The sequence below is a fragment of the Phoenix dactylifera genome, chromosome 1 (assembly GCF_009389715.1).
Source record: "Phoenix dactylifera cultivar Barhee BC4 chromosome 1, palm_55x_up_171113_PBpolish2nd_filt_p, whole genome shotgun sequence".
NCBI lineage: Eukaryota > Viridiplantae > Streptophyta > Magnoliopsida > Arecales > Arecaceae > Phoenix > Phoenix dactylifera.
Genome location: NC_052392.1, coordinates 9,458,025 through 9,587,571, shown reverse-complemented (window position 1 = coordinate 9,587,571; position 129,547 = coordinate 9,458,025). Strand labels below are relative to the sequence as shown.

At 40.8% G+C, this 129,547-nt stretch overlaps 5 protein-coding genes and 3 long non-coding RNA genes across 12 annotated transcripts; 5 read left to right on the top strand and 3 right to left on the bottom strand.

Moving 5' to 3' along the window:
- Window positions 1–8,487: 8,487 nt before the first annotated feature.
- On the bottom strand, window positions 8,488–10,667 carry LOC103707415. Its single transcript, XR_604145.4, has 2 exons — window positions 10,484–10,667; window positions 8,488–8,948 (listed from the first exon to the last, which is right to left on the bottom strand). It is a non-coding gene; the product is annotated as an uncharacterized LOC103707415 (long non-coding RNA).
- Window positions 10,668–16,382: 5,715 nt separating this feature from the next.
- On the top strand, window positions 16,383–20,985 carry LOC103707414 (zinc finger CCCH domain-containing protein 18). The gene is made up of 4 exons (XM_008791892.3): window positions 16,383–16,627; window positions 17,668–17,985; window positions 19,412–19,472; window positions 19,737–20,985. The coding sequence occupies exons 1-4, from the start codon at window positions 16,493–16,495 to the stop codon at window positions 20,741–20,743; spliced, it is 1,521 nt and encodes a 506-aa protein (XP_008790114.2). The 5' UTR covers window positions 16,383–16,492; the 3' UTR covers window positions 20,744–20,985.
- Window positions 20,986–29,741: 8,756 nt separating this feature from the next.
- Window positions 29,742–36,071, top strand: LOC103707413 (probable serine incorporator). The gene is made up of 6 exons (XM_008791890.4): window positions 29,742–30,155; window positions 30,242–30,481; window positions 31,740–31,851; window positions 31,982–32,156; window positions 35,140–35,380; window positions 35,480–36,071. Exons 1-6 carry the CDS (start codon window positions 29,972–29,974, stop codon window positions 35,773–35,775), a joined length of 1,248 nt encoding a protein of 415 aa, XP_008790112.2. The 5' UTR covers window positions 29,742–29,971; the 3' UTR covers window positions 35,776–36,071.
- Window positions 36,072–37,150: 1,079 nt separating this feature from the next.
- LOC103707458 (histone-lysine N-methyltransferase ASHR3-like) lies at window positions 37,151–73,176 on the top strand. 2 transcript variants are annotated; one of them, XM_017842891.3, is made up of 12 exons: window positions 37,151–37,846; window positions 39,217–39,363; window positions 62,429–62,593; window positions 63,929–63,955; window positions 64,433–64,550; window positions 64,721–64,820; window positions 65,627–65,720; window positions 67,972–68,050; window positions 68,995–69,166; window positions 69,326–69,406; window positions 72,512–72,679; window positions 72,822–73,176. In XM_017842891.3, exons 1-11 carry the CDS (start codon window positions 37,274–37,276, stop codon window positions 72,675–72,677), a joined length of 1,722 nt encoding a protein of 573 aa, XP_017698380.2. In that variant the 5' UTR covers window positions 37,151–37,273; the 3' UTR covers window positions 72,678–72,679; window positions 72,822–73,176. The 2 variants fall into 2 exon arrangements, with proteins under 2 accessions (XP_017698380.2, XP_038981768.1); XM_039125840.1 differs by having other exon boundaries at window positions 37,294–37,846; window positions 72,512–73,041.
- A 1,218-nt stretch (window positions 73,177–74,394) lies between these two features.
- On the bottom strand, window positions 74,395–77,002 carry LOC103707410 (protein TIC 55, chloroplastic). Its single transcript, XM_008791881.4, has 3 exons — window positions 76,303–77,002; window positions 75,990–76,092; window positions 74,395–75,869 (listed from the first exon to the last, which is right to left on the bottom strand). Exons 1-3 carry the CDS (start codon window positions 76,722–76,724, stop codon window positions 74,751–74,753), a joined length of 1,644 nt encoding a protein of 547 aa, XP_008790103.2. The 5' UTR covers window positions 76,725–77,002; the 3' UTR covers window positions 74,395–74,750.
- A 4,470-nt stretch (window positions 77,003–81,472) lies between these two features.
- LOC103707409 (peroxidase 18) lies at window positions 81,473–83,908 on the top strand. Of its 2 annotated transcripts, none has more exons than XM_039125834.1 (4): window positions 81,473–81,873; window positions 82,072–82,251; window positions 82,980–83,145; window positions 83,279–83,908. In XM_039125834.1, the coding sequence occupies exons 1-4, from the start codon at window positions 81,637–81,639 to the stop codon at window positions 83,680–83,682; spliced, it is 987 nt and encodes a 328-aa protein (XP_038981762.1). In that variant the 5' UTR covers window positions 81,473–81,636; the 3' UTR covers window positions 83,683–83,908. The 2 variants fall into 2 exon arrangements, with proteins under 2 accessions (XP_038981762.1, XP_008790102.1); XM_008791880.4 differs by having other exon boundaries at window positions 83,258–83,908.
- A 335-nt stretch (window positions 83,909–84,243) lies between these two features.
- Window positions 84,244–99,115, bottom strand: LOC120110550. Of its 2 annotated transcripts, none has more exons than XR_005511670.1 (8): window positions 98,944–99,115; window positions 88,065–88,106; window positions 87,713–87,757; window positions 86,406–86,579; window positions 86,223–86,313; window positions 86,018–86,121; window positions 84,654–84,701; window positions 84,244–84,568 (listed from the first exon to the last, which is right to left on the bottom strand). It is a non-coding gene; the product is annotated as an uncharacterized LOC120110550 (long non-coding RNA). The 2 variants fall into 2 exon arrangements; XR_005511669.1 differs by having other exon boundaries at window positions 86,406–86,539.
- A 24,542-nt stretch (window positions 99,116–123,657) lies between these two features.
- LOC120110549 lies at window positions 123,658–126,679 on the top strand. 2 transcript variants are annotated; one of them, XR_005511666.1, is made up of 2 exons: window positions 123,658–123,996; window positions 124,974–126,679. It is a non-coding gene; the product is annotated as an uncharacterized LOC120110549 (long non-coding RNA). The 2 variants fall into 2 exon arrangements; XR_005511668.1 differs by having other exon boundaries at window positions 123,658–124,695.
- The last annotated feature ends 2,868 nt before the right edge of the window (window positions 126,680–129,547 follow it).

Sequence of the window (129,547 nt, the reverse complement as noted above, 5' to 3'; positions counted from 1 at the left end):
TGGGCCGTCCTCTGTTGATATCTCGCCATACAGACCCTAGCGACCTCTCGGGTCTCCTCAACAAGGTCCAAGTTGTTCCTGAGCCGGAAAGAATTGGTGTCGAGGTCGTAATGCTCCACCCTTGAAGAAGGGAGGCCAGTTTCCAACGGGATGACAGCTTCAGTGCCGTACGCTAGGTTGAAGGGGGTCTCTCCCGTGGGCAGTCGGAACGTAGTCCGGTACGCCCAGAGGACGTTGTACAAGTCCTCGACCCACTGTCCTTTGGATCGATCAAGCCTAGCCTTGAGCCCCTGCAAAATAGTATGGTTAGTTACCTCAGTTTCCCCGTTTGTCTGGGGATGGGCAACCGAGGTGAAGCGGTGGTCAATGCCGAGCTCAGAGCAAAATTCCCTGAAGTGGACATTGTCGAACTGCCGACCATTGTCGGATATAAGGATACGGGGTAGTCCGAATCTGCAAATTATGGACTTCCACACGAAGTCCCGCATCTTTTGCTCGGTGATCCGGGCTACAGATTCGGCTTCGACCCATTTGGTGAAGTAATCGATGGAGACGACCAGGAACTTTCTTTGTCCGGTGGCCAGGAGAAAGGGCCCCAGAATGTCGATCCTCCATTGGGCAAACGGCCAGGGGGCGATGATGGAAGTCAGCAGGGCTGAAGGTCGGCGCTGGATATTAGCGTTCCGTTGACACCGGTCGCACTTCCGGACGAAATTCGTCGCATCTTTCTGGAGCGTGGGCCAGTAATATTCTTGCCGCAGGATCTTATGGGCTAATGCCCGACCCTCCAAGTGATTTCCGCAGATTCCTTCATGGACCTCTCGGAGGGCATAGTCCGCCTCAGATGGGCGGAGGCATCTGAGAAGAGGAGAAGTAAATGATCGACGATAAAGTCTGTTTTCGTACAAGACATATCGGGGAGCTTGGCGCTTGATTCGACGAGCTTCTGTCTCGTCATGGGGTAGGGTTCCGTCCTGAAGGTAGCAGACGAACCCGTCGATCCAGCTCGGTTCAAAGTCGATACACATGGTAGGTTCTGGTTCCTCCGTGCTGGGAGCCTGTAGGTACTCGAGCGTTGTCCCCTTGGGAAGCTCGCTCATGCGGGAGGTTGCCAGCTTGGACAACTGGTCTGCCTTGAAATTCTCCGCTCTGGGAATGTGCTGAATATCAAAAGAGTTCAGAGTAGACGTAAATTCCCGCACCTTTTGGAGGTATTTCTGCATGGATGGCTCTTTTGCTTCAAAGTCTCCCTGGATCTGGCTTACCACCAGCTGGGAATCGCTGAAGGCTCTCAGGTCTTCCACTTTCAGTTCTTTCGCCAGCTTGAGCCCGGCGATGAGAGCCTCATACTCAGCCTCGTTGTTCGAGGCCGGAAACTCGAGGCGCAAGGCTTGCTCGGCCACCACCCCGTCTGGACTGGTGAGGATGAGTCCGGCCCCGCTACCCCCCGAAGTTGAAGACCCGTCCGAGTGTAGGACCCATGGTGGCCTTGGTGCTTCCTCCATGGATACGGATGGCAGCTCGGGATCGTCCGGCAGGGTACACTCTACGATGAAATCGGCGAGTATTTGAGCTTTGATAGCCGGCCTGGGCCGATATTCGAGGTCAAATTCCCCGAGCTCGACCGCCCATTTGGCGATCCTCCCCGCACGATCCGACTTTTGCAATATTTGCTTCATAGGCTGGTCGGTCAGTATAGCTATTGTGTGGGCTTGGAAGTAAGACCTGAGTCTCCGAGCCGAAATGATAAGAGCGAAGATGGTCTTCTCGAGTTTGGAGTATCGGGTCTCAGCATCCCTGAGGACCCGGCTGATGTAGTAGACTGGCTTTTGGAGCTTGTCCTATTCCCGGATGAGGACTGAGCTCACTGCAACTGGGAAGACGACCAGGTATAAGTAAAGGACTTCGCCCCTCTGTGGCTTGGTGAGTAACGGGGGAGAGGCCAGAAGGCTCCGGAGCTCTTCAAAGGCCCGCTGGCATTCTTCTGACCACCGGAAGTCCTTCGGCCGTTTAAGGCTCTTGAAGAATGGGACGCAGCGCTCAGCTGATCGGGAGACGAACCTCCCCAAGGCGGCAACCCGCCCTGTGAGCCGCTGCACCTCCTTGACTGTCTTCGGAGGCGCCATCTCTTGCAGTGCTCGGATTTTCTCAGGGTTGGCTTCAATTCCACGCTGGGTTACTATGAAACCCAGGAACTTGCCCGAGGTGACTCCGAACGCGCACTTTGCTGGGTTGAGCTTCATTCGGTATCTCCTGAGCTTGGAGAACGTCTCGTTGAGGTCAGCTACGTGGTGTTCCGCCGCTCGGCTCTTCACCAGCATGTCGTCCACGTAAACTTTCATATTTCGGCCGATTTGGCCTTTAAAAATTTGGCTGACCAGTCTCTGATAGGTGGCTCCAGCGTTCTTCAGGCCGAAGGGCATCACCTTGTAGCAGTAGGTACCCTTGTCGGTGATGAAGGCCGTCTTCTCCTCGTCTTCTGGCGCCATTCGGATTTGATTGTATCCTAAAAAGGCATCCATAAAAGTCAGCAGTTGGTGTCCTGAGGTGGAATCGACGAGTTGGTCGATGCTTGGGAGGGGGAAGCTGTCTTTTGGGCAAGCCTTGTTCAGGTCGGTGTAGTCCACGCACATGCGCCACTTCCCGTTGGCCTTCTTTACGAGGACTATGTTGGCAAGCCAGTCCGGATAGGAGACCTCCCGAATGAAGCCGGCTCCGAGGAGTTTATCCACCTCCTCGGCCGCAGCTCGTTGTCGTTCCGGGGCGGAGCCCCTTTTTTTCTGCTTTACAGGTCTGCTGGTTGGCTTCACCTGGAGTCGATAGACCATGACCTCAGGGTCAATTCCCAGCATGTCCGCAGGCGACCAGGCGAAAACGTCAGCATTGTCCCGCAGGAAGCTGACGAGGTGATCCCTCTCGCAGGCGCCAAGGCCGGAGCCAACCTGCACAGTTAGTTCGGGAAAATTTTCTTGCAGTGGACTTGAACAAGAAGCTCACCGGGCTCTACTTGCTTCTTCCAAAGGGTGTCCCTCGCATCGAGGGTTTCTATGGGTAGTGAGGGGCCTGTTGGCTGAATCGGTGCCTTGGTTGGTTGCCTTACTCTGTGGGCCGCCATGTAGCATTGCTTGGCAACCAGCTGGTCTCCGCGGACCTCGCCTACTCCTTGGCCGGTGGGGAACCGCATGAGCAAATGGCGGGTTGAAACCACGGCTCGAAGGGCGTTTAGCCCTGGCCGCCCAAGGATGGCGTTGTAGACCGAGGGCAGACGGACCACAAGGAAGTCCGTCCTCACAGTGCTCTCCCGGGGAGCGAGGCCAACTGTGACAAGGAAGCTGGCCTCACCTTCAACTGGGACCGAGTCTCCGGTGAACCCAACCAGTGGGGCATTAATTTTCCGGAGATGTCCTTCTGGCAACCCCATTTTTTGGTAGGCATGATAATACAAAACGTTGGCTGAACTTCCATTGTCAACTAGGACACGTTTTACATCAAACCTATTTACAATCATAGAGATGACCACAGCGTCATCGTGAGGGGTCCCGACCCCTTCCAAGTCCTCGTCCGAGAACGAGATGACTTCATCAGTACGCGGGCGCTTTAGGGGTGCTCCCTGGGCGGCTGCTCCTGCCGAGGCCCTTCCAATCATATTGATGGTGCCGGCGATAGGCCTGTTGTCGTCCGGATTTTCGGGCGGTACGGCGTTCTCCGTCGGCCTCCTTTCCTCACGTCAGTTCCTCACGAACCGGTTGAGTACTCCCCGACGGATGAGCGCTTCTATCTCATCCCGGAGCTGGAAGCAATCCTCCGTGTCATGCCCACGGTCTCGATGAAAGCGACAGTACTTCCTGGGATTACGGGGAACCCCCATGTCTCGCATAGGAGGCGGGGGTCGGAAGAAGTCCCGACCCTCGATTTCCATCAGGATCTCGGCCCGGGGAGCATTGACAGGTGTGTAGTTCTCGTACCTCCCTGGGTACGTCCGAGGTCGTGGTGGAGACCTCGGTCGAGGAGGGGTCCTCCTCTGAGGTCGTCCCTGCTGCCGGGGCGGGCTCCTCAGTCGGGGGAGATTCTTCTCTCGACGGGGGGATCGGCTCCTTTGTCGGCCGCATTCCTCGCGGCGTTTCTTCTGCTTCTTTGAGGCGGGCTCAATTGCTCCCCGCCTGGAGGCGACTGCCTCCTCGGCCTTGGCATACTTCCGGGCTCGGGCCAGCATTTCGGTGAAGTCGGCCGGAAAGCTCTTCTCGATGGAGAAGAGGAATCGGTAGGAGCGAACCCCAGTCTTCAGAGCCGACATGGCTATTGACTGGTCTAGCTCGCGAACTTCCCAAGTGGCGGCAGTAAAGCGGTCCAGGTACTCCTTGAGGGATTCTCCCTCCTTCTATTTGATGTCCAAGAGGGAGTCTGACGTCCGTCGCTGGCGCCGGCTGGCAGCGAAATTGGTGGCAAACTGCCTGCCGAGTTGCTCAAAGGAGGATACCGTGTTCGGCTTTAGTCCAGAAAACCAAAGCCGAGCAGTCCCTCGAAGAGTCGCTGGGAAGGCCTTGCAGAGTACGGCCTCTGAGGACCCTTGTAGAGCCATAAGGGCTCGGTAGCTCTCCAAATGGTCGAGGGGGTCGGTCATTCCGCTGTAGGGCTCTACTTGAGGCATTTTGAACCTCGCGGGGACCGGCTCATCCTCGATCTGGCAGAAAAAGGGGGACTTGGTAGTGAACTCAAAGTCTCCCTCCTACCTCGCCTTCTTACTGTGGAGCGCTGCAATTTGGCGCTCCAAATGCTCAACTTTTCTGTCGAGCTTCCCCACCCGTGGGATTGTCGCCGTGGTCTGCGCCGGCTCACGGTGGTCTGGGGCTGACTCAGCCTCAGAAGGTTGGGGTCTTCTGTTGAAATCTTCCCCCGGTAGCTCTCTCTGGGGAGAAGTCTGCTCTTCATTGTTGGCTCTGGAGGAGCCATGCAAATTCTGGCCTGGAGGAACCGGGCCGTTGGGAGGAAATTCCGGCAGGACCTGGGCCTGCGGGGGGAGCGTTGGTAAGGCCTCCTCGCGCCGCAGGCCTTGAACGGCGGCGGCCAGGGCCTGGACTTGCTGCACCAGGGCATTAAACTGTTCCGGTTGGACCTGAGAAATCGGGTCAGCCGGAGTAGGCAAATTCTGGACGGAATGTCCAGGACTCTGTGGGGGACGCCGGGAGATGTTGGAGGCTCCCTTACTTCTCAACTTCATGATCGCTACTCGGGCCCTTCCTCTAGCGCCAACTGTTGCTGGAAATTGGACCCGGGGGCGATCTTCGGTCGAAGAGAGGGAGCAGCAGGTTCTCACAGGGGAGCGGCGATCCGTCGGCGGGCGGCGTCCTCCGTCCGGGTGCCTGCAGACAGACCGGTGGCCGGGTTTCCGGCGCCGGCCCTCCGACGCTCAAGTCAGAAGGGGGGCAAAATGTATGAGAAGAAAAAGAACAGTGTTTGTAGAGTGCGGAATCTCCCAACCCCCCTCTGAGAAGCAAAGGCTCCCTTTTATAGGGGAGTCGGTTTACCTGTGATGTGATGGGGCGAGGCCATAGTACGGCTCGGCATGTTGTTCGGATCGGCGCACGATCGGGTGAATTATTGTGCTGATGTCGGAGGTGAGGTCGTCGTACGACCCGAGCTGGCACGCGATCGGGCGAATTATTGCATTGGTGTCGGAGGTAAGGCCGAGATCAGAGACTTATCATAGTCGATTGGACTCTGCTGGGCTGACTTGCCGTGGAGAGCTGAGGGTCCGTAGATGACAGGAGCCATGCGCATTAATTGTGGAGTAAGCCGGAAATCCGCATTAATTGTGGAGTAAGCCGGAGATCCGCATTAATTGTGGAGTAAGCCGGAGATCCGCATTAATTGTGGAGTAAGCCGGAGATCCGCATTAATTGTGGAGTGAACTGGAGGTTTGCAGGGGTCATGCGCAATAAATGCTGGGACAGTGGCAGGATATGGCCCTTGGCCGGACCTCAGAGGGGTACGGTCGTAGTAGGTGGCTGACAAGGATAGACCTCGGGTGTCAAGATTTTTCCAGGTCGGAGGTTCTGAGGTCGGATGTTTTGAGGTCGGACGCCGACTTCGGCTGTCCAAGGTCGGCGGTTGTGCGACTTCTTAGGGGTACTTGTGTCACTGGGGGAAAAACCTTATTCCCCCAACAGCCAGGACTCCTCCAACATTTGCTAGAACAATGTCACTACATCGGTGGCATAACAACGGGCATCACAAGTGGTTATGATAGCCGAGTCATGGGGAGGGTCTGGTGGGGCATGTGGTCAAATATTTGGAGAGAGGAGGGGAGGGAGGTAGCTGCACGAGCACAACAATAGGGGGGTCGCTGAGCAAAGGTAACCAAGATTGACAGTGATACAAAGGGCGAAGGTAATGATGTGAATGTCGATTGCAGGGTCGTAGGATAGCATGTGGCAGAAGAGTGGAGTGGTGTAGTGATGGTGACGGCTAAGAGCGGCATGGACGCAATTAAGGAAGTTATAAAAGAAAGCTAGGGGTTCTGAAGAGAGGCGGCAAAAGAAGAGAGGAGGAGATAGGCATCACGAGCAGCAGTGGTGGTTGTGGTAGCGGCAGAGGCAGCGGCGATGGTGGAGAAGATGATAGAGGTGGTGAAAGAAATCTGAGAATCGGCCTAAAGCTTGAAGCTCGAGTAAGTACTAGTTTCAGGCCTAGAAAGTAAGCTTGAAGGCGGAACTAAGCAAGGCTCAGACCTTACTTATTTTAGTTATACCTTAGCCTAAACCCGGCATGAACCTAGCATGGCCCATCCGTGGAATAGGTCTGCCACAAATCATCTTTCAATCACCGCTACTTCTACCAATCCTATTATGGTAGTAGAAGATTGGTCCACTTCACAAGGTTTGATGGTTAGGACACTCTTTCACCAACCACCTTTTGCCACGTCAGCTAGTGATCTCAGAGGTGATCGTTGTGAAAATATCAATGTTGATTGCACCTCTCGCTTGTTTGAAATATTTGCGGATCAAAATTAGGTTGAGTGGGTGTTTATACCTCATCTAGATGACTTAGCTGGAGGATCATGAATAAGCATCACGTGGACAAGATTAGACGAGATAACGGCGGATGAAAATCACATGACCCTTGCTGGGCTGAATAGTGTTCAAGTGTAATAAAAATCCTACCTACAGAGGTACAGGTTGAAGAGGCAGAATTTGAACATAATGCCGATGAGCAAACCAATAATTCAATCATAATGCAAGGCGTATGAAGTTGGATGGTTGGTAAAAAGAGTAGACCGAGACGACTGAATCGGTTTCAAAGATATCGCCAACTACAGAAGACCATACTATAGGCCGAAGTAAAGAAAGAAATTCAATGCAAGCCATGGTGAATAAGCCAAGATCGATAACTTATTATTATCAATATGACAATTAATACAGAGCAACTATACTGACAACTCTTGAGTAGTGGATGGATAACTAACGTCAATTATCAAAATCGCCAAGAGTAGAAGCCAGACATGGATAGTAACAATCAAAATAGATAATTATCATATTTAGTATAAATAAGTAGAATTATATTTTGTAAAGGATCTAATCCAACTTATCAATGAATTTTAACTTAGCTTATCTTTATCCTACATTTAGTAGTGTTAACTTAGATTTCTACTATGGTAGTCTATGCTACACCCTTATCTCTATTTAAATCCATCTTTTTTAGATAGCCTTTCCATCTTCCAAATTGCTCAGAAAATAACATATTATTAGGTTCTTGCCCTACAATGGGGACACAAACCAACTGTTCGGATAGTTTTCTTCCATGAATTTTGAGTTACGTCTCGTGATTGCATAATGTTTTCTCCTTGCTGTTAGGGTTTATCTTGGTATTGTCTTTTAATGTTTCATGCTAGAATTTGTCACGTACCGTCATGTGAGAATTACATTGACTTTATACAGCACCCATGAAGACTTGGGAAAGCAGATTTTAACTTTCTTGCTTTCAAATTGAGCTCTACAAAAGTTCTGAATAACCACCACATGAATTACAGGAATAGCAAACCTCTATACAAGAAAATTCAGTACCGAAATCAGAGAGTCGAACCTAGATATATCTTTATACATCACATTTCTTGTATAAATAGCATTCCTTGCTAAATAACCATTTGCTTACCAAAATATTTATTATAGTGGATGGTAGTTTCCATCAAATAGTTCTTTATGTTTTCAGACTTTTCTGACAATAAACATACGGTTTGCTGAAATATAGGTTTTCTTTGAAACACCTCTTGTGGCAATATGCCAAATAGCCATGATTTAAATAGCAGTTACTAACAAACTACCCTTTATCAGGCAGATATCATCTATTTGACTTGCGTTTTTGGTATCATACCATCCACTAAAGCCACTGACTAAGCTAAATGTTGGGATTGTGCTTAAATTTGATCATCTTTAATGGACTTCCAGTCAAGAGTAAAAGAACTTTCACAGTTACCACTTGGAATCAAAATCATTGCTAAAAACACAGGCATTCAATTATACTTTTTTCACAACAATTCCAGAAAAGTTCCACACAGATCTACATGCAACAGTCAATAACGAGGCATACATAACTTGTGGATAGCTAAAACCTGCAAGCTAGAAAAATTTTAATTTTCCGTTGTGTACCGCAGAAGATTTTCCCTGACACGATACCTTATCAGCTCCCGACAATGTAGAACACGATCCTGTGCCCCCCAAGGTAACAGCAAAGTAGAGATAGATCGTACACAGTAAAACCAGCAGGACCAGCATTGTCAGGAGAAATCGGTGGCGCTCAAAGAGAATAGACCATTCTAAGTCATCGCGACCCTTTAGCTGTTTCTTGACAGAGAATGAAGGAGATGATGTATTTTGGGATCTCCTATGTGGAGATAAAGAACAATCAAGAACCATTATGTTCCTAGTCTGCTCTTTTAACAAGGGAAAAAAATCCTGCATCAGTATTAAGCAGCCATGTCACCAAGTACTACATTGAGCCAAACTTAAAAAGAGGTTGCATAATGCCTGACAGAAAAGAATGCTGCTTACTTTTATTGATGCAACAGCAACAGATGAGAATTTTGTCGTGGAAAATATAAATTGTTGGCAAAATGACCAAAAATTGTGGATTGACATATATGAAAGACATTTTTTTTCTTTTTAGTCTTTGAGAAACCCCATTTGGCCAAGAACAAAAAAGAGAAAGAATGCTGTGATCAACATTCTCATGCTCAGTAGCAATGAAAAATTACTAGGACAAAATAAATTTAGTTGTGGTAGTCAACGAGCTGAGCTTTTTCTTTATAAGTCAACATGATGAGGAACAGAATTTGAACTCATTGGAGATAACAACTCATCTACTAGAATCCCTACCACATTTCATCTTAGCATTTCTATCCAAAAATTTGTTAATCTGTCTTCCACAATGCGTGGTGATCTCAACATATAATAGCATCATTCAAATATGTGACAATGGCAACATAGAACAAGTTTATTACATGATTTGAATCTACATAACTAGTCCAGCAATCTGATGCTCAAGAAAGTTGACAAGTTCGGGTAATGGAAAAAAGAATTGTCTGCATTTCATGATGGTTTCTGACTTAAAATAATATAATCAACAAGCTCCATCTCATCAGATTAAGGTGATTAAATGGCTCCTAAGGCTGCATCTTTGGTTAGTGTTAGCCAAAGTAAAGTGTATGGGACTACAATGGAGAAACATGAATCATTGTCCACTACCACCATCCAAGTTTCTTATATCTTCCCCATGTTCCAACCATTCAACACATTGATGCCAGACTAAATTGCTGGAAGAAACAGAACCATAGCAGAAAAATCTCCAAATAGTACTAGAAGGGCGTGTTTGAGCTGAATTAACTGAGGATAAGGGTTCCTATGCGATGGGCAAAAAAATCTCAGACCATACGCACCTTTTCATGAACGCATATTTAATAAATGATTATGCCATGATAGATCTCCAACAGAACGTAGAAAATCTCGAGTGTACAAACTAAAACAACGTAGGAGACCATGATTAATGAAGACTATGTACCATATAAATCTATTATTTACTTCATGTGCATGCGTGCTCTTTTTAGTAGAAAACATTTTTTTTCCAAAAGAAAAAAAGAAGAATAAGTATGCAGCACCACTTTTTTTTTTCAATTTTGATGATTTATTTCGTCAAATTTCTTCCCTCCAGCAATCAAGAAGTCAGGCTCACAAAATAAACATGCAACGCCATTTAAAAAATCAGATCCCTGAAACGTCATAAACTTAAACAAGATCAACAGATCCAACAGAAAACGGGGGAAAATCTAAATAATTCAATCCAAATGATCTGTTTCAAACAAGAACAAGCCCTGAGAGCAGGAGAAACCCCCGGTTCTGGTCTCAGATCCAGACCGAGAGGAGGACAGATAGGAGAACGCAGAAATTATTAAGAATACTAGTACAAGCATCAGAATGGGGGAAGATCTACGTACCTACTTGAGGGTTCTTGGCCTTAATTCCTTGAGGATCTCAAGCAGAAGGTAGGAAGCTCGAGGAGGGATCGAACTCCGCTTCTGGGAAGAGAAATCACGCGTTTTACCGCGGTCCCTCGCGCGCCGTCCGGATCCGAGTCCCGACAGCGTGGATTGCGCTGTCCAGCACAAGCGGGAGTCGCGGGGGACCGTGGACGTGACTCAACGCGGCCGTAATTCAGATCTATAACCCGGCGGGCTGTACCAGGCCCAGAGATTTGGTAATTGGGCCATGGGTTAGGTTCAGTTAAGCCCACAGGGCCTGCACTCCACCAATAGCAGACCACGCGGATGACCCTATTTTGATGCTCTATATCAATCGGTGATGACCTAACTGCGATCAGTTTTGTATGAATGATATAGGCTTTGTTTAGGGGAGCTGTTAGTAGTAGAGCTTTTAGAAGTAGAGCTGTTGGAAGTAGAGCTGTTGGAAGTAGAGCGTTTATAAAAAGTTATTTGCTGTTTGGTAACTACATTTCTAAAGTGATGTGGCACTTTAACATGTGTTTGGTAAATAAATTGAGAAAGTACTTTTGTGTGATAAAATGACCATAAAGGACATTACCAGCATTATATAACAGAGCATAATAAAATATAATATGCATTAATACATAAATATATGATATAGTATAATATTAATATAATATAATATAATATTATTATAATATAGTACTATAACACTATGTATTACAGAATAATAATTTAATATAATATTAAATTATTTAACAAAACATAGCAATGTATTATGATATAATGTAATATAATATTATATTTATAGTATAATATAATAATAAATATATAAAATATTATAATTATTAGTGTAAATTAATTTTTCATCCTTCTAATTACCATTTGTCTCTCTAACAAATTTTCTAACTAGGTGATAAAATTGGTTAAATAATTACTAATATTTATTTTTATTTATTTATTTATTTATTTAGATCAAATTATTTGTCACTCACTCATTATTTTTTTTATTTATTTATTTTATTTATTTATTATTTTATTTTATTGAAATATAGAGGGGTCGCTGGCCATGGGTGGTGGCCGGCATGGTGGCTGCCACCATGGGCAGCCACGAGCTTCCAAAACAAAAAAAAAAGAAAAAAAAAGAGGAAGAAGGAACAAAGGCGGCGACATTGAGAGGAAGAAGAAAATGAGAGGGAGAGGGAGAGGATAGGTGAGAGAGGAAGAGGAGCGATGAGGGTTTTGGGAAAAAAAGTATGATTTAAATGGGGATATTTTGGTCCAAAAAACAGCTTCCCGACAAAGCTGAAAACAACGTTTTCGGAAAGCTCTAAATTGGAGCTTCTCCCCAAAAGTTGTTTTCAGCTTTCCGCAAAAGCTGAAACAGCTTTGCGGAAATTTTACCAAACACCATTTTTTATCTAAAAGTACTTTTGGAGGAGCTAAAAATGCTTTTTGGCCCTCCAAAAGCTCCCCCAAACAGCCAAACAAGGCCATACTAATTATCGTGCAAAGATTTTTGGTCAACTCAAATTTTAAAATCAACTAATGGCATATTTTTTTGGATTTTTTTGCATAGATACCCTTCTAAATATCGGATTTTGAATAAATATCCTTCCAAAATTGATATTTGCATGTATACCCTCGTAAAACCCTGTTATTGTACACATACCCCTATTATAACGGTTATTCTAACAGTGTTAAGAAAAATCAAATTTATATTAATTAAAAATAAAATAAAATTTTAAAATTACACTATTGTCCTTGTCTTCTTTCCTGCTATTGAGATCGTGATATATTTGCATATCTACCCATTAAGAGTATTTTAATTTGAAACCGTTAATTTTTTAACGTCATTAAATAGTTTGGGTACATATGCAGAATAAAAATAAAAAAAGGTAGAATAGCAAAACAAGTGTTTTAGGAGAGTATATATGTAAATATTAATTGTAGAAGGATATTCATACAAAATCCAATATTTATGAGGGTATTCATACAAAAAATCTTTTTTTTTGCCATCAGAAATATAGCCATGGTAGGTTTATCAACATCAGGAGCCTAAGGATGGTAAGATTGAGCTATTAATTCGTAACTTCAGACTACAATATTAAAGATTCTTAAATATTCACAAGTAACATGTTTAGTGTTTCATTGAAATCTAAGATCGTTGACCATATAATACCAAAACAATTCTTAATATATTCTATAAAAATATATTTATTAGTCCTATAAATTATTAATCCTACAGAGATATATTAATTGTTAGTCTAGAATGAATATTTTTATTTATGCTTGTAATATATTATCTTTAATACTAACATTTATTTCAATTGGAAAAATAAGGCAGATAGAATAGATATATTAAATAACTTTATTATATAAATATAAATCACAATAATATATGTCTATCATAATTTAAAATTACCATTGAGTACTAATATGGCAGTAATATGATTGATAATATATTATAATATAATATATATCATAAATACAATATATAATATCAATACAATATAATATTATATATAATATTGATATAATATATTAATAGTATACTGATATACCAATTTTTTTGTTGGATCGATGGGTGTTTTTGTCCTCAAATTTTTAGCCCAAAATCACTGCCTCGGGAGTGATCTTGAATTGCCGACCTTAAGGACGAGCATTTTATCACTAGATTTGATAGTGATTTAAAATCGTTGCTGCATAGAATCATGGTAGTGCAGCCAAATATATTGATCTCATTACCTCTACCCACATCACCTTGAATTTAGGATAATCGTCCTATACCAAATGCCCTTGTATGTTAGTGGAGGCTGATAGAGGGAAAAATGGGTCATCCAGCCCACGGCTAAAAGGCCGCTCAGTTTCGGCCCAGTAAACACCAACAACAATCGGATGAATCTTCACCTCGGCCCAAGGCCAGCTCGTCCTCGGAGCTTCGCCGAAAGCTTCACCAACTCCGAATACTCGCCGACCAAGTTCGGGGTGCCTCCAAACAAACACCGACCTGTCCCGATCAAGTTTGGGACGCCAAACCCCCAGCGATACGTTCGATCTTCAAGCTCGGGGCGCACTTCCGAGCACATCTCGGAGCCCACGAAACCGAGCTACTTCCAGTATCCACCAGGCCAACCTCGTCAGACGCATGACGCGACTATTTAACGAGTTCGGCCTCATCAGCGACCGCGCCAACGTATGGGCCCACGCTCACCTACACGGCCGTACTCCACCACACTACCGCACCATGCCTCCATAACCAGCCAACAGCAGTCAGGCGGCACCTTGACTACTCCGGCCATGCCCTGCTTTGACTGTCAACGCCCTACCGTTCTTAAGAACGGGCCGTACCGCACGTCACCTGTCCATCTGGGCTGCATGCCATCCGGCTCAGAGCCATACCCCCTCATGATGGGGATCGATAGTACCTTCATTACCTGGGCCACTCCACCGAGGCTATAAATAGCTCGGTCAGGTAATTCCTAAGGGGGACTCTCTTTTGGCTAGGTCTACTAAACTCCACTCTAACTTGAACGTCGGAGGGCCCTCACCGGAACCCCACCGGTGAAGCTTTATGCAGGTCCGCGACCGTCACGCAGGAGGTGGTTCCCGTCTTCCCCTCTCCACACCGGCGGCTCCCTCGGCTCAATCGGCGTGATCACCCTCAGGCCAGATTTGAACCATAGACCAACCTATCCCCTTGTTTCTTAAATCCGAGTCACCCCCCACCCTCCAGTCCCTCCAAACCCAATCTCCTATCACGACCGAACGGATTAAGTCGGGCCCAGTGGGCTTAGACCTCCATGTGGATCAGGCCTAATCTTCAAGAAACCAATCTATATTCACATGTTGGTGGATCAGGCCATGTGGTCACATGGGTTCAGTACATGCCAAGCAAGAACCCTAGGTTCTATATTTACATGTTTGCATAGACGTGTACTGATGTGCTATTGAACCCTTCATATTAGATTTTGCAGAAGGAATGGATGAATGCATCGAATCACGTATAGTTTGGACTGAAGGGTTCAACCTAAACCCACTTGCTCAACTCACTCATTGGATAAAATCTTGTTGAGATTTTATAAACTTAGGTGCTTAGGCTCGATATCTCTAGGATTGGATTAAAAATGACTTTTAACCCAACTTGAACTCGATCCGACCTAACCGATTGAATCAAATCAACCTGATACATGTGTAAGTAATTTATTTTTATATTTCGTATAGACTGTTTAACTATATCTTTAACTATCTTAAATTATGGGTAGGTATACTATTGCAATTTATGAATGATCGAGATCTCGATTAAACATATATTAATCCAGCACAAAAATGTCCTAAACTTTTCTCCTATATTAAAATTTCCATTCATCCGACTTAATTCAGTTAACATGGTACATCCCAACAAAACTAGACTACTTCAACCCATTTTGGTTGACCGAAACATGAGTCTAGATTAAGATGGGGTTAGGCTAGGTTTGGTTAGAGAAATCTCGTCCTTGAATTGGGTTAAGTTGAGATGAGGTTGAAGAATTTAAAAGTTGGGTTGGTTCAGGTTGCTTTCAACTAAACCAAATCTACCCAAATGGTAGGTAGCCCTCATCATATCCCATCCCCACATATATGAGATGCGATGGTGATGAGTTGAGACTCATGCAAAAGTTGCATGTACTCTCTTCTCATGTTTCATCCCCATGGCATCGAACCTAGCTTAACCTCAGGCTTCAACAAATTGGATGGAGGCTAAGTCATGCTGGACTCGACATGACCCAATTGGGCTACATGATGGTGCATGCAACTTTTGCATGAGTTGAGACTCATGCAAAAGTTTTCAACTCATGCAAAAGTTGCATGTACTCCCATCTCATGTCGCATCCCCATGGCATTGACTCTAACCTGACCTCAGGCTTCAACAAATTGGATAGAGGCTAAAGTCATGCTGGACTTGACATGACCCAATTGGGCTACATGATGGTGCATGCAACTTTTGCATGAGTTGAGACTCATGCAAAAGTTGCATGTACTCTCATTTCATGTCTCATCCCCATGGCATCGACCCTTGCCTGACCTCAGGCTTCAACAAATTGGGTGGAGGCCAAGTCATGCTGGACTTGACATGACCCAATTGGGCTACATGATTGTGCATGCAACTTTTGCATGAGTTGAGACTTATGCAAAGTTGCATGTACTCTCATCCCATGTCTCATGGCATCGACCCTAGCCTGGCCTCAGGCTTTAACAAATTGGATGGAGGCTAAGTCTACATTGATAGTGCATGCAACTTTTGTATGAGTTGAGACTCATGCAAAAGTTGCATGTACTCATGTCTCATCCCCATGGCATCGACCCTTGCCTGACCTTAGGCTTCAACAAATTGGATGGAGGCTAAGTCATGCTGGACTTGACATGACCCAGTTGGGCTACATGATGGTGCATGCAACTTTTGCATGAGTTGAGACTTATGCAAAAGTTGTATGTACTCTCATCTCATGGCTCATGGCATTGACCCTGGCCTCAGGCTTTAACAAATTGGATGGAGGCTAAGTCTCCATGATGGTGCATGCAACTTTTGTATGGGTTGAGACTCATGCAAAAGTTGCATGTACTCATGTCTCATCCCCATGGCATCATCGACCCTTGCCTGACCTTAGGCTTCAACAAATTGGATGGAGGCTAGGTCATGCTGGACTTGACATGACCCAATTGGGCTACATTATGGTGCAGTCAAATTCACCTGCCGTGCCCCGAGAAAATATCTTGCGAACATGATCCGGTCCGATACAACTCAACCATCAACAAGATGGTGAAGCCCAGGGCCCGGACTCCCCACTCGAGACCGACCATAGGCTGGACCGATCGCTACTTATAGGGGCACGGCGTGGTCGCCTCCCTGTGAAAAGCTGAGGGGCGCGATCGAGCCATCCGGCCTATCCCGTACCGCTCCGTCTGCCAACCCGATCCGCCCTTGTTCCAGGTCTCGAGCTCCCGCTTACTGCGGATCCATCCATGGCGGGAGAAGACGGCAGTGAGGAGGCTGCAATAGAGCGGCAGCTGGAGCGGCAGCTGGAGGAGCAGAAGGAGTCGCTGGCCGTGGTGAAGGAAGCCCTTGCCTCCGACCCCTCCAATCACGAGCTTCACACGGTACGCCCTCCCTGATTCGATTCTAGGGTTCCGCCAACTAGGGTTTCTCTCTCGGATTTCGTTACAGGCGAGAGAGAAATGAGACCACTTGATAGGAATTTAGATTCCAATCGGCCGGTATATGGATTTTTTCTGCTTCTCAGCACATAGCACCGAAAGTTAGATGATTTGAAAATATTGAAATTAATCGAGAATTCATGATGATTTTTTTCTTATATATTAATGAGAGGCGCATGGCATTGTTAAATACCGTCAAGATTGAAAATTTTATTTGCTTTTATGTAATTGAATTATAGGGCTCGCGAGCATAAGACAGGCATGGTAAGGATGTTCGGGTCTATTTCTGTTCAATTTGGAGCAATAGAGAGAAAATATAGAATATTTGGTGGAGATTAGCAGTAACGCCCAAAAAAGATAATGTTTTTATGTGACATATGGTCACCAAAACTCATTTGATTATTTCGAATGGAGTAGCTGATTAAGCTTGTTATTTATGCACCAACGCTCAAGGCAATTAACTAACGGAATCTGTGTGACAATGGTCTCCAAAACTCTGAAGAAAAAGCCTGAACTGATCATATGTGTCTAATGCACGTGTGTTTGGCTGGTGGGGGGAAGGGGGGGGGGGGGTGCGGGGAGGTGCATGCCATCGTGGGTTTCAGTCATATGCACATAGATTCTTCCGATGGTTGTTTCGTGTTTAATATTTTTGTTCAACGTTTTCTTAGTTATATAGTAATTTGCTGAAGCATGCAATGGTTAGCTTCTAATAGCAATGGATCAGTTGTCTCAAGAAATAACAATGGGCCAGTTATTCATCTTGGATGAACTTAAGCACTCAATACATGAACATGGATCTGCAGTATGTGATTTACATGGTTGAAACTTGCTTTTGTTTTTTAAATCAAAGTCAGTTTATCTGCCATGGCATTTCTAAATAACTCATTCCATATTTGCTTAAAGGATATTGGAGTTTCTTCCATCTACTTACTGTTAATTCCTTCCATGTTTATGAGGTCAATTTTTATGTATGTTTGAAGGTCCATGAAGAGCTTCTCCTGGCGATCAGGGATGCAGAGGAAGGTCTTCTTCACCTAAAACGTACACGGTTACTGAAGGAAGCTGATGCAATCTTTTCAAGCCAAGGACCAGAATCTATTGTTCAGGATGTCAAACTGGAACCTTTGGATCCGAGACAGATTGAACCGGAGCCATTAGAATCAGAAACATACTCCATTGGATCAAAGTGTAGATTCCGTCATACAGATGGGCGCTGGTATAATGGTCACATAGTAGGATTTGAAGGTGCTAATTCTGCAAGGATCTCGTTCCTTACCCCTACAACTGAGAGCATGCAGGTGCGTAGAATTTCTGATCCTGTTGCTCTCTGTTAAATTACATGGGCAACTTTTCTTTGTCAAAATGTTCTTTATGCATGAAGAAGACCAGCGTACTGCTGCCATTTTATTACTCATGGTAGTTCAATAAAATTGTTTAAACATTATTTTGTTCCCTGTTATCATTGGGAAGCATCTAAAACTTATAATATGCTTTCTTGAGTTTAATCTCTCTCTCTCTCTGCTTCTTCTTCTCCTTCTCCTTCTCCTTCTTCTTTGTCGTGTTCTTTTATTTATTTATTTATTTTTGGAGTCGGGTTGGAGTTTTTGTTTGTTTGGCATACCTTTTCAGGTCAGGTTTGCAAATTCTCTATACAGCAAGACTTACAAGATAAGTGAATTAAGTGCAATTCTTTTTTTTGTTCACAAAAAAACTACAAAACATTAGATTTAAGGTGTATTAACAAAATTTATGGAGAATAATATTGCAGGTAGAAAGAACATCTTCAGTAGCTTCATTCATTGTGAATTCAACTCTGCTCGGTATGTCAGTATTTTCAGGATTCACTGGTATCTGATTTCAGGGGAAGAGAAAAACATACTTAAAATAGAGTATGGTATATGGTAAACTAGCACTTTACCATTTATTTCACTCTACACCAACTAACAGTTGGTGTCATTTTCGGTTGAAGATAAGCCATGGGTTATACTGTACCACATCTGAAGTCAAGTTGCCTCGCCCAGGAGTGGGCTATTCTTATTTTTATCGTGAGTTCGATTGTTATTCCCCTGGCAAACCTTTACCAAGCAGTTTTCTATGTAGGATGCTAACTACCAAGGATGATCCTCACACCCCTAATAAAATGTCACTCTTTTTTAAACAATCACTCCTCAGTGCTTGTTGATGGGGTTTTTTGATATGAGCAAACAATTTATAGACCTTAACCTTGCTCATTTCTCCCATTTGAAGCAGGCTAGTGATTGTTATGGACAATGCTTGCAATTGCATTCTAAAGAACCTACCTTAGCAATCGCATTCTAAAACAATTACCTTACCAACTGGACATGGAGGACCTGCCAAGACTCGTTAAAGTACCCTTCTACGGAGTCTGGATCACCTTGATTTCAGTGAAAGAAGGATCAACAGATCACAGATGTCTTCCCTTATTCTTTTGCCTGTTTAAACAATTGTTTTGTACTGTAAATAACTGAAACTCGCTGCTGTCATCACTTTTAGTGCTCCTGTCTGCACTGCATCCTGCAACAGAGTTTCTGATAGTCTCACTGTGGTGTTGTTTAAGCAACAGAATTCTGATAGTTTTAAGTGTTGCTGGTTTTGGTTGCTGTGCGTCCATCTACTGCGATTTTTGTTTCCTGTGCATATCTCACTTAGAAACCTGGAAGACTTCTTAACAAAACTTACTAATACAAGTCCACCAAAGTGCAGATGTGCAAGTTCTTTCTACAGCAAAGATGTCGATTTGGTAGTAACTGCCGCTTATCACATGGTATGTTATTGCTCTTTAGGTTCATCTACCTGAGTTGCAACCTGTTCATGACCTTCACTTTTGTACCCTTTGTATTTTTATGTTATGTTTGTGCTCAACATGAAGCTTTCAAGTTTGCTTCCAATCTCTAACATGGGAAAATGGATGGCCACTTGTAGATTTAAGTTCATGTCTCTTATTGGCTGAGGTGGAAATGTGTGCAGCGATCCTGTTGTCTTAAATCAAAGCTGAATATGCACTTCTAATGCAAAATCACTTTCACAGGAATGGTTCTTCCTACTTCATCATTGAAGCAGTATGTTCCCACCATATGGCAACAATCTTTGGCAGGCTCCAGCATCTGGGCAGTTTCTGGAGGTCATCCTGGCATCTGGAGGAAAGCAGAGCTCGAGTCATGGGATGATGAGCTTGCACTGGCTCAGGTTGTTTTCCAAGATGACGGGGGCTCGGCTAAACTCAGGACTGATGCGCTCTCTATATCTGAATATGCTGAAATGAGTGATGATGAAGATGAGGATTCGAGCTTGGGAACATCTGAATCCAGTGAAGAAGAGGAAGATGGAGGGAATGAAACAGGCCATCAAGGTCTGGGATTCTTGGATGCCGCAACAACAGCAAGGGGTATTCAGACAGATACAGCATTGTTTGCAAAGTGGGAACATCACACACGGGGCATCGCTTCCAAGATGATGGCCAGCATGGGTTATCGTGAAGGGATGGGATTAGGTGTCTCAGGTCAAGGCATGCTCGATCCAATTACAGTAAAAGTTCTCCCACCTCAGCAATCTCTCGATCATGCAGTTGCCTCTAATGAGACTGAAGAAAATAGAGCAGGCCAAGACAAGAAACGCAGCAGGGGTGGCAAAAGAAAGCGTGACAAGAAGTATGCAGAAGCACACCGGGCTGCTAAAGCTGAAGAGCAGGGATCAGATATTTTCAGCTTTATCAATACCCAGCTTGCCGGGCAAGATGTTGCAAATGGTTCCAGGAGCAGACTTAAAAAGGGGACAGCTGAGGCTCTGATAATCACCAAGAAAGAGGACAGACGATCCTTGGTCGCATATGATGATGAAGTAAAAGAGCTAAGAAACCAGGTTGAGAAGCTGGAAGAGATGGTGAACCGCAATCGCAAGGATAAGGCTGTATATGAAGCAGCTTCGAGGAAGTTGAATGAAACCCGCAAGGCTTTGGCAGATGCTGAGGCTGCTCATGCTTCGGCCTCAAGCGCGGTCGTCAACAAGGAGAAAGAGAAAAGGTGGCTTAAATTCTGATGTTTCGCAACCTGCCCTACGGTGAAGCGCGTGCCTGTCAAACCTTAGGGGTTTATTGAATCAAGCTGGCATTCTTGGTCTCTTGGAGAATGGTTGTTGACTCAAAGCAGTCTCTGCCTATAATCTTGCCTCAGTGGAGCTATTTTCAGGCATTTTTGGGTGGTCGTGTATGTGGAAACTGCTATAAAGTTATGGCCTGATCTTATCGATGATGTTTATTTGTCAGATATATATTCGTTTTCTCTCTGCTGTCATTTTTGATGCTTTAAAACTCATAGGCATTTATGTCCTTAGCTAGACGACTACCAGTCCACTGATAGATAGGTAACGTTTCTACTCGTATAACCTTTTTTTTCGCTGACAACAGGCACTACTATGCGAACCAAGATCCGGTGGTATGCTTTCATCCAAGTCACAGGCTCATGGCAGCCAATTTCTTAGACTTTGTGTAGAAACATCAATTGATGCTCTACATTATACTTGGGAATATATATTTACATATGATTGCCCTAGATTAAACCGTAGATCTGTAACCATTTATATGGGTAGGATTTTGCTAACCAGCAGTGAAAAGACGTCAAACGGTCAAAAAATTTAAACTTTGGAATATAAATATAATTTTTCCGAATATAAATGCAGAGACCCTTTCATGTCCTTTGGGTTTCAAGGTGCGTACAGAAGAGAAGGCTCTCGCCATGTTCATTACGCATTGGGAAGCGCCGGGGCAATGGGGAAAATTACGGACGATCCATCCCTTCCGGATTATGTTTGCAACCCGACTTCGGCTCTGCGTATCTTCTCAACCTTTTAACCACCGTTATTGAGGGTATCCACGGTTCTTTTTCCAAATTACTCCAACGTCATGGTTTTTATTGCTTCATAACGATATGTTTTTTCTTGGTTTCTCGAGCTATGGTCTTGAGGTTTCTGACTCGAACATCTTGATTTCTTGATGCAATTGATTAAGATTTTAAGGGGCAGGTAGTGTTAAAAGGTTTTCATGTGAGAGCTTTTTAATCCAAACAGAAGGAGGCCTTTGTTATTCTTCTTTATAATGATACGCTAGTCTCTCTTTTCCCTAAAATTCACAATATCATTTCGATGCTCAAATTTTAGGATTCTTCTGTAACTATTGCTCTTTTTTTTTCAGGATAAAGTCATGAAAGACTTGCTGATCCCAGCCAGTTTACGGGTTTTCACCTGCAATGAATTCGCAGAATGCACAAATGGGTTCAGCGAGGGGAATATTGCCCGGAATGTCATTGTGGAGGTCTGGGATGAAGACTATAACACCAACATCAAAATGTGGAAGATGCAATCTATGATACCCTCCTCTTCTATATTTCCTGATTAACATGGAAGTTGCATTCACTTCATGGCCATTCTTGTTTCTCCTTTTGTGTTTTACTTCAGGTACCTGGCCCAACTCGAGTTGCTTGTGGATAGAACCATAAGCAAATCACTGAAAGGGATAAAACTCTATGATTGCCTCAGTAATGGTGTCAAGTTGGCCTCGGTCTATGATTGCGTTGCCTTTCCCTATTAAATTTGTCGTGTGTTTATATGCATGTCTGTACATGTTATTTTGGTTATCTGTTTCTTTGAAATTGAGCAGGAGATCTTAGTTGGGATGGAAGGATGGAAGTGGCTATTGCAGTGGCTGAGTTGCTTAAATCTTTATATGCTTTAGCTCCTCCTCTATCATTCTTACTCTGGAGCCATGTAGCATATTGCTTGACATGGTTTTAATACATGTAGTCATCACATAGAGAACTATGGATTTTTCTTTATTTTAACTTTTTTTTTAAAAAAAAAATGGACACTGATTTGATTGATTTTGGCTTAGTGCTGCTTTTTGTCTGTGTTTCACATTATTAGCAACTGATGTTTTGTCTAAACTGCTGCTTTAAATAGGATTAAAATCTTGTTGTATTTGGTTTTGGCATGGCTTCTCATGGATCTCTGGACCATCGTTTCAAACTTGCTGAGAAACGAGGACTCTCTTGTCCAGGTTATGCAGATCCAGAGTTCTTCAAAGCAGGTATTTGAACATGGTTATGAATTATGTTAAGTTTTTCTTTTTAATGATGCAGATAAATATATAGACAATTAGAGGTGCATATAAATTATCTTCTTAGTACTTTATGAGTACACCTTTCTCGTCCGGACTTGAGACTAATAAAGGTGTTGTTATATCTAATATTTCAAGTATACAAGAAAATTGTGGAAGGAATTATTGCATTAATAATTGTATGGGAAAAAGCAATATACGAAAAATAATAATGATTTAACTCTCCTATTCCTTGCAACAGTTGAGATAAAAAGGGAATAGAAGAATTTAAAGGAGATATCAATTTGCTTTTATGAGCTTGTAAAGGAGATTGTGGCTTATAGCATGCAAGTATAAAAGGCATAAAAATAGATAAATAAATAAAGAAATTACAATGAGTTATATAATTGTAGGAAAGCATCATTATGCTATTGCCTTTCCATGAACTATGTCTTGTTTTGGATATTCGCTATATAATGGAGGAGGGTGTTCAGTATCATATACTGACAATGCAGAAGGTTAGTATTTCTCATAAAAAGCAAATAGCTGAAGAAGCATAATTGGAAACATCTTATGTTATTAAAAGTGAATAAAATATTATATGTATGTTATATGATGATTATATAAAGTAATAGATCACAAAAGCTTAAGGTGATATGAAAATGGTAAACAATATCTATCATGCTTAACACCTCCCTCATATTCAACATGGACAATGAACATGGAGGGATAAAAATGACTCCAATAAGTCAAGAAATAACCAATAATTAAATAAATAATTAGCATGGAGAGGATTCAAACTTACGAACTCTAGCAAATTTGAGCTTCGATACCATATTGAGTAACCAATCGAGAAACTTAAGTTTGTAGGAAAGGGATTAATAAAGTATATTAGGCTTAACTAATCATAATGTTATGACTGCATTTTTGTATATATCCGAGTTGAAGCTATACTTCAATTCATCAATTTATCAAATGTCTAACAAACCAACTATTACTTTTCTAAACATGACCCATCTCTTTGTTTTTTGAAAAACCCAAATACTCTCATTTTTTTAATTGAAAAGGTATAGTTAATGATGCCTTCAATGGAATTGTAATAAAGAGAAAGATATAAATGATTCTCGATAAATCTAAATCTTTGTTTGCTCGAGACTAGATAATCATTTATCCACTTACGTTTTATCTTTACCTCCAGAAAGAAAATTCACAATCATTACACTTCCGCGGATAATTTTAATAAAAAATCATAACCATTCATATATCTTATCACATACACCGCAATATGGGATAATAGTATAAAGTAAAGTCAGCAGGTTTCTGAGCTTGTGACAAGATCGATAAACGCCATCGATTTTATGTGAGGATTGTAAGTAAGGGACTTACAGGTAGTTTAATTTCAACGAAAATCAATAAATCTTTTCAACATTTTTACATAAGATGAAGTCAGCGGGATGTACTGACTTAGGGATTGTTTGGAGCCTAAATATATATTATAATTCAATTACATGTATTTGAGTTGTATGTGGCTGGGTCTTAGCTACACTATAAAGGCTTGGTGGGGCAGGGAAGGCAATGTGGGCAAGGAAGATGGGGGAGAGCATTGGTGGGGTGATGGAAGGTGATGTTGGCAAAGGAGAATTTGGAGGAGGGGGGCGGCTTGGAAGGTTGATCAGAGAATTGGGGAGTTGTAGAGGGAGAGGAGATTAGGGAATTGGGGGGTCGCATACGAACCAAACTCAATCCAAGGTGGCTAGGGTATTGAGAGAGCCCGATTTAGGAAGTGCAGGTCATCTTATGACCATCTCAGTTAGGTTAAGCCACAACACCTCCTGCAACTTGATTTATATATTGTGGTCAAAATGTAGACCTTCAAACAAACAGGTTGGTCTGTCCAGCAACTAGATGTACATTGAAGATCACCAAAATCCAAATAGCCCCTAGCATAAAGCAACTTAGGTACTCGTAAGTAATTTGGTGTTCCATGAGGGATCTTTAGCAATTTTTTTGTTGAAGCTAACTCTAGAAGGTGGACATGGCCGAAGGCTCGGGCGTGCGGATGGACGCAAGGATGGACTTGGGCCCTACTATGGGCCAGGTGAGTTTGGCTCAGCCTGCGGCCAGCAGATCGTGGCTGCCCATGGGCCCGCTGGCGAACCAGGCTCTTGCTGGGCCTACCTTGGGCCTCTAGAATGTGACCGAGCGAGCCTCAAACCCATCCAAGCGGCTCAGGAGCCCGCCGAAAGCCAGACGGGCTGCTAACTCGGGCTTCACCGGGCCGGCACCTTCGGGAGCCGCGGGTTCGGCTGCTGGGCGTGGTTCGTTCGATCGGGCGACGGGCTGGGTGCGGTCACGGAAGAGGAGAGAGAGCTCCCCTCCTTCCCTTGTGGCGGCGCGAGCTCCTCGAGCGGCCAGTGGGGGACACAATGATGGGAGGGAGCCCAAGGCTCGTCGGGTGCTTGCGGGTGGCACGGTTCGGAGGCAGCTAGTGCACACTGCATTTGCAGCTTCTGGCCTCGTGGAGCTCCATAAGGCGGCAGCGATAGCTGATGGGGCTGGTGAAGTGGGCGGACTGAAGGATGTTGGAGGTCAGGTGGCACGGGCAGTGGAGCATGGCGAAGAGTTTTCGGTGTCTCCCAACCATAGTGCGGCACATTCACCCGGCACTGTAGCGTGCCATTTGGCACAGAGAGACAGGGAAGTGCAAGGTGCCGAGGCGGGGCATATGAAATTGTTATTTCAGCTCATGTCGACTGTGAAAGGGCCGGAATTGGGGGCCTCTTAGGAGACCCATGGACCGGAGGATCAAGGTGAGCATGGCCCTGCGGGTGACGCCGTGCAATCTTCTTGATGGTGATTTATGAAGATTTTAAGCTGGAATTGCAGGGGGCGGCGAAACCCTCCTTCAAGGCCTCCTTCAGAAGATTGGTTCAAGTTAATAATCCGGACATCTGCTTCTTATATGAGACGCGGTTATCCGAGTGTAGTCTTCACCGGTTGCAGCGTTATTTTGGTGCCACTTGGGAGTCATTCGTAGTTGAGTCTAGGGGGTTGTCGGGGGTATCCTAGTTTTGTAGAAGCGGGGGGTGGCGGTGGTGGATGTGTTTCGCAATTGCCCCCAACAGGTAGTCATGGTGATCTCTGAACCAAATGCTGCCCCATGGGTGTTTTGTGGTGTGTATGCTTGTACTAACCATAGGTCAAGGAGAGTGTTGTGGGAAGAGGCCTCTACTATTGTATCCCAGGGGGCTCCTACCCTATTGGCTAGGGACTTTAATTGCATTGTGGGGCCGATTGAGAAGAGAGGGGCTGGTGTGTATACTGATAAGGTAGAAAGAAGGGAGTTCAGGGAGTTTCTGGCCAGGAACAGCTTGGTGGACCTTGGCTTTTCTGGGACGCAATTTATAAGGTGCAACAACAGGGATGGCTGCGCCAGGGTTTGGGAGAGGATCGACGAGGCTGTTGCCTCACCGTGCTGGATCTAATGCTTCCCGTCCTTCCAGGTGCGTCACTTGGTTCGGATTGCTTCTGACCACTGCCCGCTTCTGATCTCCACAGTCGACCAGTCACATCATTGCCCACCATTCCGGTTCGAGAGATTGTGGTTGGAGTATCCTCATTCCTGGGAGATTGTGCGTCAAGCTTGGGCTATGCCGGTGTGGGGCGACACCATGCACCAGGGTCTTCCGCCGGTTAGAGCTCATCAGGCGCATACTACGGAGGTGGAACTGGGAGATTGTGGGGGACATCTTCAAGAGATTGGAGGTGGTGGAGGCGTCCATAGCAGAGTTATAGAGGCGGGAGGACAGTTTGGGTGGTCTATTTGAGGAAGATATGTGCTGTCTTCGGCAGAGACTTGCAGAGCATAATTCACTTTTGAGGTAGCAGGAGGTGTTTTGGAGACAGAAGTCTAGGATCCAGTGGTTACAGGAGGGGGATAGAAGCACCCGATTCTTCCACAGGTCTACCATCATCAAGAGGCAGAGGAGCATGATTCGGTCCTTACGAGACAGGACAGGGGCCTGGGTAGAGGAGGAGAGCTCGATCAGACACCTTTTGCTTGATTTTTTTCCGATTGAGATGGGCCGAGGGGGAGGGGCCTGATAGTGAGTTTACCTACCCGAGCTCGGACATAGTGGTCGTGCCATCGGAGAACGCATTATTGATCGAGGAGGTGACAGAGGCGAAGATCAGGAGGGCAGTTTGGGCATTGGGGGAGGATAAGGCCCCTAGGCCGGATGGGTTCCCCCTATTTTTCTTCAAGAGATATTGGGGCATTGTTGGGAGAGCGGTGGTGGAGGCGGTGCAGCTATTCTGTAGGACGACAGTTATAGTGGATGATTGGAAGGCGATGTTTATTATCCTGATCTCGAAGCGTCATGATGCAGCAGAGCCCAGCCATTACAGACCCATCAGTCTTTGCACCACCCTTTACAAGGTGGTGGCAAAGATACTGGTGGGCAGGATGCAACCCATTCTTCCCCGTCTGATATGTCCGAAGCAGGGGGCGTTTGTCGGTGCTCGGAGCATTACCGACAATGTCTTGATAGCTGAGGAGATGATGTGGGATCTACAGAGAGCTTCGCGGCTGCGGTGCTATATGGCCGTAAAGCTGGATATGGAGAGAGCTTATGACAGAGTCCAATAATGCTTCTTGCGGAGGGCATTGGTGAGCCTTTGCTTCCATGAGACTCAACTCTCCTCAATGGCACACCAACGCCTTTCTTTCGGTCGACTATCAGGCTGCGCCAGGGTTGTCCCCTATTCCCTTATTTATTTTCTGTGCTAATATCTTGTCTCGGGCTCTGCGAGAGACGACTGGGAAGCAGCTGTTAGAGGCCTATGTCCTGGCGCCCAGCCGATCTCCCATCTTCTCTTCACAAATGATTGCATTCTTTTGGCCAGGGCTCGGCCTAGGAATGCCATCGTTCTTCAGAGGGTTTTGGAGGACTATTGTTTGGCATCGGGGCAACGGGTGAATACTTAGAAGTCAACCATTGCTTTTAGCCCGAAGACTGGGGTGCGGGTGCGACATGAGATCAGGGGTCTTCTTGGTATGAGAGAGCAGGACGGGTTGTGGTGCTACTTGGGACTTCCCATCACTGGAAGGAGGTTGAGAGTCTCGGATTGTCAGGATGTGGTGCACTAGGTGCAGCAGAGGCTGGAGGGTTAGAGGGTATCCTCACTTTCTATGATGGGTAGGGTTACTTTGGTTAGGTCTGTACTTTACTCCATGTCAGTCTACCTTATGTCCAACACTGTTTTTCCTAAGACGATTCTACGGGAGATTGGACGGCTTGCTAGGAGCTTCATTTGGGGGTCACAAGGAGGTAGTCGGGGGGGTGCATCTGGTCGATTGGGAGTCGGTTTGCCATCCGACTAGGATAGGGGGGCTGGGTGTTCAGTCACTGCTGACTAGGAGGGAGGCACTGATTGCTCGGCATGCCGCCAGGGTTATTCTGGAGCCGCAGTCTCTTTGGAGTTAGATGATGGTTGCCTGGTATGGCCCTGTTGGGAGCAGTATGATTCTATCTGGGGGTTGGCAGACATCTCCTATATGGCGAGCGATTTGCAGGTATATGCCTATGATCCTAGCTAGATGCAGGTGGTTGATTGGTGATAGCTTGAGAGTGGATGTGGTGGAGGATGCGTGGGTGGACGAGCTCCCGTTGAGCCGCTGGCCAACCCTGATCAGTTGTGAGGCTAGGGACGGCCTCCGGGTGTGTGACTTTCTTCGTCCCGGAGGTGGCGGGTGGGACACCCGCCGGCTTGATCAAGTGTTTGGAGAGCCACTTGCGGAGCGGATCCGATTGCTTCCGATTTCGGGGCACCCCTGCCTTGACGTCAAAGTTTGGAGTTCCTCGAGCAGGTCTGGAGTTAGAGTAGCCGATGTCCTCTGCGTGGTTTAGGATGGTAGGCGGTTGGGGATGGACCTTGGTTGGATTTGGCGGTTGGGGCTGCACCCCAGGGTGGCGTTATTTCTTTGGAAAGTTGCCTGGGGTAGGCTGTCGACGAGACTTCTGCTATTCGAGAGAGGCATAAGTATCTACCCTCAGTGCCCAGAGTGCCAGACCGATGAGTCCTTAGACCATGCAGTCTTCCAGTGCCATCGGGCTAGGCAGTCCTGGGCGCAAGCGGGGTTCCCCCCAGAGCTCTGGCGGCACGTGGCAGCCTTTCTCTAGGTTCTTTGATGTTTAATCGGGGCCTCACAGTCTAGACTGAAGGCAGTGCGGGAGACTTACACTGCTTATCAGATCTGGCTTGTGAGGAATGCGTGGACCTTTGGAGACAGTTACCCCTCACCGGGGGTAGTCGTGGAGAGGGCACGATTGCTGACGATGGAGGCCTCTCGAGAGATCCGGTCGGATAGACTTTTGATAGCTCAGGACACCTGGGGCTCTACATCTGCTCGTAGAGCGCCCCGCTTGGTGTTTTTCCCCTGGGAGCCCCCACTCATGAATTTTCTTAAGGTCAACTTCGACGGATGCATCTTGCAGGGCGGCATGAGTGGTGGTGCGGGCTTCATCGTCCGAGGCCCGGACTCTAGGGTGATTACGGCTAGCGGTTGCTACCTGTTCGACACCTCAGTACCAGGAGTAGAGCTGAGAGAGGCATGGTCTGGCCTGCGGTATGTTTGCGTGCTCTGCAGGGGAGGGATATCCTCTTGGAGGGGGACTCTGCGATGGTGATTGGGTTGAGGATTTAGGCAAAGCATGTATTCAGAGAGGCCAATGGGGCGGCGGATTGGGCGGTGTCTTTTATTGCCAATTATTCAGGAGAGCTCCTGTAGAAGGGAGAGGCGGATTTGCCTAGCGATTTTCATGATGTTTTGTTTTTTAATTTTTTTGGCTATATTTGTACATATTATGTATGTATGATATTTTTGTTTTCAGTTAAATAATAATAATAATAGTAATAATAATAATAAAAACCTCTAGAACATGTAGATAATGCTGTCGTTTGAGTAATTTTCGTAGACATAATCGAGGACCCGGCTCTTTCCGGAGGAGGACGGCTTCTCGACGTCTTTTTATTCCCGGTTCTCTCTTTTAAAAAGAGCTAAAGCGTAAAGGGCGATTTCCCCAACCGGTCTCCTCCCACGTCGTCCAGGGTTTCTGAGATCAAGCGATTAGGGTTGCTCTCCATCTCGAAGGAGAAGAAGAAGAGATCTAGGCGAGATGTGGGCAGCGTCGTGTCTCGCCTCTTGCTGCGCGGCCTGCGCTTGCGAGGCGTGCCGGTCGGTGGTCGGCGGGATCAGCCGCCGCTCCTCCCGCATCGCCTACTGCGGCCTCTTCGCCTTCTCCCTCATCGTCTCCTGGATTCTTCGCGAGGTTGCCGCCCCCTTCATGGAGAAACTCCCCTGTAAGCCCTAGAACCCCAATTGATCCTTCTTCGTTTTCGTTGATCCAATTTAGGTGGGGGATTTCGAATTCTTGGACGTTTTGTAGGGATCAATCACTTCCACCAGACGCCTGATAGAGAGTGGTTCGAGACGGATGCCGTGCTTCGCGTCAGCCTTGGGAATTTCCTCTTCTTTACGATCCTGGCCCTTTTGATGGTGGGGATCAAGGATCAGAAGGATCCACGCGATCGGTTGCACCACGGTGGGTGGATGGCGAAGATCGTGTGCTGGTTTGTGCTCGTGATTCTTATGTTCTTCGTTCCCAATGGCCTTGTCAGCTCCTATGGTGAGATTTTCAGCTCAATTTTAATTTTAATGGAATTATGTTGATTGGAGACCAATAAAGGTGGTAACTTGGTCAAGACAAGATGATGATTATAATTGATGCATTTCTTTAGTGCAATTGATGGAAAGTATGTTGGGTTTTGTTATGCTTGGTTTCTGTCTTTGAATTTGAACATCGTAGCTTCTGAAGTTGCAGCAAAAATTTGTCCTCATGATATTTCTGTCACCAGAAATTGTCCAAAAGAAAAGGAAAAAAATGTAGGATTTGCATGTAATTTAATTTCTGGACCTCTTGATAGGGGTTTGTGAATTTTTCTTCAATTTTACAGAAATTGAATGTTTTGTTAGAATTTTGTTTTGATTATTTCTTCAACTAGACTAAGGAAGATTTCAATTAACGGTCAAACTGGACAGGTTTAAATGTGAATTTTGTACAATCTGGTGAGTTGAGCGCAGGATAGGATGGTTTTAAGGATGGTCAAGCAAAGCCGGAAAGTGTTTATTGTGGGAAGCTTAAGTCGCACTAATATAGGATGAAGTAATAGGTGATGGATCATTGTATGAGATGGTCAAGTGAAGGATAGAGATGGTGCAGGTGAGGACAGGGCTCAGAGTTTGGTGGAAGTGTGAGCTAAGTTTATTGTATCGGAACGGAAGGCGCAATAAGAATCCCTGGGTAGCTCTCATTATTGGAATATAAGAACCTTGGATATAAATGTCTTTCATAGGAGTATATTAAATTACTAAGCATAGTTGTTGCGTTTATCACTCGGAAAGATAACCAAACACTAGACTGGAAATTTAGCTTTCACCCTTTGCCTTTTGGTCCTTGTGTGATCTTTTGACCTGGATTTTCTACATTTTTAACTCTCATGATTCCTGGTTAATGATATCAAGTTCCTGAAATTTTTGGAATCACTGTTTTTAATAAGTTTGAGAAATTTATAAAGATGGTGGGTTTGCTTTCATCGTGTCTTCAAAGGCATGTAGTTTTTCTTCTTTCTTCTCCCCCCACCTCCTCCTCTCTTTCTCTCTATATCTCTCTCTAACTATGATAGCTAACTTTCTGTTCTCGCAGCACCATTGGAGGTGCCAATTATTTTAAACTGACAAACATGTAAAAGGCCGATCTTTCTCATCTTTTCTTAGTCCTTAGTTGATGATACTATTATGTTATGATGTATTGATTTGAACTGTAAAATTTTATGCTTGATGGATTGGACGCTGAGGCAGTGACAGTAGTACTTTTGTAATTGTAGAGACAATATCAAAATTTGGGTCAGGATTGTTTCTTCTAGTCCAGGTTGTTCTCTTGTTGGACTTTGTCCATGGATGGAATGACAGCTGGGTCTCCAAGGATGAGCAGTTCTGGTTCGTACAACTATCTAAGTATTTCTTTCCATTGCTCTTCATTAACAATTGATTCTAGGCTTTTGATAGTTATCATTCTCGTGCATAGCTGAATAATTTCTTAACTTTTATTTGTATCCTTCAATGGCAGGTACATGGCATTGTTCCTTGTCTCGCTTCTTTGCTATGTGGTCACATTTTCATTTACAGGACTGCTGTTTCACTGGTTCACTCCATCAGGACGTGATTGTGGCCTCAACACTTTTTTTATTGTTTTGACATTGGTTCTCGTGTTTGTTTTTGCAGTTATTGCATTGCATCCAAAGGTACGATAATCTTACCATAACCATTAAGTTTACAGAGAGCCATTCAGCGAATTATGATGTAAATTTTACCATAATAGTAGTTTAATAATTTACGAATACTTTGGAAAATTGCTATGTTCAATCCTGTAGTATATCCTTGTCCTGCCTTGACAGTTTCATTCAGTTGGTATGAGAACTCCTATAATGTGATAATAAGATGACTTGCTATCCTTCAGCTAACTTCACTGATTAAAAACATCCAGAAGTCCTCTTTCCTGCTCAACATCTTTATGCTTTGTTCTTCAGTTTTTAAGAAGACTAGAGCTACTAAAACAGTAGTTAGTTCTCAGTCAATTTAATTGGCTATTATTTAACACCTTTGATGATATCTTACTTCCTCGAAGATAATAATTTCCTGAAATCTTTAATATTGAAAGCATTTTGTTGTTTAAAAGTTTATGCATCTGTCACATGATTTAGAGAATGTAAATTATCAGGCTAGCAAAAAATGCGTAGTTCTGCAGCTTAAATGAGACAGGCTGGAAAAAGAATAATATATTAGGCTGGAAAATGATTTGATTGAGCATTGAAAGATGCAGTACAGAATGATTTAGAGAATGTAAATTATCAGGCTAGCAAAAAATGCGTAGTTCTGCAGCTTAAATGAGACAGGCTGGAAAAAGAATAATATGTTAGGTGGTTGATTGAGCATGGAAAGATGCAGTACAGAATGAGTGCTTTTATAACATGGCCTGAGATACTAGATGTAGAAGATAGCAAACCGAAATGCCTGAGATATATTATTATTTGATCCAACGGCAATATATATATATACCTACACTTTCCAGCTGCAGATTTGGTTGCTGCACTTTCTTCTCTGCTTTGCTAGCCCAGGCATCTAAAGCATGTTCTCCCATTCTAGGTCTTAATTTCATTTTTAAGTTCCTTGATCTGTCCAGAAAATTGACAGTAGTAATATCGATTCGCTATTAGCACTCAAGGACTTATGCATCTCTAATCTCCAGCATGTGCATCATCTTTTGCTCTAGTTCGTCAGCATTCAAATTTCTTTTTCCTACATAATAACAATACTACAAAAATGCGATTATATCCCCACCAACAACTTGCACTGTGTATTGGTATAGCCTCACTTGAAGTAATTGTATCTCACTTAGCGAGGCAACGCGAGGTGACTTCTCCTCGATGATCTTTTTTCACTTTGGTATTCTCTCATCATTTTATTTCAGTTCATTGCTTCTATCTGATGTACTGAATTCTCCAGTAAGAAGGAATATAAAGGATGATTATACTCTAGATTGAGGAAACGTCTAATTACTCGAAAGTAAATATCATCTTAGCTAGAGGAAAATAAAAAGTGCTTTTTTTTTTTGATTGTCGGTGTGAAATTAGCTAAGAACATAAGATACCAATATGTAAAGCTGCAAAAAGAACAGACTCCCTCAAGAAAAGAAATGTTGAAAGAAGAGGACCGATAAGAAGCAAGAGTTAGCAAACAAGCAGCCCTCTTGCCTCAGTACTTTTATACTTTGAAGGGGAACTAGCACTTAAATTAGCAAGAAGTAAAGAAAAAATAACTTAAACTTGAGAGGCATGATTTTCTGCAATGAAAACTTCCATACAATTGACAGACTTCTTTTCCTCCATTCATTAGTACGAGGAAAGAAGTTTGTTCATCTGCATTAGGTAGGCTGAAGATATCTGTATTTTTCATTACCAAAAGTTGTTGATGGGACAGGGTTATTGAATTGTGGGATGTGCGTAACTGTTGTCTGCATTTCTACAATCATATGAAAAGGGTCATGTCTACATAATAAGTTAAGGAATTTAGGCCCATTATTCTTCTTTTTGGTTTATAATTTATATAAACCTCTATTGCATATCCTTTTCCAAAGGGCTAAGCTGGTTATGAAAGTCACCCGCTTTCATGCAACGTGTTGGAGAGTGAACTATTGTGCCTGTCATGACTGCTGATGTCTAAGGAATATTTGGAAGGTTGAAAGGCAGTGTCTGTGTCTTACATGGAATGGCTGTTGAAGGGCAAACCATTCTGAAATTTTTACTGTTAATATCTTATATACTTTTGAAAATAGCGAAACCGTACACTAGTGATTTAAGACTGTAATATCGTCTTTCATTTTTTGTACTCAAGCAACAACAACTTTTTTATTTGAAAATATAAAAACTTGTGGGCTTTAGCTAACACAACCCTCTTGAAGTAAGTAAGAAGCATTTGAATTATGACCTATGAAAGATTAACTAATAAATTTGATATTCAGCTTCATGGGGCTATTGATCTCCTTGACTGTTGCTGCTAGCAGAGTTGCTACTAATATGGTCTCATGGAGTGCTAAGGAAATGAATATAGTGGGCTCTTCAGCACTGCAGCGGTAATTGGTGTCATCATGTGGGTCCTGTTTCTAACAGGTTTCAACTGATGGTTGGTCTTGTTTTCCAATGACTCGATTTTGTGTACCAGCTATAATACTTATTTAAGAATCACACCATGCCCTGAAGTATAATGAAACTTCTCTATAGTTTAATCAGATAAGGGAGATGGGTCTTTCCTAACAAAATCATCTATCTTTTTTCCCCTATTTCTTTTTCTTTGTTGTGCTGGATTGCATGAAATTGGGCTAAACACGGTAATTTTGAGCTGTTATTTGCTTGATATCACAAAATCTATTCTTGTAATTGAGAATGGGAAAGTTGATTGAATAAGCAAAGCACTTATAGTTTGACATCTTATCAGCGGTCTCCAATTAACTGTTTTTCCAATGAGAGTCATTCTTGCTTCTTGAAGCTTCCTATGAAGGGAGTTGTACTGCTAAATGACTTTCCATTTTCCTTGTTATATTGATTCTGTTGTTGTAATGCTGATAGTTTTTCCACATGGTAGCGTAGGCCAAGCATGGGCAGTTAAATGTTTTATTCATATGGACAAGCTTTCCCATGTCTGAGACATTGTTTCTATTGATGCATGCAGGTAAACGGCAGCTTATTGCCAGCATCAGTGCTCTCTCTCTACTGCGCTTACCTCTGTTACAGTGGGCTATCTAGTGAACCCAGGGATTACGAGTGCAATGGTCTCCATAATCACTCAAAAGCTGTTTCAACTGGAAGTCTTACCCTGGGATTGCTGACAACTGTCCTCTCTGTTGTCTATTCTGCTGTTCGTGCTGGTTCTTCAACATCGGTGCTCTCGCCACCAAGCTCACCACGTGCTGGTCAGTGTTCAGTCTTTGATTCTTGAACTGTCACTGATCGACTCTAGTTCTTTAGATGGCTTTCAAATTTACAAGTTTCCTGTGTCTAACCTGGTGTAGGTTCTGAGAAGCCTTTGCTTCCCTTTGATAAGGTAGAGCAGCAGGAAGACAGGAAGAAGGATGAGGCTAAGCCAGTCTCCTACTCATATTCTTTCTTCTACCTCATTTTCTCTCTAGCCAGTATGTACTCGGCGATGCTTCTGACTGGCTGGTCAACCTCAGTTGGTGAGAGTGGAAAGCTGGTTGATGTGGGCTGGCCCTCTGTGTGGGTCAGGATTGTTACCGAGTGGGCCACAGCAGCTCTCTACATCTGGTCTCTAATTGCTCCCATTCTCTTCCCCGACAGGGAGTTCTGACTTCCAAGTATGTAAGGATATAATAATTAATGGGGCCCAAGTTCAGTACTATTGAGTCCTAGCTGCGACTGTACATATGTGTCTATATACGTCTTTTCTGTGGTGCATTTGTGGAGGAATTTGTTATATGGATGGAGTGTGAAACTTTGTATGATCTGAGAATGATAAAGACTTTGCCATAATATGCGGAATTACAAACATGGTTCTTCATGGTTGAACCATGAGATGAAGCATCGTTTATTGGCAGATTGCAAACCACTTCTTGGTAAATCTTATGTCCATGCTTCAGAGCTTTAGATCATGGAATTACTTTGCATCAATATGTTTACTGTTTGCTCAGTCAGGAGGGAGCTGTCGCTGTTGAAAGTCTTTGGCAAGCAGTTGTACGAAAAGAGCAGCGTTGTTGCAGTATGATGGGTGCATGCATGTGGTCGATACCCTTGTTGGTCCCCCAATCAACGTATGGTTCCTTGGTAAATTGTCTTTGTTTTTGGCGAGCAGGGAAGCTGAAGGGATACTTCTGTCTCGTGCAACTGTAACTCAAAAAAGCCTACACGACAAGTTTGCTGGTATTTCACCAAAGTGTTTCTTTTCCTCCTATCGAATATTTTTATTCCATTAAATATGCTTCCATCTCCGGATCAACCTCTCTCGGTTCGTTGGTAGATGTATTCTATCCTTTATGCCAATTTCAATTTCGGCGTGATATTCCAATCGGTGTTGCTTCGTTTCCAGCGATCCTCCTCGTTGTGTTGAGTTCGTATGCGAGTACGCAGTGAGGTGTACAAGCGACGGAAAGTTCAAATTGTTATGGACCGTTGTGAAAAATTCTCCAACAGCTATGTATAGTGGTCGTCTGAATAGCATCAGCTAGTTAGCATTAATCTTGAAGGATCTCCAAACGAAGAGAATAAAAAGACCATTTTTACTGTTACAAAACAATTAGGTGCCGACAGAATACCCAATGAAAATTTGAGTTTTTTCTCCCCTAATTTAAAGAGAATCGAGTCCTAGGCAATGTGATATTATTGATTGAGCCCCGATACAGAGTGAAAAGCCAGTGGATGCTTTTGTGTAGCTAACCAACAATGGCTAGTACCAAACTCGATGTTTCCAAACAATGGAAGCTAACCAACAATGGCTAGTACCAAACTCGACGTTTCCAGGCAATGGATGGTACCGAACTTGCTGTTTCCAGACAGGTGGAATAAGAAAAATGAGTTTAGTTTCGTCTCACCAGACATGTCGGCGTCTAGTTGATCCCACCCCACTCATCATCCATTCATCCCGCAAGATACGCAATTGTGTTTGATAAACTAATTCCACGTGAAAAAGAGGTAGGTTGCAGTGAAACCATCGGTCCGTCCATCGCTTAGCAAAAGTGCTCTGTTCCGTTACCTTGCGGTCTCTTCCCCAATGTCCGTGATCGCTTCGGAAGCGGCGATGATGGCCGTCTAGTAATTTCGCCCTCCCCGAGCCCACCCGGGACGCTTCTTAAATGCCCGCAGGCCCCCCATTTTCCCGCCCACGTCTCAATTCGGTTCCCCCTTCGGTTTCTCTTTCCCCCTCTCTGCTACCCCCCTGTGAAAAAAAGGGAAGAAATAAAAATAGAAGAAACCCCCCCACCCCGGATCAAGAACTAAACCTCACCCGCCCCTCTTTACTCTGCCTCCCTGTCCCTTCCATGACCTTATCTTCTCTCTCGGCAATGCCGGATCTCAGCAATCTACTCCTCCCTCCCCCTTCCCCGCCCTTCTCCTCCGCCCCCACCTCCTCTTCTGCCCTTCTTCCCGTCCTCCAGCCCTGCGATCCGTCCTGCTCTTCCTCTTCCTCCCGCCCCGAAACCCTAGATGGCGATGCCCTCGGCTGCAGGTGGAGCCGCCGCCTCAGATTCCCCATCTCCACGCGTGGGACGTGCTCGGTCCTCAAGCGGGAAAGGAAGGGGGGCAAGAAGGCCAGCGGCGGGATGTTGCTCGCGGCGCACGTCAGGGCTTGGGTGGAGAGGAAGGTGGCTTCCGGGGTGCCCGAGAGGGAGTGTTTCTTGCCTTTCCTCACCCATGCCCCGAAATTGGTGAGCTCTTGATGCCTCTTCCTCAAGGCTTCTAGGGTTTCTGTATGCTTTCTTGAACCGTCTTCTTTCTTTTCCTTGGTTTTCTTGTTTTCTAGTGTCGTGTAAAGGTTTTGATTGTCTCGGTACCGCTATTATGATCGGGAATTTTGCTACGCCGGGAAAGGCTATATTTTTTGCAAACGAAAAAGGAGAAAAACCGGGAAACACGAAAAGGGCAATCAATAGGAAAGTCCTCAGGAGTAAAGAAGGAAATTTTGCGAGACTTTGGAAATATTTGGGGTTTGTGTAAAATTATCAGCGTAATTTTTAAGTTGTCTTTCCTGAAATATTATGTCCATCGACTAATCAAATTATTATTGGAAACTTTTTAGAAGCTTTGTCAGTCAGTAGGCCTTTCTTTGATTTCTTGGCTTCTAGGGCTTCTTCATCCCTTCTTGAACCATCTTCTTTCTTTCTTGGTTTTTTAGTTCTCTGATGTTGGAGAATGTTTTTGATCGTTTCTGTACGATGATTGTTGTAAATTTGCCGGCATTCAGAAGGAAAAATGAGGAAAAATAGAAAAATATCAGAAAATAGTAATCAGTAGGAGAATTCGTGAGGAGGAATAAAGAAAATTATGTGAGACTCTGCAAATATTCGCGGATTTAAATAAATTGTGAAGGAAAAGAAAGTTGTTTCTATGTGAAGGAGAATATTAGTTTATGAGGTTTCCTTCTGGAAATATTGTATTCATCAACAGATCAAAGCACTATCGGAAACTTTTTTACAATTTAGTCAGAGAGTACTGCTTGCTTGCTGTTAACTCTTTGCTTTCCAATATCCAAAAATAACTTAATTTAAAAAATATTCTTGATGTAGGAGCAGTCAAGAAAGTTGCTTAAGTGAATGCATAAGCAATCTATCCAATCTTGGCTGCAGAATTGAAAGTGCCACTGGAATGCCTATTTCCAAGTTTAACATTTCGTGTCATCCAGTTTGCAGCAATTAATCTTTAAAATTTTGAACAGAGAAAATGAAAAGCAGAATTGATTTTTTATCTTTTTCCTTCAATCAATACTGTCATTCTTATAACTGTGTTATGCTCATTTTGTTTGATCAAATACAAAAACTGCAGTGTAAGAAAAGCAGGAAATTTGTTCATTATTCTTTATTCTGGGACAATAAGGGAAAATGATGACTGATAAAATTGAATGAAGTGCCTCTTAATGTAACTAGGTACTTTGGGTCATTTTCTTCAGACTCATATTCTTGCATTCATCTTATGTGGTATTAAACCAGATAGTTGATGTTTCTGATGCTAACACAATGGTTGATTTATTGCCTGTTAAAATTATTTCTGCTGCTTATATGTGGTTGCACTTCTTTAATAGGTTGATTGTCAGATGTGCAATAGATGTATCTACCCTGGTGAAGAAGTGCAATGCTCTGTTAAAGGTTGTCGACAAGCTTTCCATCGGATGTGTGCTAAACAAAAAATTGGACTCCCTAACCATAAACCTTTCAAGTGCCCTCAACATGTAAATTTTTCCCCAGAATTATAGCTATAGCTGTACCCTTTTATTTTACTTGCTTTTGTATGAGAAGAATTTAAGCATACAATATTTGTTCTTGTATGTTTCAGGTCTTATATTATGGCCTTATTTTCCCTTGATTGTGAATGCTTTAATACTTTATTCTTGCCTTGACTACTACTCTCTCTTTTCTCTCTCTCACACACATAGGAATTCATGCCTATACATATACAGACAACCCCAAGCATGTGCTCACACACATTAGGAGTTAGCATTGTTTATTTTCTTGCAAAGGACTTGTGCCTATATATCATGTATAGACATGTTTGGTGTTGTTCCAAGAAATTCCTTTACATCGTTAAAAGCAAAAGTAATTTCATACAAGTATGTGCACATACATATTTGTGTATGGAGATATCCAATAAAAATTACTTCTTAGACAAGTAGAAAATTGCAAGCAGCTTTTTAGGGAAACTAAGAAAACAAAAACTAGTTTTTGTCTTGTGCCTATTCAATGTGCTATTTCGTGTATTATAAGTGATAACATTGCTTGCGCAAAGCAAAATTTTCAGTAATGCAAGTAGATTAGCTAAATCCTAATTCAATCAGCCTCATTATGAGTTCTACTCAGCAAAAACTGAACTTGTGGGTTGGACCTCCGAATTCTTTGTTTACACTCTAAACCTGAATGAAATTGGATGAAAGGCTAATAAAAGTGGATTGAACTCCCTAACATGGAATAGAACGGACTTCATATTTCTTTGAATTGTAAGTTGGATATGTAAAACTAAAGATCCGAAGACAGCCTTCTATGGACTCTAACTTTTACTTGAAGTTTTATAATGGGTGAACTTGGTTTCTTATACTAGATTTATAGCTAAATTAGATTTGATCCTGTTCATATTAGACCTAACTGCTATCAGCTCACTAAAAAGTGCTTCTTAATTTATAAAGCCTTAACCAATACCAAAACCAGCCTTAGATGTCGAAGAACTTAATTGTTCCAACCGGAAGAGAATGAGCATGGAACAATGAACATATTGAATGAAGACAGTTTGAGTCAGATTTCATGGACGGGTTCAACGGGTATAGGACTAGATGAGGAGAATGATTTTTCAGTTCTCAATCGCTTGGGAAGCATTTCTTTTTTCACCATTTGGATGCCTAGTTAATGTATTTGATCGTGTGCTGATCTCATTCCAACTTCTTGGCCAAATGAGATATGTGTTCATATATGAGCATGGATATTCCAGGAAATTGGTTTACGGTTTGGAATAATAAAGTAGCTAAGGAATATCAAATTTATATTTTTTATGTCATTTGAATTGGTTTTTAGTTGTTAGCTGGCCTGTCATATTGCTATCAGTTGTTAGCCTGATTCTTAAGTTACTGTTAACTAATGCTTGAGGAGTTGTCATACCTGGTGATTGGTTTCTGCTGTATGTGGCTACCCACTTTTGCGTTCTAAGAAAGACAGCCCATTTTACTGGGATGCAGAACTTAAGGAAATCGGAGACTTCTCTCTTATTGCTACTCGGAATTCCACAAGTCCATGACTTCAGCTACCCTAGATAATTAAGTATGGCTTCTTTTTGGTTAAGAATTTTCAGCCAATGTTTTCATTCCCACAAGTTTACTATCTTCTCTAGGGTTCATTTGCCTAAATCTATTCTGAACTCTAGTTGTTGATCTATATTCCTCCACTATTTCTGTGTTAAAACTGGGTGATCCAGTTATATCTTGCAGTGGGATCCTAATAGTTGATGCTGCCTTAAAGCATTATTCTCTTATCATATTTGGATACATTATTTTCCCTGTGGGATGTGTCCACACTCACTTCTTCTGTAATGTGCCAGTCACATGATAATTTAAGTTAGATGGCATTTATGATGGGTGGGTCATTTAATACCTGGTGATTGGTTTCTGCTGTATGTGGCTATCCACTTTTGGGTTCTAAGAAAGGCAGCCCATTTTACTGGGATACAGAACTTAAGGAAACTGGAGACCTCTCTCTTATTGCTACTAGGAATTCCACAAGTCCATGACTTCAGCTACCCTAGATGATTAAATATGGCTTCGTTTGGTTAAGAATTTTCAGCCAATGTCTTCATTCCTACAAGTTTACTATCTTCTCTAGGTTTCATTTGCATAAATCTATACTGAACTCTAGTTGTTGATCTATATTCCTCTGCTATTTCTGTCTTAAAACTGGGTGATCCAGTTATATCTTGCAGTGGGGTCCTAATAGTTGAAGCTGCCTTAAAGCATTATTCTCCTATCATTTTTGGATACATTTTTTTCCCTGTGGGATGTGTCCACACTCACTTCTTCTGTAATGTGCCAGTCACATGATAATTTAAGTTAGATGGCATTTATGATGGGTGGGCCATTTAATACCTGGTGATTGGTTTCTGCTGTATGTGGCTATCCACTTTTGGGTTCTAAGAAAGGCAGCCCATTTTACTGGGATGCAGAACTTAAGGAAACTGGAGACTTCTCTCTTATTGCTACTAGGAATTCCACAAGTCCATGACTTCAGCTACCCTAGATGATTAAATATGGCTTCGTTTGGTTAAGAATTTTCAGCCAATGTCTTCATTCCTACAAGTTTACTATCTTCTCTAGGTTTCATTTGCATAAATCTATACTGAACTCTAGTTGTTGATCTATATTCCTCTGCTATTTCTGTCTTAAAACTGGGTGATCCAGTTATATCTTGCAGTGGGGTCCTAATAGTTGATGCTGCCTTAAAGCATTATTCTCCTATCATTTTTGGATACATTTTTTTCCCTGTGGGATGTGTCCACACTCACTTCTTCTGTAATGTGTCTGTCACATGATAATTTAAGTTAGATGGCATTTATGATGGGTGGGCAATTTAATACCTGGTGATTTGTTTCTGCTGTATGTGGCTACCCACTTTTGGGTTCTAAGAAAGGCAGCCCATTTTACTGGGTTGCAGAACTTAAGGAAACCGGAGACTTCTCTCTTATTGCTACTAGGAATTTCACAAGTCCATGACTTCAGCTGCCCTAGATGATTAAATATGGCTTCTTTTTGGTTAAGAATTTTCAGCCCATGTCTCCATTCCTACAAGTTTACTATATTCCTCTGCATAAATCTATACTGAACTCTAGTTGTGGATCTATATTCCTCTGCTCTTTCTGTCCTAAAACTGGGTGATCCAGTTATATATCTTGCAGTGGGGTCCTAATAGTTGATGCTGCCTTAAAGCATTATTCTCCTATGATTTTTGTATACATTTTTTCCCTGTGGGATGTGTCCACACTCACTTCTTCTGTAATGTGCCAGTCACATGATAATTTAAGTTAGATGGCATTTATGATGGGTGGGCAATTTAATAAATAAAGGAGCACGTCAAATAAAATGATAAGATTCTGTAGATTGGGGCTCGGGATTTACTAGAAAGTCAAAGTTAAATACATAATGCTTATTGACCAACCACACTATCTTCTTTTCTTCTCATGGTCACATGACCATCTTCTATATGTGGATATCTTCTTGGCAAGCCGTCCTTTCCCTCATTTTCCTTTATTTCTCTTCAATCAGTCTCTCTGCCTTCTTTTCCTCTTCCCTTTGCATGTATTCTACTCTTTTTCTCTTCCTTTTGGATCGGTCTTGTCTTCTACTATTTTCTACTCTTTCTTTTACTTTTCTATGACAAGGTCCTGTAGAAGGAGCCCTATGGACTGGAAAAGGGAGTATAGGCTGAGTTTATTAAGACAACAGTCCTACTACCCTCTTCTTTGCCTCCCTCCTTTCTTTTCTCTTGCTCTGGTGGTGTTGGGTATTGCTATCTCTGCCCTATATCACATTTTATCAGCTGATCTAGTTTTAGATTGTCTTTTATTATTTTCTTTTCTTCCTTTAATTGTTGCAGATTTTGTTTGTTACTCATTGTACCTAAGTTATGGAACTGTTTTGCTTTAACATTTGTTATTTTCATACATATTTTGTTCCATTTGAAAAAGCAATATGTGAAGGATGTCTCAACATATGTTTTGGTGGAGCTACAACTTGCGGTTAGATATACTATAAGTAAAGCTATTTCCCTACTTTGAAATTCCTTCCATTAAGGTAACTGCAGCTTACAGCTGTTTGTAGTTTATTCTTATATAATACCCCTATTTTTTTTTAGTAGACTTTTACCACACCTCATAGGATAACATTCCAACTTTGATAATTACATTTAGAATAAATTACAAAAGCCCTCTTGAGGCTTACGTTTATTACACTTTAGATGCAATAGTTTGTAAAATCTATACTTACACCTAGTTAAATTAATGGTGCTAGTGAAACCATTTCCTCATGTGAAAAGTCAAAATTGCCCTTAGGTGGGGAGAAGGATGTACATAGTTTCTTATATCCTTGGGTGGTTGTTATATCACTTAAGGTTTTTTTGAGTCCCATTTAAATTTAATGATTTGACTAACATTCTATTAAGTTATTGGTGGGGACATAGACCACCTTTTGCAGCATGTTTATAGGTGTCGCCGGCGTGCATAGCACTTTGGCCCTAGTATTATTTTCTTGTGTATTTATTTTATTTATTATGTATTTTCGTCCTTATGTTAGTTGCTGGTTTGTAATGACTGTGTTTAGTTATTGTAGTGATCCATGATGTTTATTGGATCATGGGTAGTTCCATGATCACTTGTTGGGATCATGGGTAGTTGCATAGGGGGCTATATATGGAACCCTATGTCTCTTGTTTAGTTAGAGTATTTTTGGAATAAAAACATTGCCTTAGCATCTGGTGGATTCCAGATCTTCTTTCCCCCCCTTTCTCTTCATATCTTCTTTCCTAAATCTCCTGTCCTGCATCAGTTTTGTTGCCCAAGGTGACAAGCCAGGAGGGGGGGGGGTGAATTGGTTCTTCTAAATTTTTAATTCCTTAATTGAGTTAATTGATGAGTGAGTGATTGTAGTGAAGTTAGAATAATACACAATGCAAACACACAAGAAGTATAGTAGTTCGGTGCTCTTCTAAGCACCTACGTCCACTCCCCAAGCGACCCCTTAGGAATTCACTATAATCCCGCGGATTACAGTTGGATTGTTTTTCGGGCTCCAAATCCAAAAACCTTTACACTTTGGTTTTTCGGGATCACCAAAAACCTATGTTGGTTTTACGGGCTCACCAGCAAACCTTCACCGTTGGTTTTACGGGTTCACCAACAAATCTACACCGTTGGTTTTACGGGCTTACCAACAAACCTTACAAATTGATTAAGAAGAAGAGAGTTGAAACTTCTAGATGAGCAAATATAACAATTATGAGCTACAAAGAAGAGTTTAGAATATAGTTATCGCTTTGATAAGGCTCTTCTCTTCTTTGTCAAAATTGTTTCACTCTTCAAGGGTTGGTGGAGCTCTTAATGTCTCTTTTAATCTGCTCAACCACTTCTTTTTGGCTCTTTGAATGTAGCACTTGATTGAAGAAGGCTAGGGCTTGCTTTTTCTTGAATGAACTTTGATTTGTTTTTAAAAAAATCCTTTTCTCTGATGAATAGTGTCACTTTAAATACTTTCCCACATCTTTTGGTCACTCCCCATTGGTCAGATTTGAAAAACTATCCATTACTAGCCGTTGGGAGGTCAAAAAGTACTTCTGCAGAACTAGCCGTTATGCCTCTGCCCGTGCTGGGATCGACCCAAGTTTTTCTGGGGTCGACTCAACTTACTGTGCATCAGACTTGGGGTCGACTCAACTTCCTCTGGGGTCGACCCAACTTTCACTGGGGTCGACCCCTGCTACAGTGGGGTCGGCCCCTGCTACAGTGGGGTCGGCCTTATCAGAAATCACAGAACCTTGTATTTCCGGTTGTTCTCACTAGGGTTGACTCAACCTATCTTGGGGTCGACCCATGCTATAGTGGGGTCGACTCAAACTCCATTGGGGTCGACCCTCTTAGGGATTCTAGAGATATGGTTTTTGAGCATATATCCTTGGTGTCGGCTCATATTCAGTTGGGGTCGGCTCTATTGTGGTCGGCTCAAGTATTCCTGGGGTCGGCTCCAGCTGGGGTCGGCTCGAGGAAGCTTGGGGTCGGCCCTCTCAGTAAATTGCAGAGAGTTGTTTTCTTGAGGCTTGAAGCTGGGGTTGACTCAAGGTTCTTTGGGGTCGGCTCCACTCCTGGGGTCGACTCAAGCATACATAGTGTTGACTCCACTTATTGTTCATCTGTGCCATTTTTGCAGGGGTGTGCCAGATGGTTTTATGATGTGCTAGGGTCGACTTCACTTATGTTGGGGTCGACTTATTCCACACTTTGCTGCATCTTAAGGTTAGATTAATCCATATAATCAATGAAATATATTTCAAGCAATTTTGAGTGTATGTGGTAGTGCTACATACTCTTAACAATGAAAATCACTGTTTTCCCATAAGAATATATTTCTCTTGAAACCTTGCTGAATTAGAATTAAGAATTCTCTATCCCTTTTCTATTACAAATTTTATCTTGTTGTTAATCATTGGAAGACATCTTGATCTCATTCTCTTAATGTATCAAGGGTGTCGTATTCATTAGTGATGTATCACGTTAAATTGTATTATTAATTTGATATTTTCTCAATGGTTGTGTCAATCATCGAAATAACACTATCATCCTCAATCTTCCCCTTTTTGATGATTACAAAACATTGAGTATGAACAGATTGATACTTATATTAAAATTAGGAGTTTTGTTTTAGAAAGAGCTCAAGTTGCTGAATTTCAGCTTTTCAAATTTGAAAGTGAAGACTCCCCCTCTTTCATCCAAATATTGCCAATTAGAACTTTTGATTTTCTCCCTCTTTATTTTGTATTTTATTAAGGATGAAACTTCAAAAATTTGAGATAAAGCAAGAGTTTCAGGTTATGTATCGAGGCATGAGAATTATGTGCCAAATTCAGAAATTTTGATTGAAAATTCATACTTTCTTGTTTTAAAAAATTTTCATTGTTACGTATTGCTCCTCCTTAAGTGAATATTATCTCTATAATTTCCAGACTTATTTCTCCCTTTATATTGCAACTTTTTTCTTTTCTTACTTCTCCCCCTTTTTGTTATCATCAAACGAGTGTATATCAATAGATAAGTAGAAGCAGTAAATGATAAAAATTCAAATTTCATTGATCAAAATGGAACATTGTGATACATTAATGCCAAAAGTACAATGTTCTTCAATTAAGGTGCAAAGTACATCAACCAAGTAAAATGCATATGAAAACTAGATAAATCCTAGGCACTAGTCATGATGGACTCCTGTAGTGCTAACATCGGGCCTAGGGGGAATCTAAGGGCTGTGATCTAGTCCTCATCCTCCTAGCATAAGTGGTAAGGGGAGGTCGAGCCTGATGGGACTGAGTCTGGCGTGGACCTCGGTGAGCTGGGTGACTCTGTGCCGAAACCTCTGACTCAGTTGCTCGGGGCACAGATGGACCATGAGCCTCTCTCTCTCTATAATGCTCCCACCTGGTCTCTGAGATCTCTAATCTCAGCAATCATAATATCCATCTTGCTCATCATTCCATCAGAGAGAGTCCTCACCTGAGCTGACATAAGCTCAGTCATCCTACTCCAAAACTCCTCTGTACATCCTGTAGGTATGGATGACGAAGGTCCAGCCTCCGAAGGTGCTGTAGGATGATCCGTAGGTATCTCATGCTCAGGGACAGAGTCTTTAATCTCTGGTGCATCACCCTCTGATGCATGTATCCCTGCACCTCCACGCACCCACTGACCGTCCACTTTCTCATAACCCATGCGAACTAAGGACTGTGCAGTGTAAGTGTCAGTAAATAGCAGATGCCTGGATATCTCTTCCTCCACAGATATGTCATGCTGTCGGAATATCAGGGTGAGTATCATACCGTAGGGCAAGGAAACTCTCGATTTGCAAATGGCCTCTCTCATCTGCCTGATCATCATAGTTGGAAGATTCAGGGGAATATCTTGAATGACATGCTCCATAATGACCATGTCTCGCTCAGATATGTGATCAAATCTTCCACTCTTTGGAAACAAAATCCGACCTATGAAATTGTGCAACAACCTCATCTCAGCTGATAGAGAGCTAGCTGTCACATTTTCGGAGTAGTCAAAGTCATCTCTCTCAAAGATTATCTGTAGAGTCCTCAACTTGCTCTCTGATCTTTCTGGTGTGTTTCCTTCGTAGGGGAGATGAAGCAACTCATTTAGGCTTTCTTCGGAGACACGAACCCGCACTCCTTGGACCTCAGACACAAGCCCTCCTGGTCCAACTTTTAGGAAGGCATAGAATTTACGAACTAAACCCGGGTAGGTCACCAAATCTAGGGGGTAAAGATATTCCCATCCTTGCCTTCGGATCCAACCACCCAACCGAAATCCTTCTTGATCCAAATTCAGAATGGATCATTCTTCCCGTGGTTACCGGTCTTCCCGTAGATTTAGCAAGTTGAACTGAAGGGGAAGGAGGTGGAGGAGGCTCTGCACGTGTCTCACCTTGTGGAGGCACTGTAGAAGAATCCCTAGCATGCCTATCAACAATGGTTGGCCGTGAGACTCCCGGATCGCTTAGCAACGGCTCGCTTGGGTCCCATTTTCACCAAGTTCTTCCTTAGGTCTTGATCTAACGGCTTAGAGAAGCAATCTAGTGCTTTGGAGATGATTGGAAGGGATTGGAAAGTGAGAAATAGGGTTTTAGGAAGAGGACAAGGAGAAACAGTGCCTTAGAATGGCTCACGGGTCCCTTTTTAAAAATGGGTCCCGCCGTTGGGTCGACCCCAGATTTTTCTTGGGTCGACTCAAGGAGGGGTCGACCCCATTCTGGCTCGGGTCGGCCCCAGTTCAGGCCAATTTTTTTTTTTAATTTCTCCTTTTTGATCCTTACCAAATCTTTGTGGGACATTGATATGTGAGTAAGGAATCTATAAATGAATAATTTTACTCATGTTTCATGGGATTTTCAAAATGGGAGGAGAGTATCATGTGACAACTTGTTCTTCTCATTTGTTTTCAATCAAAAGGATCACATATACCTAATTTCTTCCTAAGCATACAGAATCTATTTTCACTTAAAGGTTTTGTGAATATGTCAGCTAATTATTTCTCGGTACATACATGTTCAATACATACATTCCCATTTTGTACATGATCTCTAATGAAATGATACCTTATTTCAATATGTTTGGCTTTAGAGTGCTGAACCAGATTTTTGGTAAGGTTAATGGCACTAGTGTTATTACACTTTATAGGAATGTTATCTAGTTTAATTCCATAGTCCTCTAGTTGTTGCTTGAGCCATAGTATTTGAGCACAGCAACTTCCGGCAGCTATATATTCGGCCTCAGCCGTTGACAATGCTACTGAATTATGCTTTTTGCTAAACCATGATACTAAGTTATTCCCTAAGAATTGACATGTTCCACTAGTGCTTTTCCTATCTAATTTGCATCCAGAAAAATTTGCATTAGAATATGCAAGCAAATCTAGACAGAAGTCTCTAGAGTACCATAATCATATGTTTGTGGTTCCTCTCAAATATCTAAGGATTCTTTTGACAGCACTTAGATGTGACTCCTTAGGATTTGATTAGTATCTAGCACATATTCTTACACTAAATACTATGTCTGGCCTATTAGCAGTGAGATAAAGCAAAGATCCAATTAAGCCTCTGTAGAGCTTCATATCCACACTTTTTCCTTTTTCATCTTTGTCTAGCTTACTAGTGGGGTTCATTGGGGTGCCTATTCCCTTGTGATTTTCATTTCTAAATTTCTTTAATATTTTCTTTGTATACTAGTTTGATGAATAAAGATGCCTTCCTTAGTTTGCTTGATTTGCAATCCGAGAAAGAAATTCAGTTCTCCCATCATACTCATCTCGAATTTTGCTTGCATTAATTAAGCAAATTTTTTGCAAAGACTGTCATTAGTGGCACCGAAAATTATATCATCTACATATATTTGTACTACTAGCAAATTTTTGTCTTTTCTCTTGAGAAAAAGTGTTTTATCTACATTTCCTCTACTGAAATCTTTATTTAACAGAAATTTGCTTAGTCGATCATACCATGCCCTAGGTGCTTGTTTTAATCCATATAATGCCTTATGTAATCTAAATACATGATTAGGAAATTCATGATTCTCAAAACCAGAGGTTGTTCTACATACACTTCTTCTTCTATATAGCCATTTAAGAAGATATTTTTTTTACATCCATTTGATATAATTTGAAGTCCATGAAGCATGCAAAGGCTAGAAGTAATTTAATAGTTTCTAATCTAGCCACGGGAGCAAATGTTTCTTCAAAATCTATTCCTTCTTCTTGATTGTATCCCTTAGCTACAAGTCTAGCTTTATTTCTTATAACTATCCCATTTTCATCTAATTTATTTCTAAAAACCCATTTTGTTCCAATTACAGAATTATGCTTTGGTCTTTCAGTTAATGTCCATACATTGCTTCTTTTGAATTGATTTAATTCTTCTTGTATAGCATTATTCCAATTTATGTCATTTTCAGCTTCTTCATAAGTCTTAGGTTCTATTTGTGAAACAAAAGCAAGATAGTCATTTAAATTTCTAAGAGAGGATTGAGTTCTTACCCCTTGAGATGGATCACCAATAATTAGGCCTTTAGGGTGTCCATGTGTGTACCTCCATTCCTTTGGCAAGTCTTGAGATTGTGGTGGCACATGATCATCTTCCTTTTCTTGATTTGGCACGTCATTAAGATTCAATTTTTCAAACTCAATAATTCCCGTATCATTATCAAAAGTATTTTTTCTCCTGGGAGACTCACTATCAGACTCATCAAAAATGATATTAATTGACTCTTCAACTACAAGAATTCTTTTGTTGAACACTCTGTATGCCCTGCTAGATGTAGAGTATCCTAAGAAGATATCTTCATCTGACTTGGCATCAAATTTACTTAGATCCTCCTTGCCATTGTTTAAAATAAAACATCTACATCCAAATACTCTAAAATATTTAGCAGTTGGTTTCTTATTCTTCCAAAGTTTATAAAGAGTTTTCTTGGTTATAGGTCGTATTAGAACACGTTTTAGAATATGGCAAGCAATACTTATAGCTTCAGCCCAAAAGAATTTAGGAAGATTTGACTCACACAACATCGTGCGTGCCATTTCTGCCAAGGTCCTATTTTTCTTTTCAACAATCCCATTTTGTTGAGGCGTTCTAGGTGCTGAAAATTGATGGAAAATATCATTTTCATTACAAAATTCTTCAAAGTGTTGATTTTCAAATTCGGTTCCATGATCACTTCGAATTGCAATTAAGGTGAGCTTCTTTTCAGTTATGATATTTTTATAGTATTTCAAGAATGCTGAAAATGTTTCATTCTTATGTGCAAGAAATGAAACCCATGTATATCTTGAGAAATCATCTACTATAACTAGTCCATACTTTTTTCCTTCTAGACTTGCAGTTCTAGTAGGCCCAAATAGGTCCATGTGTATGAGTTCAAAAGGCCTAGTGGTTGATACTATATTCTTTGATTTGAAGGATTATTTTGTTTGCTTTCCTAATGAGCATGGTTCACAAATTTTGTCTTTTTCAAAGATCAATTTTGGCACATCTTTTATCAAATCATTCTTGACTAGTTTTGATATTAAGTCCATATTAGCATGTCCTAGTCTACGGTGCCAAAGCCAACTTGTTTTACTTTTCCTTTCTTCATTAGTGATGAAGCATAATCCATTTTTCTTGCCTAAATCATGAAGATCTACCATATAAATGTTTTCATGCCTATGTTCCATAAGTACAATGCTATTATCTTTAGTATTTGTAATTATGCATACTGAGGCTTCAAATGTGATTTTAAAATCTTTATCACAAAATTGACTTATGCTAAGTAAGTTATGTTTCAGACCATTAACTAATAAAACATTTTCTATAAAAGTGGATGGAGTTATATAGATTTTACCCTTTCTAATGATAAGTCCTTTTCCATTGTCTCCATAGGTTACCACTCCACCCTCCTTAGATTCCAAAGTGACAAATTGTTCTATGTCACCTGTCATGTGTCTTGAACAGCCGCTATCTAGATACCATCGTTTATCCCTCTTATTAGCTGTAAGACACTCCTGCAATCAAAGTCAAGAATGTGCTTTAGGTACCCAAACCATGTTGGGTCCTTTAAGGTTAGTACTTGATGTTCTTTTTGGAATCCAAATTTTCTTGGATTTTAACTTACTCTTATCACTCAATTTGTTATAGCTAAACTTTCTAAAATTGCATTCATATGCTTTATGTCCTACTTTATTGCAGCAATGACAAGTTATATTTTCAGTTTTGGCTTTCACAAATATGTTCTTTAAGTATTTTTGCTTCCTATTTGTTTTATATCCCAACCCAGCTTTATCATCTACAGCTTTTTGACTATCAAGAATCATATTTAATTTAGTTGAGCTAAGTGTAAACTTGTCCACTAAGAATTTGTATTTTTTTGCATCTTCTTTTAGCTTAACATTTTCAGCAATTAGACTTTTGGTTTCATTAGTGAACCTCCTACTTAATGTTTCATAGTCATTAGATAGTTTCAACTTTTCTTTGATAAGATATTGCTTTTCATCTTTTAGAATTTTATTTTTATTGATTAGCTTCTTGTGCTCTTCCATGAGTTCTAAAAATGCATCATGTAACTCTTCTACTGTAAAATCACATTCAAGTTCAGAATCTACCTCATCGTCATTGGCCATGTAGCAGATTTGGGCCGTCTCTTGTTGATCTTCCTCTTCCGAACTTGATTCCTCACTTTCACTCCAATCAGCCATGAGGTTCCTCTTCTTAAGCTTTCTTGCCATCCATTTCAATTCCGGACAATCTATCTTGAAATGCTCGAGCTTGTACACTCATAGCAAATTGGCATTTCCCTTTCTTTTTCTTTGTCCTTTTCCTTTTCCTTGCTCGAGCTACCTTTGAGGAAGGGCTTCCTTTTATGAAATTTTTTCTTTCCTCTCATAAATTTTCTGAATTTTCTTGCGAGCATAGCCATTCCTTCATCATATTCCTTCTCATCATCAGATTCTTCTAATTCAATTTTCTGTTTTGGAGTTGTAGTCTTCAAGGCAATGGTCTTCCTTTTCTTGACCTCATCTTCTGAATTTTGCTTCATGGTCAACGCATGAGTCATAAGTGATCCTAGAAGTTCTTCCAATTGCAGTGTATTGAGGTCCTTTGCTTCTGAAATTGCAGTTACCTTGGCCTCCCAAACTCTTGGTAGAGATCTGAGAATTTTTCGCACTAGTTCAGAGTTAGTAGAAGACTTTCCTAAACTGTTTAGTCTATTAATGATTTTCGTGAATCAAGTGAACATTTTAGTTATGGACCCAGTGGATTCCATTTTAAACAATTCATACTTATGTACTAATATATTTATTTTTGACTTTTTGACTTGATTAGTTCCTTCATGTGTGACCTCTAGTTTATCCCAAATTTCTTTCGCGGAGATGTATGTAGATAATCTATTAAATTTACTTACATATAGTGAGCAGTAAAGTACATTAATTGCTTTAACATTTAATTGTACTAGTCTTCTATCTCTCTCATTCCAATCCATTTCTGATTTAGGAATGATTGTGCCCTCTACACTAATTGTGGGTGTGTGTGGTCCTCTAGTTATGATATTCCACAAGTCATAATCTAGAGCTTGAATGAATATCCTCCTCCTAGCTTTCCAATATGTGTAATTAGTGCCATTAAACAGAGGAGGTCTATTTGTGGATTGCCCCTCGTTCATATCACATCCTACTTGGGTTGTCATGATCTTTGACTCTTGATTGTGAGATGAACAAATACTATGAGAGCACCTTGCTCTGATACCACTTGTTGCCCAAGGTGACAAGCCAAGAGGGGGGTGAATTGGTTCTTCTAAATTTTTAATTCCTTAATTGAGTTAATTGATGAGTGAGTGATTGTAGTGAAGTTAGAACAATACACAATGCAAACACACAAGAAGTATAGTGGTTCGGTGCTCTTCTAAGCACCTACGTCCACTCCCCAAGCGACCCCTTGAGAATTCACTATAATTCCGTGGATTACAGTTGGATTGTTTTTCGGGCTCACAATCCAAAAACTTTTACATTTTGGTTTTCCGAGATCATCAAATATCTATGTTGGTTTTACGGGCTCACCAACAAACCTTCACCGTTGGTTTTACGGGTTCACCAACAAACCTACACCGTTGGTTTTACGGGCTCACCAACAAACCTTACAAATTGATTAGGAAGAAGAGAGTTGAAACTCCTAGATGAGCAAATATAACAATTATGAGCTACAAAGAAGAGTTTAGAATATAGTTATCGCTTTGATAAGGCTCTTCTCTTCTTTATCAAGATTGCTTCACTCTTCAAGGGTTGGTGGAGCTCTTAATGTCTCTTTTAATCTGCTCAACCACTTTCTTTTGGCTCTTTGAATGTAGCACTTAATTGAAGAAGGCTAGGGCTTGCTTTTTCTTGAATGAACTTTAATTTATTTTCAAATTTTTTTTTCTGATGAATAGTATCACTTTAAATACTTTTCCACATCTTTTAGTCACTTCCCATTGGTCATATTTGAAAAACTATCCGTTACTAGCCGTTGGGAGATCAAAAAGTACTTCTGCATAACTAGCCATTATGCCTCTGCCCGTGCTGGGGTCGACCCAAGTTTTTCTGGGGTCGGCTCAACTTACTGTGCATCAGACTTGGGGTCGACTCAACTTCCTCTGGGGTCGACCCAACTTTCACTGGGGTCGACCCTTGCTACAGTGGGGTTGGCCTTCTCAGGAATCACAGAACCTTGTATTTTCGGCTGTTCTCATTGGGTCGACTCAATCTATCTTGGGGTCGACCCATGCTACAGTGGGGTCGACTCAAACTCCATTGGGGTCGACCCTCTCAGGAATTCCAGAGACATGGTTTTTGAGCATATATCTTTGGGGTCGGCTCATGTTCAGTTGGGGTCGGCTCCATTGGGGCAGACTCAAGTATTCCTGGGGTCGGCTCAAGGAAGCTTGGGGTCGGCCCTCTCAGTAAATTTCAGAGAGTTGTTTTCTTGAGGCTTGAAGCTGGGGTCGATTCAAGGTTCTTTGGGGTAGGCTCCACTTTTGGGGTCGACTCAAGCATACATAGGATCGACTCCACTTACTATTCATCTGTGCCATTTTTGCAGGGGTGTGCTAGATGGTTTCATGATGTGCCAGGGTCGACTCCACTTATGTTGGGGTTGACTCATTCCACACTTTGCTACATCTTAAGGTTAGACTAATGCATATAATCAATGAAATATGTTTTAAGCAATTTTGAGTGTATGCCACGGTAGTGCTACATACTCTTAACAATGAAATCACTGTTCTATTACAAATTTTATCTCGTTATTAATCATTGGAAGACATCTTGATCTCATTCTCTTAATGTATCGAGGGTGTTGTATTCATTAGTGATGTATCATGTTAAATTGTATTATTAATTTGATATTTTCTCAATGGTTGTGTCAATAATCGAAATAACACTATCATCCTCAAGTTTGGTATGAGAGCCACCGGTTTTGCCATTGTTGCCAAAATCTCTTCCTTTCTGGGTTGCAGGGGGACAGACCACAAAAAGAAACCCTTCTGCTGTCTCCTTTGTTCCCGAAAACTCCCACAGAAGCTCCACCCTATATATGGCAGAGCAGCGTCAGATTTCAGGATTCAGGTGGGTGCACGAGATTTACGCCGTACCCCGAGCGCCACGGACGCCGGAGCGTGTTGAAGGGCCACGCGCAACTTGCATTGCCAAAAAGGGAAGGAGCATCGCCTCCTTTCTTTCATCCCTGTTCCCCTCCCTTTCGCTCAGTTCTCACCACAACCAACAAGGGGAGGCTCTCTCTGATTTCACCAAGCAATCAGGAGCTCGTGACCGGCTGACGTCCACCACCGCAGGCCATAGGATATGCTCTACAATAGTAGCCACAGAGTTCGGAACCACCTCCCGAAACTGTCGGGAGGTTGAAGAAACACCACTTAACGGGTAAGTCCCTTATCCGTCACCAGTTCATTAGCTCGAATCCGCCCCTAAAAAAAAAGAAAAGAGAAAAAAAGAAAAAAAACTGCATATGAGTTGCACGTGCCCCAACCCACGTGAGGCACACGTGCTTCATCGCACGTGAGTCGCACAAGCTAGTCCAAAAAAAAAGAAAAAGATTTTTTTTTTTAAAAAAGTACCTCTTCGTCTTCCCTCACGACCGACCGCCCGCAGAGCCGCCGCTAGCAGATCACTACGTCGTCCTCGCCGCCAGGCCGTCCTCGTCCGCCGATGCCGCTCTCCTCTACGACCGCACACACCGCTGCCTCGGTCACACCGCCACCCCTTCATCTTCTCCGCTGCCTCCACCCTCCACCAACCCTCGAGTTCACCCTGTTTCTTCTCCCTCCTAGCTCACCGAGAGCTTTCTCCCTCCCATACGTCATCCCTCAAACCCTAATCCCCTTTCTTCTTCTCCCTCCCATCTCACCGAGACCCCTCTTTCCCCGCGCCACCACCTCCACCTCCGTCGCCGATTCCATCCTCTGCCCTCGCTGCTTCCATCACTCCCCAAAAACGAAGGTCTTCGCCCTCCGACATCGCTTCTCTCCCCCCCCCCCCCCCGGTGTCTCCCTCAGCTCTTTTCCCCACTACTCAGAGGGATCCGAAGCCATTCCAGAAGCTTCGGGTCCCTTCTTTATTTCTTGTTTTCGGGCGAGCGGGCCGACCCCAACGTTTGGCCCGTTGTCACGCGAGCCCAATTGATCCCTTGGCCCATTGCCTCGCGGGCCCGGCTTTCAGGCCCTTACACTTGGATCCAGACCCTGCAGCGAGTTGGGCTTCAACAAAGATACTCGCAGTCGACCGTTTTCCAGCAACATCTTCCACAAGTCATCGGGCTCCGGTTTTGCGCTCCGCACTCTAACATCTACTCTCTTCCACTGAATCAGATCTGAATCATATCTTTCCTTTAAATAATTTTTCAGCCTTTCCCTATAAGCTAGTTTATCTTTAGATTGCTATTGCTTTTACTTCATGTTGTTGGTTTCAGATAGGACCTTAATTGTATAAAAGCCTGTGCCCCTTGAAAACACATATTGAGCCTTACAAATCATTTTTTTCAAATCCTCAAAAGACAACTAGGAAATTTTATTTAAATCTGGTGAAACCCTAATCAATTTGAAGGACCCCACTTTCATTAGATTAACCTGCGAAGATTTTGCATGACCCAGGCCAAGGTTGGCAATACTTAAGGTCCTGATATTTAGTTATCACCTGTGCTAATTCGAAAGTAGCCGAGCCCCTGTCATAAGTCTTTTATTCAAGATTGTTGATTTTTAATCTGAATATTATTTTTATCTAGGATTTTCGTATTCTAAAGCATGACAACTCGCAGCGGTACATCCTACTCACATGAGATGTCTACCAATCCAAACCAACAGGTGTTAGATGCCATTGCGGCATTGGAAACCAAATTAGGGGCAAGCACCGTATGCTGTACCGATCGGTACAGGTCGGTACCGGGCGTACCGTACCCGTACCGATGGATACCGGTATCGGTACGCCAGTGTCGGTACGCCTGACGTACCGCGTACCATACCGTACCGACATTCGGTACGCTTATGCTAGTGCGGCACTGGTACGGGGTTCGGTACCGGTACGGCGAACCTTGGGGGCAAGGATTATTGACCTTGAGACTAGGCTGAACACTCGCTTGACTTTGGCTGAAAATTCAATCACCAACCTCCAAGTTACTCACAACGATGGAGAATTTGAACTTGGTGAGTTTGAATCGCCTCGCCCCAGAGGCCTTGGGCAACAATACCAGAGGGACTATCTAAGAGCGCGTGAGATACTAGATGAGCATGTAATGCGCAGTATTAAGATCCATGCACCAAGTTATGATGGTCGTCTCAACCCAAAAGTCTTCATTGACTGGCTCGCTGATATGGACCATTACTTTGAATGGTACAATCTATCTGAAGATTGCAGAGTTTGTTTTGCAAAAATGAAGCTCACTGGTCTCGCAAAGTTACATTGGAATACAATAGAAAACATGCTTGCTAGAGCTAGGCACCCCTTGTGGTACAATGGGATGAAATGAAGGAGAAGTTAAAAGAAAAATATCTCCCTATATCCTATAAAAGTCGCCTAGTAGATCAGTGGCAACGACTGATTCAGAGAAGCAAACCTGTGTCCGAGTACATCGCTCGCTTTGATGAGTTCTTCATGCGATGCGATGCACGCGAGAGTGTGGAATTGACCCTTTCTAGGTTTAGGTCCGGATTGCGAGATGACCTACAAAAAGAGCTTATTCTACGCGAGGTCAATTCTTTAGAACATGCCTATCAACTTGTCCAAGACATCGAGCGTTATACTAATAAGACAACCTTTAGGCGTTTTGATCTTAAGGAGGCCAACCACAAGTTCATCCACGGTAGTCAAACTAACACTTGGGGTAAGCCCAATATTAGAAATCAAGCGACAGAGTTCCCAAAAATTAATGATCAAAAGAATAAGGGAATTTTAAGTGAACCACCCAAAGTTTCTCGAGATCAGTGTTACAGATGTTTTGGTTTTGGGCATAGAGCTAGTCAATGTCCTACTAAGAAAACACTGGTCATCGAAGAAGAACGAAATGATGAAGAGGATGAGTTGGTCTATGAGCCTGAGATAGACTCTGAAGAGTCAGATGAAGGTGAGGAACCCGGTTCACTTGAGGGTTTCACTTCTTTAGGTATAGTTAGGTGTATCCTTACACAAGCTAAGCAAGAAGATGATGACTGGAGGCGCCGATCCATATTTCACACCTATATCAAATGTGGCGAACATAGCTGTAAAGTTATCATCGACAGTGGGAGTAGCATCAATGCTGTATCCACAAGAACTGTCAAGAAGCTACAGTTAAAGACAGTGCCTCATCCTAACCCTTATAATGTGTCTTGGGTGGATAAAACCGCTATACCAGTCACTGAGCGTTGCCTAGTACAAATCAACTTTTCTGAATATAATGGTAAGGTCTGGTGTGATGTTATTCCCATGGATGTTGGACACATCATCCTTGGCAGTCCGTGGCTTTATGATTTGGATGTGACCATTTATGGCAAATCCAATTCCTATTCTTTTGTTTACCAAGGAAAGAAAATTCGTCTGAACCCTTTGCCTCCTAGGCCCTCTATTGCTGAAAAGAAGGATGTGAAAGTTGAAAAGCGCCTTCAAATTATTGGTCCTAAGGAGTTTGAGAAAGCAGCAACCCAAGAATCCATAGTTATTATGTTAGTTTCCAAATCCAAATTTCCAAATAGATTTTCCGAAGGAAGTTCATCATGTTCTGGAAGGATTTAAGGATATCTTTCCTAAGGACCTTTCTGATAAGCTCCCTCCTATGCGTGACATTCAACACGCCATAGACTTGGTCCCAAGGGCGACTCTTCCGAACTTGCCTCATTATAGACTCAATCCGATTGAACACGCTGAATTGAAACGGCAAGTTGATGAACTACTCCAAAAAGGGTTCATCCGAGAGAGTCTTAGCTCGTGCGCGGTGCCTGCACTTCTAACGCCCCAAAAAGACAGCACTTGGAGAATGTGTGTGGATAGCAGGCCAATTAATAAGATAACGGCTAAGTATCGATTTTCAATACCACGATTGGATGACATGCTCGACATGATGGCAGGTGCCACTATTTTCTCCAAAATTGATCTTAAGAGTGGTTACCACCAAATCCGAATCCGCCCTGGTGATGAATGAAAAACAGCTTTCAAAACCAAGGATGGATTATACGAGTGGCTAATCATGCCCTTTGGGTTGACAAATGCACCTAGCACATTTATGCGAATTATGACCCAAGTGCTAAGACCTTTCATGGAAAAATTTCTTGTAGTCTATTTTCATGATATCTTAAGTTATAGCAAAAACAAGGAACAACACCTTGAGCACCTACGTTTGGTCTGCAACTCACTAAGGAAAGAAAGCCTATATGCGAACCTTAAGAAGTGTTCATTTATGATTGATCGTGTAATCTTCTTAGGATTTGTTGGGTCTTCTAAGGGTGTTTCAGCAGACCCACAAAAGGTCCAAGCTATTCTTGAATGGCCTAAACCCACTACATTATTTGAGGTGCGAAGCTTCCACGGCTTAGCCACCTTTTATAGGAGGTTCATCAAGAATTTTAGTACGATCACTGCACCGATTACGGATTGTATCCGGAAAGGTGAATTTCATTGGATCGCTGCAGCCTCAAAAGCATTCCAAGAGATCAAGATTAGAATGACAGAAGCCCTGATCATGCGCCTCCCAGATTTTACTAAAGTTTTTGAAGTCTCTTGTGATGCATCTGGCATAGGTATAGGTGGAGTCTTAAATCAAGAAAAATATCCTATCGCATACTTCAGTGAGAAGCTAAATGATGCCAAACGGAAATATTCCACCTATGACAAAGAATTTTACGCAGTTGTACAAGCGCTGCGTCACTAGCGTCACTATTTGTTACATCAAGAGTTCGTATTATATTCCGATCATGAAGCTTTGAGGTACTTGAATTTGCAGAAACGATTGAGTTCATGACACGGAAAGTGGGCTGAGTTTCTTCAAGAATACACCTTCGTGTTATGTCATAAAGCAGGAATTGACAAGAAGGCAGCTGATGCCTTAAGCCGACGTGTAGCAGTACTTTTTTCAGTAAGCATAAAGGTTACTGGATTTGATCGTATGATTGACGATTATGCAACTTGTCCAGACTTCGCTGAGATCTATGCTAGTGTGTTAGAAGGTCACACCAGGGACAATAGTGACTACCTTGTGGTTGATGCTTTCCTGTTCAGAGGAAACAAGCTGTATATTCCTCAAACATCCCTTAGAGCTTTTCTTGTTCGGGAACTCCATGCGGGAGGAATAGCTGGCTATTTTGGTAGAAATAAGACCATTGATATGGTCGAACAAAAATTTTATTGGCTTAGTTTAAAACGGGATGTTGCGAAAATTGTCAGTCAGTGTCGTACTTGTCACTTATCCAAACAGCGCAAACAAAACACTGGCTTATATACCCCCCTTCCTGTCCCAGATCGTCCTTGGCAGGACATTAGTATGGATTTCGTGCTAGGGTTGCCAAAGACTAGCAGTAAGCATGATTTTATTCTTGTGGTAGTGGATCGGTTCTCTAAGATGGCACATTTTCTGCCCACTTCCAAGACTTCTGACGCCTCCAAAGTTGCGAGGATAATCTTTGATGAGGTTGTTAGGCTCCACGGGCTTCCAAAATCGATAGTGACTGATAGAGATGTCAAATTTGTTAGTTATTTTTTGGAAGACCCTCTGGAATTTTATGGGCACAAAGCTTAAATATTCCATAGTCTATCACCCTTAGACAGATGGTCAAACTGAGGTGGTCAACCGCAGCCTAGGAAACTTTCTAAGATGTTTAGTGGGTGACCATCCGTGTAATTGGGATCTTCTCCTATCCACAGCTGAATTCGCCTACAATAGCTCTGTGAACAGAACCTCTAGCTTGAGCCCTTTCGAAATTGTCTTAGGCTATGTTTCGCGAAAATCTGTTGATCTTATCCCAGTAGCACCTAACAACAGAATCTCTGAGTCCACTGAGTTCTTCGCGCAACACATGCAAAACTTACATAAAGAGATTAATAAGAAAATTGAAATCAATAATGTGATATATAAAATGGCCGTTGGCTTGCATCGATGTTATCAAGAATTTCGAGTGGGTGATGATGTAATGATCAGAATCAGACCTGAACGGTTTCCACCAGGAGCCGTTAGAAAATTGCACGCCTGAAGTATGGGTCCATACAAAATTCTGAAACGGGTTGGATTTAATGCATATGTAGTGGATATTCCAAGTGATTTTGGGATTAAGTAGAAGACTTAGTTGCCTACAGAGGTTCGACAACTATTCCTGAACACCCATTCAATGAGCTTGACACTGACCTCACATCCAATTTTGAAAACATATCTCCTGCTCCTGCCTTGCCTCCTATACCTTTTTCTCCGCAGATCACCGACACAGTGGAACAGATTTTGGACGATCAGATTATTAGTACACAAAGCGGTGGTTATCAGCGATATCTTGTCAGATGGCATGGTCGACCTCCGTCAGATGATACCTGGATTAGCAGAGATGAGCTCAGCGACTTGCTTCAGACCTGTTGGAGCATTACCAGAGATCCATTTCGCCAGAGGCGAACTCTTCTCAGCTGAGGGGAGTTGGTGGGGACACAGACCATTGTTTCCAGCATGTTTATGGGCGTCGCCGGCGTGCATAGCACTTTGGCCCTAGTATTATTTTCTTGTGTATTTCTTTTATTTATTATGTATTTTCGTTCTTATGTTAGTTGCTGGTTTGTAATGACTGTGTTTAGTTGTTGTAGTGACCCATGATGTTTATTGGATCATGGGTAGTTACATGATCACTTGTTGGGATCATGGGTAGTTGCATAGGGGGCCATATATGGAACCCCATGTCTCTTGTTTAGTTAGAGTATTTTTGGAATGAAAACATTGCCTTGGCATCTGGTGGATTCCAGATCTTCTCCCCCCCCTCTCTTCATATCTTCTTCCCTAAATCTCCTGTCCCACATCAGTTATGGGTTAAAGTGTTGGATAAAAATAAACCTCAGGGGGGTAAATATGCTTTTTCAAACTATTGAGTCTAAGTGTAATTTAACCCTAATCTCGCAGGGGGGGGGGTTGTAATTTATTTACATTTATTATATTGTGAAATTATCAAATTTTACATGATATAGGTAGATGGATAGCAATGTATTTTTGAAATCATATGCATTCTTGTTATTACCAATACAAGTACCTCGACATTGATCTCTCCCTTAAGGGTGGTTATAAACAATATAAATGCCTACCAGCCTTCTATTTACCTTTTCTCTTATAAGTGTATGTGCAAATACTTATATTTTATTAATGATTTGATGATCTTTTTTCCTTCTTTTTTTGTTTTTGTTTTTCCTATTCTTCTCTTATGGAAGTATGGCTTTACAACATATCTTGGTTGCACTTAACTGCAGCATGAACTACGTATTCATTCTTCTTGATGGTCCTACAGGGTTGTTTCCTCTGCAAACAGAAATTTTATTGGCGTTGTGTACGATGCACAATAGCGGCCCATCCCAAGTGTGCACCATGGCCTGAAGATGTCAACTATCCAACAGATCGACCAGGGGCATTAATTTGTTGGAGGCATCCTTCTGATTGGAGACTTGACAAGGAGGTCGATCTCTTCTTTCCTTAATTAGACAAGATTTGCTGTTCACCGAATTTTTTCTTTTTCAAAAGTTACTAGTCATGCTCAGTTACATTCTTCAGTGGAATCATGAGATCTCTTTACTAGAGGTTTCATGTGCAAACCGTGTCAGAAATTTCTTCCTTTAGACCTTTCTATTTCCTAGAAGAACCTACATCTCTTGACTGTGCATTGCATTTGAAGCAATCTGCATGGATATATAAATTAAAAATAACCTAGTAAAGGAAGATAGAGTTATTGACCTCCTCAATGACTGGATAAGTTCATTTTGCTATAGTAGGAGATCCCACTCATTTTAATAAGTTTTCTATCCTCATGAACATAGTTGTATCAGGAAAAGAATGTGTCTTTTGAACTGCAAATTTTGGAATAGGTTTCTGGTTCATTATTGGTATACCGTGGTATATATATGCAGAAATGTGATACATCCCTTCATTTATATTGGAATATGTTGTTTTTAAGGGACCACATCCTTTCTGTTGGAAAAAAAGGTTCATTTTTTTAATAAAATCTGTGTTAGAAAAGTTCCCTTTTTTGCAAAAAAAAAAAACACCACATGATTACATAATAAAAAGGAACATATTTTCACTGCTAATGTTCAAAAGAATGCAAAATCTGTGTTGATAATTGGTCAATGGGCAAATTTCGTAATGATTATTTATATCTCTTTTACTTGTTTTGTCATATTAAAGCTTTTGTACCTCTTTTAGGATTGCCAGATATTAAGTTAAAGGGACTGACAATTTTCTTCTTCTATGATAAATAGCAATTTATCTTTGCCAGTAGTATTGGATTCTTTACTTATCTCTCTTCTCTTGTACTTGCATCAGATGATGAAGTAGAGGTTTTCATGCTGATATTGATTGGTTGCATTTACTTGTTCAGCTCTCTTCCACCTAAATAATGAACTCAAAGAAGATTTAGTCTTTCTATCTATGTTTGTATCTAATAAGTCAAGTACCTTATTTAAACTTTCCACCTCATGCTCTACACAGAAAAATCCACAGGTTGGGTAGGGAGTTCCTTAATGCCTCTCAGTTCATTGCAGATGGATTGCCTTATATTATCTCTTCTATTATGAATTTTAACTGCTTCCTCATTGCCATAGATATCCAAATCAGATACTTGATTTACGAAATTCATGATATAAAAAATTTGGCAATCATGTATCCTTGGTGTTCTGTATGACCTGCATTCTGTTTTGTGCTTTTTTATGTTCCTGTTCCAGAATTATTCTTCTTTATTCTTATTTTTTATTGATTAGGTTGGCTGACAGGTCTGATTTATTTGATTGGATAACAGCATGCAGATCCCACAAGTGATGTTGAGGTCAGAACCATTATCACTATTTTTCATTTCTGGATTTCTTACCAAGGACGTCCCCCATTTCGTTCCTTGGCTCTAATTACTTGGTTATATCATATAAATTAAATAATTCTTTTTTGGATGAATTTGAATTTTCGGTAAAATCATGGTACATTATGATTTTGCATGTTGTCTGATCTTATGAAGATTCAGCTATTCTTTGGGGTAAATGATGTTTGGTTGTTTTGTGACAATTCATAAAATTTCTTATATTATACAGAATTTGAAATTTTAATTTGAACAGTGTTCCCCAGATTCCTGTTATTCTGTAAATCTAGAAATCTTTAATGAAAAACTAAAAGACTAATGAACTTGGACTCCAGAAAAAGTTTCAGAAGCTGCTGAAAGAGCTAGTTCAAATAAATAATTTTTTTAGGAGTTCTGTATTATTTTAAATTGCTTGTTCAGGTGGTGTTACAACTGTTCTATCTTTCTTTGCAGGAGATCTTTAGCCGCCTTCCACTTCCATATGTTGATGAAGAGTTTAATATTGGGTCCATTTTGAAAGATGTTTTGGAGAACAAAAACGAGCCATCTCCTTACATACATATCAAGCGCAGTATCCTTTATGAAGTCTTGAATACGACTTGGAACTTCTTAAAATTGCTATAGTGCAGAAATTTATTGTATGAGGGACAACTAAAACACTTGATTACCTAGATTTAGTATTTATTTATGACAGAAAAGATCTCATCTGATCTTATATTCTGTCTCCTTAAACAAAGAAAGATATTTATTTAGTCAAGAAGAAGCGTGATGTTGCAGAAACTGGTGTTGGGTGCACAAATTGCCGTGCTGAATCCACATGTAAGGATGATTGCGAATGCAGGTACTGGAACTTTTTTTGATCGCAATCAATTTCTTGAGTTTTATTGATTTAATTACTGAACATTGATATCAGTCTATTGTTAACCATTGAATCTTTTTTTTGTGCATTTATATAACGTTTTTTGGTTGTTATTTTGATTAGTCAAAATTTGCAAGTCTTTTGTTTATAAACTGCTGCAATGTTGTTTCATTTGATGCATCATTTTTCATGTGATTCTATTTTCTCGGTGGTTTAGTTTGCAAAACAATAAAATAAATATAAACAACTTATTTAATCAATGTGCTGTTTGATTAGCTCATGGCTGGACTCATTGTGTTATTCAAGCTGTCTTAAATGGGCTAGTTGAAGACAGCAATTCATGATATAAAACCTAATACGGATTTTGTAATCATTTTTTATGTAAAGTCTTGTGATGCTTATATTTTTAGTATCAAGTAACTGGTACCATGAAATCCTTGAGTTGATTAACAATAATATAAATTTACTTCGTGAAGACTGAATCTCTGTCGACTCTTGTTCTTATTCCTTCTCTTATTTAAATTTATTTCTGAATTACATAGTATATTAACATGTTTAGGTGGTAGTGATGTGACATAGTCGAGCCATTTCTTCAGTGAAAACTTTGTTTGCAGGTGTTGTCAAGCTTGGAGTTGGAGCTATTATTAATCTGACATATGTGTATTGCAAAATTATTGCGTGTGTAGGCACATGAGTAAATGCTTGGGGTATACGTATACCCCACAATCCTGGTATAAATTGCTATTTGTTAAGCATTAAATGATTTGTGTGGGTGCATTATTCAACAGGGGTCTTTCAATCAGCTGTTCCAAGGCCTGCCCTTGCTCAGATATGTGCACAAACAGACCATTCCGCAAAGAGAGAAAGATAAAAATTGTCAAGGTAAATGTTTGCTCCAATTGTTAGTTGTGGTTTGTAATTAAGATTGTGTTTGCATGTGTCTGCATGTTTGTGTGCTTAATGTCAACATCAGCATAATGCACTTGCCTTGTGCATGTGTTATGTTTGATCCATAATTATGTTCAATTGTTATCATCAAGAGTGTTGGCTATCTCATCTTTATAGTCTTCTTCCTGATATAGTTGTTAGCTTGCTATCTTTAAACATAATTAGATTAGGACCAATATGTTTTCGTTGACTTGGGTGTTTGGTGTTTATAATGTCCTCATCAGAATGCACTTTCCAATAGTTTTCTATTCTCTTTAATTTCTAATTTATTCCTCAAATCTTTCATGATACCCGTCACCGCTACTTGTAACTATTGTTTTATCTATTTATTGGAAACAAATCATATAGTTCAGCTTTCATTTCCACAATCTGGTTATGTTATTCATTTTTCTTATTGTTGGAGCTGATAATTCCTTTTGTTTATTATAATTGGACTTCCATAACTTGTCGAAATTGGGCCAAAACTCTGCTCATTAGGCTATGTTATTAGGTGATAAGTTTAAGCATCTAGTTTTACATACTGCATAATATTATTGTTCATATCAAAAATTTCAATTTAGTGAAGTTAGTTGCATAGTAGTAACTTGAAACCTTTCAATATTGACTATTAATTAAAGTTACAAGCATATCAGGCATCCATCCATGCACATATACGTATACAAACGTCGTGACTCAGATTTTTCATTCACATCTTATAAGAAACGTTGGTATTTGGAGTATCAAATTGATTAGGGATAATCAAGACCATTTTATTTTTATTCTGTTTTATGTTGGTAACGTCAATATTCAAAGTTGTCATATAATGTGGCAAAGAGGTGAATCTCTCATCTAACACAGAAGGAGCTTCAAGACTCCCCTTTTTAAAAGAGGATATGGATCCTGTTGAAGAAAAGAGATGCTTTTATGACAAGAACAAAACTGTATGCTTTTTGGGCATCGATACCTGTGATCTCATAGTTTGAGCAATCAAGTACTCACAAAATGCTAACAGCTAAATCAACTAGAAAATACTACAAAGTTAGTTAAATACACCTATTTTTTAAAATAAACCTTCTAAGATTTGGATAAGCACACCTGAAATTTCTGTTGGATGGAAATATAATCCTCTCCTGTTCTAGTTGACCCAAATTTTCATGCAACAATTGCTCTTTTTGAGTTGCATTTTAAAAGTTTGATCATGTTATTTTTGCCTTCGTCTGATCTTTCTCTGTTTTTGCATTTTCTTGTTTCTAGTATTCAATATTCATTGATGATCCACTTTTCAAAGGGTTCAAGACTTAACATGCTTCATGAATAGGCATTTTTCTGGTATTGTAACTTCAAGTTGACAATTTTTCCCCATCTTTTTTAATTATTGGGGAGATACCATATTGCCTTTCACAGGAGTGTTTTTGTAGTTCATTTCAAAGTAAAATTATTGAGTAATATTTTATTTGAGGCAATCCATTTAGTCTATTATAATTTTTTCAGGTTTTATTGACTTATAAGTCAATATCTGTATTGTACATGTTAACCAAGATGACTAATACTTGATATACACGCATATATTATATTCATGACAGACAAACTTTATTCATCTATTTGGGTTGAGCTTTATAAATTTTGTCACTACTTGTTTTTGCGAAAGGCTGTACAAATGTACCTTAAATCCTTTTATTTATCAAATTATGCACTTAAATGATATAAATATATTTTAGATAAAGTAAGGGTAGTTTGTTTATATGTTTATTTGAAGTGCAATAGTTTGGATTAGATTGTGCATTATATTTGTACAATATGATATTATAGGTTTCTCAAGTAGAAATATATTATTGCAGGTTCTAGAATTCCTAAAAAGAATTGCTGACCAAGCTATGGCCTGAAAATTAAACAGCGGGATCAGGGATGTAAATAACATTTGTATGAGTTGCAGCTAGATTTAAGGATTAGTTACTTTATACAATAATGTCAAATGGAAATTTAGATTTTTCACATATATCATTATGGTCCATATCAATATGCACAACTCCATCCTTGTGAAGTTTGAAGTAGCTTCAGTAAAGTTAGTGTATTTTCAAATCTTAGGTGCAAAGAAATTATGGGGACATGGATTTTATTTTGGTGTTTCTTTTGAACTGTATATCTTGTTTTCATTGTTCCATGTCATTAACATTGTGCAGTATATCACATATCTATCTTCTTGTAGACAAAACTTTGTGGATGGGGAGTAGTGGCATTAGAGGCAATGGAAAAGGGAGACTTTGTCATCGAATATATTGGAGAAGGTAGATGGACATCATATATGTTTATTATGCTTGCTTGACATTTATATGGAACATATTATTGTTATGCTTATTATGCTTAGTTGACATTATATGGAACACAGTATGCTAATTTCTCATTGTAATGCTATATCTATTTTGCAGACAATTTAATGTGATGTTTAAATCATGCCATTTGCAATCCATATCTTGTTAGAGATTTTTGATGGTTACTCTGGACTGAATTACTGTTGTAATTATGCTTGTAGAGGATTGACCTTCTAAGCAACTGAAGTTTGCAATCCAGTTTCTACCATATCTAGTCTGCCTTGCTTATTGTAGTTCAATAAATAACACTGAGTGGGAAATAAAACAAGAAACAAGGAATTGCTTAGAATTCAGTAGAAGTGTGAAGGTAACAAAGCATTAGATCCATGCTGAAGTTAATTGTAGTCCAGAAGCTTGGTTTCCTTGCAGTGAAATGAAATTCCTTTTTTTTGAAGGCTAATGAAATTCAAGTTTTTTTTTGACTTACATATATAGGCTGTTGAAAATATCCATTCCTCTTCATATGTTTCCCCTTTTGGTGGAGGTAGAGAATTGAACATTCATTTGAATGGTTTAATAGATAGTCTAGATGCTTATGGCACCTCTTTATGTAATTTAGATAATTTCTGGATGTCTTTTCGAATGAATTATTATATTGTTTTCCTTTTTTTAGATAAGTTAGCTGAAATATTCTGCTGTTTGTTCTTTTGTTGTTCCATTGCAATACTGTTCGTTCATGCATGCATTGTTGTGTAACTTGTTAGATGAAGTCCAACTTCTTTAAAATTGTATCTATAAACTGTAAGTTTTGGATTAAGAATGATCCTCGGCAGACAGATAATAGATGCTTACATTCATCTTCTTTTCTTTTGAATATGCATCCTTTGATATACATTTTTATTTCCTTTCTTCTGTTTCAGTTATTGATGATGCTTTGTGTGAGCAAAGACTCTGGGACATGAAGCATCGAGGCGATCGAAATTTTTATATGTGTGAAATTCGTAAAGATTTCACAATTGACGCAACTTTTAAAGGAAATGCTTCTCGTTTTTTGAACCACAGCTGTATTCCTAATTGTAAACTAGAGAAGTGGTATGTCTTTGAAATTTCTGGTCAAGATTTTTTTTTTTTAATTTCCAAAGCTGGTCAGTTATTGGTTGATATTGATTGAGGCCTTTCATATATAGCAGGAAATTATTTTTTTCCCTGATCATGCAATGACTGATCATTTTTTTTGTAATTTTTTTGAAGGCAAGTTGATGGGGAGACACGTGTTGGTGTGTTTGCTTCTCGCTCCATAGAAGTTGGGGAGCCTTTGACATATGATTACAGGTACCTGATGATTGATTACTTCTTGTCATCAAGTGATTTCAATTTCTTGATTTCTTCTGCTTAAATTTCAGGTTATCTATAAGAATCAGTTATTTCTGGTGTTATTATATCTTCAGTCAGATATTCTTCTTTTGCCTTGTAAAACTACTTCTTGTATATGTCATTACAAGCATGGAAAGGCTTACAGGACTGATTTTATCTGATGATCCTTGGTTGGCCATGTTTGTCAATTAGTAATCGGGAAAGTTTCAATATGCATGTTACATGAACACAAATGATATCTCTTGTTTTTGCTATTTGGGTTGTACTTTGCCATCAACGAATTTACTAACAAATGACTTGTTATTACTGATATTAATTTATCTTTCTTCCTCTTTCGGACATGGCAATCTACACCTGAAATGATTGTCTCCTATGACTGTTTTTGGCTTTCATTTAAAATAAGAGTTCCACTATAATTACCTTCTGCATTATGTCCACTTATGCTACTCCTATGCTCATTCTAAATGTCTCATATGGGGAAAAAGGATTTTATGTTTATTTGCGAAGTGTCTGGTTTTGTGAAACATGCAGTGCATACAGGATTTTATATAGTTGTATTTTGCATGTTTATGTATTATATTCTGCATGCAGCATGTATCGTATATGAGAAAATTTGATATATTGCTTTGCAACTTGCCGATAATGTTATATGGTAAAGACTTGGTGCATATCCACATTGTAACTTATTAGATGCAACTGTTTACATGCGCTGTTATAATGCTGTATACTGACCACCAGGGTGACCTCGCGGATATTTGTATTTTACTAGATGATAATGTATCTAGTACTTTATTGTCTTCGGCCCAATTTGCACATGATGTCAGAGTGGTCATAGTTGCAACTCCAAGCGCTGCAATTGTCGATTAGAAAATCCAATCAACAATCTGACTTGGTGGGCAGTCACAAGGGTTGTAGAAGTATTCTGGTTTTGTTGTTATGGACCGTTGGATTTCTAAAGTCAACTGCTTCTTGTGCATCAGATTCATCAGAATTTTCAATATGTACATGGTGCCATACTAGTCATAATTGCACCTTTGATTGAGCACTGCAACTGTCAATTAGAGAACCAAGGACCCAATCAACAATCTAACAGTATGTAGATGTTGACAGGCATGAGGGTTATAGAAGTATCTTGCTTTTGTTGTTATGAACTGTTAGATTGGTAAGATCAACGGCTTCTTGTCCATCAGACATTCATCAGAACTATTGCATTATGTCCACTTATGCTACTCCTATGCTCATTCTAAATGTATCATATGGGGAAAAAGGATCTTATGTTTATTTGCGAAGTGGCTGGTTTTGTGAAACATGCAGTGTATACAGGATTTTATATAGTTGTATTTTGCATGTTTATATATTATATTCTGCATGCAGCATGTATCATATATGAGAAAATTTGATATATTGCTTTGCAACTTGCTGATAATGTTAAATGGTAAAGACTTGGTGCATATCCACATTGTAACTTATTAGATGTAACTGTTTACATGTGCTGTTATACTGCTGATTCTGACCACCAGGGTGACCTTGCGGATATTTGTATTTTACTAGATGATAGTGTAGCTAGTACTTTTATTGTCTTCGGCCCAATTTGCACGTGATGTCAGAGTGGTCATGATTGCACCTCTGAGCGCTGCAATTGTCGATTAGAAAATCCAATCAACAATCTGACTTGGCGGACAGTCACAAGGGTTGTAGAAGTATCCTGGTTTTGTTGTTATGAACTGTTGGATTTCTAAAGTCAACTGCTTCTTGTGCATCAGATTCATCAGAATTTTCAATATGTTCATGGTGCCATACTAGTCATAATTGCACCTTTGATTGAGCACTGCAACTGTCAATTAGAGAACCAAGGACCCCATCAACAATCTAACAGTATGTAGATATTGACAGTCACGACGGTTATACAAGTATCTTGCTTTTGTTGTTATGAACTGTTAGATTGCTAAGATCAACGGCTTCTTGTTCATCAAACATTCATCAGAATTTCAGTTTAATTAAGGTTTTTATTGTATATCTAGAGGAAATATATAGCATACTGAACTTCCGGTGAATAAATCAATGCTATAATAGTTCTAGCAGGTGCTATCTTTGTTTTATCATTTTTCATAAGTCATCATGGGTCGTGAAATATTTGTTGTTGCTTCAATTTGATACTGTGACTTATAGCTCAAGGTATAAGCTTATTGGTTTATGAAGAAAAAAGGATATCATTTACTGGAATGAGTCTGGTACTTTAGTTTGGTTATGAAAATTAGAAGGTTTAAAAGTAAGCTAAACAAAGTGTCTTTTTCTTTCCTTTTTTTATTTTTTTTTACAATACTCTAATCTTTGACGTTTTGGCCTGTGCAAGGAATAGCCTTGATTTTATCTGCCTTAGTCTTATGTACCTCCACATGTTCCGATGAATGGTGTGCTGTATAAAGTCCTTTGAGTCATTGCATCTTCTTGATCATGCCTCCATCAATTTGTTTCATGGATTTGCTGGTTGCTTTATGCATGCAAATCCCTTTGAGACACTTTTGCCTGTGATTGTGCTAACTTGCATCTTCTTGATCATGGCTTCATCAATTTGTTTCCTGGATTTGCTGGTTGATTTGTGCATGCAAATCCCTTTGTTGATGCACTTTTGCCTGTGACTGTGTTGTAACTTGCATCAAAAAGAACTTCCATAAGATGCCTCCCTGATAACCAGTGAATTGATACAGGTTTCTTTCAAACAATATATCAGGAAATATGCCTATCTATGCCTGAAGATGTAGATGTGTTGTCCTTTTGGAGTAATTTTGGTGTTCAATGATATTTAACACCTGCACATAACGCATATGGCCTACAAAAGCTATTGGGAATTTATATAACCTGATGCAGTATTTTGTATAGATCTGTATTAGAAGGAATATGAATTTATTCAACGTCTTATTTGTTTGAGGGTCTCATTAAGTTTAACTATTAGTATTGTTTGGGTCGCTTGAAAATAGAATTTCTTCAACTTTCCATTGAATTTCTTATTCAATTATGTAATCTGGAAAGGATAATACAGAGTTCATATGCTTTTTTATCTAGATTTGTGCATTTCGGGCCTATGGTCAAGTGTTACTGTGGGGCTTCCAACTGCCAAGGTTATCTGGGGAGTAAGAGAAAGACAAACCAGGTGGCCTCTATCTGGGGATGTAAAAGGAAGAGATCTGTTATGCTAACCCGTTCATCAAGTAAACAAACATTTGTTTGAAGGTGCAATTTTGTCATTTATTGATTTATCATTTTATTGGAAAGTGCAGGCAACAGAAGAAAACACTGGTTTCCATGTCATCTTGTATTGCTAGGCATCATAACATTCATTAACATTAGCTCCATTTAATATTCCTCTTGGCAGTCTTCCCTGATCCTGGTGGTGCTGTATTATTTTGAGAAGTGTAATGGTATTGGTGATTTGGTATATAGTTGTAGTCAAGCGGATTTATACAATTCAAAGGGAGCTGTCAAAGAGAATGCAATTAGGAGCATATTCCTGTGCTGATGGTGTTCAGAAGTCTTCGTAAAATGTAGAACCTCCATTTTTACAGAAATTGAATCTCATTGTGATTGCATTTTTAGTTCTTCTCTTCAATAGCAACTTGAGATTAAAAGGAATCATGCTACGATATGTGCATGAAACCTTTTAGCTTGTAAATTGAAGTTTTGATTGTCTGGAGCAAAAAATTAGTTCCTACTAGGGCCTGCCTGTAGTACACTGGACTTACAAGTACCACAAAATCCACCATACATTACAGGCAGCTGCTAGCAGAATCTTACTTCAGGCTTGCCAGCAGACCTAAACCTTGCCCTTGCTTGTGACTTTCTACTCTGCCCTTGATTGTTTCTTGCAATATTAGTTTCCTTGGAACAATTAATTGGCACCTGTGAGACAATGGTGCTCAGATGTTGCGATCTGTGCTTCAACATGGAAATTCCTGGTTAGCAGAATTTTGACTTCAGAATAGTGCTTCTAAGCCATGGTTTTAACTTCTAAAGAATGTCTTTTTACGGTTTTGTAGTGTATTCATTATGCATGTTATTGGTGTTGTACCAGTCGTAACAGTTGTTATTTAATCATTGAGGGCTCGTTTGGTTCGCGGAAAAAGAAGGAAAGAAAGTATGGTAAGCAGAAAAGTAATGAGATGCCTTTTGTTTGGTTGGAGTTTTCAAAGGAGAGAGATGGAAAAGTTGTATTCCCATAGGAATATGATTTCTACATTTCATGAAAAAGTTTCTCATGAGAAACATGAGAAAGTTATTTTCTCATGAGCCGGAAATCACTTCATTTTTATTTTTTTTCTAAAAAGACCCTTCAGTATTAAAGAGTCATTAAAGACTTAATTTTTATTAAGGATATAATAGGAATTACATATAACTTTTACAGAAAAGTGGATGGTTAACCAAACATAAGCACTATGGAAATCTGTCACTTTTCTATGGTTAACCAAATATGCCAAATGTACTTTTTCAGGTATCCTCTTTTTAGAAATCTGTTTTTCAGAAATTATATTCGTAGGAGGAAAAATGCTTGCCGCGAACCAAACGAGCCCTGAAGTCTTGATCTATAATGTGAAGTAGGAAGCAGAGATCATGAAGTGGATGATATATAGTGGGGAATTATCTGGCTGTTTATTATCCATAAAAGTGCTTACTCGCCCTGTTCTGGTTTGTGACCTGCAACTGCAGGATCGTTCAATCTGGTGATGGTTTCTTAATATTTTCCACAAAAATATAGCAGTATCAACAAAATGAATGTTCCAAATCACATAGAATAACACGTATCATTTAATATGGTGCAGAGAGATGAAGTTGAGATCCTTATTATCTTACATTCATCTGTGTGATCTAATGATATTATCATGAGGGCAACTGCATTAGAGCAGGCATGAGATTCAGCCACGAACAATGCTGCTGAATTTAAGCAATCCATATATGCTACCAGCAATCTGGATCATCATATTAGAAAAAAAAAATATCATTGTTGGTACCATAATAAAATAACTGCAGGGTCGTTCAATCTGGTAACGATTTTTCTTTTTTCTTTTTGGTAAAAGTCTGGTAACATTTATAAAATGATCATTTGTCCAAAATATAAGCAACGTTCTGAAAGTCTTATTTTGTCCCAATGTCTCATCATTTGTTTTCTCTGCAGCCTAAGCATTCTCCCCCAAAATGTAAGCAGCTGCTAAGAATTGGAGAAACTAATTTCAATATTAGAGCAAGTTGCACAGTCACCTGTATTTATCTTAGCAAACACATGTATAAAAGATCGTATAATTCTGCTCCCTCACAATCTTCGATGTGTCCTGATGAAGTTGGTTGTGATGAGAGAAACTGCAGAAGAGCAGGCATATGAACCAGCGAAGAACAATGCCGCTGATGCCAGTGCAATAACCTTCCATTTCCGAGCCGCTGCCAGAATTGCCGTTGCCAGAGCTGCGAGGGTGAGAAACAGTAGTGCGTCCTTCCATGCTTGAAATGCTCTGACAGCACTTCTACAGCCCCTGCAGTGGACGACGTGGCGGAAGTATCGGTTTGCCGGATTCGGTGCATGTTGAGTTCCCAGTCCCCCCTTGGCAGGGAATGAAGCTGAGATCCCAGCAACCAGCCCTGCCGGAGCTAGTTCCACCACTGCAGGCTCTTTGGGCAGCGAGATGGACCTGTGGCCGAAGTAGTAAGGCATCCCGAGTCCGACCTTATCCATCCACTTCCTATACTCGGCAACCCAAGTATCCGAGGACTTTAAATTAAGGTAGAGCTCCTTCGTCGGCACCTTCTCCTTCATCAGAACCTCATTTTGCGAAGAAAGGAAGCCCATGTCCTGCTCGAAAACCTTGCAGGCATTCTGGTGGAGGTACCATTGAGGGACCAATTTGGCAAGGACCGGTCTCGTGCTCGCTCCAAACCTCACGATGAGCATCGACTTCCCCTGGCCTGCTGGCCTACATAGGAACAGAGCTGAGAAGTACTGCTTTTCACCTTTCTTGTCGACGAGCTCCAGGCTGTTTGAAAGGACACAGGGTGCTTGGAATCGAAGGAAGTTCATCAGCGCCGGGTTCTTGGATCGGCCCCACTGCCCTGCAAATCCCCTGCTTGTTCTCTCGGTGACATTGAAGACCAGTGGCTGAGCATCTTCTCTCTTGGCAGTCCAGTCGGTTCGGTCGTGGGAGATGGGCACATGCGCAGGGTCCATGAGGTTCTCGAGGAGGATGGAGTGATCGTAGGGGAGCTCATGGATGGTGGATAGGTCTTGGAAGCCCGGCCTGTCATAGTGCTCGAACCAGGGGAGCTTGTCAACGTTCGCCGGGTTCTTCGCTGACATCCAGACCCATACCACTCCTTGAGATTCTCTAACTTCATAGGTTTTAGCACACGCAGCCTGCGGTATCTTGCCACCATCCGGCAACTGCAACGAAATCGACATCACATCACATGAACTAATTCTATTTGTTGCTTCAAGATCTCATCCTTTCGGATAGCAGGAGAGGTATAATAAAAAACCGGGAGAAACTTTCGGCGATCGAACCTGTGGGATCTTCACGCATTTCCCATCGCCATCGAATTGCCATCCGTGGTAGAGGCACTCCAATCTCCCATCAACCAGCTGCCCTTCGGAGAGCCTTGCTAATCTGAAAAGGTTTTCAGACTTAGTTCGCCATTTAATTATTTCAGCAATTAGTTCTCCATTTAAAACGAAAGCAGGGTTACAGAAGAGAATGATACGTCTCTTCCGAGCTCGGAAGTGTTACTTCATGCTATCATCACGTAAAGATTTGATATGAAAATAAGAAGTTCATCACGATCCCTGAAATGATGACGAATCTGGTGCAATTTCATACCGGTGGGGGCATCGGTCTTCGTAGCAGCGGAGAACGCCGCCGCCATCTCGATACAGAACGACCTGTTTGTGGAAGACGGTGAGGCCGAGGGGTGCGTCGTCGGGCACCTCGGCCGCCAGGTAGAGTGGGTACCACTCCTCCCTCCAGTCATACTCCTCGGCGGCTTCCTCCTCCTGCTGCTCCTCCGTTCCCGGTGGAAGCAATACCTCCTTGTCCACATCGTCCACTACTGCAGCCCAGCACTCCCCCAGTCGTCTCCTTTTCCTCGGAATTTTTTTTGTTCGGTGAATGTTGGAGCTGCCAAAGTTGGTCGTGGAGATTGGATATATGGAAGTGGGCTTGCGAGGGAGAAGAGAGGAAGAGGAGTCCAGTGCTTTGTGGAATGAGAGAAGGCAGAGAGACGAGAGATGAAAGAGTGCCATGCTGGGAGACGCTCTTCTCGTAATTAAGGAGGGCGCAATGGAGATCTTTCAAGTTCCTGAAGGAGCTTTTCTACTTTTCTGCCCCTCCTCCGTTTGGCTGCCATGTTCAGCCTGCCACCATCTCCTGACCACACAAATGGATTGGAATGTCGTACTTTGAAATGGGGTGACGGGAGAGATGCAGCCAAACAAGCGTAACATGTGGGTGGATGATAGCCTCTCAATCGCTTGGCCTTTCTTGTTTCCTTCTTACACTTGGTGGAAGACAAAAGAATAGTCGAAAAGTTACCGGAAAAATGTGGAATTGGACGGTAAGGCTTGATATGCAGAACACAATATGGAAGCAATAATCTTCTTTATTATTATTATTATTATTATTTTATTTTTAAGTTAAAAACGGCATTCATATAAATCTCACGTCAAGTCAAAAGAAAAAGATGATACAGAGGGTGGGTATATCTCCAACCCTGATCCAAATCACTCCACCTGAATGCCGGGCCACAAAAGAGGCGACCCAGTCTGCCACACTGTTCACCTTCCGATAAACATGTGCTACCTGAAAAGAACCTGTCTCTCTGGCCAGACCGTGGATCTCACGAAGCAACGGGTGCCCGTCTCCATCCGGATCTCCTCTCTAGATCCAATCAACTACCATGGCAGAGTCCCCCTCTAGTAATATCCTGTCAGTTCTAAGGACCCTCCTCGGATAGGACATGCCCTCCCAGATAGCCTGCAGCTCCACCTCAACGACAGCTTGGCCGGTAGTACGGCGCCCTCCAGCTGCAATCAATGTACCCAGATGATCTCTAATCACAAAGCCCATTTTTCTGTGTGTTCCGTTTGTCAACCAACTACCATCAAAGTTCACTTTGAGATAACCAAGGAGTGGGGGCACCTAAGAGAAAATGGCAAATGTGGGCGCTGTGATAGCAGTATGGGTATCCTAGATGTCCCGGTTCTTCTAGAGGTAAACAACACGGTAGTCATGATAATCTTCGTCGGATGGCAGAAGGCCCTAGCCGCCCCTGTGCTCGACGATGATCCTCTGCCCTCAAACATTCGGGCATTCCTGTCCAACCAAATGTAGTAAGCTAGATATGCCCTCATGATCCCTGCCTCGCCTGTGCTGGGTCTCCTCACGGACTCTTGCAAATAGTGTAACAGGTCCTCTACTGACTCCAAGGCCTGGTGGAGGGGAACAGAAGATGTCTCCCAAACCTGCACTACCCTAGGGCAGTCCAGGATAACATGGCTGATGGTCTCCTCAATATTTGGGCATACCTCATAGTATGGAGAGATCCGAACACCTCATCCAGCTAACATCCTCCTAGTAGATAAGCACCCCCATGCTAGCTTTTAGATGAAGAGGGCAACGTGGGGGGGAGTACCCGCATCCTCCATATCCAACCATCATCGATTTGTCGGACTAGCTCCTTGGTAAATAGAGCCTGAATGTCCCTGGCCCGCACCCTCGATCACCCTGACGGCATCCACACCAAGTTGTCAGCCTCCCCCCGTGACGGAAGGGGGAGGGCCAGGATCCTCTTCGCTAGCGGATCCCCAAAAGCCTCCCAGATGAACTCCGTCCTCCATCCACTCTCCTCAAGTCCAATCAGATCACTGATCCTAAGCCCAGCTAGCCTAGTTGTGTCCATGAAGGTCGGTAGTCTGCACAACAGCTAATCAGTCACCCAACTATTCTCCAGTATGTCAATAGCCTATCCATTGCCAATCACCCATCTGATCGCCGGAAGCACCAACAGGGCTCTGGCACACATCTCCCTCCAGACCGGTGACCAGTGATGTCGGGCCTCAGAGGCTCCTACCAGCGATAGGACCCCATACTTGGCCCTCAACAAAGAGGCCCACATTTTATCAGGCTCCAGAACAAACCTGGCTGCATGCCATGCCACAAAGGCTTCTCGTCTCACCACCAACGATGGTACTCCTAGTTTGCCGGTCCTGATCGACTGACATAGCACCTCTGATAGGGACATCAAAGCCATTCGTTCACGTTCGCACTAGGGATTGACATTGTTATGGCTCGAAAATGATTTCCAGATTGGATCCATTTGAGTCTGTTTTATTTTTATTTTCTGCATTTTTGCTTTGGTTTTAGTCAAATCAATTTGGTCAGTTGTTTTATTATTAGACTAGCCAATTGGATTTATGTAATTGGGTCAATTTAGTAGACCAATTTTGGTAAGAAATTAATTGATGTAAGGGTCCAAATTTGGTCAGTGTTAAGTGATTGACTTGACTTGGTCAAGATGTAAGTGTTATCAAGATCAAGCACTACCATTACACCAAAACCCGCAGGTGTTAGTGAAGGTGCAACTTTATTTTCTTAAACTAGCTCAGTGGCCCATAGCGCCACGAGTCGACTCCGACCAAGCCTCGCCCGACTCCGGACTCCGACAGGGCCTCGCCAGTGGGTTCAGGGATCCCCTAGTGGTATAACCCACCATACTCCTCCAGTGCATCCACGTTGGCAGGCGGCAGGACTGACGATTTCGAACTCGAGACCTATGGCTCTGATACCAGTTACCAGGATCAAGCGCTACTATTACACCAAAATCCGCAGGTATTAGTGAAGGCGCAACTTTATTTCCTTAAACTAACATAGGGGCCCATAGCGCCACGAGTCGACTCCGACCAAGCCTCGCCCGACTCCAGACTCCGACAGGGCCTCGCTAGTGGGTTTAGGGACCTCCTAGTGGTATAACCCACCCTACTCCTCCAGCGCATCCACGTTGGCAGGCGGTAGGACTGACTCGGCCTTTCAGGCCTCCGCCAACATTGACTCGGCCCCTCAGGCCTCCGCCAACAGTAAGGTCTATATAAATGCCACCCCTCTCATGTATGAGGCAATTAAATGATTAAATAAACCCTAGCCTCCTTTCTTTTTCTTCTTCCTCCTCCTCTCTCTTCTTCTCTTCTTCTTCCTCCTCTCTTTCTCTTCTTCTTCCTTGTTCTTTCTTTTCCTGCATTGGTCCGCCATTATCTTGGTATCAGAGCCTCGGCTTTGCCTCTGCTGTCAAAACCATGATCCAGTTTCTTTTCTCTCCTCTCTCTCTCGATTTTACTAGGCTCCTCTCTCCCTCGGTTTTACCAGGCACATAACAAGTATCGGGATTTACGTGGTTCACCCAAAACTACGTCCAAAATGCTGAGAAAGAAACCACCAAAAAAAACAAGTAATGTGATAATCACCTGTAGTATTTGATCCCTCGAACTAAATTTCCGCTTCCTTGAAAGAGTTCCGGAATAGCTACTTGAGACTTCAAAATAGCTACCTGGGCCGGTTTGGGTGGCCCAACCTTTTTATTGCTATTTTTGGTGGACATCATTTTATTTTTTTTTGGTTCCCTCAGGAGTTAACATAGTGTAAGATCTAATCCAATAAAATGTTTAGAATTGGAGAAAATTTCAGGACAAAACTCCAATTTTACCCTTAACAATTCAAGCACGAACCTGATTTGTACCTTCTTGGGAAATCTGTGAAGGTTGCCTTGTCGAGTATCACATATGATATCTTAGTCCTACATTGAATAATCAGTATGGTAGATGAATATATATAGATGTTTGGATCTAAAATTTAATGGCTTTAACTTTTAAATCGAATGGGATTCCGAAATATATGTCAAGTCCTTTTTTCTAGTTGGACTCGAACTCTCCTTTTCTTCCTAACGAGTGGTATCAGATCTGATGACTGATGATCCCAAGCAAATCTTGACGTTATAAAAGTGTCAGAATTGATGGCTCTTTTGAATAACAATAATGCATAGGTCCACTCTCAAATCCAGCACCTTTTTCTATCAAATCTACTTGACATATATGGCTCTTAGAGAGTAGATTAGTAGGAGGCCCAATAGTCCCATGTCAAAAAAACTTGTTTCAGAGCCTAAACATATGAGACGGGTATCTCTGAATCCTGCAGACGCATTTTGGGTGGAAAACAAAATCGGAAAGGAATCTGAGCGGTGTGTGTGGTGCGCGTGTGGGTTCCAGAACTGGACAATATCTGGCAGGAGAGCCTCGTGTTCTCCCCTCATATAATCTCCACGTAGGCGCTAGGTGCCACACGTGCCATGCGGAGACGGGGTCGTGACATTTAGTATCAGAGCCGAGGACGGCTCTTGTTCGATAGTGGAAAGGGTGTGAGGCCCAATAGTCCCACATCGGAAAGATTCGTTCCAGAGCCTAGACATATAAGACGAGTGTCTCCAAATTCTGCATACGCATTTTGGGTGGAAAGCAAATCCGAAAAGGGGTCTGAGCGGTGCGTGTGCGCGCGTGCGGACCTCCAAACCGGATAATATCTAGCAGGGAAGCCAAGAGTGGTTCAAGAGTGGTTCATTGGACCGGAGGCGGAGAAGGACTGGAAATTAACTCGGGTAGGAGGGGAGAGAATGCGGGGAATCTCATATGATTGGACTCAAAATTTAATAGTTTAAGCTCTTAAACTATTAATTTAGCTTCCATCATATGTATCAAGCTGCACGCTAACTCTCCCTTTCTCCTTAGCAAGCCTCGTTTTGCTGAGTGCTCGATGGACAGTCGACAAGGGGATTTATAGTTGCGAATTATGACTGCACTGAACAGTGACAGGGCCTTCTTTTTTTTTTTTCCCCTTCAAAGCTCTTGGACGGACAGAGGCCAGCATTTACCATAAAAATTAAAAAGTTAGTATGGTATCTATAGTACGTAAATTTTTTTGAGACATGTATTAATGCCTTGCTGCCTGCCGACCGATGCACCGTTCGCCAAAACTAAATGCAGTCATTTCAAGCCTCCCTCGCCCACCATCCTTTCATCTCCCCAATAAATTCCCAAAACCACCACTTCGCTGGCAAATTTTAATCCTTCTTCACTTCTCTCTCACTCAAACAACGCAGACTCCAAGTCCTCCATGGATCCAAAACTCATCAAATCATTCCATTACTCCCTTCTCTCTACCCTTCTTGCATTTCTTCTCTTCGCATCTCTCTTTCCTTCCTCTACCTCACAACTGTCCACAGATTTCTACTCACTTTCTTGCCCAAGTGTAGAGCTGCTTGTAAAGAGCACGGTGCGCTCGGCCGTCGGTTCTGATCCCACCCTCTCCGGCAAACTCCTTCGCCTACTTTTCCACGATTGTATCGTTGAGGTACGTTCCAATGCCCCAACCAGAAACCATTCCTAGGATAGATACTCCTGTGATTTGATAGCATGGTAGATGGACCTCATGGTTAAAAATTTAGGCTGGCGGTTCGTTACTAGGAGATCCAACTGCTCCTAAAACAGCCTTGTAAACACTAAACTTTTCCTTCCTGAGATAGCCTTGTAATTGCTTAAGTGATCTCAGGGCTGTGATGGCTCCGTGTTGGTGCAAGGAAATGGGACTGAGAGGTCCGATCCAGCAAACAAATCCCTCGGTGGGTTCGAAGTGGTGGAGTCGGCAAAGAGGCTGCTCGAAGTGTTGTGCCCTGGGACTGTCTCCTGTGCTGATATCTTGGTTATGGTTGCAAGAGATGCTGTGGAGATGGTAAGTTTAAATTTATGCACTGATAAATAAACTTAGCTTCAGCTATCTTAATCTTTTCCGCATGTTATTCTCAAGTACCTACTTATATGTGCCAAGACTCTGATATGGATGCTGTGTTTTGATCTTAAGATCTTCCCAAGGAGACAGCATCTTAGGAGAATCTTCTCCGCCCTCCTCTGTTTTTAACCCCTTCCTCCCACTACGATGCCGATTTTTAGTTTTGTGATGCACAATTGTAGCGTGTAACCCTGGCATGCCGTTATTCTTTCAGATTGCTATTCTTATAACTTTGGTTTTAAATTGGTGAATGTTTTCTTGCCAGTTTTTCATGCATGGCAATTCTTGAATCTTGAGGATATGCACCTGAACATAAGAATGTATGTACTCTATCTTAAGCAGATCTGATGATGGTTTCAGATTTATACGGGAGGAGTTCCCCTCCCATTTCCATCAAAATCGAAAAAAAAGCAAAGAAAAAAAAAAACAGTTTAGGGTTACTCATCCAAATTTTTGGCTCTATAAGAAGAAATTTAAATCTTTCTTGAATTATGCCATCTTCTATTCAAAATGTTATGCTGTTGAAAAAAAAGAAAAAGGCGCATGGAACACTACAACTTGCGGACACTCCAAAACCATCTAGTTGCTAGCGTGCCTCATGACTTTGTTTTCTTTTTCACAAAGTAAATATATGCATCAAAGGATTCAAGTCTTGACCAATTTATTCACAGGCTGGAGGACCATCAGTTCTGGTCCCACTAGGAAGACGAGATGGACGGGTTTCGTCGTCTTCGAACGTGAGACCGAACATGGTGGACACCAGCTTCTCCCTTGGCGAGATGGCTCAGCTCTTCTCCTCCAAAGGACTCTCCATGGACGACCTGGTGATCCTTTCAGGTAACCCATATGTATACATATGTACGATCTGTAATTATCGTAGGCCAAGGAAAATAGAAAAGGTTAGCTCCCTCATTCCCTGAGCTCACGGAGACTCCCATCCTTGTGTTAGGAGCTCACACCATTGGCTCAGCTCACTGCAGTGCATTCAGCGAGCGGTTCCAGCAGGGACCGAAGGGAGATCTCGTGCCCGTCGACAGCTCCCTGGAGAAAGATTACGCGATGGAGCTCGTCAGGCAATGCCCGGCCGGTGCAAGCACGACTGTTACTGTTAATAATGACCCGGTCACTGATGCTTTGTTTGATAACCAGTACTACCGCAATCTGTTGGCCGGAAAGGGGCTCTTCCGATCGGACTCGGTCCTCGCCGGTGATTCCAGAACGAAGGCAAAGGTGGAGGCATTCTCTGAGAGCCAGGACGGATTTTTCGCAAGCTGGGCGGAGTCATTTGTTAGACTTGCAAACATCAGCGTGAAGACGGGCAGTGAAGGAGAGATTCGTGTTTCTTGCATGAGCGTAAATGATCCAGGGGAGTGAAGATTGAACTGACATTTTCGGATAATCATGGTTGATCACCTCTTCCAATCTCATTAGACCGAAGGTTTGGATTTGCGGAATTGTTCGAAGAGTTCTTCATCCTGACTGTATTGGTTCCTCCTACAGCTGCTCTGTTTGAGGCAACCGCTTGTTTGTGAGAATAATAAGCAGAAGCTTTTGTCACATAACTCTTTATTTGTTAATTATAGAATTATCTAAGCAATAACCTCGGCTATAGTTTCGTTGGAAGCTTATTTTCAACTGTTAATATAATTGCTGCTGCTAACCCGGCTGATCAAATCATTGCATACCAGATCTGAACATGGAAAAGCATCTAGGGTGAAATTAATCCTCCGTTAGATGAAGAAAGATCAAACAGATTCACATATAGCAGCTAATAAGTTTCAACATATCTGGAAGTCATGTTGGTCTTCGGACATGTATTCTAACTAAACCAAAAAAAAGAAAATAAAAGGAATATCGACATAAGAAATGGGTAAGGTATGTCTGTTTAGAATTTAAATGTGTATAGAATATTAACAAAAAGTTGGCCCATGGAAATTAAATATGATAAATTTTTAACCCGAAACAATGCAGAAATAAATACTTGCGCACTTCAGCTGACCTGTGATGAGTAAACATTAAATTTTTTTTACTCATAGGTCAAGCCATTACTCATATGAACAATCAAACACAACTTTATTTCCAAACTGGTTATACACAAAACTATTGAATTTTCAAAACAAGCTCACAAATGGTGGATGCAGAATCCTTATCCTTCAATACCTTCAACAGGTTCATTTATTAACTGAAGAAACTCTGCTTGATGCTCTTGGATTAACCTTAGAAGTTGATGATTCTACTTGCTGAGTTATTGAAGAATAGGCTACAACAGAACAATGATTATAAGTACCGAATCTGAAACATGAAAATGCAGCTAATTACACCAACAGAGAGAGAAAAATACAAACCTGCAATATTTGTGGATTTGCTTGAACAATTGCACGCAATGCTTGGAACTAGCATATCAGGAAAAAGAATGATTGTACGTATCTCAGTATTCAACAGTCAGTGCAATAACAAACCAACTAGTATATATGAATGACAACATATTGTATTTTCCTTTCCAGACAAAGTAAAAAAGAAAAAAAAACATTTTAAAATGATGCTTAAACTCAGGTAGCAGCTGTGACAAAGTTACTAGGATATCTGGCTACCATGTCCAAGGGTATCCATGCATATACTTGAATGTATGTTAAAAGGGTACCTGCATGCTTATTGAGTACATCAGGTACATGATATTGAATTCCACTAATATATATAATTTGCATTATCATCTTATTCTTTCCCTGATTTTTCCAACTTCTCCCCCTACCTCTCATCCAAAAAGAAATTGAGACCTCAAGTTATATAATTCCAACACATGTACATGAAAAGGGACCAGCTGGACACAGGCACATGCACACACATTGATAACATTTCAAGGTATAAAGCAGCATATCCATGCTGGCAACTTACATAGTCCATATTCAAAAAAGGGACCTGGAGACATCCCTCCATAGTAGCCAGAGAATTCTCAAACATTATATTGTGAATCCAAGTCTGGCATTCTGTTGATTCATTGTTTTTTATCATTAAGAGTTATATTTCAAACTTGAAAGGCAGATCCTTCCATGATACCCAGAGAATTGTCAAATATTATATGGTGAATCCGAGACTAGCATTCAGATGATTCATTGTTTTTTATCATTAAGAGTTATATTTCAAACTTGAAAAAGCTCTGAAACATCATGTAACCAAGACTAATTCAGCCACAGCCGGCTGAAGGAAGATCCCAAATGTCACATGTATCCAAATATAATAAGGTTCTGAATGCTTAGAATCACTGCTACTAGTGGGCAGTACAAGATGATTGACAGACTGCTTCGGAATGACAAAGTTGAGGTCATGTTGGAAAGAGGAAAAAAGAAGCCACCATTAATGCACAATGAGTATCAGGGAAAATAATAATAATAATTTGTCTCTTCATCTGCCCTTCCATTGAAAAGTTGAAGGCCCCTAAGTCAATATTTTTTTTAATGATTCCTTGCAAAGCACAGAAATAAACTATAAACATTTTACACATTCTGTTTATTTAAGACGATTACTCCCAGAAAGAGACAAAATCATACATATACAGTATATGTATGTATAGAAAATGATTACAATATTATCTTGCATTATTAGCCATTTAAATTGTGTACATGAATGGATTAGCAAATACAAATAGAATAGATCATATTTTTTGTTAAAAATATAACTAAGATATGAAAAATAGGGGGATTGAATGGCATACCTGTTGATTATGTCTAAGGAAATCCAAAGATCCATCCCCAGCATCTACACCGATATTTGGAGTCCTCTGTTGTATATGAATTTATTCGGCTAGAACTTCATGTGCTTCAGAAGGGCAAGGAAAACATTATAGCAAAAAAAATTGACCTGCGGAAACATATTTAAAGGGGAAGAATTTGGTACTCAAGAGAGTGGCGAGGCCCCACCTGTAGTTGATTCCATTGTGTCTTGACCAGATGCTTGAGCTGAAGAAATGTTACCAATTGGAACAGCAACGTCTGCCATAGCAGGAATACCCTGACACAAGAGATGCGAAATATCATCTCTATCACCGTAAAATTGTTGCCTGATCACATCCCAAACTACTAAAAGAAGTTTCTATTACATACAGAATACAAATATTCCACAGCACGCTCTGGGTTGTGTAAGAAGCACGGAGTGCACGCAGAACAGCATCTTTTCCCCAGTACCCACCACCCATATCCATCAATTGCTGAACCACTGGCTCAATCACTCCCTGCAACTAAATTAGATGTAGTTTGAACATAAGCATCAGCAGGTACCTGGCAATGAAGAAGCATAAGCTCTAGTATTTACACAAATCCAACTCCAACCAGCACTTCTGATAATATATGCATCTACCTTTATCACAAAAGCGTACTCAAAGAGGAAAGAAAAACTTTACCGTAAATCTATAATTTCACTAAACATTATTGCATATCCTCGTGGTGTAATATTATAGGGAAAGTCATGAGAGGACTTTTCTTCAGTAAAAAATGACAATAAGTGCTAATAGAAATAAGATAATAATAGTGAAGAGTTAGTTTTCACCATAAGTTGCTCTTGTAAATCAATCCAACATTTAAATCTAACATGGGACGATTATGTGATTTTACATGTTCTTGAAAACCAAGGTGTCGTGATTCACTTTCAAAAATAAAAATTTCCAAAAGTATGTAAACACTAACTCTTTTTAAAAAGTGATCAAGAAATTTTCTCCATCCCACCATAAGCTCTCCATCTCTTTAGATAGCCAAGTATATATTAAATAAACTCCATGTTCAATTGCTAAAATATTTAAACCCAGAGAAATGCAGGAAAGCTTGTTTCCCACTTCTTTTTAAATAAAGAACTTGCAACTGCTATTTTAACCTAACTGCTTCTGAGCTGACAAGGAATTTCTGCTTGGGAGTTTGAGCCCTCTTAAGTTTGAGAGAAGCAAAAATGCATGTTTTTGGCTCTATGCGAACGTGCAACACATACAACACTAAGTGCAATCATTAAAGGTCCTTCGGTAGAATATTAAATCTAACAAATGAAATGAGAAATGCCAACACCATGGAAAGTCACGGACTAGCAATTACTGGGATAAAGAGCTCAAGTTCAACATCTTCAATAAACAAGCAAAGTGAAGTCCACGAATCATGCAAATGCAGCAGGTCAGCACATAAATTGATACAACAATATTTCCTATTCATTAAGATCACAAGCATATTCTCCAGAAGAAAATTTAGTAGTTAGACATGAGTACAGGAAAGAAAGTATCAAATACAAGAGAAAACATGAAGGCCAAAGGATTACATTTCTTTTAATATTGTGAGTCATCTTTTATGTAATAATGTCTTTATTTGCAAGAGGAAAAAACATAAAAGACCACAATAATCAAATGATTACTATCAACAAAGAGAATGCATACTCTGTTGTTGCTCTTTCAGTGCCAGTTGCAACATTGGTTAAGGCCCTGTAAAAGAAACAGAGAGACATGAAAGACATTAATAAGTCTCATCCCAAAATACTGGTGCCAGCTTTGTTAAGCCTTGCTCAACGTAAGTGATATTGAAAAATATTAAAGATAGGACAAGCACAGCAGCACAGCTAGATAGCAACTCATGCAGATTGTGCAGGAGGGTCGCTAGGAGCAGGACAAGGGGCTGGGGCTAGCTGAGGGCTGTTTGAAGCAGATTTTTTATATCACTAACAACTAGTGAAATATTGCAGCATTGTAATTTACAATGAATGGAGCACAATGATGATGTCTGGAATAATACCTGAGTAGTGGATGAGGATCCAACTGTATCAAAAGTTTTGCTCTGAAGAGATGCCAAAGCAACAAATGAATAAATTTGAGAAAAAAATCCAAAATAAAGGCTTGCAACAAAAATGATAGAACATAGCAATGTCATATTAGAGGAAAACAAAGAAAGGTTTGTCATGAAGTGAAAAATTTCAGTTTAGTAAGAAGGGTAAGGTATGATGAAGTGCATCATACAAAAACTAAGAATACTTTATAATTCTTATATTGGTAGGAATTGTGCATAAAACTTGTGAAGATTTGTTTGTCCTCAATAATACCTATTTTGCATAGAGCGAAGAAGCCAACTAATGGATTCCCATAATGTCTCCTAGCATCAAGTGTGAGGACTCGTGCAGGCGTGTATTTAGTCCCATATCGGTTATTCGTTAGAGAAATCTTGGGTACTTATACAAGACTAAGCAACCTAAATAATACCTTCTGGTTAGCCTTTTTGGGTAAGGTCTTGGTTGTGATATGAAGCACGCCAGATAATGCCCACGATCTTGCTGATGTTATTTTAAAAGAATCCATTCTTTTAGGGGCTAATTTTCTCCTTTTAATTTTCTAGGCAAGTAGAGTTATGAAGATTTCTACCATAATATCCATAAGAACCCTAAGCATCTATGCCTCAAACACTTGCAGTGCATGAAGAACTCATAAATCATATCCTTGAGAGGTGTAAACAAAGTATCATAAATGTGAGGAGTCACAGTCAAACTAAGAAGTCATTTCGAGGTGCTATCACATATTCTGTAACAACATATAGACAAGGCATGCATAATATAGTTCTACATCATGAGCAACAAGTTTTAGATACACAGAGAGGCTGAAAATGAGACAAGAATGATGAGGTAGGGTAATGGTAAAACTAGGATATGGTGGGGTAAGTTTGTAGTGAAACTAGGAAGATAGCATAGGACTACAAGTGCAACAAAAGAAATCTAAGAGTTGAACTGATTGAGGGACAGCATATCAAACCAACCAAGATGGTATATGCATGCATAGTCACAACTGGAGAAAAGTCCACATAAGGAGGGGCTCAAATTTGTAGATTGAGAAAGCTACAGAGCACTTTTATTTTGAAATTGTTAGACCTTTGGAGAACCAAAATGGGAAAATTTCACTAAGGTAATGTTTCGATACGGTAGTGGGGAAATGCATCTAGCTGGGGTTACATGTGGTTGTACTTGCTGCATTTGCAACTACAATTCCAGTGTTTAGCTCGATAAATTTGCAGTTGTCCGAAGATAAGATCTCATGTTTGTTTGTTTGTAAATGAAAATTGTAACTATATATGTTTGTACTTTGTACTACTAAAGCAATATTAATTATGTCCCTACCAACCACTATCCCTGTTGGGACTTAAACCTGTCATAAAGATGCCTCTAAAGCCTTTTTCTAATTGCAATAAAATGTCTTACAACCAATTTGGCCACAAGACAAATTATTGTAAGAAGTGTTCAAATGAAATTTGACTTGCAGGTTTTGGTCAACTCAGCATTCTGAACACTGGAAAAAGGCCACCTCCAGAAACTGAGGTTCACTTACACCCAGTTGCAAGTATCCAAACACTAAATTTCTGGAAAAGGGGAACTGACAGTACAATACAGGTAGCAACTGACCCTTTTTTGTAGTTATTACTCCAATATTTCTAGTCAGTCCTCGGAATGAATTTTTCCAATGGGGCACTAACCCAACCTGGCATATATATGACCATTACCTTTTCAATGAAAATACATAATTCAGACACTGTTTCAGATATAAGATAAGCTAATCTGTCTTTTGCTGACGTACATGAGTCAATGCTACAGGCATTACAAGTGATATATTTAAAGATCACTCTGATATCTATGAGCTTTATTAGGAAAGAAATAATGACAATTACATTTTGGAAACAAGCCAACCTCTTAAAGGTCATCACACTCCCTCCCAAGCACCAATATTGGCAGGAGTCAATTCAAACACCAAGAGCAACAAAACCAAAGGTAAGCTGGAAAAAAACTAAGATGATTGTCTGCCCTGGTTTTTCAAATTTCTTTCTTTTTGCAATTCTTTTTCCCATTAAACTCCCCCATTGCAAGCAAAACTTGTGTTTTTTACTTGTTAGGGCCAAAATATGATTCTGAGTTAGGTCAAGCATTAACTTTCCTCCTTGGTTGTATTAATATTTGCCTATAAATCAAATAATAGGTAGTGAGGTTCTGTTATTCTTTTAAAAGAAAAAGGCTACATGATTCAGGATCTACTAAGTTTGAGTTTGTCAAAATTTTAGTGTTCTAGTGTACAAATAATGCAGTAGGGTTCCTCCTCTTTTTCTAATACCATGCAAAAGAAACGACATTTGGGGTCTAGTTTTTCAAAATGAAAATGTGAAATTTTAAATATTTTCTTATCAGGTCAGTTTAATAGGTTTTTGAATATGAGTATGGAGCAATAAACTCATCAAGCCATACACCTGTACCACCTCGCTTACAATGGTGCCAATAAATTATACCCATCATCCTCATGATGATGGGTATAATTTAGAAGCATAGACATTTCTAACCCCTGAAAAGGATGGCTTTGACCCAGTAGTTGGTAATACGTTCATAACTGAGTACAGAAAATGATTTCTGTATAGATATCCGATAACAAAAATAACAATTTGACACATTTACCAGTTTATTCCTTCAAACCAACTATGGAAGAGAAGGTATCATGAACTGATAAAATAAGTGTGGTACATAAATGTTACATCAAACAATTACTTTCATTAATTTTAGTAAATGATGAAAATAACCTGAGGAAATCATACAGGTGCTGAAGTGTTTCAGTGATTAGTGAGTGAGGGAAGATAAAAGAGATACAAACTCATGATAGGTGAGCATATGAATTACCATAAGAATTATGTGGGTCTAATACTTAACAAACAACACCATTAGAATTTGAACCGCCAGCCTCCCATGTGAAGGCCCATTTGCACGTTAGCATGATTTTATAGATTTTAAATTAGCACGTTCCGAAACTGAAACTAAAAGATGCTCCTGATGATTGACTAAAATTACTATAAGAGAATAACATTCTGAAGTACAATTCAACATTTACTGAAAGCAAAATCCCAAGTCAATGTTTGCTTTAGTAACAATTCCAGCACTAGTATGTACTTTTAATATAATTTATAATGTTAAGGATTTAAAATACCAAGGAAAACAACTTAACTATAAGTAATTGCAGAGAGGTCATGGATTTTCAATGGAAAAATACGTGAATCAAAATTCAAATACTTTAGAAAGCATCACAACAAGAAATCCATCTTCACTAACTATGCTCTCTTTCAATGTACACTCATCTTTCAAGACCTTTTCATTGTGTATCAACAATTGCTGCCCCCATGGATAGTTATCTTTTCACTGTACCTCTTCAATATTCTTTTTCACGGCCATTATCTATAATGTTAAAAACAGTTACCTAAAAACTTTCAGAAAGTAACAGAATAGCAAATTAAATTTAACTTATCAACAAGGACTACATTGTTCAGCCATTTGTTGCAGGAATTAGAGAAAATGACCCAATATTAGTAATAGTCAGGCAAATAAATAGGTCTAACAGGTTTATCAGTTGGAAAACTACTGACCTACAAAGATCGACTCAGTACGTTTGGCCGGATTCTAGATTGGTTATCCTTTACGACCTATGCTACATGAATTCTTCAAGCTGCCTAAAGAAGCTTGTTTAGCTACAAGCTGTGTTACCTAGTCCTTAGGTCCAGCTCCAAAAATCCGTATTGGATACATATCTGAGTCAAATACGTATCAAACATTTGGATACTTATGAAGTTCTTCGATTGCCATTTTAAAAGATTGGCGGAGGGTTGAACTCTTCCAACAATGAGTTTGACCCTCCATGTTAACATTAGGAGTGAGTATTTGTCCTTTTAGAGATTGGTCAATGATATAGTTAGTTGGGAAGTTTAATTGAGAAACATGTACAATTGAAAGATCTTAACAAACAATATCTTTTTGATATTTTTATTTTAATGTTTAAACAAACAATATTCCAAGGTATAATTAAATAATTTGGTTAAATTTATATTTTATCGTGCGTATCTCTGTATCTCCTTTTTTTCTCTCTCGTTGAGTCAGACACTTGGATACACATCCAGATCTGATTCTTATATCCATGTCCATGCAACATTGGCTACGTCATGAGAGGAATAGTACATCCTAAGGACTCTCAGTTCTATATGCTGAAAACTCTGTCCAAAAAATGACAAAAACACTATTATGCATTTTTCATACTTCATTCAAATGTAATGACAATGTCTGGACAGATTTCATAGATTTAGAGCAAGTTCGATCAAGGATTTCACTTTTACAAGGCTAAGAACTTTGACTGTAATCTTCCTCTGTGAAGATAGACATACTGTTCCATACTGCTTTCTAGCAGTGAAAAAACAAGAAAGTTTCTATGCAAGATCTTATGTATTCCCAACAACCTCTAAGGTACATTTAAATCCTTTCATATGAAACAACAACTTCGTTATTTAAAAATTAAAAGAAAGCAAAGTCAATCCCCACAATTTAACTTACAGATCTGTTTTGGGAATGATGACCCATTTTTGACAAACAACTTATAAAAAATGTGATTCAAGCAGGTGATTATTGCATACTTAAAGCAGTTTTCTTTTTGGAGGGTGCAGGAGGGGGATTGTTGGTAAAATATGACTAACCAGAAACAACAAATATCAGATTCCACTATAAAAAGAAAAGGGTGGCAAATCTGCCCCACAGATTGTAGTTGTTTTAAGTGAATATCAAAAGGCCAACCACCCACCAACCCAATACAGTTGTTTCCCCTAAAATGATACAGTATAAACTTGGAAAGAGCAGAAAAAAAGTGCATTAGTGTAGTCTATATGTTGAGTATAATGTTGCCATAGGTGGCTGCTAGGAACTTCGATCAGCCAACCACCAAGGCACCTAGAGCTTTCTAGGCCTTTAGGCAAGATGAACACCACAGTGCCTAGGGACCAATTTTGTCTTGAGCAGATGCCTTGTTTGTTGATTGAGTAAAGCATTTAATTTTTTAACTAATTCTCTCTTTAAGTAAAAAGGTATTTATGTCAAGAGTGAAAGAAGTTGAGTCCATTTATAACATGTTCTCTTAAATACTGTTTAATGCTTGAACTATAAGGTATTTTTCTCTTTTAAAATTAAAAATCATACGGCTTTTAATTAAAAAAGAGAGACTACATTACATTCAATGACTTTTACAATGAGGGGATGTATCATTTCCAACTAAGTGTCTAGCCATTTATCCTTCCACTACAAAGACAAAGGAGCATGGAGCACGATGTTGTTCGTACCCAAGTCAAAAACATCTATGACATGTATGGGTGAATGATCAACATGAAGATTTCAAGCTGAAAAATAACAGCTGTAGTTTCATTAATGATGGTTCCGGGATTGTTTTGCATCCTATAAGAGATCGAATTTGATAAAAAGAAAAATAAATGAATGTGCTGCAACAATTTCTGCATCAGCATTTGAAGTCAATAACAATGACAAAGCAGTACATTACTTTCTTACTAGGGACAAAAGGAAGCTTTTCAATAATTACCTAGTTATGGTCCCAGCAATCTGGGTCCTGGGGACAGCCTAACATTTAGCAATTTTTTGAACAAAGTTGTTGCCCTAGGACTTATGTCTGCGCCATTGCATTTGTCAGCCCAACTTTTTTACCATGTGCACCAAGCAATGGCCCCTTAGGGATTAAAGGAAGCTAAAACCAAAATATAGCTAAGTCTTCACTTGCTTACTAATAGACAAGTGAAGAAAAGGAATTTGCATTCTTGAGTTGATTACCATTGCTTGCTTGTATAAAGGAATAATTATGTTTCACTATTGGATAGGAACTGTCACACCCCAGATCCAGCACATGATTTCTCGCGCCGCAGATTCGGCACATGACATGGCCATGCTACCGAGGAGTACAACCCAAGATAACACGAAGCCCTCATTACATTTAACTTTTAGATCCATCTCAAAAATAATAGAATCAATAAGAATCCAATTTCATTATTTATTGAATAAAACCAATATTGGTTCAGAGCGTCTAAAATCCAACATCAATGCCAAGCCCATCATTAGCTATGCACTACTAAAACTCTTTTACAAAATCACCAAGCTTGCTAGTACTAACTCCAAGTCTAGACCATCTTCCATCCCTACTGATCATATTTGCCTGGGAAGAAAAATAAAACAAAGGTCTATGAGCGACAGCTCAGTAAGTAAACCTTTCACTACCTTACCAGATCAAGCATAAGTTTTTTCATGACAATGCATTATTTAAAAAAAAATAACAGATATTACAAAATAAAGCATTTTATAGTACATTATATTAAAACAAGTCATAAAGCCAATCATGCATACATAAATCAATCATAAAATATAGTTTCTGGTGTACAGAATAAAATCATAAATCATTTATTATTGATCAAATTACTGCTCTTGGACTACATGCTAAGGTCACTATTATACCCGTGACAGGGCCGTAATCGACAAACACTAACTACTATTACCTGTTGGTAGGATTGTATGCCAACTACTATTACCCATTAGCAGGGTCGTATGCCAACTACTATAATCCGCTGATAAGGTCGTATGCCAACTACTATTATCCGCTGGCAGGATCGTATGCCAACTACTATTACCCGTTGGCAGAGTCGTAAAAAAACTGAATGTCGTTTTACCCCACTTTAGGGGGCATACATAACTATCTGAGAGCCTTTTTGCTATAGTCATTAAGATAATGTTCTTAAATCATATTTCTTAAATTATATTTTCTTAACTCATACGCGAATAAAACATTAAATGTCTTTATAGAGTTCATAACTCATAAGCATTTAACAATAAAATAATCATGAAATTATTCCTTTTATATCAAAAATACAATTACATAAATATGGAATCATAATTCACAAACAATGCTTAACGGTAAAACAATCATGAATCCATTAATTCATATTAAATCATGAGTTTCATAATATCGTATGCTTGATCTTTAATTTTAAGAAAACATGATATCATCAACATTTAACATTATTTTTATATTTTCATAATACTAGAAAAATAAATAAAAATTTGAAAACTAGTAAGGAGTATAAGATTCACTTACCTCTATTCGCCCAAAGATCACTAGATTCAGTTGAGCAACGGCACTGCACCTATAATCATTTTAAAATAAATTACTTGTTATTCACTATCAAAAATCTAATTAAAACCTCTAAGCAGCCCGAAATAGACTTGAGCAGACTTTAGATCCCAACTAGGTAAGTCGGCCTTGGATCTACAAATCCAGTAGAGAGAGAATGATTGCACCCAAGGTGGGACCTCTCTCTCAATTTTTTTATTTATTTACTATTTTTATATATATTTACTTATAAATTTATTTATTTATTTATTTTTCCCAAAATTTCTTTTATGTAATTATTATTACTATTATTATTTTCTTTTTCTCTTTTTTTCCTTCTCTTTTTCTCTTTTGTTCTCTTTCTTTTTTTTCTTCTCTTTTTTTCTTTTCTTCTCTTTCTTTTTTTTCTTTTCTTTTTCTTTTCTTGTCTTCCTTTCTTTTCTTCTCTTCTTCTTTTTCCGTTCTTCCTTCATCGCCCTCCCCCTTCACCGAAGGGGGAGAGGCGACAACTGCCCCATCGAAGAGAGGGAAGGGGAAGGGGCTGAGGCTAGCGGCACCCGCATCCGAGGCGATCGCAGCCGATGACCACGACTACGTGCTGGTATGTTTTTTCTTTTTTCTTCTTCTTCTTCTTCCTCTTCCTCTTCTTCTTTTCTCTCATCTCGACGGCCCTTTCGATCGGAAGGAGGGAGGTAGGGGAGGAAATGGGGATGCCTTACCTCACTCCGGTGGTGTCCGACAGCCTGATTTCTGGTGGGCACAAGTTCGGACAGCCGTGAGCTCAATCGAGAGAAAAGAGGAAGGAAGATGGAGGAGGATGAAGGAAGGAGGAAGGAGGGAGGAAGAGGTGGTGGGAGCTCGGTGGAGTTGGGGGTTTTTATAACCCCCCTCCGGAATGGATAGGGACGCTGAACTGCCATAGCGGCCGTACCGGCTATACCGGTTGACCGTTGGACGGTTGCAACCGCCTCCAACGGCTGCAGCCTCCCAGGCCAGCCTCGGTCGTTCGGAAGCTCGGACAGGGATTGTGCCCTGTTCTTCTCCTTTTCTTCTTCTCTCTAAAGCCGGCTGGGCCTGCCGACTTTGGTCCAGGTTAGGCCCAGCTAGCCTGGTTCTTATAGGAACAACATCCACATCCTCCTCAGCATCTAGATGTAGACCTATTGTTCATCAATTGTGAATGACCAGATCAACATCCAAATACATGTTATCTATATTAATCTATATAGGCAATTGCTTTAGATTTGATCAGGGCTAAAAACATATCAAAGATGGATTAGATGTTGGTATATTTATATTTATTCGGCAGCTATGAATATGGAGACAAATATTAAAAAAATACTAAAATTTATATCTGCATTTGTTTTAAATGCATGTGGATATGAATTAGATATTAATCGTATCTCGATATCCACATTTGTTCTAAACAAATATCATAAAAATTAGACATTAGTTATTATTTATGTTACATTTTACATGGACAAGGAGAAGAATCAGATATCAGTTCGGATTTAAATAAGATTTTTGAGAAGAGTCTAATAACAACAACTGGTTACTTCAGAAAATTAATAAGTTACACATGTGACAAACAAAACCAGAAGGTAACCAGTTTCTGGTTACTTTTACCAAGACTTATGCCAACCAACTTATTATATGACAAGTAATTAAAGAGACAATTTTGCTATTCATGAAAATTCTAGCCGCTACCTGTTATTTTAAAAGAGACAATGCTTGCGTGGTGTTGAAGAAACAGACAAACAGTACTTGCCATGTAATCAAGATTCATGAGATTTTTAAAAAAGATAGGTCGTTAATGAGACAATCAAACAATGTTTATTATGACTCAAGTGTCCCCACCTTGATGAAATTTGTGGATGGTAGTTGTTTAATGTACCCTAAAATTCTTCAAGTAACTAATAAGCAGATCATATGGTACAACTATAGACAAGCTCATGGCTCTCCATAGTATCTGAAATAATAGATCAAATATAAATTGTCCCACAAAGTGAAGCAACAAATAGTATTAAGTATTAACTACTTATTAATTAACAACTCAAACAAATATTCAATATTTAGTCTTAAATACCAAGAATAGAAAATGACAATTAAATGGATAGAAGCTAGAAGAAATCGAGATATATTGAGAGAGAGAGAGAGAGGAGAGGAAGGGCATAGAGGAATGCATATTAGGGTGGAGATCAATGGTAGCGACGGTCCATGATATGCCCAACCCAGGACTAAAATTAATGATGGCAGTGGCCGGTACTTAGGATCCATACTCGATGCTCAGGAATTGAAAGGTCAGCTCTTCGGATTGACTATCAACACTCAAGACACAGTAGACGGCAGTTAGCCCTTCATAGGCAGAAGTCAGTAGCAGCAATTATTGGTGCTCAAGGCTCGACGGCCATTGCCCAGGGATTGGCAATCAGCATTGGGGATATGGCTGTCAGCTCACAGAGCTTGGATGGTGCATGCAAAGAGAAAATTAAGGCATGCTTTGTGGTTAAGAAAGAAGAAGAAAAAATGAGGGAAAAAAAGAGACAATCAGGATTTAAGGGTGCAATGATAAGCTTGATGGGGTTTTTATCTATAATTTAAATTCAAATCTCAATCTAGGGGAAAAAATAAAACATCAAAATCTGAATCCAGACCACTATGTGGCAGAATTTATAACTAACCATCTGAATTTGTTTCTGAATCCAGCCAGATGCAAATTTGCATATTTGAATCTAACTCAACCCAGATATAAAGTTAGAGCCCGTCGAACTTTATCTGATCCTATTTCAAACCTAGGTTTTATTTAAGTATCAGGGCTTCTATAGATTTTCCTATAAAATTGGGCTGAAAATCTGCAGGTTTCGTAGATTGAGCTGCCCATTTAAGCATGGTTTTATCAACCAAATACCTACCAGTGCAAATCCTGTAGGAAGAAAAAGGACCTCCATGGGTCTTTTTTTTCTTCCTACAGACCAAATGTTGGGATTTGGGCAGGTCTTACGTCAAACTCCCCGTCGGTTTGCAGACTACTCCAAAATTTTCCATTCAACGCATCTTCTTGAATCCTCTTCAATCATCTGTTAATTCTCCCACATTTAACCCTAATGCTGATGTCCCCACAGTTTATGAATCCTCTTCAAAATTCACCCTTAAAAATCCTCCAGCAGATAGAAGAAGCCTTATATGAAACCTCGATATAGATATCCAAGTTTTTAAGCGGCATCCTTCAACAAAAAAGAAAAAAAAGAAAAAAAAAATTAGGATCCATAAACTACTACTTCACCAAAGGCGCCTCATTTGCCCTCAACAGATGTTTACTTTAAGAATCCCACGCTCTCCCAACAACTCAACGCGAACCAAGAATTATTATATGAAACCGAAAATAACTTTTTTCTTAAAAAAACAGGAATGTGGCTTTCAATAAGACGTTACGAGAACCCTAGAATTATGCGAAAGAGGGAACTAATATAATCTCAAGGACTCGAAGCAAACCCCAAGAAAGACTGAAAAAAAAACCAAGAATAAAGAACTTCCAAAGAATGTGGTCTTCAAGTAATCATTGCAAAAACCCTGACATCAATGATCCAACCAAAGAAAAGAAGAATATTTCACGCAAGAAAGGTCAAGTATTCAGGTATGGTCATAAAAAACAAAGAAAACAGAGAAAAAGAGATGGAGTTCACCGTATCGCTGGGCTGAACCCGGATATCGAAGTGGCTCCCCTTCAATGTTTTCACCGTGAGCCTTATCCGTGGAGGCGACGAGAGGAGGAACGTGCCCCCCCATTGAAATCCTAGAAGGAGATAACAGAGGAAAGTGGAGGATCCCTGGAAGGAGAGCAGAGAGAGCCGAGCGAGGGAGCGGGCCGTTCGCGGAGAAATTATTAGATGGACGGGTTCATATTCCCAGGCACGCGGACGGAGCAGAGAGACCCGGTGCAGCACGTCAGCAATTGACCACGTCAATGAGAATTTGCCACGCCACACAACATAAGTTTAAAAAGAAGAGAGTCGAGCGTTCCGCCGGTTCAGATGAGTAAACCACTTCCTTCGTCCTCTCCCAGTTTCCACCGCCCCACCTGACCGAGATTAAGACCGCCACTAGCTGCCGCCTCACCTTCTCCGCGCTCCGCCCCACCGCCACCCTCAGCCACACCCTCGGCATCCAAAAAGGCGACGTCGTCCTCATCGTTTCCCAGGCTCCATACTCTACCCTGCCTGTAAGAGATTTCTGGCGAAGCTAATAGGGTCTTGAGGAGCTCCACAGCTATATCCAAAGAAGTCTCGCATATTTAAATCTTTGAATGTAGAGTTTGTTTTTTATGTAACGTTGGAAATATACCTTAGAGTTCTGATTGAGTTCCTGCTCTTTCTCTGATTTAGTTCTTTTACAATTCTATAAATACTGATGCTATACAAATTGTTTGGTAAGTAACTCAAACATTTCAAACTCTCAGGCTTTCTTTCGTGGATACTGTGTAATCTTTCATGGTATCAGAACCGCATAAAGCATACGTCTAATTTTTTATAAGCTTCTGCAAACACAATATTCAAAAATTAACCAGAATGCCTTCACCTGATTCAAACGTCTCCACAAAACTACCAAACATGAACATTCAACTTGTATCACAACCTGTTACACATAAACTACTTGGCCTAAATTATCTGCCATAGAGCATCCAGTTTTTTGTTTTACTGAAGAGCTATGACCTTGTGGGGATCGTAGATGGAGATGATCCCGTGCCACGCGCCCCCCACCCCCACCGCCGCCCCCGCGCGCGCGCGAAGACTTTCTCAGGAGGAACTGCAAATCCAGTTTATACAGCTTGGTCAAGAAAGGACTCCTGTGTTTTGACTTGGCCGTTGGCTTCTATATCAGAGAAGCTTGTGTTTACTGTTTACAGCTTGAAGACATTTAAGCAAGTTTGGGATGCTTTCAGGCTCGTTTTTTATCCACTTCGCATTCAAGGATTGCTCTCCTCAAACGTCAATTGCAAACAATTACACAAGGAAATTGTTCTTGTACTGATTTCTTAGAAGGAGCAAAAGAGATTTTTGATCAATTAGCGGTTGTAGGAAAGCCAGTTGATGATCAAGATTTCATTAGTTTTCTGATTGGAGGTCCCAAACCAAATTTTACACCCTTTATCACGTCATTCAACTTTGCATCACGTGATAAGGATTTCACATTGGATGATTTCTCAGCCGAACTTCTTAGCTTTGAGTCACTCTTTGAGGCTCAAATTCCACAAGCTGCAAACAATCACTTTGCCCTTGCTGCCACCAAACCAAAGGGCCCTCTTCCCATGAAGAACAGAAAGCCCCAAGGAAATTTTCAACGACCTCAGCAACCTGCCCCTTCTCATGGTCCAAACAATTCTAACGCCACAAACACTGTTCCTCGGCAAATTCAGACCACTAATGACCATCCAATCTGTCAAATATGTGGCAAACGTGGACATACAACATTGAACTATTATCACAGGTTTGATTTTTCATTTCAAGGTCGCTTACCTCCTGCTGATCTTGCAGCTATGATAGCCGAAGCAAACAACACCTATGATTAGCAAGTTCGGTATACAGATAGTGGGGCTAATGCCCATATCACCTCCAACTCAACAAATTTGGCAAATCGGCAGCCCTATGAAGGCGAGGAAATTGTCACAGTAGGCAATGGCTCAGGTTTGCACATTAAAAACACTGCTTCTTCTTCAATTCAAATCGGTAACAACTCTTTTAACCTGAAAGATATACAACATTGCCCAGATGCCTCATCAAACCTTTTATCTATCAATAAATTCTGCATTGATAACGATTGCTATTTTATTCTAACTGGAGTTGATTTTTCTATAAAGGAGAACAAGATCGGGCGGGTGTTACTCCAAGGACTGGTTGAGAATGGCCTCCATCCAATTGTTGGACACGAGCTCTTCAAATAAATCACGTTGCCTTATGGTTGTGTTAGGAGTCAAAGCTTCGATGGATCAGTGGCACAATCGTTTAGGACACCCATCAAAAGCTATTTTAGATTACCTACGTAGTTATCTTCTTGTTAAGCCATCTCAAAATAAGATAGCCTTTTGCCCCTCGTGTTAACTAGGAAAAGCAAAAGGGGTTCCCTTTAGAGAATCCACACGACAAAGCGCCTCTCCGCTTGAACTTGTCCATTCCGATGTATGGACATCCCCAATAACTTCAGTTGGTGGTTGTGGGTTTTATGTTCTTTTTGTTGACGATTTCAGTAGATTTACATGGATGTATCCTATAAGATGCAAGTTTGATGTATTTGTTTTTTTCATAAAATTTAAAGCTTTTTGTGGAAAATCTCTTCTCTTGCAAAATTAAATATATACAAACAGACAATAGGGGTGAGTATGAGTCAAATCAATTCAAAGAATTTTTAGCTAAACATGGCATGTTTCAAAGATTAACTTGCCCTTATACTTTACAAAAAAATAGACATATTCAAGAAATGGCTTGACCATGTTATCAAAATCACACCTTCCAAAAAGTTATAGGGCTGATGCTTTCATTACCTCAGTATTCCTTATTAACTGTTTGCGGGTGCTAAACAATTTGTCCTCAGCTGTGTCGCTCCCTTCTCGGCCCTCCTCGCCGGTTGCTCCGCCCAGCCCTCAATTCTCCTAACCGTCTTTCCAACCCGTCTACGATGTAGAGACAGACTGCTATTTGGGCACATCTCAAAAGGTCCGATAATGTATGTATATTGGACCCTTTGAGACAGTTATAGGTCCTGGAAGGCAATTCTGATTGGTCAATAAAAATCAAGTCCCCGCTGGACTTAGAGGGCTAGCAAAAGCCTACCAAGGTGGCCCGTCGCCACTCCCCACCAAAGGGCCAGCCGCCGGTGGTGGTGGGGGCCTCGGCCTCCGGTGGGCAAGATGAGGGCTTCCGAGTTGACACGGTCGGCGTCGCGCTCGTGAGTCGTGGTGACTCGATTCTCGCGGTGGGTATGAGTGGGCCGCCTGGAGTGTGGGTCGGCCAGTCGGAACAGCGGGCTAGCTGAGCGCTGTGTCTGTGGGCTAGCTCGCGGATCAGTCCAAGAAGTGGTCCAGAAACTCTGGGCTGCTACTGGATGTGGGCTGCTCTCTGGGCCGGGGTCGGGCAGACCACAGTGCGGACTGTGGCTCGGCTGTGCCATCGACTCGCGGGGCACATGTGCCCCGCATAGTTCGCGCGGTGAATCGCGCGACGGGTTCCCAGGCCCATCGCGCGGTGGTCAGCGCGTGGCCCAAATTGGTTGGGCCACGCGCACAGTCTCCCGGGAAGGCCCTTGTGGGCAGGGGCCTTCCACTGTTCACGGCCCAATTGGGCCCTACGAGGCCTGCCACTGGGCTTGATCTGCTGGCCGGGTCTGTGGGGTCCAGCGCTTGTGGTTTTCAGTTTCGGGCCCAAGCCCCGGGGGCGGATCCGCCTTCCGAGATCCATACTAGTCTAGGCCCTCTAGAGGTGGTTGCGGGGCAGGGGGATGTTGCCTCGGGCGGGTCCGATCTAGGCGATGCGACTAGGACAAGTGGGGACCTAGTCTACATAGACTGCCTTATGAGTGACTCTCTGGTGGGGCGGGATACGCCTGCACCTGTGGAGCCGGGGGTAGGTGACTTGAGTAGATATAAGGGGGCTACTGGCAAATCCGCAGATCACTCGACGGTTGTACAATGGGTGAAGGTGGCAGTGTTGCGAGTCGTATCCAGGGCCAGTGTGGATGAGGGTCAGCGAGACGATTCTTATTACGAGGTGGCGATGGACGCTGCGGCCCTGAGGGTTGATGTGCCTGTGGCCGACCTCTCAGACTTTTTCCCATGATGATTCTTGCATGGAACTGTAGGGGGGCGGCAAAGCCGGCTTTCATGTCATCCTTTAGGAGGTTGGTTCAGGTCCATAGTCCAGAGATCTGCCTACTCTCTGAAACATGACTATCTGGTAGAGGGCTCTGTTTTGTATTACTGCAGTTTGAGGTTGATTGGGAGTCATATGTAGTAGAATCTCAGGGGTTGTCCGGGGGCATTGTGGCTTTGTGGAAGCGGGGTGTGGCTACAGTTGACGTATTCCACAACTGCTCCCAATAGATCCTTATGATTATCTCGGAACCCAATGTAGCATCGTGGTTCTTGAGCGGAGTGTATGCTAGTACTGACCATCGGACCAGGAGGGTTTTGTGGGATGAGCTCACCCACTTAATCGCTAGGGTCTTCCGACTGCGGTGGTGGGTGATTTCAATTGGATGGGACTAAGAAACGGGGAGGAAGGACTTTCACTGACACTGTGGATAGGAGGGAGTTCCATGATTTCCTCTCGTGCAACGGCCTGGTAGATCTGGATTTCTCCGGTCCGCAGTTCACTTGGTGTAATAATCAGTCTGGTAGAGCTAGAGTGTGGGAGCGGCTTGACATGGCTGTTGCTTCCACTGACTGGCTCATCAGATTTTTCTCCTACAGGGTTAGTTATCTACCCCGGATTGCTTCGGATCACTGTCCATTGCTGATCTCGACGGCATCGGGTTCCAGTCACCAGTGCCCCTTCCACTTCGAGAAGGTTTGGTTGTCTTTCCCTCAATTCTAGGACATTATCTGAGGAGCTTGGAGCTTGCCGGTTTGTGGTGACGTCATGTAGAGGGTTTTACGCAAATTGGAGTTGACTAAGCAACAGCTACGTTGTTGGAACCATGAGGTAGTGGGCGATATCTTTAGGAAGTTGGAGGATGTGGAGGCCATGATTGCTGACCTCCAAAGAAAAGAAGATTAGGTGGGTGCGGTCCCCGAGGCCGACATGGTGGGCCTTTAGGGACTTCTCGCCACTCACCATTCGATCTTGCATCAATATGAGATCTTCTGGAGATAAAAATCCAAAATTCAGTGGGTCAGAGAGGGTGATGGAACACTAGTTTCTTTCACCGATCTACGGTCATCAGAAGGCAGAGAAATATGATTCGATCCTTACAGGATGAGCGGGGCCACTGGGTGGAGGGTGATTCGGCGATCAGCCATATCCTACTTGATTTTTTTCGTTCTCGATGGACGGAGGATAGTGGGTATGACGCCGCCGGCTAGCTCCCAAGGGCTGATTCTCAAATTGGTGCTGCTGAGAATGCACTGTTAGTTCGACCGGTGACGGAGGGGGAGGTGCGCGAGGCGATCTGGGCACTGGGTGAGGATAGGGCTCCTGGTCCGGATAGCTTGCCACCTTTCTTTTTTCGGAGATACTGGGGCATTGTCCGGATTGCGGTGGTGGAAGCGATCTTGTGCTTTTTCAGTCGGGCAGGGATGCCTGACAACTGAAAGGCCACATTTGTCACACTGATACCAAAGCGTCAGGACGCGGCGAAGCCGAGCCACTTTAGGCCGATCAGTTTGTGCACGACTTTATACAAAGTTGTGGCAAGAATACTGATGGATCGTATGAAGCCCTTCCTTTCCAGCATTATCTGTCAGGAGCAAAGTGCTTTTGTGGGAGGTAGGAGTATCTCCGATAATGTCATGGTGGCCCAGGAGATGATGTGGGATCTTCGGCAGGCTTCGAAACGGCGAAGCCTGATGGCGGTCAAGCTGGACATGGAACGAGCTTATGATAGAATCAGGTGGAGTTTTCTTAGGCTAGCCTCGGAGAGTCTGGGTTTCCATGAGACTTGAATTGGTTGGGTTCTGAGGTGTGTCCGAGGACCGAGGTTTTCTATTTTGGTCAATGGCTCTCCGTCCCCATTCTTCAAATCTACTATGGGGCTTCGACAGGGATGCTTGTTATCCCCATACTTGTTCATCATTTGTTTTGATGTCTTGTCTCGGTCACTGCGGGCTGCGTGCACCGCCAGAGAGCTGGAGGCTTACGTCCCAGCTCCAGGGGCCCAACCGATATCACATTTACTCTTTGCCGATGACTGTCTCCTCCAGACTAGGGCTCGGGTAGCGGATGCTCAGGCTATCAGGAGGGTTTTGGTCGTCTACTGCACTGCATCCGGTCAGAGAGTGAATGCCCAGAAATCCACCATCTTCTTCAGCCCGAGCACGTCGCTCGGGGTTCGACGAGAGATCCGAAGGATTCTAGAAATGCCCAAGCAGGACGAGACTTGGACCTACCTGGGTGTTCCAATCTCAGGTAGGAAATTGCGAGTATCCGAGTGTACCGGGTTGGTGCAACGGGTCCAGAGCAGGCTAGAGGGTTGGCGGGCAGCGTCTCTATCGATGATGGGTAGAGTAACGCTGATCAGATCCGTACTGGGCTCCATGCCCATCTATCTCATAGCAAACACGGTTGTGCCGAGGTCAGTACTACTGAAGATCGAGCGACTTCTTCGGGGCTTCTTATGGGGCTCGCATAAAGGGGGCCGAGGGGTAAACCTAGTGGCATGGGAGAGTATCTGCCTCCCTCTCAGTGAGGGCGGTTTAGGGGTGTTGTCTCTCCTGGAGAGACGGGAGCTGCTCCTCGCCTGGCATGCTACCCGCTTCATCCTGGAGCCACAGGGGTTTTGGAACCAGATCATGACTGCCTGTTATGGGGGGCAGGCCCGGAGGGCTGGGCTCGAGAAGGGTGGAGATGTTCCTTTCTGTAGCATGAGATAGCGAAGTACTTGCCTACGGTGTCGGGTCACACCCGATGGTTGATAGGCGATGGGCGTAGCATTGATGTGGCCGGGGACCCATGGGGTCGATGCCCTCCCTCTGCATCTTTGGCCGACTACGGTTAGTGTCGAGGCTGGGGAGGGCCTACATGTTTGGAATCTTATGACCCTCGAGGGGGCCGGTTGGGATGAGATTCGACTGGCCCAGTTCTTCGGGGAGCATCTGGTGGAGCGGGTCTGATCCCTCTCTTTACCAGGGAGTAGTGGACCAGATGTGCCGGTGTGGAGTTCCTCTACCAGAACCAGTGTCAGGGTGGGCGATCTTTCTCACATTCTTAGACAGGAGTATGAGCCTGGGTCGGACTGTGCCTGAATTTGGCGATTAGGACTCCACCCGAGGGTCGCGCTGTTTCTTTGGAAGGTGGTCTGGGACCGTCTTCCCACGAAAGCTGTACTTGAAGGACGAGGATTGAGGATCCCATTGGAGTGTGGGGTTTGCGGTGTGGACGAGACGGTGGACCATGCCTTATTTCAGTGCATATGGGCTAGGGTTACCTGGCATCTGGCAGGGGTCCCGTAGGTGGTGTGGAGCTGTACGGACTAGTTCTTATATGCCATGCGTTAGGGCTCGGAGTTGCCGGTGCTTCGTCAGGAGGCGGTTCGAGCGAATTGTACTGCCTACCAGATCCGGTTGGCTAGAAATGCTCGTATATTTGGCGAACGACGTATGTCGCCGAGACTTGTGGTGGAGAGTGCCCGCGTACAGGCGGCAGAGCTGTGTCACACCACCCCAATTAGAGGGACTTTGATAGCTCAAGACATCTGGAGTTCTCACTCTGCTTCAGCAGCATCCCGTACGGTGTTTTTTACCTGGGAGCCCCCACCCCCGAGTTTTCTCAAGGTCAACTTTAATGGGTCAGTCCGGACAGTGGCACAAGGGGAGGTGCAGGTTTTGTTATTTGAGACTCGTCTGCAAGGATTGTGGCTGCTGGGGGCAGTTAGTTATTTGACACTTCGGTTCCGAGTGCAGAGCTAAGAGCTGCTTGGGCGGGCCTTCACCATGCCCGGTGCGTGTTACAGGCCAGGTCCATCATCCTGGAGGGTGATTCAACCACCGTTATCAGTTGGATCCAGAGGGATCCGAGGGGTAACAGTTGTGACCATCCATTGCTTCGGGATATTTAGGCGATGGTGAGGGTTGGAGGGGCCTTTCAGGCCAAGCATATATACCGTGAAGCCAATGGTGCGGCGGATTGGATGGCTGTATATGTAACTTGTCACTCCGGAGGTACCCTGTGGACTGGAGATGGGGAGGTGCTTTTGGCACTCTGAGGTATCCTATTTTTTGACTTTATTGTTGTATCCGTACCCGTCAGGTATGATCCATCCGCCATAGCAATAATAATAATAATAATAATAATAATAATAATAATTTGTCCTCATATTACATATTATATAGGAAGCTTCCAAACTAAAATGAACTTAGGGTCTTTGGCTGCTCATGCTACCCATATTTGCGACCTTATGAACCCCATAAACTATCCTTTTGTAGCAAGCAACATGTGTTCATAGGATATGCCAAGTCGCAACAAAGGTTATCGTTGCTTAGACTTGACCTTAGAAAAAGTTTACATATCCAGGCACGGGATATTTGATGAGAATTCTTTTCTCGCAATGGATAGCAGCACAATGTCTTCAGACTTTACGAGTGATGCATTGCCAGGTATTACTTCGATACCAAATTCAACTTTTTTAGTGATAGAATTGCCAAATCCTTATTGTGCAGAGTCCAATCAACGTCTGCTTTCTTACAATATAACAGAAAATCCACAAAATCAGCCTTGGTCACCGATTACTTTCCATGAGGAAACTGATTCTCGAATATTAGAGAAAAATATCTCTCCTTTAATATCTTTGGAACACTCAATACCAAATTCAAATCCTTTGAATTGTGCTCCATCAAATTCTGCCCTACGCAAAACAGAATCTTCATATCAAACCTCTCTACTTCCACCTGTTTCGACTAAAACAAATTCAATTTCTACACCACCTGTTTCGAGAGAAATAATTACACATTCCAAGCCCAAACAGTTCTCCGACTACAAGCTTTTTTACTCAACCAAACATCCTGTGTGTGTCTTAACTAGCGTTCTACCTGAAATTGAGCCAACATGCTACTCACAGGTAGTTTTCACTGCCCTTCCTCATTACTTTATGTCTCTATAAGCTGCCGGCCTGGGTCATTAAGGGCTCGTTTGGTTCGCGGGAAGCATTTTCCTTTCTAGGAATATGATTCCTGGGAAACAAATTCCTAGGAAGAGGATGCCTAGGAAAGTACTTTTGGCATGTTTGGTTGACCATGAAAAAGTGACAAATTTCCAAGGTGCTTATGTTTGGTTGGCCATCCACTTTCCTAGGAAAGTTATATATAATTCCTATTATGCCCTTAATAAAAATTAGGTTTTTAATGCCTCTTTAATGCTTCTTTAATGCTGAAGGGACTTTTTGGGAAAAAGTAAAAATGGAGTGATTCCCGCCTCATGGAAAAGTAACTTTCCCATGTTTCTCATGGGAAAGACTTTCCCATGAAATGTGGGAATCACATTCCCATGGGAATACAACTTTCCCTTCTCTCTCCTTTGAAAACTCTAACCAAACAAGAGGCATCTCATTACTTTCCCGTTGACTACACTTTCCCCCTTCTTTTCCCGCGAACCAAACGAGCCCTAAGAGATTGGATAAGATCCGTAGAGCTTTCCTATGGCAAGGTTTAGACTTTGTCTCTGGGATTGCATGCAAAGTTGACTGGAAGAAGATATGCGTTGAAAAGGAAGAGGGGGGCTCACAAGATCAACACAAGGGACAAACCTTCAGCGAAAACTGAAAAAAAAAACACAACGGAGGATGCGTTGTCTGCAACGAACCCATGGAATCGACCGACCACATTCTCATAAAAAAGTCCATTTGCAAAAGAAATCTGGAGATGCATTTGTCCTGGTAAATTCTTAGATCTCTTCTCCAAAGAATTGCTGATCCAAATTCCTCAGCGAAGGCGATAAGCCTTCCTTTCCCTTGCTGCTGGAAAATCTCACCATTACTGGCAGAAGATTAACAGCAGAAATTGGTCTTCATGCAAGAGGAACTGGCTATCTGTTTTACGTTCAATTTCAGCAGGTCAGTGTCTTAGTTACCCACAGACTGCTAGCAGAGGACGTCGGCAAAAAGCTTGCTGTTAACCATAGATCTCTGCAACCTGAACTCACCCTCAAAGGGGCATCTCCATTGAAGCTAGCATTTGATTGCCGTCCTTGGCCCAGCTGCAGCCTGTTCTGCTTTCTCCCCTCTTCTTCAAGTTGCTCTCCTCTACAGTAATCTGCTCTTGACCTTGTTCTTTTGCTGGCCTTTCATGTGCTCTTTCTTCAATGTTTTTAACGAGTCCTTTCGATATGCTTGTTTTAGGTGCTATGCCGGGCATTAGGCGGTCGAGATGGGAAGGCTTACAAGGGTTGGGACACTGGAATTAAGAAGGTGATCATGGTGGAGGACTTGCCTCAACAGAGATTAGAGGAGATTCCTCCATGTCCTTCTATCATCCAATGCCACCAAGATGAGGTATGGAAGTCTTAGTGCGAGGTGTGCACAACTTTTTGTGTTCCACTATTGATCACTTCATGATCTTAACCTTGATGATTAATGGAGTGATAACTAAATCTTTATGAAAATTTTGCTTCTCAAATAGGTGTTGGAGGTGCCACTTGGTGCTGAGGTGATTGCTTTCTCCGAGAAGGCTGGCGTTGGATTTTGTGTCTTGGGGACCATAGACTGGCATCCCAGGGGCCAGGACTGAGTACACAAAAGATTGTTTGCAGTGACTCCATTGATGTAAGCTCTCTCATGTCGTTTTCTCTTCGAACAATTCAAAATCCTCTCTTAATGACCTGATGGAATGGTTATCTATGAAAAAGATGGCTTTTGCCAACGAGGCCAATGCGGCAGTGCAGGCTGCTGAACCTGATAGGAAGTTTCGTCAGAAGTGTGCAAAGGCCTCCTCAAGGGAAGATAGAGAGATAAACTCTCTTGTTTTCTTTTTTAGCAACATGAATCTCTCTCTTGTCATTACTTGGAAGGCTTCCACAATCCAAATCAAATGTATGATTTCAAGATACTTTATTTAGCTTCTTTAAATGATATAGATCTCTAAGTTTCATCATCTTTTCCTCAAGAAGATTGGAATATCTTAAGGAGTAGTGTTGGAATTGTTAAAAGTATTTTACCTAAAACTGTTATATCTTTATTTTATAAAAGTATTATAAAGAAATAATCTATTAGAATAAAATTAGAAGATTGAAAAAAATTTTGCCTGAATCGAGGCGCATGACATACATTGTCCTAAAAATATGACTCGCTCCCTACTTGCAAGTGTGCAGTAATCTTATCCCCAAGGTACAACAATCTGGCTCAACCCGATTCTTCTCTAACCAGCACAATTGTTGGAGAGGCTTGATCTGACCGACTTCTTCGGATGCTTAGAAAAGAATAAAAAAAATAGAGAAAGCTCGAAAAAAAAGAAAAGTATTGTATTATCTGTCTCTCTCGGAAAGTAGGAAATCAGATGTGAGTGGAATGGATTGAGTGATCTAATACGCTGGACATAGAGCCTTTTTATAGACTCTGTCCAGTGATCGATACAGTGCATTGTTTCCAAGATACACGATGTTTCCAAAATATCGCATCTCTATGGGAACCAACATTCTTTTTCGTAGAGTCGTAACTCTTCTGAAAGAAGCATCTAAAGAAAAATATAAGTATTTTAAAGTATTTAAACCATCTAAAATTTAGGAGATAAGGCTGGTTTATTTATTTTTTTAAATTTAATCTTTTTATAGATTTAAAACTCCAACATTCTCCTACAAAAGATTTAAATTTAGAAAAAAAAATAAAAAAAAATATATGGGCAACTCATTATTAATTGGTGAGGTATCTTGTGGACTTGAACCTCACTTAGTATTGATAGTATCTATCTGAAGGAACTATAGTGGATTTAGATCTTGAACTAGGTCCTTTGACTCACATTTCTACTTATCACATACAGTATGGATTAATTGGATTTTGTGTGGTCAGTGCTATTTAAAGGTCTTGCGTTTAGTACCTTGATTTTTCACGAAAATTTTATTAGGGTTAACCCAAACAGGGTCGCGGCCTATATGATAATTCTCGTATAAGTAAGTCCTCCAAGAATATTTTTGTCCTAATACCTTTCAGAATTTCTATCTTGGACTCGTTAACAGTATAACTCAATTTTTTCAATATAATATTTTTATTACTGATATGAGCACTCATATAGGGATGCGAGGAGATATACTCTAAAAAATGTGCTCTAACATGATTACTCAATTAGCTTCATATTTACCACATTGAACCTCCTTCATGGAATCTCCAATCACATAGGTTGGGTATCAACTGTCGGTGACTAAATAGTAGGTTTAAGCCTCACCCCCCTTGATGATTCTAGGACTCTACTCCCGAACAAACTCTTAGTTAATTGATCTGTCAAGTTTTTCTCAAATTTGATAAATTTTAAAGAAATGATATTACTCTTTTTGAGTTGTTTCATAAATTTATGATGAATCCGAATATACTAGTTTATTTTTTCGTTAGTATTTTTTTGATTCGTCAGTTCTATTATGGCTTTATTATCACAAGAAATTGATATGGCCAGAACTGACTTAGGTAGTAAAGGTAACTTTGTGATAAAATTTTTAATCTACTCTGCCTCATTATAGGTGATATCCAAAGCAAACAACTCAAACTCCATGGTGTTCCGAGATATAATAGTTTGCCTTGATGATCCTAAATAATGGCAGCACCACCAAGAAGAAAGAGATATCCGATGGTTGAGTTAAGATCAAGAGAATCAGTAATCCAATTTTCATCACTGTAATCATCAACCACCTCAAGGTATCTAGTGTAAAAGAGAGATAGATCAAGAGTTTTCTTAAGATATCGGAAGACCATTTCAACGGCTGACCAATGAGATTGATTTAGATTTTAAGTACATCTACTTAGTCTCCCTACAGCATAGGCAATGTCAGATCTTGTCTTATTTGCTATGTATAGGAGAGAACCTATGATTTGGGAGTACCTGAGTTGATCAACTGGTTCACTTAAATTTTTTTTGAGATAAATACTTAGATCATAAGGAGTAGATATAGATTTTTAATCAGAGTAACCCAATTTTTGAATTATTTTTTTGATGGAATGAGTAAGGGATAGAGCTATCCCTTTAGAGGATCTGATCAGCTTCATCCTTAGAATGATATCAGCTTTGCCTAAATCTTTCTTATCAACATGATTTGAAGATTTCAGATGTGATTTAAGAGAAGTTCCAAAGATCAGAATATCATTGTTGTATAAACAAAAAATCACACAATCATCATCGATGATTTTGGAAGACACACACTTATCATGATCATTGATGGAGAAACCAAAGGAAAGAATGGTTTTATAAAATTATTCATGACATTGTTTGGGTATTTGTTTTAGACCATATAGAGACTTAACAAGTTTGTAAACTTTGTTTTCTTGTCCCTTTACAACAGATCCTTCAGACTATTCTATATAGATCTCTTCATTTAGATCTCCATTTAGAAATACAGTCTTCACATCCATTTGATAAATAATCAACTTATGGATGGAAGCAATAGCAAAAAAGGTTCTACGGCTAGACATTCTAGCTACGGAAGAATAGGTATCAAAATAATCTAAACCATTTTTTTGGTTATACCCCTTAGCCACTAATTTGTCCTTATATTTTTCTATTGATCTATCAGGTCTAAGTTTCCTGCAGAATATCCACTTAGAACCTAATGGTTTACTACCTAAAGAAAGATTGAATTTGATTCGGTCAAATTTATCTTGGGTTCAAAATCAGGTTTATGCTTATGTTGGTGCTCTTCTTCGATCCTAATAGAGTTTATAATCTTTGATAGGGTTAAGTCACTTTGCTATGACTTAACTCATGAGAAAGACTTGACCAAGATGGAAGGAGAGAATCGACCAAGGCTTGGACTCCATAATTTTTAGAAAATTTGCAACCTGTCAGTGCAGCCTTTCTAAGAAGATCTTGAAATTCATGAATTTGAACACTGATAGATTTGGAATCCCCCATAAAATATTTACAGAACTTGGATACGACGAACCGATCAAGACCGACATCATCCGATCCTGATTCTGCACTCCTTAGCTGATTTAGTGAGAAGGTACACATTATATAGAGAATCGGCAAAAGCACCAAAGATTCTATGGCGGTAATGGAAATCAATTTCTTCATGGGTTTTGGAGTGAGGGCCAGAGGATCCAGAATCTTAAGGACTAGGAGAGGGTTGAGAGGTAGATCTAAAAGATAGTCTAGGATCAGGATATTCTATGGTAGAGATCAACTTAATGTGGTGAGCCAATATCTTACTTGGCTTTGCTACCTTCTAAAAGAGAAACCACTAAAATAATTAGATTTGATTGAACTATGATCATCAAAAGAAGTTATTTATGAAGTTTTGTTTGCTTAGTTTGTTCTACAAATACGAGCTTCAAAGGGTTAAGCCCTATCCGTTTGAATAGTTAATTAATGGTTTTCAATAATAATTTTGGATTTTGAAATAATTGCAATAAAGAGGTGTAATAATAACAAAATTAAATTATTACACTAACAAATATAACAAGTAAAGTAACTTTGTAATTTCTGCATGTTTTTCAAAGCAGCAGCAATAGGTATTTTAAAGACAACTAATAATATGCACAATTTTTAAAGATGAAAGAGTTTTCTGCACAGATTTTAAAGATGCAGAACATTCTACACAAAATTAAGATTACAGAAAATAGTTCGCACAGAATTTAAAACTGTAGAAAATCTGCACAGAGTTTAAAGCTGCAGTAATTTTCAACACAGATTTTTAATCTGTAGAAAATTTCTACACTGCTTTCAAAGATGTAGAAAATTCTGCAAAGATTTTAAACATGCCGAACAATTTTTGTACAGTTTTTAAAGTTGTAGAAATATGTTTGTACAACTTTCAGAGCAATTTGGCTTTCTTAAAAGACTAGTTTTTTTAAAGAAAACAACATTCTGAATGAAGTTAAGACTTTCAAATTTCTATGCAATTAGACTAAAACTAATTCTATGCTATCAAATTAAATTTTGATGGACAAATATATATAGCAATATCTAGTACAATCAAGATCACATTCTTAGGCTATTGAAAGTATTTTGTTTAAAACTGCTATATCTTTATTTTATAAAAGTATATAAAGAAATAATATACTAGAATAAAACTAGAAGATTGAAAAGAGCTTGTTTAGATCGAAGTGATATACATTATCCTAAGAACGTGATTCGCCCCATATATGCAGGTCTGCGGTAATCTCGTCCCCAAAGTACAATAACCCGCTCAGTCCGATCCTCCTCTAATAAGCCCAATCACTAGAGAGGCTTGACCCAACTGACTCATGCCAAAAAAACAATAAAAAAGAAAAAATGGAGAAAGAATGCAGGAAAAAAAAGTATTGTATTCTCCGTCTCTCACGGAAAGTAGGGAATCAGATGTGAGTGAAATGGATTGAGTGATCCGGTACATTGGACACAAATTCTATTTATAGACTATGTTCGGTGATCCATATAGTGCGGCGTTTTCGAGGTATGCGATGTTTTGGAAACACCACATCCCTATGAAAACTAAAGTTTTTTCTGAAGAGTCGCAACTCTTCTAAAAAAAGCATGTCGAGAAAAAAGATAAGTATTTTAAAGTATCCAAATCCTCTAAAATTTAAATCTTTTTATAAATTTAAAACTCCAATATGAATAGATGAACAAGCATTTGAAATTCTAGGATGGCTAAATTGCAAAAGGAAGCCAATGTTATGCATTACGATTCAAGCGAACAACTTTCACTAATTCCTCAAATGTTGAATTGTATATATGACATGACTACCAAAGCAATGCAACAGTATACGTCCAACCATGCAAAATAAGTAACGTATCGTGTCATTAATTACTTTTTATAGCCATAATTCATTTAAATTGCATGTCTTGGTGGAGCTGGCATCTCCATTGGAAATGCTTATTGGACTTCCAAAATCACTTCTCAGCAAGATATGGTGCTTACTGGTCCAGCAATAAACAGTCTAACAACTTAACAAGCCCTTCTGGTGTAGCTAAGGCTTATGCCGGTAGGCCAATAGAGGATGGCCGCATCCTCGACAACAAAATCTACATTACCATTCAAATTAAGATACCATAACTTATTAAGGTATTAATTGAAATGGAAGGGTGAAAATTTTCCCATCCAATCCTTTATAACATAAATCATAAATTACAAATTCTATCTTCTGCAATTACACACTTTGCATTAGTATATAAATTCTAGTTATTCTTCTTAATGAAGCTTGAATGTCTTTTTTTTTGTAAAAATTTTGAATCTCTATTGGAAAATTAATTTTGGACTCCTAATCACATTTCAGTGGGATATGGTGATTTCACCATTGATAAGGGTCTAATAGGCCCTATTTATTTGGGCCGTAAGGATACAAGCTAGAAGAAGAGAGAGACATCCTTCAGTCTGCTCTCATCATTGCGCATGTGCATATAATTTATTTTTTCTAAACTGATAAAATACTCATTACTACAAAAGAAGGGTTTTTTTTGTACAAGAATTATCTCAAATCTATATACAACCAAGAAGAAGTAACAATAAGCGACCCATCTAATACATTAAACATTACTGAATTTAACAGTCTATCCATGCCTCTGATAGAGAATATTAAAAGTATCAGCAGTCAGTATACGCGCAATACTGCAAAAGAAAGCTTGACAATATCAAATTCTTCATGACTGATCCTCCATAACATAAATTTTCCCTTTCTTTAACAAGGGTTTTATTGTTAAAAATTGGAATGCAACCGTTGTTTATCTTCATCGTCATGTAACCCCCCGCGCGAACCCCACCTGCGAAAAGAAAAAAAAATAATAATAACATGTTTCTGAAGGATTTTTTTCTCTCTTTTTATCTACTCTGCTCCGAGAGTCGATGATCTTCGCAAGGGTTCTGGCTGTATCTTCCATGTGAAAGAAAGATTGATATTCTTTCGCGATGTCAATTGTTAGATCGCGCTTTATATAGATCTCAAAGTTACAAGGACTTGTAAGGGCGTGTATTTAGTCTCACATTGGTTATTCGTTGGATAAATCTTGGGTACTTATACAGAATCGAGGAATTCAAATAATATCTTCCGGCTAACCATTTTGAATGAGGTCCTGAATTGTTACAAATAATATCGGAGTAAACCCAACTTATAACCTATATTGACTAAGGGACACTACAGCATAGATTCATTAGGACTGACCATAAGGTATTTATACAGTATCAAGAAATCTAAATAATATCTTCCGACTAACCATTTTGGATAAGATCATTAGTTGTTACCCAAGTACATCAATCTTTTTTTTTTCTATCTACCTACATGGATCTCAAAGCAGACATCGCATGTCCTAATGGTTGATATCGCGAAAGAAAATGAATCATTCTTCTAAATTGGATCAATTCTGCACTCCTTTTCTAAATTGGATCGCATCCGAGGTTTGGTGGTTGAAGTGCATACTGTTAATTTTGCAAGTCTGCCTTCTCTTGCAAACTCATGCCCAGCATTACTGAATTTATCACCGACAACCTCGACATTGCCATTACTACCAATAAAATCTCTAAAGCAAAACTTGCTATGAGGGGAATAACCAGGGGGTCCACCAATGCACCAGATCCTGTGAAGCTACAAAGGCGAAGCATGCTGACTCCAACCAAGAAGAGGACCACAACATGAGACACAGCTGTGATAGATCCATCTGAAAGATTTCGGTGGTCCCTTCCTCCTCCGGCCGCCCCTAATCCGAGCATCAATCAGATGCACATCAATCTGATAGAGAGAACACCAAATTGGTGCACAGAGTTGTCCCCCACAGCACTGATGAAAACAAGCAATTGCCACCGAGGAATGGACCCATCATAGAACAGAATTTGGGGGAAAAGAAGATGAAAGGAAGGTCATGACTCATGAGACCAGGTATGAAACTTTAAGTCGGGTCCAACCCTAAATGCGATGGCGACGGAACGTTGGTTCATTAGGACCATATCTAGTAGCAGGGGACCATCCACCAAGGAGCCTAGCTTTTGGCTGGCTGGCCTACGCTTTGTACATGTTCTTAATCTTGTAATCAAACCCGAAAAAGCTCTCTCAAGTGGGTCAAAGAGTGGCTCAAGGTAACCAAATTTTGGTCCTATAGGGAAGATTTTCCATTGAAGCAACATTTATCTGTTACTAGTGCTAACATGTGAATGGTAGGGACAATGCATCACTTCCTTTTTCTTTTTTTTTTTGCTTCCTTTTGTCTACTGATATAAATTTGAGTTGGTAGCTGCCTATACAAAAGAAACTACACTATTTTCTCCAAAATTATGTCGAGAGCAGTAGTAATAGAATTGTTGCGATGGGCAGTGAGAATAATGAAACAAGAAGAAAGAAAAGAAAATAATAGAAGAAGAAAAAGAGCAAACATTGTTTATGTAATTCGGTCTATTGACGTATGTCTACAGATAGAGATGATGCAAAAACTTTACTATAAACTCTGGATATTGCAGAGTTCCAAGACCCAAATGCATCTAATACTTAGGACATTCTTCCAATGGAGTTACAAAAGATATGTATAATAGAGTAAATTGATTTAGACTCAAATTGGTATTTCTATAATAATCAAATTAGATCTATAGATAATTGGTGTCCTAAGTCGATTTGAACTTGAACTGCTGCTCTAAGTTGATTTGGACTCGATCTTATAGAACTTGTAAACTCAAAAGACATAATCAACAAGAATGGTCTAACACTTGTGGAAGAAGCTGCTCAAGCCTGATTGCGACACGAAACTCGTAAATTAGATGGTGGAAAGTGTATAGTGGCTTTGGCTTTGTCAAAAGCAAGTGTGACACAGATGTGAGCCATTAGGGTAATCCTTGCATCTTGTTCAATGTTAGTTAACCTGAAAGAGAAGATAATGCTAACTTCTTCTTTTTTTTTTGTATATATTGTGTAATTTCTTCGGAGTCTCATATATAATAGCTGTGGTACTTAGTATTTTCTCAAAAACCTTTAAAATGGTAGTAACTTTTCATGGAAGTCATCATGACACACACTATCCGTCGGCCAAGCATTCTCATTTTTAACTATAGCGGATTTCTCTTTGTTCAGTTCCCTCGGAAACCACAGCACAATGTGGATGGTGCATCTCACTCTCCTTACGATATGCAGGATTGAGCCCTTCTAACAAATGAATATAGTTCTCCAAATAGATGTTGATGCAGCCATCGTAATTATGATCACTAAATTAAACATAGTTTTCAATAACCAATGACAAGTATCGCTAAAATGTCAATTGTGAACAAGGATATATACGAGATGATGACTTGTTACTCAGCAAGTTGAGAAAAGTTTCGATATCTTAGTAAAAGGTCATTGCAGACAAAGGTTGCAGCTTGATCGTCTCATTTTACACATGAAATGACCTTACAAAGTAATGTGTCAAAAATACAGCATACAAAAGGTTGAGACATGAGAATACAAGCATTTGAAAGCTAATTAGATCTCAACACATCAGCTAGCAGATCATTGTGGAAAGAAACCAGCAAAGCCTGTTTAGAGGATGGCATCCTTAACTAATTAGTGACAATGAGCTAAACAAAGATTCCAAACATAAAATTCTCCGATCTATTATTAAGAATTATTACTGAGTATATCAGCAGTAACCATGAAGGCTTTAATCTGTTCTCTTTTCATTATTGAATGAGTGCAATCAATGAAGAACTAGTATTCAACTCATTGGCATTTACCTTTTAAGCTTTTAACCTGTTCTTTTTTCCATCATTGATGGGTATCTCCAACGACTTTTGTCGTAGTATATGCACCATTATAGAACTATATCCAAAACAAAAACAGGTTGGAGTTGGGATTTGCCCAAGTAAACAAAAGCATTGGTGGTGTGAATGTGGGAGTTGTGATTATATGCGAAGGACATGAGCAGATTTCCTTTTTCTGGTTTCTTACGTGGTCGCAACTGGAACTCATTGGCTCCCATGTTGAGTGCACGTGTGTGGGGTCAAGCAGCGACTTGCTTTCCTTTTTATTTTGTTCTTTATTGCTGCTTCCTTGTGGAGAATACCACCACCATAAAGATCGAGGCCTGTGAGTTCATATTTGGTGTTATCAGGCATGAAGAAGCCTGTGGGATCATACCCTTCAAGCACTCATATCAGGATTTGGATGGCAGTCAAATGGCTGAGATGAATGCCATGGCAATGTGGAACCCCACAATGTAACAAAATCATGGCTGTGCAGTACCATATATGCTATCAAATAAAGATTTGGAGGAGTTTTAATAAGCCTTGCTGTTGGCTCTACCCTATGACTGTTTTCTTTTGATGCTCTCTCTCTCTCTCTCTCTCAACCTTTCCCTTTTCTCTCCTATAATTTCTTCACCTCGTAGTAAAATTCTTTAGACAGTTGCTGCCTGATACTTCCTTAAAAAAAAAAACATGTATGCTGTGAAATATCAAGTGAGAACTTTGATAAATACAGATCTTGTATATAGTGATGTTTTCTAACCTTGTTATTTCAGAACTGTTCATCCGAATCTTCACAATTTAGTATATTTCTCTATACATATATATACTATATTGAATGAGAGAGGAATATATTATTTTAGATTCAATCTGTTTTGGCTAGAATCCTCTTATTTCCTCTATTCATTAATATCTATAAGAAATATGATTAGAAAGTTAGATATATAATCTAGGTATACGATTTTATTTGTTCTAGGGATCTACCTCTCATCTACATTGCTTCCTAGACATTTCAAACCAGTTGGATTCTATTAAAAAAATTCTATCCATCTTTATCCACATCTCAATTTATGGGACATTTTTTAAAAATTAAAAAACCAAAAATATTGATATTGTTTCTATTTTATCTCTTCCATCTCCCAATCTTTTTTATTAATTTATTGTTTTTAATATGCATTGTATTTATCTCATTTCTAGAATACACATATGTATGTATATGCTTATAGGTATGTATTTATTAAATTAGATAAAAGAATGTGCTATATTGCAAGAATTATCTACAATTCCTTGAGGTTATCTTTTACAGGGCAAAGCAAATCTCCACTTTTTCCATATAAAAGCACACTCCTAAGGATAACAATGGGTCGGAAGTAATGTATATGACAAAAATATGGTGCATAGTTTAGGTAAAATAAGACTGTGCTATTTTGTAACAATTATCTACAACCCCTTGAGATTATCTTTTACAGGGCAAAGTAGATCTCCACTTTTCCATATAAAAGCACGCCATTAATTCCTAAGGATAAAAATGGGTAGGAAGTAACGTATATGGCAAAAATATGGTGCACATTTTAGGTGAAATAAGAATGTACTATATTGCAAGAATTATCTACATCCCCTTGAGGTTATCTTTTACAAGGCAAAGTAGACCTCCACTTTCTTCATATAAAAGCACACTATTAAATTCTAATTAAGGATAAAAATGGGTAGGAAGTAATGTATATCGCAAAAATATAGCGCATAATTTAGGTGAAATAAGAATGTATTGCAAGAATTATCTGCAATCCTTTGAGGTTATCTTTTATAGAGCAAAGTAGATCTTCACTCTCTCCATATAAAAGCACGCTAGTAAATCCTAAGGATAAAAATGGGTAGGAAGTAATGTATATGGCAAAAATATGGTGTACATTTTAGATGAAATAAGAGTGTACTATATTGCAAGAATTATTTACAACCCTTTGAGGTTATTTTTTATAGAGCAAAATAGATCTCTTCTTTCTCCATATAAAAGCACGCTATTAAATCCTAAGGATAAAAATGGGTAGGAAGTAATGTATATGGAAAAACTATGGTGCACATTTTAGGTGAAATAAGAATATGCTATATTGCAAGAATTATCTACAACCCCTTGAAGTTATCTTTTACAAAGCAAAATAGATCTCCATTTTCTCCATATAAAAGCATGCTATTAAATCCTAAGGATAAAATGGGTAGGAAGAAATGTATATGGCAAAACTATGGTGGATATTTTAGGTGAAATGAGAATATACTATATTGTAAGAATTATCTACAACCTGTTGAGGTTATCTTTTACATAACAAAGTATGTCTCCACTTTCTCCATATAAAAGCACGCTATTAAAGCCTAAGGATAAAAATGGGTAGGAAGTAATGTATATGGCAAAAATATGGTACACATTTTAGATGAAATAAGAATGTACTATATTGCAAGAATTATTTACAACCCCTTGAGGTTATTTTTTACAGAGCAAAATAGATCTCCTCTTTCTCCATATAAAAGCACGCTATTAAATCCTAAGGATAAAAATGGGTAGGAAGTAACGTATATGGAAAAACAATGGTGCACATTTTAGGTAAAATAAGAATGTGCTATATTGTAAGAATTATCTACAACCCCTTGAGGTTATCTTTTACAGGGCAAAGTAGATCTTTACTTTCTCCATATAAAAGCACGCCATTAAATCCTAAAGATAAAAATGGGTAGGAAGTAACGTATATGGCAAAAATATGGTGCACATTTTAGGTGAAATAAGAATGTGCTATATTGCAAGAATTATCTATATCCCCTTGAGGTTATCTTTTACAAGGCAAAATAGATCTCCACTTTCTCCATATAAAAGCATGCTATTAAATCCTAATTAAGGATAAAAATGGGCAGGAAGTAATGCATATCGCAAAAATATAGTGCATATTTTAGGTGAAATAAGAATGTATTGCAAGAATTATCTGCAATCCTTTGAGGTTATCTTTTACAGAGCAAAGTAGATCTCCACTCTCTCCATATAAAAGCACGCTAGTAAATCCTAAGGATAAAAATAGGTAGGAAGTAATGTATATGGCAAAGATATGGTACACATTTTAGATGAAATAATTAGAAGGTACTATATTGCAAGAATTATGTACAACCCCTTGAGGTTATTTTTTAAGAGCAAAATAGATCTCCTCTTTCTCCATATAAAAGCACGCTATTAAATCCTAAGGATAAAAATGGATAGGAAGTAATGTATATGGAAAAACTATGGTACACATTTTGGGTGAAATAAGAATGTGCTATATTGCAAGAATTATCTACAACCCCTTGAAGTTATCTTTTACAAAGCAAAATAGATCTCCATTTTCTCCATATAAAAGCATGCTATTAAATCCTAAGGATAAAATGGGTAGGAAGAAATGTATATGGCAAAACTATGGTGGACATTTTAGGTGAAATGAGAGTATACTATATTGTAAGAATTATCTACAACCTCTTGAGGTTATCTTTTACATAACAAAGTAGGTCTCCACTTTCTCCATATAAAAGCACGCTATTAAATCCTAAGGATAAAAATGGGTAGGAAGTAATGTATATGGCAAAAATATGGTGCACATTTTAGATGAAATAAGGATGTGCTATATTGCAAGAATTATCTACAACCCCTTGAAGTTATCTTTTACTGAGCAACGTAAATCTCCACTTTCTCCATATAAAAATATGTTATTAAATCCTAAGGATAAAAATGGGTAGGAAGTAATGTATATGGCAAAAATATGGTGCACATTTTAGGTAAAATAAGAATGTGCTATATTGTAAGAATTATCTACAACCTCTTGAGGTTATCTTTTACATAACAAAGTAGATCTCCACTTTCTCCATATAAAAGCATGCTATTAAATCCTAAGGATAAAAATGGGTAGGAAGTAATGTATATGGCAAAAATATGGTGCACATTTTAGGTGAAATAAGAAGACTTAGGTAATTACTATGTGGTGGGTTTTTCTCCATTTCTCCTTAAAAGAAATATTAAATTGAGAGAAATTTTAAAACATGACTTGTACAAAACATGTTGATCCGACTACAAAGAAAGTGAACTGAATTCAACAAATAGATGCTCAAGAGATAATTCAGCCATGTGGGATTATCTCTGAAAAAATTATATCCTACACCGCATATGATGTATGATCGTGAACCATGCTAATCAGCCCATCATGAATGATTTATAGGAACGAAGAAAATCTAATTATTGTGTACGTAGTATAGGATATAATTTTGTCCGGTCGACATGGGTGACTTGGAGTCCTGTCCCTGGGTCAGCTCTTTGCGGTGCACGTGAATATCCCCGCCCAAGGTGGTCCCACTTCATCCTCCAATTCAAGCCTGCCACGTCAGAATGGGAGGATGCTTTTTTTTTTTTTTTTCAAGGCCGCATTTATCCGAACGGTGGACAGGGGAGTCTGGCGATGGCTGAGCCCCGCTGCCGAGGAGCAGAAATGGAAGCGCAGCGCATGACCTCCCAAGAGGTACCAAGAACATCGACTCACCCGATACATTACGTGGAGAACGGTGCACCGCCCGTGCAAGTGGCAACCACGAACCAGGTCCAGGTAAATCTACTCGAAGGTGACGGGAATCTCGGTCAAACGGTCAACACCAAGGCTGAGACGGCTCCAGCCTCCAGTTAATAAACTGTCGCAGCTCCCAGTCGCAGTGGCATACACGCGATTAGTATCAACCTCTAGGCTCATTTATTAGTGGCCGTTCAACGCCACCTATTTAAGTTTTTCCCAGATAAAATGTTATTTAAAAAAATAAAAAAGATGTCGTCTCTTCTTGACACTTTTACCCCTCCACGGTCCTCTCACTCCAGTCCACAGTAAGAGCCGTCACACCGTTCCCAGAGAAAGAGACCTCCCACTCTCGTTTTTCGAGGGCTCGTCTCCTTCAAAAAAACCCAAGGGCACTCAAACTCCCTCCCTCTCTCTCTCTCTCTCTCTCTCTCTCTCTCCCTCCCTCCCTGCTTCCCATGTGGAGTAGCGAGAGGAAGCAGCAGTACAAAGGAGGGTTCTGGGTTTGGGCGGGAGTGCGATTGATCGAGGGGGTTGAGAGAGCTGCTTCGATCGGTCCAAAGAGGTCTGAGATATATTCTTGGCGGGAGTAGAGTCGGTTCTGCAGGGAGGCAAACAGCAGAGAAGAAGAAGAAGAAAAAAAAAAAAAAGATTGCAAGGAAGAAAGGTAAGCAGGCTATCTATCTATCTATCCATCTATCAGTAATCCTCCTTTAAGCCGCTCCCTCTCCTTTCTCTCCGCAGCTTTCCTGGATTTCTGTGCTCTACTCATCACCTCCCCTCCTCTTCTCATGAAACATAACCATATCCCTCCCAAAAGATCTCCTCTTTCCAACTTAAAAAATAAATAAAATAAATAACAAGGATTTAGATTAGATCCTTCCTTGCTGATCCCTTCATTCTGATTTTCTTTTAAACTACTCTTTCCTTTTGGCTGCTATTTATATTTGTTTCCGAGAATATATAAGATAAAAATCTCGGTCGTTTCCTCAAACATTCCATGTCCGGTCCATGTTAGTGGTCTCGAAGCTCGATTCCAAGCTTCAGCCTCAGAACCCTTGTTCACACTCTCCCATATCCATCTCTTCCAACTCCCACCAACCCTCTTCTACTATGGTCTTTGCTTCCCGGTTTTGCTCTACGAAGCTGCTGCTCGCCATCCCAAATGACCGGGTTGCCCTTACCGCCGCTGCGGTCTCGAAGGGTAATTTGGTAATCATGGTAAGGAGGTGACGTGTCGGTGGTCCCGTCTGGGGGGGAGATCTCTTCGTAGCGTTGTTGGTTTCTGGTCGCCAGAGGCCAGGCACATGGGAGCGGCAGCGGCTGCAGCAGCGCTGCTGGATACATCGAGAACTCTTGCCCCCAGGTCGTTTTCAATTATAATTTACTTATTTTTTTCCTCTTTTCTCTTCTTTCAAATGTTAAAATATTATAAAGTATGGGATAAAATAAGATCAAAATGTCACGAAAATTAATGGGGCCATTAAATACTCGCCTCCCCCGCTCTTATTAATGGAGCAATGCAGGAGAATGGGAAGGGAGGGGGAGAAAGTCCCGAGTCCCTTTTTTTTAACTCCTTCTTGGCCTTGCTGCTGCCTTTTTTTTAAAAATTTAGTTTATATGTACATTTTTTTAATCTCTCAGCGGCTCTCAGTGGTGGCGTGCCGCTCTTAGGTCGTGGAGGAGCGGCCGGAGCTTCCGCTATGGGTACGTGAAACCCGGGGAGTACGTTTCTTGGTCGCCGCGTCCCCGAATTACCCTCGGTTCGGACCGGCTCTTCCTAGCCGCGCCATCGTCTCGTGGGAGGTAGCAGGAGGGGCATTCCCGTCATTTTGAGGTGGCTGGGTACGAATATTTCAGGCTGGGGAGCTATTGCGTGTGGGATGGAGGGAAGAGTAGGGGAAGAGGCGGGAGGGGAGGAGGGGAAGAAGTACACTTAAAACCGGGGTTGGTAAATATTGAGGAGTTATAAAAGAGGGGGAAAAGAAGAGGAGAGAGATTTACTGCATGCCCTTGCTTTTGTTTCTTTCTTTTTCTCTCCAGGAGAATGAGAAGAGTGAAGAGAAAGGAAGAGGGGAGAAGGTGTCTCCTCCTTAAAAAGGGAGGCCGGCCTCTACGGCCAAGCTAGAGAAAGAGAGGAAGATTAAAGCTTTGGTCTCAAACGCGAGGCATTTGGTTCCCTCGGCACGAGAGAAGGCGCGAAGGCGTCGATGGCGGTGGCGGTGGCAAAGGAGGAGATGATGGTGGGCTACTGGCGGTGGTGGTGGTGGTGGTGGTGGTGGAAGGCTGCATACACAAGGTGATGAGGTGGTGTCGTGGTTTTGAGGTGTATGTTCGCTTGTGGAACTGGGATATTGGCGTAATAGGCTCAATCACTTTTTTTTTTTTTTTGGGTTTTCTTGTCTACATTTTATATATATATATATATATATTTGGTGGCTTTTGTTCTTTTTTTTAGAAAAAAATTCTACCTTGTCTTCTCCTTTCGTTCCCTAGCGTTGGTTTGTTCATGTGAATGAGATGCGGGCATGTTGTCGCATAAATGGAATGGAATGGTTGATGGTGATGGTGGGTGGGAATGGGAAGGTAAGATGGGGTACAGCTTTTGTTGCTTTTGGCTTGGCTTCAACATCTCCTTTTCCCTTGCTTCCGTTTTGCATTGTAGATTGGATGCTTTCTTTGGCATGTCATCTTCTTCCCTTCCCTTCATTTCTTTGCTTCTCTTGTCTGTTGTAGTTTGGCTGCTACATTCGGCCACCATGCAACAAATTCCGATGGAGGCCCAGCATAGCATCCATGTTGGAACAAAAACTAGGATGTATAAGGGACAAAGAGGTCTGCCTACAGATCATGTCATGTGGATGGTGAACTATCATCCCCTATCACCCCAATACCCCCATGCATGCCATCCTCTTGTCCTCAGTGACGGGAAGAGCTGAATATAATAGAGGTGCGCATGGGTTTTGTTTACTTGCAACCAATGGCGACAAGTGGAGATGTGTACATAATTTGTTTAAAACCATCTATTCTGTCTCTGATATATTAGTGTGTAATAGGATAGATTGGGTTGTCTTTTGTTATATCCGCTGGCTAAGAAGGTGGAAGGCTGTTGTGGAGATAAAGCTTTCACTTTGATCAGAGGATGGGAAATTTCTTGGTTGCTGGGAGAGCAGAGCACTGTGACTTTCAATTATTCCAGGTGATCAGGTGAGTGAGGCGCAGGTGGTTTGATCAATGGGATATCCATCTCAAGTGTGTACACTTTGAAGTTGCTACATTCTTTAAAAAAATTGGAAATCAAGAAATAAAACCTCGCCACGCCGATCACAAAGGCCTTGCTGTTGCGGAAATAAAGTTTTCGCTTTGTGGCGAGCGTAATCTGTGCCATTTTGCTGTTGGAGCCTTGTTAACTTCGCCAGCACATTATGGCTCAATTAAACTGATCCAGCCTCAATACTAGAGGTGGTTCTCTGGTCCGATAAGATATGGATCGGGTCGGATATAAGATTACGCAGTCAATCCAAACTCGAACTGTTTATTAAGTAAGTTAAAAATTGAGATGAGTACAATGGGTTGAAATAAATTAAATAGGTTAAATGGTTAAAGCGTTGCTATCACTATGCAATAGATCTATAATTAGGCCATTTTCAATCAAATTGTGTCATGCTTAACTGAACTGTCGACAGTTATCAGTTGTATGCATGCTACTACGAGCCTTCATTGTGCCTCGAGCCCACCACATGCAGACTTCCTGTCACGTTGTCCGTGGAAACACAGACATCCAATGTGTGCTCCAATATCTTCTGCAGAGACCCCAAAAGCCCCTGGAACTGGGCAAAACCACCAAGGCATCAAACAAATTACCTTTCGCTGAATAAGGTTGCTGCCTGACCAGCTCAGTAGTGGTTGGCTGCAGAGTCTCTGTTCATGATCTTCATGTTTCATAATAAATCTCAGACCACCAATTAATCTAGAGAACTATTCCGATCTCTGATGTTCCTCTGATTTCCATCTAGGCCACACATTTAACATGTGAAGACTAGGAAGGGGGGGGGGGTCATCTTCATATATTGCCCGTAACAAATTAATGAATAAATTTTTGAAGAAACATGCTCTGGTTTAGTATATACCCCTGCTTATGTGGAAAACAGGAATACTGGATCACCTAAACAGAGCATATTTATATAGGGAAGATATTGTATTGTTCGATGTTGAGGCTTTTAATTGTTTCTACTGGGAAAGAGAGATGTTGCAGAACCCATGCATTATGCATGAGTTAACAGAAGGAGGGATGATATAACATTGATAATTTAAAATCAAGAACTTTTAATTTGGGTATTTCTTTTCATTAATACTGATTTAGAAGTTTGTGGGCATATGTGACAAACTACAATTTTCGCCATGGTCCCAAGAATAACTTTGCTGTGGTTCTTCTGGCGATCCCCGCAACCAGGATATATTAAGGTCAACTTCGATGGATCTGCACAAGCTGACCATCCCGGAGAGGGTTTTGTCGTTCGGGATGATCAGGGAAGGGCTTTCTTGCAGGCCATGGAGCTGCAATGGAGAATATTGGGTTTTGGGAGTCTATCTCATTGTAGTAACCAAAAGAAGGTCTGGTATTTTCATTGGTTATGCATGTATTTGAAGCATACACATAGGTTTTTAATTGTTTTGTTTGTCTCTTTAGCCTAACTCAATTTAATCATGGAACTATCAAACCAGACCGAAAATATTGTGATGCCCCAGCCATAGCATCTAGCAGCACTGCTAAGGTCCAATAGTGATATCGACACATGAGCTAATCTTCCATTAATACGAGTTCCACCATCAAGGTCTCCAGTTATTTAGCTGAGAATTTATCATGCAGCAGACAAGATGACTGTAAGAGCATCCAAAATGGTCTCCAGTTCCTCAGCTGCCTGTTCAGATGTCAGTTCTGCATTACCAAACCTCCAATATTATATGATCCTTCTGAAATGCACAAATTTTCTAATTTTTCATTGATTTTCCTGAGGCTCGAACTTTGAGATAAATGATATGAGGAAAGAAAAGATTATAATGGGAAGCAAAATATGCGCCCACAAAAACTTAGTTCTTAAAATGACACCCAATTCAACCAATAGGCAGCAGATACATTCCAGCTGCACCTTCTATGGACAAAATCCATTCTAAGAATGAAACCTGGTAAATCCTGTTGAGAACATTTAGCTCCTGAGCCTTCTTTTAGTCTCACTATATTGTTCCAGTCACACACACACGCACCCCAAAAAGAAAGAAAGGAAAACACTACTGAGATTCATTGCTAAGTCCATATTTTATTTGGCACTTGTTTTTAATCCCATTCTTATCAGGATTCTATTCCAAGTTAACTTAGGTTGAGCTTTAGGCTTGTTTTTCGGTTGAAGTGGGGCATTGAAATTTTTATCTTTTAGTAGAAGATGGTGATTTTTTTATCTGGTAGTGGAAGAGAGTTACGTGAAGAGTAGAAAAAAATTCTTTTTGTTAAGAAAAGATGTCTTGGAGAAGCTTAAGGCTTTTTTGTGAAAGAAGCCGAACTCATTGTTTTGGCTTTTTTGTCCTTTGAATGAATTTGTTTATCTATTCCGATTTTTTCTCCATAATTTTTGCCTAATTGAATTGGTGTTTGTTTAGGAACCTGGACCAACACGTTCGATCTACTTCAGATAGCATGCCACTCTACAAATGCTACAATATAATAATTGGCTAGATCGACTCTATCATCCATGAGATGCTCTATATGGAGATTACAAATTACAACATCAACCCCCCTCTTGATATCTGCATAAATTATTGCTAATTGGTAAAAGCTAAGCATAAATTACAGTATAACGCATCCCAAAATTTAAATCAGTTGGAGCTCGATGTGAAGCCAAATTTTGGTAAAAGTTAATTGCAAAGCTAAGATTTTCCAATTGGAGTCCAATATCTTCCATCCGATGTGTTAGGGTGGAAGTAACAACGTTCCAACAACATTTGTTGTTGAAATTTACATCCTGCCTGCTTCAAACCCTTGGGACCTTTACTTGCACTAAAGACAGTGAATCTTCCCTAAACCAGAAACATCACATTCCATATTCATCAAGGATGAATTGGTAGATTATTATACTTTCACAACCTAAACTGATCTTAAACATATTCTCTAACAAAAATCTGATCCATCGGCACCACCTACAATTTCACCCTAATGTTCTGCT

Excerpts from the sequence above, each read along its gene's own strand:
- LOC103707414 (XM_008791892.3), top strand. The coding sequence starts at position 16,493 with ATGGCGGGAGAAGACGGCAGTGAGGAGGCTGCAATAGAGCGGCAGCTG. Across the intron at positions 17,986-19,411 it reads CTACAACTGAGAGCATGCAG|ATGTGCAAGTTCTTTCTACA; the intron begins GTGCGTAGAATT and ends ACCAAAGTGCAG. Across the intron at positions 19,473-19,736 it reads TAACTGCCGCTTATCACATG|GAATGGTTCTTCCTACTTCA; the intron begins GTATGTTATTGC and ends TCACTTTCACAG.
- LOC103707413 (XM_008791890.4), top strand. The coding sequence starts at position 29,972 with ATGTGGGCAGCGTCGTGTCTCGCCTCTTGCTGCGCGGCCTGCGCTTGC. Across the intron at positions 31,852-31,981 it reads TCCAAGGATGAGCAGTTCTG|GTACATGGCATTGTTCCTTG; the intron begins GTTCGTACAACT and ends CTTCAATGGCAG. Across the intron at positions 32,157-35,139 it reads TTATTGCATTGCATCCAAAG|GTAAACGGCAGCTTATTGCC; the intron begins GTACGATAATCT and ends TGATGCATGCAG.
- LOC103707458 (XM_017842891.3), top strand. The coding sequence starts at position 37,274 with ATGCCCGCAGGCCCCCCATTTTCCCGCCCACGTCTCAATTCGGTTCCC. Across the intron at positions 39,364-62,428 it reads CTTTCAAGTGCCCTCAACAT|GGTTGTTTCCTCTGCAAACA; the intron begins GTAAATTTTTCC and ends ATGGTCCTACAG. Across the intron at positions 64,551-64,720 it reads TTACATACATATCAAGCGCA|ATATTTATTTAGTCAAGAAG; the intron begins GTATCCTTTATG and ends AAACAAAGAAAG.
- LOC103707410 (XM_008791881.4), bottom strand. The coding sequence starts at position 76,724 with ATGGCACTCTTTCATCTCTCGTCTCTCTGCCTTCTCTCATTCCACAAA. Across the intron at positions 76,093-76,302 it reads GAAGACCGATGCCCCCACCG|ATTAGCAAGGCTCTCCGAAG; the intron begins GTATGAAATTGC and ends AAACCTTTTCAG. Across the intron at positions 75,870-75,989 it reads AATGCGTGAAGATCCCACAG|TTGCCGGATGGTGGCAAGAT; the intron begins GTTCGATCGCCG and ends ATTTCGTTGCAG.
- LOC103707409 (XM_008791880.4), top strand. The coding sequence starts at position 81,637 with ATGGATCCAAAACTCATCAAATCATTCCATTACTCCCTTCTCTCTACC. Across the intron at positions 82,252-82,979 it reads CAAGAGATGCTGTGGAGATG|GCTGGAGGACCATCAGTTCT; the intron begins GTAAGTTTAAAT and ends ATTTATTCACAG. Across the intron at positions 83,146-83,257 it reads CGACCTGGTGATCCTTTCAG|GAGCTCACACCATTGGCTCA; the intron begins GTAACCCATATG and ends TCCTTGTGTTAG.